At 40.4% G+C, this 120,642-nt stretch overlaps 6 protein-coding genes across 19 annotated transcripts in view; 2 read left to right on the top strand and 4 right to left on the bottom strand.

Moving 5' to 3' along the window:
- Positions 1-289: 289 nt before the first annotated feature.
- LOC114555277 (uncharacterized) lies at positions 290-4,995 on the bottom strand. Its single transcript, XM_028577570.1, has 5 exons — positions 4,841-4,995; positions 4,299-4,646; positions 3,572-3,680; positions 3,034-3,372; positions 290-580 (listed from the first exon to the last, which is right to left on the bottom strand). The coding sequence occupies exons 1-5, from the start codon at positions 4,993-4,995 to the stop codon at positions 290-292; spliced, it is 1,242 nt and encodes a 413-aa protein (XP_028433371.1).
- A 1,528-nt stretch (positions 4,996-6,523) lies between these two features.
- On the top strand, positions 6,524-12,039 carry LOC114572532 (uncharacterized). Its single transcript, XM_028604241.1, has 7 exons — positions 6,524-7,358; positions 7,863-7,952; positions 9,277-9,521; positions 9,808-9,998; positions 10,097-10,190; positions 10,271-10,459; positions 11,229-12,039. Exons 2-7 carry the CDS (start codon positions 7,863-7,865, stop codon positions 11,239-11,241), a joined length of 822 nt encoding a protein of 273 aa, XP_028460042.1. The 5' UTR covers positions 6,524-7,358; the 3' UTR covers positions 11,242-12,039.
- tollip (toll interacting protein) lies at positions 9,209-63,134 on the bottom strand. 3 transcript variants are annotated; one of them, XR_003694772.1, is made up of 7 exons: positions 62,901-63,134; positions 60,164-60,313; positions 42,680-42,862; positions 41,921-42,073; positions 40,575-40,659; positions 25,503-25,783; positions 9,209-9,245 (listed from the first exon to the last, which is right to left on the bottom strand). XR_003694772.1 is itself a non-coding variant. In XM_028604012.1 (6 exons), the coding sequence occupies exons 1-6, from the start codon at positions 62,931-62,933 to the stop codon at positions 25,560-25,562; spliced, it is 828 nt and encodes a 275-aa protein (XP_028459813.1). In that variant the 5' UTR covers positions 62,934-63,134; the 3' UTR covers positions 24,045-25,559. The 3 variants fall into 3 exon arrangements, 2 of the variants coding, with proteins under 2 accessions (XP_028459813.1, XP_028459931.1); XM_028604012.1 differs by lacking the exon at positions 9,209-9,245 and having other exon boundaries at positions 24,045-25,783; XM_028604130.1 differs by lacking the exons at positions 9,209-9,245; positions 60,164-60,313; positions 62,901-63,134 and adding an exon at positions 54,290-54,341 and having other exon boundaries at positions 24,045-25,783.
- Positions 11,740-15,102, bottom strand: LOC114572617 (uncharacterized). The gene is made up of 6 exons (XM_028604357.1): positions 14,741-15,102; positions 13,643-13,771; positions 13,246-13,439; positions 12,365-12,512; positions 12,139-12,284; positions 11,740-12,046 (listed from the first exon to the last, which is right to left on the bottom strand). Exons 1-5 carry the CDS (start codon positions 14,963-14,965, stop codon positions 12,177-12,179), a joined length of 804 nt encoding a protein of 267 aa, XP_028460158.1. The 5' UTR covers positions 14,966-15,102; the 3' UTR covers positions 11,740-12,046; positions 12,139-12,176.
- Positions 15,164-22,572, top strand: LOC114572697 (uncharacterized). Its single transcript, XM_028604447.1, has 3 exons — positions 15,164-15,960; positions 21,345-21,437; positions 21,772-22,572. Exons 1-3 carry the CDS (start codon positions 15,745-15,747, stop codon positions 22,084-22,086), a joined length of 624 nt encoding a protein of 207 aa, XP_028460248.1. The 5' UTR covers positions 15,164-15,744; the 3' UTR covers positions 22,087-22,572.
- Positions 63,135-96,339: 33,205 nt separating the features above from the next.
- Positions 96,340-120,642, bottom strand: part of celf1 (cugbp, Elav-like family member 1) — a 58,457-nt gene continuing 34,154 nt past the window's right edge. For 4 of the 12 annotated variants that reach the window (XM_028599282.1, XM_028599793.1, XM_028599712.1 and 1 more), the window contains 10 exons: positions 119,343-119,391; positions 116,729-116,863; positions 114,305-114,384; positions 113,904-114,065; positions 113,715-113,784; positions 113,297-113,419; positions 111,588-111,704; positions 110,731-110,916; positions 109,519-109,662; positions 99,915-101,856 (listed from right to left, as the gene is read on the bottom strand). In XM_028599282.1, the coding sequence (XP_028455083.1) occupies positions 101,729-101,856; positions 109,519-109,662; positions 110,731-110,916; positions 111,588-111,704; positions 113,297-113,419; positions 113,715-113,784; positions 113,904-114,065; positions 114,305-114,384; positions 116,729-116,863; positions 119,343-119,391 (1,194 nt within the window). In that variant the 3' untranslated portion in view covers positions 99,915-101,728. Of the gene's footprint in view, positions 97,527-99,914; positions 101,857-109,518; positions 109,663-110,730; positions 110,917-111,587; positions 111,705-113,296; positions 113,420-113,714; positions 113,785-113,903; positions 114,066-114,304; positions 114,385-115,141; positions 115,219-116,728; positions 116,896-119,342; positions 119,392-120,642 lie in introns of those variants that run through there. The other 8 variants (XM_028599209.1, XM_028599542.1, XM_028599457.1 and 5 more) reach the window with 8 other exon arrangements.

Below are 120,642 nucleotides of genomic sequence, written 5' to 3' on the forward strand. Positions count from 1 at the left end.
TATCAGCTAAACATCAGTCTCTCCAGTTGTCCACAACGCTTATGGCCTACTTTGGACTTTGAGGCTGGTAGTCTCCGAACATGGGCAGCCACATTTGTAAATGCTGCAGTAAAAATGCAGCCATGTAAGTGCAACCTCTTACAAAAGGATCCAAAGTCTGAAAGTAATTTCTACACATTTGAGAACATTGAACATAGGCAGCTACATTTGTAAATGTGGTTGTAGAAACACCATCAAATTTAACCACAAATGGAAAATAAAGTCAAGCAAGTCTGTGCAACAGCTCTGCCTACTCTGTGCTGTACAACTGGGTGCTTGGGGTCATCTTTTTTCCATCAAGCTCCATCAGGACCTTTTGCACAAATTCAAAGGTGAACTGCAGCCTTTTCTGATATTTTATGTTTACTGTGTATATGAGCCCAAAGACCATGGCAAAAGCTGTTGCAAACGAGGGCAACTCGTTCAAGACCTCTGTTCCTTCGATGACAATTTTAATGTTTTTGGGTGGATGGAGAGGATCCTCTTTCCCAGTGATAAAGATCGCCATGGTTGTCTGCTCCAGTTCTTCAACCTCATTTTCCTGCATAAAAAAGAAAAAGAAAAGAAATGCGTTAGTTTCAGAAATCTCCAGATGTCATGTTAGATCATAATGTGCCAAGCTCTTATACACTCCAAACTTTCAAAACTTGAATAGGCGCAAATCAAACAAATGTTTGCTACAAGGGGTGTGACAAGATTAAAAGTGACAAAAGTGATTTTTCGTCAGGTTAAAAGCTGTCTCATGAGATTCATGCAATTCACATTTTTGCACACACTGTCACGCGACACATCAAATTTGATCTCACGCAGTAAAATAACAAATATATAACTGATAACGTGCACTCGCAGAGTGAATGAACTCTGCCCAGCTGATGCAACACCAGTGTACGATATTGGAAAAAACTGACATTGACAATATTTTCTGTTCTGCGATATATATTGCGATATGAAAAAATACAGGAACAGGAGTTTTAATTGCTCTATTTGAAAATAATTTAGCATCCTAAAATTATTGGGGTGATTTTGTAGGGGAAAATGCATATAAAAAAATAAAAATATAGCAGAGGATTTATTTTTAGTCTGAAGATTTTATTTAGTGCAAACCAGCCATTCTTGAGCCTGATTGTCTCATGAGCAACAAACTGTGTATCTAAGAACTCCTAAATCTGAGTTAAAGTAAAGTAAATTGGTTGTGAAAGTAATATAGTAACGTAAAGAGTAATGTACCTAGTAATAAGTAATGTAATATTACTTTTTGAAGGAGTAATACGTAAATAGTAATTTATTACAATTTTTGAGTAACCATCACGATGACGTTATTCTCGTTATATTCAGACTGACTGGATATGTCAGAGAACACAGATATGTGGGAGAAATTCTGAATGCGCAGAAAGTTTTTGAACATGAGCAGAAAACCTGCTGAAATGGAGGAGCTATTAAAGTCCAGGAGTTTATAACTGAATTAAAATGTATTAATTTATCATTGAGGTGAAAAGGTGCCGCAATCACATTTAAAGAGAAGTAACCTCTTTAAAGACACAAAGAGGAGGCAAGACTAAATCATGCCTGCATGTGTGCTGACCCGGCAGGAGTTGATTGACAAAAGTTTATCTACAGGAGAAACACATCTGAAAGCAACACAGAATGCCTTACTGCATTATATTCTGTTTAGGGCTGCAGCTATCGATTATTTTTGTAATCGATTAATCTAGCACTTTATCGATCGATTAATCGGATACATTTTTTTTTTGCGTTTTTAAAAACCAAAACAAATAAATGATGTGGCTGTAAAATGATAAAGCATTTGGCTTTTATTTCTCAAAAACAGAGGTATTTATTTTTATTACATTTGGCTCCAAAACTAAGCCCATTTATTGCAATTTACCCATTTAGCGTTTATAAGTGCCAGTGCCAACAATTAAATAACAATACAGTTAAAGTCAACTTACTGTAAAACATTTATAACATGTAAAACTATGAATACAAACTTAAATAGTAAAGGCCATTTGGCCTTAGTTTTGTCTTCTTAATACAACATTACAAAAAAAGGATTGCACCTTCTGCAAATTACCCACCTGAGAAATTTTTTTTTTATATAAAATATCAAGCCAAACAGGTACACAATGTATACAATTTATAAAAAAATAAATGTAAATTAAACAATTATTCAAGAATCAGACTTTTTCAGCTGTAATCTCAAAACAAACATCAAAATGTACCTAGATGAGCTAGAGAATGAATGTGTGTGTGTGTGTGTGTGTGTGTGTGTGTGTGAGTGAGAGAGAGAGAGAGAGAGAGAGAGAATCTCCAATACATTACACTACATGCTGTGGTATATTAAAACCTTTTGCATATCTGCAAACAAGTCTCTCCTGATTGAAATGGTGCCATTGGTAGTAAATAGGCAACGCAACAGGCATGCTGTCAGAAAAGAATGGAAAGTGGACAATAACATGAAATTATTATAAAGTTTATAGGAAATCTTACACTGTATAAAGGATGTATAATATAGAAATGGATATCAAGTGGCTGAACTCAAAACTTTGATTGGAAGAATAGCATACAGTATTTTATGATCAAACTAAATGTAACTAATTGTTAATGTGCTCCAGAAATGCAACAATTAATTGATGCAAAACAACATATATACAGTAATATTAGCAAACACACTATTAAGACTTTCTAGAGTACCATATATAACTGGATGATTTTTTATGCTAAGGTCAACTATATACAAAGAAACATGTGGTCAGTGCTGCTGTGTGTATATGTGTGTGTGTGTGTGTGTGTGTGTGTGTGTGTCATCTTATTTGTACAGACATTTTGCCCGTCTGTCCTTCTAAGTGGCAAACCTCTCAATGACCCTTTTTATTAAAGTCAGGAATGTCCCTGACAAGTTTCTTCTCCATGGAGAGCATAGCCAGAGCATTCAGGCGATCCTGTGTCATGCTGTTTCTCAGGAAGGTCTTGATCCTCTTCAGTGTAGAGAAGCACCTTTCTGACTCGGCTGTTGTCATGGGTGTGGTGATGAGCATCTTGAGGAGGCTGACAGTCTGTGAAAGTGCTCTGAAGGTTGTTCTCCATGAAGAACTGGTACAGGGGCACTGCACCACTACAAGCCTTGCACTCACTGTTCTCATAGATGAGGGACAGTTCGGTTTTGAGCTTGGCCTTGTTCAACATGGGGTATGCCTCCACAGTTGTTTCAAGCGCTGTATCAGGGAGCTTCACACTGTGTTGTGGGAACAACTCTCCGTGCAACAGTGTTGTGCTGATAAGGTGCTGGGTGAAGGAGAACCTCTCCTTGGCATGAATCAGGATGGTATCACATACCTGTAAAAGATACATCATCAGCTTTAATTTGCAATAAAGCTATTTGGCTGCAAGTGATCCTGACTGAACACATGCCTATGTCCAAGTCAAGTATACGATTACTAAGGTGCTGATTTTCAGGGTTTTTGGTTTTGGCTACATACTACCAGGCTTGAAAAAAAGTTCTAGGGGAAACACTGACAGTTACATCACAACTTACCTCTGTAACCAACCTCTGTTGTTCTCCTGGTCCCAGCATCCTCCGTCGCTTTATGGGCTGTTGCTGCTCGTCAGATGCGCTATCCCCACACAAAGAGGGAATGGAGGCCCTGGGTCCAAAAAATAAAGTTTAATTTGATAACTTGCCATCAGACTTCTTAAGTCACTGTACCCCCCCCCCTCAACACACACACATAACCAGTGACTCATATATATAGATATATATACACACATATACACACACACACACACACACACACACACACACACAAACAAACTATGTCTAGTAACTGCTTTTAACCTGTGATGTACATAATTAACTTATGTTATTAAGTTTTTAAGCCTTTTTCTATTACATTTGTGAGAGGGATGCAACATAATTTTGTTCTGCTGTGCACTTGTCCTATGTAAGTAATAGTCTGAATGACAATAAAGTTCATCTTCAATCTTCAATAACAACTAGGCCTCTTCTAGAAATTGACCTGGTGGACACCTGAATAAGCCTGTTATAACAAACTGTGAAATACTTTCCTGCATTATTATCCAAGTCTGATTGTGTCTTCTCTTTCCTTTTAAAATACTAAAACAAATATAATCGTGATGTGCTCTATGATAATCACTCACTTTGATGACAAGACACATTTAGGCTTTTACACTGTTGGAAGTGAGCTATTCATCTTTCTAACAACAACAGCTTTGTCAGCTTAAATTTAAATATAGTTATTTACCTGATTGTTAGCATGCTGTCTGTGAAACTCTGGACAAGTGCTTTAATGAAGACTGGGTCGATGTTCCTCTTCTGCAGCTGGCTGAAAATCATGTCCACATTTTCCATGATCTTGTAAAACAGTGCCAGGAAAAAACAGAAAGCCTCGTCTTCGAGCATCCTCACAAAGCCCCCAGCCTCTCTGACAGTCGGGTGATCAAAGTTCCTAGAGTCTCTGATGGTCTGGAAACACGTTAGGAGGTCATCCTTGTGCTTGTACACAGTGTTTACAGCGCAACTGTGGAAGTTCCACCATATTGTAGAGGCTCTGGGGAGTCTATGCGCAACCACTTGGTCAAGCAAGGTGGTTCTCCAGAGAAGAAAGCATAAAAACGGTAGCTGTCTTCAGGTGCTCCTCCAGCAAGGGAGGCAACAAAATCCACCAAGCCCCAGATGCCAGAAATGCCAGGGTTGTCTGAGGAGTCAGTCTTCTCATGCCCACGCAAGGCCAACTCAAAAGCCCCACAAAACTTCACACAATCGATAATTTTGCATAAAATGTGCCTGTTTTTATCCACCTCCTCATTATGTTTCCTCACCGCAATCCTGTGGCCGTCATCCACCCTTCCTAATATGGCTAGCTTTACAGAGTTATCCATGTGTGCCCTGGTGTTCTCATGTTTCTTTACCTTCTCTGACAGTTGCTTCATATACCTCATTCCGGTAACTGTCCATGCTGGATCTGTCCCCGTCGTTTTAAAAAGCAAGCACGGAAAGCAAAATAAAGCATTAGCATGAGTACACCCAGCTAGCCAAGCCTTCCTGGTGTACCAGCTATGGGAGAAGCTGCGCATATACTGCTTCCCTTTCTCGCTAGCCTGCTGTCTGATTGAGAGGTCAGGTTGATCTGGGCCCAGTTCTTTCACCCGAACTTTCTCCAACAAAGTTCTCCTTTCAAACGAATCTGGGAGGAGAGATTTCACCAGTTAGGGTTGGGTCTTGGAGTATCGTTTGCGCTCGCCATTGTCGTCTAGTAAAAATGGCGCCCCTAGAGCCCGGTCCTTATATTATCAGGGGCGACTTGGGGCGATAAAATAATCGCCCTTCTTGGATTCGATTTAAGAACGCTGATTGGCTAAATTTTATGTCATACATTCGCATTTGGCTTAACTGCTACATAGACCCGCCTTCTGGGGCGCTTTCTCTATTGCCCCAGAGCTGATGAGGCGTCTAGACAGGCAGAGGAAAGGTTGCGAATATGATTTTCTATCATATTTTACACATATTACTGGGTGCATTCCATATTTCAAACATACAAATATTGACATACTGATGTTTTTATCATTATTATTTTTAATTTTTTTAAATTATTTATTTATTTTTTAATGTTTTTGTGGCTTAAGGGGGGCAGCGCCCTAGCGCCCTCTATTGGACAGCCGCCACTGATATCTTTGCAAAAAGTTGAAAAATGTTGCGTTTACTCATGTCAATGCGTTTACTTCACACAAGAGCAGCCATTTTCCCCTGTTGCCATGAGAACGTTATGAAGTGACGTAATTACGCGACATGAACTTCATCGAAAAGCAGGGTGTTGTGGGGGCCAAGATGGCGGCGATGTAGGTGGTTGTCAAGGGGGTAAGCTTCGCTTCAGAACTCGAGCCATCATGGCGCCATTTTGTTGCAAACTGGCCATCACCTCCTGTTAGCATTCCGCTGACCGGCATTTTTATTTTACGTCACTTGACTGCGAATAACTTTACATCAGAAATGTTTGAAGACTCTATTTGTCCGTTGTATAGTTCCAAAGAAACACGACAATGTATAAAAGGCTCCATTACCTTGTACCTCACGTTATGGCTCCGTAGCAGACGTTTTTGTAAAAATAAGCTAACGATTGTGTCATAACCAAGTGACTTACTGTCGCATAGTAGAGGAATTACCGTACAGTACAGGAGAAGCTCGCAGGCAGTTTCGACTTACATGAGCTGTTTAGGTTTAATTACTAATGTTAACTAGCATGTTAGTTAGCAATAATTAGCCTGTGCCCATGTTATCTCCTTACATACACCTACACTCTCCGTATCTGTAAGATTGGGAATGATTGAGATTTCTCTTGGCACAGCTACCAGAAGACTTACAACTTTCAGACACGTTGCTCACGTCACATTCTCTCAGTTGGAGGCTGCGCAGTAAAGCTGGCCATCACCGGAAAAGTGCTTCTAATAGCCTTCACTGGTCTCCGTCCAGAGCAACGGGGTCTATTGGTCCATTATATACTGTCTATGGTGGTTGTGTGTCTTTTCGCTCTGTCAGGTAACGCGTAGGGTTTGAGTTTAACTAACCGATGAAACTTTAAATAATACTAGAAGGCAACGCAGATAAGTGACACCTTATACATATAGTGCTAAGTCGAACCTGAATGGCCAAAAGGAAAAGCAAAAAGACTTTGAGACTGGAAAAAGCTGACGACGCTAACATTACTCCAAACATGCTACACGTTGATGAAGCTAGCAACTAACCTATTGAGATGCGGGATGTGGATGAAAATAGTGGACAAGAAAAGGATGGTGACTGGTTTGAGGCAAGTCCAGATGCACAAGTTGATTTCGAGGCCCTTGCAACTCCATTGCCAGATACTCCTTTAAAACAATCCGTGTACCTTCCGTTCATTCGTTTTTCGTAGTGAAACCTAAGAGAAAAAAACGAGAAACCACTTGTTTTTTCGTTTTCCGTTTTTAAAACAAAAATGGAAAAAACGGATAACGGGTTTCTCGTTTTTTTTATTATCCGATTCTCCATCTAAATGAAAAATATAAATTTTGGATAACCTGACAAAAATTCAAATACAAATAAGAAATAGCCAATTCCCTGAAATGTCTGTGATTGGTGATGATGATGATGATGTAGCTCGCTACAGTTATTTTCTCCCCAGAAACAATCAAATCTCGTTGTTGATTGGGTCCTTAAATTATGTCGTCAACATTTCGGATAACGGTCATTTGAGCTGTCAAGTCTGATGTAAGATACCTGAAGAAGAGGGCAGCATCAATTTCCCACTCTAGCTACTCCTCTATTTGATAAGGTAAGTGCCCTATTAGAAGCAAAATGGAAATTAAACTGATAAATTACAGTAGCTAGTTGAGTTTACGTGATTCTAATTTGACCGATTCATTTAGCTACGTTGAAAGTAGAAAATACATTAAGTGATAGAAGTAGCTAGCTAGACTAGCTAGCTTTCAGTTGACACCGAACTGTAGCGATGATGGCTTGTAGTGTAGTTAAGTAAAAGTTGATGTGAAGACTGTTTATTTTCATAAACTTGCTATATTACAGCAGCTGGATTGTCCTCAGGCGCGCTCTAACGCCAAACCATCAGTCACAGGTTAAGCTACTAATTTCTATACTTAAATTATGGTGCGCTTGTATTTGAGATGGATGCGGTTACTGGGGCACACTCATCACAGGAGCGCTCAATTAGTCATAAGAGTAAATTTGCAGCCAAAAGTTTTGTCCTCAACAGCTAAAATGTTTGTAATCTACAGCTTTGTGGGCTACTTTATTTTATAAAATGTATGTCTTTATGCAGATGTCGGCGTTTGTCCTTTTCAACGGCAGCAAGAGGGTCACTCTAAGACCAGAAGACATGATGACTTTGAAATTAAGCGTCATTTTTCAGGTATATATTTAAAAATGGCATTAATGTGCGTCAGGTAAGTGAATATACAATTGCTTATTTTTTGCTTTTTTATACCTTACCTTACCTTATTCAGCAGTGAAACACAATTTACATTGTTATAGTGACTGACCTTCCGTTTTTTGAACCTCTTACTGTATTGAATGAGTGTTAGTCATTAAGGCGAGACACGGCAGGCAAAAACATTTGATGAGATTTTGGGCTATTTGTCTTCTATAACATGTCGTCTTTCAGACTTGTGGTGAAAAAAGTCCAAAATACACATTTAGATCTTTATTTTACTACACTTCGTCTGTTCGGTAGATTTCTCCTAAATTCAGCAAAAGTTGGCGTTCTAAATCATCGCGCTGCTCCGCGATCGCTGTCTGCACCCTGTCATCACATATACCGTTGGAAACAGATATTTTGGAAAGCTCTCTCTCTCTCTCTCTCTCTCTCTCTCTCTCTCTCTCTCTCTCTCCCTCTCCTCTACAACGCTGTCGGATCCAAATATGGTAATTTCCTTTTTATCAGCAACCAATCGTGAAAGTAAAAGGGGGCTTTAACTCTAAAAGCGCAATCTCATTGGCTGATGCCAATTTCTGACAATGTGATTCGTTCAGAATCGTCACGTGACGTGCTCTGACATTTCCGCTGTAGCTCAAAATATCGAAAGAATTGCGTCGAAAACGGTCGAAAATCACCTCACAGAACACAAAAGCAGTTTTCATTAGCAAGAAGACACAGGGGATTACACACTAAGACAGCAGATGATGAAATGCCTTAACATAGTACGTCGATGTGTAACCTGTCCTTCGGAAAACAGGAGTGTTCAGACAGCGAAGGCAGTCTCTCTCTCTCTCTCTCTCTCTCTCTCTCTCTTCTCTCTCTCTTTTACATAAATTCATAGCCTACATGTCATATATTAAGTATATAAGTGTCACTGATCTCGATACAAGACACTATATTACAAAAAAATTACATTACACAACAGTTACAGTTTTTGTGTAATAAACAAAATTAAATTTTACCCTATTCACCTGTAGTGTCTCACCTTAAGGTAAATTATGAATTATGTCTAAAACACACTTTTAGATTTGTGAAAGCTTTATTGTATTTGTGAAAATGCAATAAAGGGAGATTTTACTGTCGTTTGCATATGTAGACCACATTAGACCCAATGTAAATTAATAAAAGTGTAAATTTCCCCTTAACTGCCGAATCAGAAGCTGCAAATCGGATGCCAACTTCAGCATTGTGTGTGTGTGTGTGTGTGTGTGTGTGTGTGTGTGTGTGACGGATCTTTATCTCTCCCTCAAACATACAGGTCAAAAACGAGAGTATATATCTCACAGATGATGCCAATGTAGCAATATTTCCAGAAGAAAATGGGACCTTCTTTTGCTTGGACCTCCAAGATCGGGGGCACTATGAAGTGCATGGAGACCGCACTCAACAGGACTCAACTCCTGCCGTAGACCCTCCTGCCCCATCTGCCCGCTTTTCTTTCCAGCGCCCACATGCTGCCAGTGCTGCCTCCTCGAGTCGGCCAGTGACCAAGGCGTTCCAAAGGTGATCAAAGAAAACTTATTATTTTTCACTAACCTATTTAAATGTATCAAACCCACAGTTAAACCAAAAACTATTAGACCCTCCCATGAAAAGTATTTTTTTGTTTGTTAAAGTAAAACTCACACACTGTGAAAGATTTTAAAATAAATCAAGCCAACCAGAACAATTCCAATAGGTCAACTGTAGTAAGATGTTTCTAAACAGTTAAAATAGAGAGGTAGCCTACAGAAAATAGCCATACAGTATGATATTTTTGTTGTTGTTAAAAGCTATCATCTATGTTCAGGAATGTCTTCATTGGTGAAATTCTGGAGGGGAAGTTGGAGACCAGTAAAATGGTGACGGCCCGCTTTGGCGAATTTGAGGCATGTGTGCCATCCATTCTGGCCAAGGTCAGGGAGGCCCTTGGAGAGCAAGAACCCATGATTCTGACGGACAGCCAAGGAAACGAGATCCTTGATACAGAGGGCACCAGGGGTGAATATGAATCCATTCAAATAATTTACCTACACCTACAATTGTTTTTGAAGATGTTAATTCCTATCACGTTATGGTATTTGTCATTGTCGTTGCAGGATCATCATTCTGGAAACAAAACTCCAGGAAGGTGTTTGCCGTGCTGGAGAATCAGTTGGGTCATCTACAGGCCAACAAGAGGAAGAGGCTGAGGTAACTGGACCATACTGATCATTTTATGTGTGTAGCGAAAGGCCCCAAAGAAGGCAACAAAAACTAAAACTGTGTTTCAGTCGGCGCGACGATACTGCCTCTGTGGTTGCCGAGATAGAGGAGGTGGTTGAGGCAGCCCAGGAATTGAAGGAGGTGACGAAGGTCATCCAAGGAATTGAGTGGGGCGTCTGCGCGGTCAACTATCCTGGTGCTGGCCGAACCAGAGGTGACAACCATAAGGGCGGCATTTGGTTGTCTCATCTGCAATGGTTGGTGAAGTTTTTGTGCCTTTCTCACTCATTAAATTGATTGCAGTGTCAGGGAATGAGATATATGATTCAAATGTTGGACTCCCAACAATCAGTATACAGTTCCACTTGGAAGATTGTGAACACCTTGGAATTATTTGGTTTTCTGGAAAAATGAGTCCCTAAATGTGATCTTATTTTCTTCTAACTCACCAGTATGACCAAACACAATGTGCTGAAGCCAAGGTTATAATAATATTCCCTGGCACACATCACTTAACACATTTAGCACTTACTGCAGCGTCTTGTGTAGACTGTTTACATATTTGTGCCCATATGTACATTTTATGTACCGGTGTTATTGTTGAATACATATTTCTAAAATTGTATGATGTTTTTATTGAGTAATTATTACACAATACTTTTTCTGACCTTTTTGAATCTTGCCCCTGACAAATAACCCACATTACAAAAAAGACTAAAACTAATAAAAACTAAACTCAAACTAAGCATTTATGAATGTTATGGGAGGTTACTCAACAAAGAGATTAAAGACAAGAAACTCTTTTTGCGTGATTAGTTTGAGCATGTTGCATTTGTCAATACTTGTGACTTTGAGGAAGATCAGATTATATTTCATGACCAATTTATGCAGAAAACCAAATAAATCGGGGGTTCACAACTTCTGAGTGCTACTGTACCACCCTACAAATAGCACACAACATTTTGAGTGTATGCTAAAAGTAACCTAGCCAAAAGAATTAAACTAATTATTCAATGTATTTCACAGGTCTTGCTGTTAGACCAGTGTTCGCCACATGCTGCAGGAGCATTATAGGGTGCCAAAGGTGTGTTCATGTGTGGACAAGAGAACAACCTTCATGTCCAAAGTGTCGGGCAGATGATGTGGAGAGCTGCAGCCATGAGGTAGCAGGGCTGACAGAGGCATTGGCCCTATTTGAAAAACTGTTTCAATAAATTCATTCCTGTTCTTGTCAAATTAGCTTTTTTTTTTGTCTAATTTGCATTAAATGTAATGTTTTCACAAAAGCATTCTGCTTCTCTTTGATTTGGTGAAAAATTAAGTTTAAGATAACAATTGCAATATGGAGAGTATGATTATAAAATGTTAGGAATATGTAGTATAAAAGAAGATATGTCATAGTATTGCATTAAAACCAGCAGGGATGCTGACATTAAGCACACACGGGACAAATAACAAGTGCTATGTACTTAATTGTGGCGAGACATAAGGAAATTGAAACCGATCCGCTTAGGTTAAACAAAACATGCATTTATTAATTTCATGCAAACCTATTTGTTGCATTGATGAGGCACAACAGTGCGTCTTGAAAAAGACTGGGGTCATTGTTGACCGCCCTGTCAAAGAGGACTGTTATGTCTGGATAATCTTGCAAGAACACCTGCTCTGCCTGCTGTCGGTCTTCTTCTGAGGAGAAGGGGTCCGTCCCAAAGGCTGACACCCAAGTCAAGAGGCTCCTAACTCGTCCTCATACATTCTTGCAGCCTCTGCAGCACTGGGTAGGAGCTCCATTGAAATCCTTTGTGGACAACCACCAGCTGCAAGCATGTTTGGTATTCCTCTGCCTAAAAGAATTTTCAGTTTCATGTGGGTAAATAATCTTCAGTTTTACACACAATCAAGTGCTCCAAATCAATAATGATTGCAAGTGTCATACCTGGTATTCTGTGAGCATTCCAGGACTGCACTGCTCTCTCAAGTCCAATTTGGCTCACTTGACACGTGAGGTTGGAGACACAGTATTTTTAATGGGTAGTTCACCCTGGTGTTCACTTCGGACCAAATTCTTTCCACACGGAGATTCTGTTTAAACACAAGTGAAGCTGTGAGCCTGTGAGAGTATTATGATGTCTTTTTTCCCCCTTTTCTTAAAAGAAAAATACCTTTGATGATGTTGTTTGTTTGTATGGTAGCCTATTGGTGTTGAATCGGTGCTGGGACAGTTTCTCTTGAACGTAAAGAGACAAGAAGAATTCCCTTACGTGGTCCACTCTGATTTGGTCCCACATACCATTGCTGGCAACAGCTGCTCTGTAATATAAGAACATTCACATTGAAATAACCGATGGAGCCTTTCCATGCACATATTAATCCACACATTCAAATTTTAACACATATACAAAAATTTTGTTCAACTTAAACGTGTTTATTGTCATGTGAAATTAGCGCAATTTAAAGTAGCTTCCTATGTAGTGAACTACTGTGGTATCTGGCAATATAAGGTTAAAGTCTGTATAAAGCTCAAATATGCTGAGAAATCATGAGCACTGTGTTAGGGATGTAAGTTCAATGATTTTCCTTTCAGCAGAGTGATGTGTTGAAGATGATTAATGATTTTATGAGTAGTGTTGGAGCCCCCAAAAAGAGACTCTGACCTCAAAAGAGACTCAGACCTTTACTTGCCAACTCACAACTGTTTACTTTATCTAACATGTTACCTAAACGTACCCCTTATAAACCATGTTCTTGCTGCAGCAAGTCAGAGTGCATATTGGCTTTGTCTCTCCGGGTTCTGTGGGACTCGTCATTAATGCTGATTTCTTGGATGTGAATAAACTTTTATAATCAAGAAACAGTGTCGGCGGATTCCTCTCCACACAGCAACGCAGCATCGCTACCAAATACACCACACTACTTTTGCTGTGTTTGTGTAAGTTGCCTTGCTACATTTGACTGGGTGGTAGCTTTTGTTAAATGAAGCTTTATTTATGGCAGAGTAATAGCTCCCTACAATTTCCAGTAGCTTGCCTACCACTGCATTTACCTGTACACTTCATCGTAAATGACCAGGTTGTTCTTCACTGGCATTGTAACATTGGCTACAACTTTGCTGCTGAAGCCATCGACAGCCAAGACATGAGTTACACCAAACATCCCCAACTTCTCATTCTGGTCCATGTGAAGCTTATGGCCCATGTATTCAGCATGATAAGGAATAGGGTTTAGATTGCGTGCTCCCTAAAACAAAGAACATGCACATTTTACTAAAATAGGCCTAATCATGAAAATACTTTGCAAGCACATGGCATGTCTGGTTCTGTGCAATTACCATATAGTTAGTATTGATCAAATATAGCATAGGATATCATATGAATTACAGTTGATAATGACCTTTTGTTAAAACTGTTTTGTCAATGACTTTTTGTCTATATTAATCTTACCTGACGACGCAAGATATTGTATGGCTGATGCACCTCCCTAAGTATTCTCCCAACACGTCCTTCGCCTGCGTTGATGCCCAGAGTTGACAGGTATCCGGTCATACATTTTCGGCCATAAGACGGGCCTGTCTGTGAGGGGTGGGGTAGGAGAGTTAGGGTATATTAAGGCTTCACAATGATTGTGTGCATGTGTGTGACAGGGACAAGGAGGGTAGTTCCATCTTATTTTTATGTAATTTATAGTATACACAGTAATTCATTATTTGGGGAAAACATGTTTTATTTTTTTAACAACTATTAAGTTACAGGATTTACTTTAAAGCTAAATCACTTAATGGGATGAGGCCAAAGAGACATCTTACATGTTTCAGCAATAAACTCAGATTTCTCAGATCACAGCAGAAAACATCTGACGCACAACAGCCTAGAGCTGGGAGTCTTCATGTCTCCCTTTGCATTGAGTGAACCAGCTGTGTCAACTAACATCAGAGTTTGAGTAAAAGACAAAGCCAACGTGTTTACAACTAAATACCAGAAGCATTGGAGTTTGTCGAGATCAGCTGGGAGGGATCCAAGCGGATTGTAGATGACTAGCTGCTAAGGTAAACAAATCTGGTAGCTTGCTGTCACGTTACGGTTTGGGAAGTGTCTGACCATTTTGGGATCCTACCCATTGACATTTATGGATCCTACGCTATCGGTTGCCAGGGGCAACAGTGTCAGAGCCACACAGTGCACACGGCTCATCACGGCGTTTAAACGGAGAAATTACAAGAAAATTAAGAAGAAATGATTATTATTCTAAGTGTGTGACAACATTATGGGATGGATCCCTACAGAGACAGACCTTTAGTTAAATAGTAAGATCCTTTTAGTTTAACATGAAACAGCCCCGAAATCACCATCACCAAACTCCACCAGACTCCATGTAAATAATCAGGACTTTTATCATCGTAAAACACACTTCATTCAAAATTGACAGAAATATACTGGCTCTATACACGCTATCCTTGCTAGCCCACTGTCACTGGTAATGTTGGTTTAGCTGCTAACAGTTGTGATAACTAGCTACACAAAATAGTTAAAATACAAACGTACCTGGTTAATGGCAGACAACACCTCGCATCCCAAGCTCTCGTCTGAGACGAAGTTTCTCCTTCGCAGATTGTGATCTGAACAAAACCTTCTCACCGTCATTAATGAGCACCTTGGAGCACCAACTCGCTGTAGTGCAGTGACAATTTCAGAGTGGGTTTTCCCACTTTCAAAAAGTTCAATGATGAACTCTGTATGCCTGAAGAGCCATTTTACCGGTCCTTCCATTCAGTTTGTTGTCAGCACAGCGCGAGCTCTTGGTGGGCTTCCTCACCTAGGCAACCAAGTTACTGAGCGATAAGACGCAGGCAGACAAAACAAAACATTTTTTGTCAGGTCCCGTTATCCAAAATTTATATTTTTCATTTAGGTGGAGAATCGGAAAATAAAAAAAACGAGAAACCCGTTATCCGTTTTTTCCATTTTTGTTTTAAAAACGGAAAACGAAAAAACAAGTGGTTTCTCGTTTTTTTCTCTTTGGTTTCACTACGAAAAACGAATGAACGGAAGGTACACGGATTTAAAACCTCCAACAAAAAAGGTAAAACGTGACAACAGAGAGACTGCAGAGATTTTAGAAGCCATCCTTGTGTTATCTGGGAAACATGATGAGACTTTTCGGAAAATATCTGCTATAGAAAAAACGACTGAGTCAACTTCGAAACAGATGGAAAAGCTAACTGTGACCGTTAAGCAGCTTACTTTGGATGTTAAACAACAGACACACACTGGAAGTCATGAAAAAATAGATCAATTTATTGCAAGCAGAAAATAAAACTCTGAAGGCAAACATCGTTGACTGCCAGAGTTACAGCCGAAGATGGTCCCTGAAGATTCACGGCGTGAAGGAGGAAGATGGAGAAAATATCAGAAGCAGAATCATCGAGATCTTGGGTAAAGTGGCTCCTAATATTCGTGACAGCCTGAAGGATGGGGTCGACATCGTCCATCGCATCGGGCAACGACGACAAGACGGCTCGAATAGATCAACCATCATCCTTTTTGCAATGCGTCGTTTTCGTGATGCTGTCTGGAAGGAGGCAAGAGGCTCAAAGTTTCTTCTGGACAACAACTTAAGGCTCACCAAAGCACTGTCCCCTGAAGAGAAAGCAGCCAGAGAGAAGCTGTGGCCCTTGGTGAAGAAAGCGAGAGAAAAAGGGAAGAAGGCTTCTTTTCGCGGCCTTTTTGTCTTTATAAACGGAAAGAAGATTGATTGTTCAGAGGTAGGCTAGTATAAAATGTCTATGCAGACGTAGCTAAGTCTCATCTAATACTGAAAATAGTCATTCAAGCTGTTTGATAGCTACTTAGGTTACTAAAAAATATACCTTATTGCAAGTATGCTACTAAATTTGCACCATATCATCCTTGTGCTCCCCTTTTGTTTTTTGTTATTGTTGTATATCTTCAAGAAAATTCTGATGTAGTTGTCATAGAAGCTACATTCATGGGCACAACAAAAAGGAACTTTAACCCTATTTTCTGTTGGAACCTTGATATTTTCTTTTTTTTCTAAAATGTTATTTTTCTCTTTTCAAGCAAAAAACAAAAAAAACAAAACCAAAACACAATCCCTTGATTAGTCCAACCTAAGATGTTATAATTTTGAATAGTTGGTTGTTGTTGTCTTATTATGCAGATACATGGGGTTGACCCAAGACCTTTTTTCTTTTTACTGTTCTACTATTGGCTACCCCATATTTTCTACTTTAATTGTTTGATTTTGGTGGACATCTATCAAATCTCTGTTAGCATACTTAGAATTAAAATCCATGGTCCTTTTCTTGACTAGATATATCTATAATAATACTTATCTTTAGGGTGAAAACAAATTGTGATGGCTATAACATCACCTTCTCTGTCACTATCTGTTATGCCAAGTTAAATGGTTGTTAAGCTCCACCTCCTTTTTTGGTGGATTTTTCTTAGCACTTTTCAGGCTCTTTGGTGCTCAAGCGATTTACAGGTATTCCTTTTTTCATAAAAGTTTTTGTATGGATTTTATGTTTAATTCTCTAAATGTTATGTCTTTAAATGTCAGAGGTATCAGGGATATTACTAAGAGGAAAGCAATCTTTCTTTTATGCAAGAGAACTGAGGCTGATTTTATTTTACTTCAAGGAAACACATTCTTGTGAATCAGATGCCAAATTCTGGAAGACTCAGTGGGGTAATTTAGCTCATTTTTGCCATGGTACTAATCATTCAGCAGGGGTTTTAATTTTATTACATAAATTTAGAGGGGATATTCTTGAAACTGTCTCTTCTCAAAATGTAGATGGATTACGTTGATAATTAAACAAGACAATGCTATCTTTATTGTTTGTAATATATATGGGTTTAATTCCCACACTTCTAATAAGGTCTTATTTAATGAAATAGCATCCAAATTGAAAGATCTGAATATTAAGTACCAGGGTTCTTTCATAATCCTTTGTGGAGACTTTAATGAATGTCCTGATGATGAGTTGGATAGAGAGGCTAGGCTTAGTCAATCTTCACAGTACAATAACCTTGTGTCATTTCTATGCTCCAACCTTTCCTTGACTGATGCATGACGTTTCTTCAATCCCAGTACCAAAGACTTCACTTGGTGTAACAGAAGACTGACTTTAAAATCTAGAATTGATATTTTTTTGATTTCATCATCTATCCTTCAATTTGTGAAAGAAGTTAATCATCTTTATGCCCCATTAACTGACCATAAACAAATTATTTTGAAATTAAGTGCTACTCAGGAGACATCAGGTTGTCGAGGGTATTGGAAATTCAACAACTCTCTTTTGAAGGATGATTCCTTTAATGACTCTATCAAAAAACTAGCAAAAGAACTCCTCAATGACGACCTAAACGACAACTACAGGATAAAATGGGAATTCTTTAAATACAAAGCCAGATGTGTTGTGGTTAAAAGAAGTAAGGAACTAAAAAAAGAAAAAAGTAAGGTAGAAGATGAATTGATGCACAAACTTCACCTTTTACTGACAAAAATAAACATTAATTTGGAAGAAGAACTCGAAATAAGGAAAATCCAACTACAGCTGGACCAAATGTATCTAGACTTGGCAAAAGGAGCATTCATTAGGTCAAGAGCCAAATGGCTTGAAGAAGGGGAGAACACCAGTTATTTTTTTGCTCTTGAGAAGAGAAATTTTAGAAGAAAATCTTTATCTGCGCTTAATATTGACGGAGTTCCTTCTAAAGATCCAAAGCTAATTTCTAATTTTGTCACCAAATTTTATAGGAATTTATATGAATCACAATTCAAAACAACCCTTCGATTGATGAGGAATTTAAATCACTATGTGAATCTGACCTGTCAGTCAATGAAATTAAAGATGCACTTTTTTCAATGAAGAAGGGCAAATCTCCAGGAATCGACGGCCTATCTGTTGAATTTTATATACACTTTTGGGAATACCTTCATAACTCTCTAGTATGTATGTACAAAGAATGCATCAGTCACGGGGAGATAACAGCTACAATGAAGCAAGGTATCATATCTCTTATCCCCAAACCTGACAAAGACCCTCTTTTAATTGATAATTGGCGTCCTATTACTCTTTTAACAATAGATTATAAGATATTGGCTTTAGCTTACTCAAACAGACTGAAAAAAGGGCTAGACTCTATTATAGCTGAAACTCAAACAGGTTTCATGAAAAACGACATATTAGTTGTAATATCAGACTCAGATCTGTTCGATTATGCAGATGCAGTTAAGTCTGAGGCACTCATTTTGTTTCTAGACTTTTATAAGGCCTTTGATACAATTGAACACAAATTTCTCTTACAGTCCCTTAATGTGTTTGGCTTTGGTAACAAGTTTGTAGACAGGGGGTCAGGCAGGGGTGCCCTATCTCGCCCTTCCTATTTATTTTGTTCACCGAATTATTGTCGCTTAAAATTACATCTGACAGAAATTTTGAAGGAATCTCAATATTTGGTAAGGAGTTAAAAATTTCCCAATTGGCAGACGACACTACAATTTTCCTAAAGAACAAGAACCAGTTATATAACTCTATTCACTTGATAGATCAATTTTCCAAGGCTTCAGGTTTAAGATTGAATATGTCCAAATGTGAAATCTTATCTCTACATTGTTGTGATGATCGTGTTATTGAAAATATGCCAGTTAAGGACTCTGTTAAGTATCTGGGAATATTTATAACTAGAAATCTTATTGTTAGGCAACATCTACATTTTTCAAGTAGAATAAAGAAAACAAAGAATATTTTTAACATCTGGCTTCAAAGGGATTTGTCTATTTTGGGTAGAGTTCCCCTCTCTAAAGCAGAGGGTCTATCTCGTTTTGTGTATCCATCTTTATCCTTATTCGTAAATAACTCATCAATCACTGACGTAAATCGAATTTTTCTGGATTTTATTTGGAAAAATAAGTCCCAAAAGCTAAAGAAAAATGTACTTTCCTGTAGTAAAGCAGAAGGAGGTCTTGAAGTCCTAGATTTCAGTGACACTGTGAACACCTTTAAAATTAATTGGTTAAAAAGATGTCAATTTGGTACTTTATCCCAAATTACATTTTTAACAAAATTGGAGGGCTTTCCTTCATTTTAAAATGTAATTTTATGCCAAATAAATTGCCAATTAAATTATCAAAATTCCATCAGCAAGCCCTTTTAGCTTGGAAGCTAGCCTTTGTCCACAATTTTTCGCCGTGCAAGACATTCCTCTGGAACAATTGTAACATAGTCATTATGAACAAATCCCTATTTTTTCCTAATTGGTTCCATAGAGATTTAAACCATATTCTTAATCTTTTCGATGAATCTGGTGATATGCTGTCCTATGAACAATTTATGAATGTACACAATTTTCCAATTCCTTTCAGAGAATTTAATTCCTTAACTCGAATGGTTTAATTCTACTTATAAAAAATTACTTAACCTATGATGCACATGTTATATCACAGCCTTTACTATCATTGGATGGAATTGAAGTAACACACATAAAATGTAACAATAAGCATATTTGCCAAATTTTCCAGAGAAAGAATGCTGTTGTACCAAGGGGCAAGTTTGTGTGGAGTTCCAAAATTATAAACATAAATTGGAGAAAGGCTTGGCTTCTACCGTATAAGTATTGTGTTTCTAACAAAGCTAAGGAAGTACACCTCAAAATTTTACATAACATATACCCTACTAATCACCTTGTTGCTAGATTTACTGACATTGACTCCTCCTGTACATTTTGTAAATATAGTATTGAAACAATATCTCACCTTTTTTTTGATTGTGAAATTTCCAAAAGATTTTGGAAAGATTTGGAGTCTTACTTTTTTGAACCCACCAACTCTATCTACTCCTTTAATCTTAAAGATATTATCTGTTTCTAAAATAATTCAGATAATGGTGCTCTTGAGTATCTTATAAATTTTGTTATTATGTATGCAAAATTCTATATTCACAAGCAGAAATTTTCTAACTCTTCTCCTAACTTTGTACCTTTTCTCATAGAATTTAAATCTCTACTGAAGTCTGTGCACTTGTTGTTCACGTGCTATCATTGCTTACCTGATTGTTGTAATCTACATTTTGTGAATAAAAAAAAAAAAAGGGTGTTGGAGGTTGAATTTGACATGCACTTTGAGTCTCTTAAGTTGGTATCCAATAAGAAAGCTATCTTAATATCTGATATCTACTCAAATTTCTTTAAGCGCTCCTGCTGTCTATATTATTAACGATTTTTGAAAGTCTGTGTCTTTTGTATCTTTTATTTCCCTCTGCTTAGACTATTAGTTTTATTTTTACTTTCATATATTATTTGTATATATTTTTGTATCTTATTTGTTTACGTATTGTGATGACTGAATATCTGTAAACAATTTTTTTAAATAGTTAAAAAAAAAAAAGCAGGGTGTTGGGGAATCACTTTTTTTCTCTCTTTTTCATCAAACCGCAGTTTTTGCAAGTTCCCGCAATTTTTGCAAGTTCCCGCAATTTCATCGCATAAAATTGCATAAATATCCCCATATTCCATCGCATTTTTAAGAAAACGTGCTGCATAATCAAGGATTTTTGCCTGCAACAATCACAAAAAAACTCACTTTTTCTGGAAAGACGGAGTAATATGTTTAGTTTTTTGAGAGATGATATTGTAAGCAATATAGGCAATACAAATGTAGCTTTTTCCGAAAATTAAACCAAACTATTGTATATTATTGCTCTTTAATAAAACTAAAGTATTTCTTATCCGATTAATCAATGGAATAATCGGTAGAATACTCAATTACTAAAATCATCAATAGCTGCAGTCCTAGATATTTCCCTGATCACACTAACAATTGAGGCCAGTTTTTAAGTTGATCTATTTGTAAGTGTTGTGAAAAGATAAGTGTTTGTACATGAAAGAGATTTAAAACAAACTAGATTCTTTACTGGTTATTCTTTCCCTTCTGTGTGAAATGTGGACATAAAGTGGTGGTCACCTTGTATATAAAAAAAAAAAAATAAGAGTTCTGTGCGCTTGTGCAGACCTCAACAATACGTGCAACCAAGGCAGGACAAAACAGTGTAAAATAATAATAACAATCTTGTTTGAGATGTCATCCATTTATCAAGTGTTTATCTGTCTTCTGTTTCTTCAGAATGAAACTGTTGGAAAGAGGAGGGAATGCATCCTCAGGGCACTTTGCATATACCTGAACGAAGACCCGAACATACTCTTCAAAGAATACTTGGTTGGTAACTTTAGTTGTTTTGTTTCTACCTGTATCAAACCAAATTTTGAATAATTAATCTTGTGAATTTTTTATAATTTGTGGAATTGGTTTGTTTATTTTGTTTTTTTAGGGGGATTTATGGATTTATTATCCACCATGGATTTCATTTAACATTTAACACAACACTTGTGCAGTGCAATCCAACACAGCAACTCTGCCAGACATTATTGTATTAAACTTATACAGAGTTAGAGTTTTTTCTGACATCAGAAAGGTGAAAATTTATACTTATGGGGAAAAAAGGTTTCTAATTTCATATCATTTTTCTCCTTTCTGTCTTTCCTCTGTAAAGGATGCCGATGTTGTAGCTGCTGAGAGGGAGCTAGAGCAACTCACCTTTGCCATCTACAGCGTCAATGTTGAGGGAGGGGATGCCACCACTCCTCCAGCTGATGTTGGAATAGTGATTGAGGGTGCTGAAATACTACACAACTTGGGAGACATCGCCTGTGCATGTGCACTCTTAATGGGTGTAATATATGCACTGGACCTCAGTTATCCCAAGGAACTGAAAGCCTTGTTTGAAGTACTTCAGAATATGTTCCTTCAAATGGATGCTTGCAGACTGTCAACAAAGGTACAGCTGCCCAAAAACAAACTGTACTGATTTGGATGTGATCAGTGGCAAGGCTGTAGAGAGACCATTATTTTGTTAGAAACAAATTTGAAGACTGTAAGTGAAGTCTGTTAGACCATATTGTCACAAAGGGAAGTTTGTCTGTATTGTTATTCTGCATTAGGGAAGTTGACAACTGTTGGAGTGTTGGACCATGTCACAATTGTAAGTATTGTTTATTACATGTATGGCTGCAACTCACATTATTTCATTACTTATCGGTTCAATTTTTTTTTATTAGTTGTTTGGGCTTTTGGAAACTGACCCTTTCTGACATTTTATACACCAAGGTTCAATCTAAAATGTCTTATTTTCACAGTTCACAAACAAGATTGTTTACTGTATGACTAAAGAAACAAGAAAATATTCTTATTTATGTTGGCTCTTTTCCTGTAAGTCAGAATTATTGATACATTTTCTGTCAAACAACTAATCAATCCACTAATATTTGCAGCTGTTATTCCGTGTTAAACATGTACATGCGTTCAAATGTTACTACATTGTAATGTTACTGTAGTACAATTGCACCAAAATGTTATTGAATCACTGCTTGTGTTGGTGAATAAAATAAAAAATAAAAATATATTTGGTGTACTAAATTAATTTGTGTGGAACCTGTTGACAAACTTGAATTATGTTAAAGTAATTAGTAAAACTTATATTGGATGAAAACCTAATGTTTTCATTAACTGAATTTAAATGTATTATCTCATGATTAATAACATATACTGAAATGACAAATGTAAAATATGTACACTGTACATATATTATTTAGGTTCATATAACTGACTTAATTTGGTTAAGCTTAAATATCTCTTGTTAATTTAATGTTTAAAAAAATGAATTGGCTGAATTAACAATCATTGTGTTACTGTAACATAAGTTAATTAAATTAAATGACCTTAATATCTTTGCTTTTAACTAACCTAATAAAAATATGTGGAACCGGTTGACATAATAAATTTAATTAAAGTCAATGTTTCAATTTTTTCAGTGTATGGTAGAAGCAACTGGATAGAGATGATAGATTCAACCTACGCAACCTAAAAAAAAAACCTGGCATCTTTTTTAACAGTTGTATAACCAGAGACGTGATAAAAGCTGCAAGCTTACCCATCTTCACAGTGTACCCATCTTCTAATGGCTCTTTCCAGCAGGGTAATGCGCCTTGTCACAAAGTCAAATTTGACACCTTGTCAAATCATCTCAAATAGTTTTTATGAACATGACAATGAGGTTATTACCCTTGTGTTGACTTCGGGTCACATTGACCCGTTTTAAAAAAAATTTTATATCAGAAAATATGGGACGTAGAAATAAGCGCTGAAATGTGTAGAAGAAAAATTTAACAATTTAAAACGTTGGAAAAAGCAAAAACAAACAGCAAAAAAGGCATCAAAAACGTCAAAAGATTTCAAGGTTGACGGGTCAAATTTGACCCTTTTCAAAGTTTCTCAACCAAATTGCCCAAAAATAACATGGTTCCATTCAACACTCTTGGCAAGTAAAATTAATGATCAGTTCACTACTTTCATTGAAGTTTGGTTCCTTGATTTAATTTTATAGCATTTTAATAATAAACAAAAACATGGTTTCCTGACTAAACTTTGACGTATACCAGTCTGGGATCATCCACAATGAATCATAATTTATGCTTTTTTAACTAAAAAAATGTTATATGATCAAATCTAAATGAGGTTTATTGACTTGAATTCCAATAATAATTGTAAAACTTGTGGTAACAAGTTGGTGGAACACTGATGCACAGCATGGTCATGGCCCTCACAGGGGCATGTGGTCTAGTCTGAAGCAGCCTTTACTGTCACCTGGGTAAATAAGTGTATATTATTCTTCTGCTGATCACTTCCTCTTACCTATATTGTCTTACTTATACTGTAATTGTAACAAACCTGTGAATTTACTGACAAAGCATATACATGACACTTGGCTGGATAAATAAAGCTATTTTTACTAGCGACCATATCTTGTAAGACATCTTATCTCTGTAACAAAGAGTCTTCTATTCATTCTGCCGTTCCTTTTGGCATTGCCATTTTTTCCCAGCTGAAAAGCTTAAGTGGCTTAAATTAAGCTCTTGTTAACATTGAACACAGGTATCTAAATATGTCTTATCAGTCCTACATCCCACATAAAAGGCTTTTCCTTCCCACAGCTCCAACTTAAATTGCATGTGCTTGGATTTCCAGATGCTGTGAAGCAGTGAGTGAGTGTCAAACAGCAGAATCACATGACACAGAATAAAATGACTGACATTTTAAGAATTTCAACAGTGATAGTTTTGGAATCACAAGTAAAAAGTTAGAACTATCACACTTTTAAAAGAAACCTTTGGCAGAAAGCACATTAGAATCAAGACCTTGTAAACTCTAAGTGTCAATGCAAGCTAAAGGAACTACAACACATACAAACACTGTGGCTGAAAAACAAGAAGACTAAACATGTAAAGCTCTGCTTGCTGTGTTAGAAGCTGCAGTCAAACTATGAAGCATGAAAAACCTCCCTCATGCACAAGCTTTTATCTCAAGGTGGCACTGTAGTAAAGTTAAGGAAACAAAAACATTAAGAGTCAGCTTCTGGGGACCATGAACATCCAGAGCTCATTATATGGAAATCAGGTCACTGTCTTAGGCCTCACTGCTCGGGGAGCAGAAATTATGTCTAAATACATATGTGGATATTAAGCTCATTAAACGTGGACTGAATTACTCTGTTTAGGTCTTCACTTCACCTAAGTGTGTAGACAACTTGGATAAAAGTGTTTTGGTCTCAAAAGCTCTACAAACAACATCATGCCAAACTTCAAAACATCCAGATTTTATCATAACAGGGACATCTTCATTCTCAAGCATCTCTCTGCAAACTCTAGTTATTTAAAAAAAATACTCCACAGGATATTACTTTAAAACAAGCTGGACATCCTTACTACAGTGATTAAAAATGGGTTTCATGAATCAGTTCACTCAGTGTGGTGTGACATGGCAGTTCTCACCTCAATCCCTCAGGTCATTTGTTCATTCACAATTCTCCCATCACCATATACAATTCTATATAATTTAATATAGCCATAATAATTTATCAGATTCTGAATGCATTTACCTTTTTCCAGCTACATATGAAACAGCAGAAGTGCACTGCAGGTTTACTGCAGACATGTTCTACACATACTAGTAACAACAGTATTAACATAAAAAGAAGATGGACTCTGAACTTGACTCACTATAACTCAAACAGTGCAAATCAAACCCTGGGAATACAGACTGTGATACAAACCTAAATCAGTCTGACATGACTTTACCAAATACATCTGCCAACCAGGATTCAATAAAGGGAGAGGAAACAGATATATGTGGCTACCAGGAGGCCTGGGAGCTCAGGTATGGCTGCAGTGTGTGTGTGTGTGTGTGTGTGTGTGTGTGTGTCCACTGTAAGCTTGTGTTCTGCAGTTAGAGCTCTTCAGCCATCTGCAGCAGAGAGTTGATAGCAGCGTCTTTGTTGCCTTGCTGTGCGTCCAGCACAGTGCGAACCACCTCCTTATCCAGGTTGGGGAACATGTCCTGCAGAGCCTTCAGGTCCTCCTCACTGCACACTGGCCCCTGGCCCCCAACAGCTGGCACGGCTGCTGGCATTGCCATGGGGACCATGCCCTGGTTGTAGACTGCAGGCACTCCTAAACACAGGACACATTGCTGATGTAAGAGCCAGCTTAAAAGGAGAATTCCGGCCAATTTTTACGTTAATCTTGAGCGCTATAAATATGCGAGTACAGTCGATAGAAAAAAAAAAAAAGAGCTGAATTGGTGCGGTCAACACGGAGTAGCTGCAGCTACGTCTACGAGCTTCCACTTAGCTAAAACGGCAGTTGTCGTGGGAAAGTGTTAAAGTGCCTTTGTGCCTCTTATGCAATTAAAATGTCTGTGCAACATGAACAGGGCCCTTACGTGACAACAACATGCGTTTTCAACTCAGACATTGTTTAAATTCACCTACCCTGTCTCTATCCTGCTGGTAGCTAGTTCGCCCTGCTAGCTGCTGTCCGTGATAAGTGTGTTCAGCCAGGCTTATTCTGTGACAATCATAACGCAACAGTTCTGTGTGGATTTGTAGCTCATCCATTTTGTGTGTGATCAATCTGGTGTTGGTGAGTAGGATGCTTGGCATTGTCAATCTGTGTTCTAGCAGGCCCTACCGGGATCCTTGCTTCTGATTTCTCCCCACCTTTGTCGCCTCCCGCTCCCGAAAACGATCCAGAGAGCGCCCGGTGGTCTGGCTATGTTCCCCAGAGGACAGGTCATACCTTCGCAACTTAAAGGACAATTCCGGCTCAAAACGAACATAGGGGTTGATAACCGATGTGTACCCACTAAATCGTTCTCTGGGAGCTTGAAAGAAGTATTCCAGGAGGTTTGAAATGAGAGCAGAGTCAGAACTGGGGAAAAGCATGGAGGATGAGAAAAAAATACAGTACAGGCCAAAAGTTTGGACACACCTTCTCATTCAATGTGTTTCTTTATTTTCATGACTATTTACATTGTAGATTCTCACTGAAGGCATCAAAACTATGAATGAACATATATGGAATCATGTACTTAACAAAAAAGTGTGAAATAAATGAAAACATGTCTTATATTTTAGATTCTTCAAAGTAGCCACCCTTTGCTTTTTTTGATAACTCTGCAAACCCTTGGTGTTCTCTCAAGGAGCTTCATGAGGTAGTAACCTGAAATGGTTCTCACTTCACAGGTGTGCTTTGTCAGGGTTAATTAGTGGAATTTGTTCCATTATTAATAAAAAAGCAAAGGGTGGCTACTTTGAAGAATCTAAAATATAAGACATGTTTTCAGTTATTTCACACTTTTTTGTTAAGTACATAATTCCATATGTGTTCATTCATAGTTTTGATGCCTTCAGTGAGAATCTAAATGTAAATAGTAAGTGTAAGGAAACGCATTGAATGAGAAGGTGTGTCCAAACTTTTTGCCTGTACTATATGTCTAGATGTCTACATTTACACGTGCATATATGTAAATCCTGATATCCTGATGTATATGTGTTGTTATGGTGTGTCAATTTTGAAAGAATTCCAATAAATAAAAAAAAAAAAAAATTGAAGGTGCAATATGTAATATATTTACTGTTTTAAATCCAACTAGATATGACTGAGTCCAAGCCTCGCGGCGCCAGTCGCCCCCGACTACCCGGGGAGCGCGCAAAAGCCGGACCCAAAGTGTAACGGTGGGGAGGCAAAAGTCAGTAAATATCGCGAGGTGTGAGCCGCAAAGTCTGCGGTACATTGCCATTACAAATATCCCATTAACATAGACTGCGTAAAAGGGCCAAAAGTGGTCGTTGACTGGCACTTCTACCTGAATTATAGCGCTCCGTAAAGGCCAATCATCACCAAATCTGGTGATGATCGGAGTGGGATGTCGAACAATAATACCAACTTTTGCTCGGATTTGGCCAAGATATGCTAAAGTTCGTGTTTCGTAGCTGGCTACGAAATTTTGTTTGGTCGTACATTGCGCATAGTTTTATGTAGCAAAATTCTTCTGATAACTTTTGGTCAGGTCGGTCTGGAGATGCTACGTACCAGGTTTTGTGCAGATCGGTAGCACGGCCTTGGAGGAGTTAGAAAAAGTTGTTGCGAAAAACCTTAGCGAAATGGGTGTGGCCTATATCATCAGATTCAGCTCCATTCTAGAAACACGTGGATGTAAGGCTTTCTAATGTGCAATGTGTAATGTGGGAGTTATAGGCAAAAACACGTTTGAAGTCATTATAGCGCCACCTAGTGGTCCACATGTAATTTTTGGTATGTTAGGTCCATGAGCCATTATACATCTACACTGTAAATTTGAAGTTGCTCACATTAGTGTAAGTGGTGAATCCACGCCCACTTTCATGAATCAGTATCCACTGTTGGTGTGGCCTCAAGAGTGGCCCTAATTGGTACCCTGAAAATTTCGTAAAAATCAGATGAGCCGTGGATGAGATACAAAGATTTTGTACTTGTAGCGCCCCCTATTGGCCAATTTTTGTAAAATTTGTTGGGGAGCCTCAGAGGGTCATAGCAAACAAGAATCTAAAGTTTTGCGTTGATAGCCTTTAGTTTAGCCCAGTGGTTCTCAAACATTTTCGGTCATTCCCCACTTTGGACAAGGGGGAATTTTTAAGCCCCACCTGCTCCCATCGCCCCAACACAATGCTAATGAAATACGCAACAAGCTTAAAATGTTCCAATTTATTGAAGTAACAAGTTGTATCGAAATTCAACTAACTATCTACATCAAATAACAGCAAATTCAAAAATAAAGAAATTAAAAAGTGCAGCTGTGTCAAAATTTGTATCAAGTTTGAAAATAGAAAAGAAATAAAAGTGCCACTTTGCAATCTGTTAAAAAAAGAAAAGAAAAGATAGCCATTTGGCAAGACAGGTCTATTTATCCCTGAATTAGTGGCTGCAATGAGCCTGTTTTGCATTGCACAATTTCGGGGGTGATTGGTCTAATAAGCGGCAACACACAGCTATAAGGACGGTTTGCTCTCACACGCGCCGCATTTAAAGTCACTCTCACACTCAAACACACACACACACACACACACACACACACACACACACACACACACACACACACACACACACACACACACACACACTCTCTAGTCACACAAGTCATTCTCTAGTTTAGTGGAGGTGGGTATGGCTGCAGGCTGGAGCGTCCTAAGCCGTCCCGTATCATGCCGAGGCGTATCCAACGGTAAATTCAGACGGTCAAAAATACAAAATTGAATTATTTTCCAGATTGAGTCACAGGTCCATGGGCGTCAGTTTGGTTTGAAATGTACTGGACAGAGACGCATTTGGAAGTGCATTTCCAGAAGTGCTGGGTACAATTAGAGATGTTCCGATACCGATACTCCGATACTGCCTAAAACGCTGGTATCGGGAAGTACTGGAGTTTATGCACCGATCCAATACCACGTAATAAAGCCCTAAAGAAAATCTACATTAAAGTAGTTTATTTATGTTCTTTTTCCGTTGACTGACTGTCAAACTGGAGAATAAAAGATAGTTCTGGGGCATTCATTGTTTGTGTTTGTTCATGTTTCACAAAGAGTTTAACCTGAGACAGACCAACAACAAAGATAGAAATCATATCACATCCATACAGGGATAGTAGTATACAGTTGTTAAAACAATGAAATATATGACACTCTGGTATCGGATCGGTACTCGGTATCGGCCGATACGCAAGTTCAGGTATCGGAATCGGTATCGGGAAGCAAAAAAGTGGTATTGGGCCATCTCAATGACGCATTCATTATTTATTTTTTTCTCTTTCGCACAGGTCATGTTTGAAAGACGCTGTCCTGTAGCTTACTAATGAATAAAAACGTGGTTTAATGTACGTAAACAATGATCAATGATTACCAAATTTCTCTCTCATATTGCTCCTCATAACCACTGAAAACTGTAAAAAAAAAATCAAACCCAAAGTCCTTTTATTATGGACGTTCTCTGACATCTGAGGCGTTTCTGCTTCACATTTTCAGCAGGGCAGCGGAGCGGCTGTGGGTTGACTCCCAACGGTTCTTATGGGCTTTATAAGTCCTAACATGAAAAAGCTTAAGTGGTTTAATGTACCTAAACAACGATCAATCACCACATTTCTGGTTAGATTTTTTGACAGTTTTCAGTGGTTATGAGGAGCAATATGAGAAAGCTCACAAGCTTTTCCTCGTCATAGGTGCCAATAAAGAAGAAAATGTTAATGTGAGAGAAGTTATAATCGTTGGATTTCGGTTTAGTTCTTTTGACAGGCTTAAGTGTTCATTACAATATGGCCATGATAAATTTGGTGATCATTAATTGATTGTTGTTGAGGTACATTAAACCACGTTAAGCTTTTTCACGTTAAGCAGAATGTTCCGACAGGCAGTGTTGTGAACAGAGATGTGTGCAAGCCAGCGCAGCAGCAGAGCGGCTGTGGGGATAGAGATTGCTGTGGAGTAGTAGTAAAATATTTTAAAGTATTTTATTCCAGACGCCAGCTTTTATTTTGAAAAGTCGATGCTCGGAGACGGCCCTAGGCGGGACGGAATGACATGGGTCGCTCCAGGCTGCAGCCATACAGTCTTGGTCTAGTGCGCGGTCTTGCTCCAGATTCCGGGAGATTGGATCTCATTTGCGGGCGTCAGCCGCTATTAATATGCGGGAGACTCCCGGAACTTCCGGGACAGTTGAGATGTCTGGATAAAGATATAAAGGCATAAAAAAGGAAAATTTCCTCCCGTTTGGCGCGCCCGACCACGTCTCTATTCCCCACCAGTGGGGCGCGCCCCACACTTTGAGAACCGCTGGTTTAGCCGATATATGGCAAAGTTCGTTTTTTCGTGGCTAGCTACACAAATTTGTTTGTGCGTAATTTGTGCTATTTTTATCCAATAAAAATACTTTTAATAACTTTTTGTCAGGTCAGTCTGGAGATGCTACGTGCCAAGTTTCGTGCAGATCATGTGTAGGAGTTCGAAAAAGTAGGTTTACGATAAATCGTGATTTTTTGCATATAAAAGTATAGGCGGAAATGGGCATGGCCTATATCAGGAGATTCAGCTGAATTCAGGGAACGTGTGGATATGAGTATTTTTAATGTGCGATGTACGGTTTGGGAGTTATAAGGTCAAACGTTTTTTTCTGCTATAGCGACACCTAGTGGTGGAAGTGGCTGAATTGTTTTTCTGAGGTTCTTGCAGGGATCTGGATCAGTCCTGAAAATGGCACCCCTCCACCATGTCTGGTTTAGGCTGTAGCATCAGTTTTATCAACGGAAAAATAATAAGAATTAAAGCTGCGAGCAGCGATGGATGGGCCCTCGCGCCTCTGCGCGCGTAGGGGTTACCGGCGGACGCCGCTCCTTGCGACCGTGCATTTGCGCGGCACTCAGACGCCACAAACCGTCACCAATGAAAAGGGAACTCCCCGCCGAGTTCAACGATACCTCACACAAGACTCTACGTCATACGGTTCATTAGCTGTGAAAGGGGGCGTGGCTTAAACATAGGGGGCGGGCCAAACCATCACCAATGAAGAAGGAAGTCTCTGCTGAGTTCAATGATACCTCACACAAGTGTTTACATGAATCGGGCCATTAGTAATAAAAGAAAGCGTGGCTCTAACATAGGGGGCGGGCCAAACCATCACCAATGAAGAAGGAAGTCTCTGCTGAGTTCAATGATACCTCACACAAGGGTATACCTTAAACGGTTCAAATGTTATGAAAGGGGCGTGGCTTATGCATAGGGGGCGGGCCAAACCATCACCAATAAAGAAGGAAGTCTCTGCTGAGTTCAATGATACCTCACACAAGGGTATACCTTAAACGGTTAAAATGTTATGAAAGGGGGCGTGGCTTATGCATAGGGGGCGGGCCAAACCATCACCAATAAAGAAGGAACTCTCTGCTGAGTTCAATGACACCTCACACAAGAATCTACCTTAAACGGTTCAAATTTTATGAAAGGGGCGTGGCCATATTATAGGGGGCGGCTCAGTATCACACGTAGACCACACATTCTGAGTTTCATGCAAATCGGATGATGTTTGTCATATAAAGCACATTTCATGTTGCCAGCGGGGGGCGCTATGACCAAAAGTCAATTTTGGCCTGTAGGTGTCCTCAGGCCTGGACCCTTGTCAATTGTGAGAAATTTCGGGCAGATACGACGTACGTATCAAGTTACAACAACTTCTTTGTTCATCGCTAAACACTCAAAATGGCCGCCACGCCACGCCCACACCGTCTGATGAAAAGTTTTTCTTTTAATATCTTTTCATCGTTAAGGTGTTGGGATGGTACAGACCAAGTTTGAAGTCCATCGGATGAAATCTCTAGGAGGAGTTCGTTAAAGTATAGCACCTTGACTTTTACGCCTACTTCCTGTTGCCAATAGGGGGCGCTATGACTTTAAGTAAATATCGGCCTTTATTTGTCCTCAGGGTTGGACTCTTATGAATCCTGAAAAGTTTCGAGGTAATCGGACAACGTACACTCGAGTTACACCCACTTCCTGTTTCGGCGGCAAAACGCACAAAATGGCCGCCCTGCCACGGCCACGCCCTATGACGAAAAGTTTTTCTTTTAACAACTTTTCATCTTTAACTTCTTAAGATGGTACAGACCGAGTTTGAAGTTGATCGGATGAAATCTCTAGGAGGAGTTCGTTAAAGTACGACATGTGGAAATGGCCAAAATCGCACTAATTTCGAACATTTAATTCAAAATGGCGGACTTCCTGTTGGGTTTAGGGTATGGCTCTAATGAAGTTTTTTGTACATCTTGACATGTTACATATGTGTACCAAGTTTCGTGAGTTTACGTTAAACGCACTGCAGGGGCTCAATTTCCTTAACTTTCTAGGGGGCGCTAGCGAGCCATTTTTGTGCACCTATTCCCGAAACCCTTAAAATATGTAAATTTTCACCAGACTTGATGCGACCGCCAAACTTGGTGAGTTTTTGAATATACTAAGCCCCTCAAAAAGCCAATTCATTTGACGGGAAAATAATAATAATTCCTTCAGTTTCAATAGGGCCTTCGCCGCAGTCGGCGCTCGGGCCCTAATTAAAGCTGCAAGTAGCGTTGGACGGACACTCGCTCCTCTGTGTGTGTCGGGGATACTGGCGGACGCCGCTCCTTGCGACCGTGTACTCAGACACTGCAAATCATCACCAATGAAAAGGAACTCCCTGCTGAGTTCAATGATACCTCAACACAAGACTCTACATCATACAGTTCATTAGCTGTGCAAGGGGCGTGGCTTAAGCATATGGGGCAGGGCAAACGGTCACCAATTAAAAAGGAACTCTTTGCTGAGTTCAATGATACCTCACACAATAGTCTGATATTGAGCCCCCCCCTGCTCAATATCACATGTAAACCACACATTATGGGCCCTAATTTGATGGATTCAGCCTACATCCTTGAAAGTTTTCTCATGTTTGGCCTCAAAATTACGTTTGATGTTCGACAACATTATCAAGACATAAGGTGCACACAGCATGGTCCATCTGAAGTTAAACTTCAAGCATGCATTAAGTATGGAGCTAGAACAGTCTCAATGAAGATAAATGCACACACAACATTCACATATGCACACACAGGATTCATACATGCACACACATGATTCATAAATACACACACAGGATACACAAATGTGCACAAAATTAACAAATACCCACACAAAATTTAAAAAGCACAGAAGATTCACAAATGCATACAAAATTCATAAATGCACACAAAATTCATAAATGCACACACAATTCAGAAATGCAAACAAAATGTACAAATTCACACAAGATTCAGAAATCTCTTGATTTACAAACTGCTTTCAGTCTGTGAGCTGTGAATTTTGAGACTCCCCTGACGTGGCTCAACTCACAAATGCATTTTTTTTAAAACAGGGAATGATCTGCAACCAATCAGATATCTCCCTTGTTTTAGCCAATCACAAGAACGAACCCCACGTGACATACGTCACGATTTGGGAGGTGCCTATGCCTGAGCCTATGGCCTGAGCCCGTCCACCATTTTGGCATACCTACACTATCGGTAACCAGGGGCAACTATAGACTGTATAGGGGGCAACAGTGTGAATGCTGCATTTCAAAACACTTGAAGAAATGGATGTGGAACTGTGAACTGAGCTGTTTAATTTGTTTTGTTGAGATGGAGAAAGTGAATCAGCGTCAGTCTGCTTGCAGGAGGAGAATATTCTGTCGGCAACTTTGGCCGCAATGTGCGAAGGTAGGTAATGTTACCAACACTGATAGGCTATCGTTTTCTCTTATTTATCCCATGTCAATGAATTAAAAACTTTTCAAACGTTCATGTTTGTACTTTGTAGTGGTCATAACACTTACCGGAAAGGAGAATAGCATTAATTAATCTAAATTACATTAAGCTTACAGTAGCTAACAGTTTACATTAGTTAACTTGTAGCTTACTGCATGTATGTAACATTAGCTCATTGTCCAGTAGCTTCTAGCTTTCAAACAAATGCAGTGGAAAATATGATCAACAACTACAACAAGGTAAACGCTACCAGCTAATGCAGGTTGCCACAGGCAGTATGATATGCAGTAAACTGCAAGAGAGAAAGGTTAAATAGTACTGTAAACGCACAAGCTACAATGCTACAACCAACATAACCAAGTGTGTTAAATAGTCAGTAGTTGCCAGTTAAGACCATGATGAATAAACCACACCACTACATGAAGTACCTTAATGTTACAGTATGCTTGAATATACTTGTGATACAATTCTAATCTTACCAGGACAGGTTGGATAACTATTGGACAAACCTAAAGCTTTCTCCTGTCTGCAGTCTGGAAGCAACCCCATCATCGGCAGCTGAGTCTGATCGTCGCTTCATGTTAAATATACTTGTGTACAGTATATAGTCATGTTTGAATAAATGTTATAATAAAAGATACACGTTTTGTTAATGTCTTTTAAGAGCTTGTATACCTAACTAGTTATTAAAACAGGTAGCATCTGAGTATAATTATTCAGCTAGAAGTTTCCTGTCTCCAGGTCGCAATTTGATGGAAAGATAGACATTGAAAAACTGTTATAATATATATATATATATATATATATATATATATATATATATATATATATATATATATATATATATATATATATATATATATGTGTGTGTATATATATATACAGTATATACCCAAAAACTTAAAGACACAGACAAATCAGTTAATTTGATGCATTTATTTTTTGAATGGCAATCTATAATATAGCAAATAATCTATTCAACATCTTTTGCTTTCCCTCTCCTCCTCATCTCTCCCTTCTGGTGATAGTAGCGCAGCCTCCGTTTGTTCCTTAGTCCCTGTTAAAAGACAGCAGCAAACACAAGACAAATGTTTACCGTTATGAATGCTCTTCACATGGGAAACTACTTATACATTTTAGCTTTCATTTAACGTTGCTAGTGAAGTAAACAAGGTGCAGCTTTACCTCCCTTCCTGCAGCTACAACTGATAAACACCCATTTCTAAATCACTGCTAACGTTACCCATATACAGTAACAGCTTATAAAAAAAAGAGATGAAAATGCCACCGGACATTAAACTTTACAAACACAAATGGCACAAAAGACAGCGACCCAGCTAACAGCCTTATGTTAAATGATTAGCATGGGTGTGTTCACTTATGCTTAGCTATCACTGTGGTTAGCCTTATATTATTATATATATATATATATATGTGTGTGTGTGTGTCAATGTAGTTAGATAGCAGGCTAGCTAGGCAACAACGTTAGCTAGGTGCACTTCGTGGCTTTAAGAGCCGACAACATAAACACATTTTAAGAGAACTTACCCGAATGAATATGCAGAGAACACACTCTCATCGACTGGGAGATTAGGTCGAAAGTAAAGTCCTTTCTTCTAATTGCAGCCACCCGATAAATCCGACGTCTCTAGAATAAAAACCTCCGCAACCAACATAAACAATGAACATGAGCAGTTCAAAATGGAGGAAGGGGCGGAGCGCTGTGCCCTGACGACACCTCCTCATTCTTAATTGGCTTATAAGGCTTAGTGAATTTGAGTCACGGATCCGCACCATGGAATCAGAATTGTATGCTTCCGTAGCTAGCCAGCACCATGTAGTTAATGCGGACCACCATACTGTAGCTTCTGTAGCTTCTTTAACTTCTGCTAGCTGTCCCCCGTCAGACCCCGAGCAGCCGGGCGAGTGGGTGACTGTCCGAGGGAAGCGTAGCGTTAGAGGGAAGCGTAGCGTTAGATCTAGACCAAGGAGTGCACATGATGACGGTCGCTCAAAACCGGAGCGTCTTTGCCTCTCTAACAGTTTCTCCCTACTCAGTGATACACCCGCTGAGAAGCCAATTCTGGTTATTGGGAGCTCTATACTGCGATATGTGAAGCCGGCGGCCCCAGCGGCTACAGTACCTACTACTATATATATATACTATATATATATGTGTCCCCGGGGCTAGAGCGGGCGATATAGAAACCCATCTAGAGCTGCTGGTTAAAAAGAACCATAAATACAGTAAGATCATACTTCACGTAGGGGGTAATGGTCGTAAATCGGAGATCACTAAATTGAATGTTGAGTCACTTTGTGCATACGCAAAGACAATGTCGGACTCAGTAGTTTTCTCTGGACCCCTGCCAAACCTGACCAATGATGAAATGTACAGCCGTACGTCATCCTTCCACCGCTGGTTGTTGGGGTGGTGCCCAGCTAATGATGTGGGCTATGTGAATAACTGGGGGGCGTTCTGGGGAAAGCCTGGTCTGATGGAGAGAGACGGCATTCATCCCACCTGGGACGGAGCCGCTCTCATATCAAAAAATCTGACCGAGTTTATCAGACATAAACCATGACAAACCAAGTCTGATATTAGTAATCAGGGGTGCAGTACTACGCGCCCCTCTGTGCTTCCGTTGGAGCAGTCACCCACTCATAGTCTAATAAGCACGGTGTCTGTTCCCCGACTCAGATCGGTTAAATCAAAGGTAAACAAAAGATGCGCTATACTTAACAACCTAATTGGAATTAAAACGACTGCAACGATAGAACAAAATAGGAAAATTAGATGTGGACTATTAAATATTAGATCTCTGTCTTCTAGCATTATTGGTAAACGAGTTGATATCAGATAATAACATTGATTTATTTGGTCTTACTGAAACCTGGCTGGGCCATGAAGACTATGTTAGTATAAATGAAGCCACTCCTCCCAGTCATATTAATACTCAAATTCCTAGAGACTCAGGCCGAGGAGGGGGAGTTGCAGCCATCTTTGATGCAAGCCTGTTAATTACTCCTAAACCTAAATTAAATTATAACTCCTTTGAAAGTCTTGTTCTTAATCTTCAACATCCAAAATGGAAAACATTACAGCCAATTATATTTGTTGTTATTTAGAGGGCTCCAGGTCCGTATTCTGACTTTTTATCTGAATTCTCAAAGTTTTTATCATGTTTAGTCCTTAAATCAGACCAAGTACTTATTGTAGGTGATTTTAATATCCATGTGGACGTTGACAATGATAGCCTTAATACTGCTTTCAACTCATTAATGGATTCAATCGGTTTCAGTCAATGTGCACAAGGCGACACACTGTTTTAACCACACCCTCGACCTTGTGCTGGTATATGGTATTGAAATTGAGGATTTAATAATATTTCCGCAGAATTCGGTATTAACAGATCATTCTTTAATCACTTTTGAATTCTTACTACCTGACTATATTAAATTAGATAAAAGCTTCTACACCAGATGCCTATCTGACAGTGCTATAGCTAAATTTAAAGAAGATATTCCAACAGCATTCGACTCTATGTCATGCCTTAACATAACTGAGGACCTCTATGTTAACCTCAGTCCCTCTCAAATTGATACATTTGTAGACGGTGCTACGACTTGCCTATGGACGACCTTAGACTCCGTTGCTCCCCTGAAAAAGAAGATGATGAAGCAAAGGAAATTAGCACCTTGGTATAACTCCCAAACTCGCAAATTAAAACAAATCTCGCGAAACCTCGAATGTAAGTGGCGTTCCACAAAAGTGGAAGAATCCCGTTTGGATTGGCAAGAAAGTCTCAAAACCTATAGGAAGGCCCTAAGAAAGGCCAGATCAGACTATTACTCATCACTAATAGAAGAAAACAAGAACAACCCAAGGTTTCTTTTAAGCACTGTAGCCAGGCTGACAGATAGCTACAGCTCTACTGAGCCATCTATTCCTCTAGCTCTGAGTAGTGATGACTTCATGAGCTTCTTTAATGATAAAATTATAACAATTAGAGATAAAATTCATCACCTTTTGCCCTCAACTTCTAACGGTTCACCTTTAAACGCAGAGTCGCTAGAAATAACAACTAGTCTCGACATATACTTAGACTGCTTTTATAATTTAATATAATATATATAATAAATATAATATAATTTAGAAAGCATCATAGCACAGAGACGGCACTGGTGAAAATTACTAACGACCTTTTAACTGCTGCAGACAAAGGACTTGTCTCCATTCTTGTTTTACTAGACCTTAGTGCTGCATTTGACACTATTGACCATTCAATCCTGTTCCAGAGATTGGAACACTTGGTTGGCATTAAAGGAATTGCTCTAAGCTGGTTTAAGTCCTATTTCTCTGATCAATCTCAATTTGTTAATGTTAATGATAAATCCTCCAAGTACGCTAAAGTTAGCCATGGGGTTCCTCAAGGCTCAGTGCTTGGACCAATTCTATTCTCCTTATATATATGATTCCTCTAGGCATTATTATTAGGAAACACTCAATTAACTTTCACTGTTATGAGGATGACACCCAATTATACTTGTAAGTCAAACCAGACGAAACCAGTCAGCTAGCTAAATTTCAAGCGTGCATTAAAGATATAAAATCCTTGATGACCTATAATTTTCTAATGTTAAACCCCTAACAAAACTGAAGTTATTGTACTGGGACCTAAACACCTCAGAACCTCATTATCTAAAGACATAGCTACTCTGGATGGTATTGCCCTGGCCTCCAGCACTACTGTCAGAAATGTAGGAGTTACTGTATTTTTGATCAGGATATATCCTTTAATGCCAATCTAAAACAAACCTCAAGAACAGCCTTTTTTCATCTTCATAACATTGCCAAAATTAGGAATATCCTGTCTCAAAACGACGCTGAAAAACTAGTCCATGCATTTGTTACGTCCAGGCTGGACTATTGTAATTCCCTACTGTCAGGTTGCTCAAATAAGTCCCTTAAGACTCTCCAGCTGATCCAGAATGCTGCAGCGAGTGTTCTCACAAGAACTAAGAAAAGAGATCATATTTCTCCTGTATTAGCTTCTCTGCACTGGCTTCCTGTTGAATCCAGGATTGAGTTTAAAATCCTTCTCTTGACCTACAAAAGGTCTAGCACCATCATATCTAGAAGAGCTCCTAATACCCTATTGTCCCACTAGAGCACTGCGCTCCCAGAATGCAGAGTTACTGGTGGTACCTAGAGTCTCTAAAAGTAGAATGGGAGCAAGATCCTGGTTCCAGCTGTCGCCGTGGTCCTGCTGCACTCCCTGCCGAGCTCAGCGGTGCCCTGCAGTGTCATACTGCTTCCTGCTGAACCCTGTAGCTTCCCGCTACATCCAGTCACTGTTCCATTATTAATGTGACTACTATTGCCACTGTTCATCACACCCCCAACCGGCCCGTCAGACACCGCATACCAAGTGCCTGGGTCTGTCCGAGGTTTCTTCCCAAGAGGGAGTTTTTCCTCGCCACTGTCGCACTGCTTGCTCTTGAGGGAATTACTGTAATTGTTGGAATTGTTGGTGCTTTGTAAATTATAGAGTGTGGTCTAGACCTACTCTATCTGTAAAGTGTCTCGAGATAACCTATGTTATGATTTGATACAATAAATAAAATTGAATTGAATTGAATAAGTAAACAATTCCCCACGGGTGCGTTCTTGTGATTGGCTAAAACAAGGGAGATATCTGATTGGTTGCAGATCATTCCCTGTTTAAAAAAATGCATTTGTGAGTTGAGCCACGTCAGGGGAGTCTCAAAATTCACACACAAATGCTTCACAGCTCACAGACCGAAAGCAGTTTGTAAATCAAGATATATTTGTGTGTGCATCAGAAATACATTTCTGAATCTTGTCCTGTGCATTTCTGAATCTTGTGTGCATTTGTAAATTTTGTTTGCATTTCTGAATTGTGTGTGCATTTCTGAATTGTGTGTGCATTTATGAATTTTGTGTGCATTTATGAATTGTTTATGCATTTATGAATTTTGTGTGTGTATTTGTGAATTTTGTGCGCATTTGTGTATCCTGTGTGTGTATTTATGAATCATGTGTGTGCATGTATGAATCCTGTGTGTGCATATGTGAATGTAGTGTGTGCATTTATTTTTATTGAGACTGTTCTAGCTCCATATTAAGGACATACAATCCTGGATGACCTACAACAACCAAGTTATTGTACTTGGCAAAAAAACATCGCCAAAGCTCCTTATCTAAAGATTTAGCTACTCTGGAAGGCATTGCTCTGGCTTCTCCTGACCTTTAAAGCTCTTAATGGTCAGGCACAATCATAGTACCCTATGGCCCCACTAGAACACAGCGGTCCCAGAATGCAGAGTTACTTGTGGTTCCCAGTCTCCAAAAGTAGAGCCAGAACCTTCAGCTATCAGGCTCCTCTCCTGTGGAATCAGATGGCCACCCACCAAGAGCCTGGGTCTGCCTGAAGTTTTTTCACTAAATGCTTGCTCTTGTGGGAATTGTCAGGTCTACTATAGTACTATACTAATTAAACAAAGTTAAATTGAATCCTCCAGAGCCACAGTGTGTGTGTGTGTGTGTGTGTGTGTGTGTGTGTGTGTGTGTGTGTCTCTGACCTGCAATGGGCACATATCCTACTCCTTGCTGATACACAGAGGGCATTAGGACCACAGGCTGAGTCATCATCCCTGCTGGTAAGGACTGAAACAAAGACATAGTCAAGCTTCACTGCTTGTACTGAATGTGTTTTACCATAAGATATCTCAAGGGACACGTTGGACTTCATTTCCTGATGATTTTCTTCTTCATACATTTTGATGGAAATGTTTTTTTATGTAAAATAAAAAAAAGAAATATGAATATAATGGAATATAATGCAGTAAGGCTCTCAGACATTCTGTATTATTTTCTAATATTCATTCTCCTGTAGATCAACTTGTCTCATTTAATGTTCTGTCGAGTCAGCGCGCGTTATTATGGAACCAACCCATCTAGGCAAGACCAGCCCTTCAATAGCATTCACAAACACTACTATTGGCCAGGCGTCCATGCTTATGCAAGGTAACATAACCCGATTTGTTCAAGTCCTATCCCCTGACCAATCAGCTATCCTAACCTTAACCAATCAAGGTCAATGGCTAACCCCAACCAATCGAGCTGCTTTGTAGGGGGACTTGCCTAGAAGTTACGTAGGATCCATAATAACGCAGTCAGCACACATATAGGCATGATATACTCTTCCCTCTTCTTTTGTGTCTTTTGTTGGGGGAAGTAACCTCTTTAAATGAGAATGTGGCGCCTGATCGCATCAATGATAATGCAATTTCATTTATATAACCCTGGACATAAATAGCTCATATTAGTTTTAGCAAGATTTCTGCTATTCAAAACTTTCTGCACAATTAAAACATTTCCCACATATCTGTGTTCTCCCAGATTTCAAGAATAAAGTCGTAGTGTATGAAATGTCATCGCTGCACTGCATTTTACAAACTATGGTAATCTGGTCATGGATAACATCTCTTGCTTGCATCCAGGTGCCGTCTTACCTCTTCCTCTTCTTGCAGTTCTTGTACTCATAAAACTGAACATCCAGTAACTATTTTCCGTTTTGTGATTTATTTATTTTGCTGTGACGGCAGAACGTTACCAGCAGAAAGACTGTGTGTTTTTGTCAACTTCAGTAATATCTGCTTGGACATAGCTCTGTCTCGCTCAGAAGAGCAACGTTGACCTTAAGAGGCACAGCAGCCTTCAGTGGTGTTGATTGGGTATAACTTGTGACGTGTAATTAACCAGATAGTGCTGTGGGTGGGACATTGAGTGAGACAGAGTGGTAACTACAGACAGAGAGAGGTTGCATACACTAACACTTATTTTCACACACACACACACACACACACACACACCATTATGACGAATAAGATTGACATGTGTCAGACTTTTAAAGTAAATCACTTACAGCAAAAGACATCACCAGGTTGATCATGCCCTCCTTGTCGTCGCCCTGCCTGCCACTTAGGCTGAACCACTCATCCACCACACTGCCCTCCCTCAGGCCTTCAGGGATGGTGACATGAGTCCATGCTATCCTGTCGTCCATGGAGAACGCTCTCTGGATGGCACATCAGCAAAAACATGGAAACAGACAAATACATGCTCATGAGATGCAACACATATGCAAAAAGGTAGAAACAAAACACAAGATTTTATATGGGGCTTTTGCTCGGTTGTCAGCAGCAGATAATTGTCTGGAACAGAACATGTCTCTTAAACCTGACTGAGTACTAAAATATTGTACTAGTAAAAGTACAAGTATTTATTGAACTATATTGGTTCACTAAAGCCATTTACATCATTTTTAATAAATTATTAATCAATAGTCCAAGTGGCCTGTAACCTTTACATTTACATTATATTTCATTACATTAAGCTGATGTCCAAAGGGACTTCTAATAAGTGCATTCAGCCATTTTTACTTTTAGGATAGGTCTACTCCAGGCATCACTTGTTTTCAGTTGCATGTAATCTACACAGTGCTGTCTTTTTTTATGTAAAAGATGTTGCGACTTTCCTCATCAATTAAATATATTAAAAGCCAAATAGTAGATTAGAATAACAATTAAAAAAACTGCAATTCTGACAGACAAACAGTCCCCATAAACAAACTGTACATAATTAGCAGGTCAGATGAACTCTGTGGCCTCTGCAACCTCCTCACCTCGTCAAAGATCTCCAGGTAGAAGGAGTCCACCCCAGGAGGCACTGTGCACTGGATCACCTTGTTCCAGCGCGGGTTCTTGGCTCCATTGTGAGCAGTTGGTGTTTCGTAAACTGCATAGCCCAGTCGGACCCTACAGTACGGATCCATTCGAGTCATACCATAGTTTTTAGCCAGCTTGGCCTATACAGCAAAAAAAACAAAACAAGGTGTCAGTCAGGTGATAACGAGGACCAACTCCAACACATTTGCAAAACTCAAACAGCAGCAAAGAAAGGAGAGGTTCACCATACCCTACCCCTGGCACCTCACATCCATTCCCACAGTACTATAACTGCTGTTACTTTGGTTGTAAATTACATTACATCAGCCTTAGATAAAGAAAAAAGCACTGTGCCGCACTATTTGTTGACCTTTGACACAGTAGATCATTACCTGCTCTTACAGAGGGTACATAATATTGGCTTTAATATTAATGCATGTAATTAGTGTAAGAACTACCTATCAGAGAGACAACAATCTGTTAAACTAGGAAGCTACAATTCTGAGTATTAACCGTACCAAAAGGTGTTCCATAGGGCTCAACTTTAGGTCCAGTTCTTTTCACCATCTATATCAATAATATAATCTCATTTTTGGTAAACTGTCATGCCCATCTGTACACGGATGACACAAAGCTGTATTATGTTGCTGATTCAGTTTATCTATTGGAAACTAACAGCGTTTCTTTAAACATTCTGCAAGAGGCTCTTAAAGACCTAAGACTTGTACTAAATGCTGATAATAAAAAAAGTTTATGCTATTTTCCAGAGCTATAGATTATACTAACCTTAATATTTCCACTATGAACAGACTGACAATTTAGAGAGTCACAGAATATATATATATAAAAACTTAGCACAAAAAGTAAGGAAATTTGTGTTTGGTAGATTATTTCTCTGTGGTAACAAAGCTTTTTGGCAATAAATCTTATGCCGTTGGAAAGCCTGTTTAGTTCCCTTTCAAATGGTGCCCCATTTGTAAGGAAAATAAATGATACTGCCCTCAGTTGGTTCAAATCATACCTCACAAACCGGACAGAATACATCTCCCTGGGCCACTCCAAATCAAATCCACACACAGTTACTTGCGGTGTCCTTGGCCCCATCCTCTTCATCGTCTAACTCACCCCCTTGGCCAAATCATCAGCCGTCACAAAATTTCATTCCACTGCTATGCTGATGACATACAGCTCTATGTAAATGCCACAGCTGAAACCCCACCCTCACAGTCATCTCCATCAAAACTTGCATGTGTCTGGAGGAGATAAAGGAATGGATGTGGCACAACTTCCTTCAACTCAACAGCTCCAAAACCGAAGCCATCCTGGTTGGCACTCCGCACCAGACCAAATCATCATCCATAACCAGCATCACCTTTTCTGGCTCCAACATCCCCCTCTCATCAACAGTAGGGTTGGGTACCGAAACCCGGTTCCATTATGGAACCGGTTCCTACGCAAACGGTAGTATTCGGACCAGATTAGAACCCAAATTTCGGTTCCTCATTTCGGTTGCAACTAAAATATTTTCCCTCTGTTGTGTTCTGTTTTGTACACCCTCCGAAACGGACGTAAAAATATCACACTTTCTCTGTAGTCTACCGTTAGCTAGCTACCGTAAATGTAGGCTACTTTTAAAATGGCATATTTTCCCTCTGGTCTCACCAAAACGGACATGAAAGCATATTAACCATTCACTGACTGGACATGATCGCTAGTAAACATATTACACTTGCTCTGCTAGTCTATCGTTCAGGACAAGAGCCTGTAGCCGGGTGGTGGGGGAGGCAGGACAGCCTCCCCAAATTGTCTGCCCTTTCAAACTCATACCTGTGTGTGCAGACCTCTTGGACACAGTCTGAGAGAGTTTTCTCCTGTGCAGGACATGCCATAAGTCAGGAGGTGTCCTATCTTGCCAGAGAAGGCAAATATGGTCATTTTTCTGCAAAAGAACTGCTAAAGTTTGAAGCTGGTTGGCATACCAACTCAAAATTTATTTTATTGTTACTTGTTAATAGTGTAACTGTTATTTGTTAAATTATTGTAGTTATGTGTTAGGTGACTTAGGTCCATCCATCCATCCATCCATCTTCGTCCGCTTATCCGGTGTCGGGTCGCGGGGGTAGCAGCTCCAGCAGGGGACCCCAAACTTCCCTTTCCCGAGCAACATTAATCAGCTCCGACTGGGGGATCCCGAAGCGTTCCCAGGCCAGGTTGGAGATATAATCCCTCCACCTAGTCCTGGGTCTTCCCCGAGGCCTCCTCCCAGCTGGACGTGCCTGGAACACCTCCCTAGAGAGGCGCCCAGGGGGCATCCTTACCAGATGCCCGAACCACCTCAACTGGCTCCTTTCGACGCAAAGGAGCAGCGGCTCTACTCCGAGCTCCTCACGGATGACTGAGCTTCTCACCCTATATTTAAGGGAGACGCCAGCCACCCTCCTGAGGAAACCCATTTTGGCCGCTTGTACCCTGGATCTCGTTCTTTCGGTCATGACCCAGCCTTCATGACCATAGGTGAGGGTAGGAATGAAAACTGACCGGTAGATCGAGAGCTTTGCCTTCTGGCTCCGCTCTCTTTTCGTCACAACGGTGCGATAGATTGAATGTAATACCGCACCCGCTGCGCCGATTCTCCAACCAATCTCCCGCTCCATTGTCCCCTCACTCGCGGACAAAACCCCAAGGTACTTCAACTCCTTCACTTGGGGTAAGGACTCATTCCCTACCTGGAGAAGGCATTCCATCGGTTTCCTGATGAGAACCATGGCCTCCGATTTAGAGGTGCTGATCCTCATCCCAACCGCTTCACACTCGGCTGCGAACCGATCCAGTGAGTGCTGAAGGTCACAGGCCGATGATGCCATCAGGACCACATCATCTGCAAAGAGCAGCGATGAGATCCCCAGCCCACCGAACTGCAACCCCTCCCCACCCCGACTACGCCTTGATATCCTGTCCATAAATATTACAGGATTGGTGACAAAGCGCAGCCCTGGCGGAGGCCAACCCTCACCTGAAACGAGTCCGACTTACTGCCGAGAACCCGGACACAGCTCTCACTTTGGTCGTACGGAGATTGGATGGCCCTGAGTAGAGACCCCCTCACCCCATACTCCCGCAGCACCTCCCACAGTATCTCCCGGGGGACCCGGTCATACGCCTTCTCCAAATCCACAAAACACATGTAGACCGGTTGGGCATACTCCCAGGTTCCCTCCAGGATCCTTGCGAGAGTGAAGAGCTGGTCCGTTGTTCCACGACCAGGACGGAATCCGCATTGTTTCTCCTCAACCCGAGGTTCGACTATCGGCCGAACTCTCCTTTACAGCACCTTGGAGTAGACTTTACCAGGGAGGCTGAGAAGTGTGATACCCCTGTAATTGGCACACACCCTCTGGTCCCCCTTTTTAAAAAGGGGAACCACCACCCCAGTCTGCCACTCCTTTGGCACTGTTCCAGACTTCCACGCAATGTTGAAGAGTCGTGTCAACCAGGACAGCCCCTCCACACCCAGAGCCTTGAGCATTTCTGGACGGATCTCATCAATCCCCGGGGCTTTGCCACTGTGGAGTTGTTTAACTACATCAGTGACTTCCGCCTGGGAAATCGACGACAATCCCCCGTTATCCTCCAGCTCTGCCTCTAACATAGAGGGCGTATTAGTCGGATTCAGGAGTTCCTCAAAGTGCTCCTTCCACCGCCCTATTACCTCCTCAGTTGAGGTCAACAGTGTCCCATTCTTACTGTACACAGCTTGGATGGTTCCCCGCTTCCCCCTCCTGAGGTGGCGAACACTTTTCCAGAAGCACTTTGGTGCCGACCGAAAGTCCTTCTCCATGTCTTCTCCAAACTTCTCCCACACCCGCTGCTTTGCCTCTTTCACGGCAGAGGCTGCAGCCCTTCGGGCCCTATTATATATTTAAGTACTTTAAAACATTAATATATTGTTCAATTTAAACCATTTACAATAAAAAAAAAAAAAAACTCCATAAAAAAAAACAACAACAACTCTCTTTTATGTCATTTTTCAGTTTTTCAAGAATCGGTTTAGGAATCGGTATCGTTTTAAAAGTACCGGTTCGGCATCGGAATCGTAAAAATCCAAACGGTACCCAACCCTAATCAACAGTCACAAATCTTGGTGTAAAAGAGGACTCCCAACTCACCTTTGAAGCACATATAAATCTCCTATGCAAGGCTCCTCTTTCTACCACCTCCGTAACATCTCCAAACTCCGCCCCATTCTCTCCCTCTCAGATGCCGAAAAGCTGGTTCATGCCTTTGTCTCCTCCAGACTGGACTACTGCAATGCACTTCTCATTGGGTTTCCTAGAAAGAGTCTGCAGAGGCTTCAGTACATCCAAAACTCTGCAGCTAGGACCCTGATGAGAGTGCGGAAACATGAGCACATTACCCCCATTCTCCACTCACTCCACTGGCTTCGCGTCTCCACCAGGATTGAGTACAAGGTTTCCCTCCTCACACATCAATGCATCCATGGACATTAGAGTCCGGATCGGACCGAATTTTTGTGTCCGAGCCCGGCCCGCGTCCGACAGAGCCGTGACCGAACCCGGCCCGAGCCCGACAGGCATTAAGAAATTTGTGTCCGAGCCCAACCCTAGCCCGACACAGTTAAAATCAATTTTGACACATGTAGGCTACGTTTTTGTGTGGAAAGCCCTTTTTTATTAAGCAACTGTAGGAAGGCATTCGGAAATGTCAACAGATGAGCACATCAGCGCACACGGGGCAACAAGCGCACGTTAATAAGCTGTTAAAATGTTTAATGTGTTAACCTTTCCTGCTTGCTTCTTTGAGGGGGAAGACATGGAAAATTGTCACAGGTCGGATTCAAACCTGGACCTCTGCGTATATGTGCGCCTGCTCTACCACTGAGCCAACCCGGCCACTGTAACTGGCTCTTTAAACTCTGTACCAATTGCATTTGTTAATATTTACAGATCAACTTTTGATAGCCCAAGCTTTTTTCAAAGAGTCTTCAAAAACACCAAATATTTCTGACAATATAGTAATCGGTGGAGACTTTAACTGCATATTGGATCCTCTTTAGATAAATAATTTCCAAGTATCTGCCTGAAAACACTGATGGAAAGCTCAAACATAGGCTTGCACAGCCAACCGAGAGGGATTATTAATTTTTCTCTCCAGTTAACAAAGCATATTCTCATATAGACCATTTCCTGCTAGGCTGATAAAATAGTCTACCACCCCATTGTAATATCAGACCATGCTCCACTTTCCTTGATGCTTAAAAGGAACACGCCAACTTATTGGAAATTTAGCTTATTCACCGTAACCCCTAGAGTAAGACAAGTCGATACATACCAGGGCTTGACATTAACTTTTTGAGGCACTTGTCCTTCGGACAAGTACATTTGCGTTTCACTTGTCCATACACAAAAGTCACTTGTCCAGGTAAAGAGTTATCATTTTATAAAAAAAAAATTGTTTTGCTAATGCAGAATTCGAACAAACCGTTGAAAGCATCCAAACACTATCAGCATTAATAAAATTCAGTTGAAACAGTAGGAACAAACAATAGATTTCCCATTCAACAAGAAAAAAGGATCTCCAGACTTAGACAAAGTAATATGTTGCACGCCGGTGTGCAGAAGTTAATATATTGAGATTCTAAGTCAGTATTTTAAAGTTTGTCATTACTTTCAGATTCCTAGTCAATATTCTAAGTTACTAAGTCAATATATTGAGATACTAAGTCGATACTTTGAGATGTTGAGTCAATTTATTAAGATTGTAAGTCAATATTTTAAATGTTCTCATTGGTTTGAGATTCTTAGTCAATATTCTGAGTTACTAAATCAGTATATTGAGATACTAAAGCAATATTTTACATTTTCTCATTAATTTGAGATTCTTAGTTTATATTCTGAGATATTAAGTCAATATTTTGACCAGACGTAGTGGTGACTTAAACTTGAACTTATACTATATCTAAAATAATTTTTTAGACATAACAATGGATTTTGCCACTTAATGTTGGTGTTAACTATTTTTTTTTTTTATACAATTTCACTAATTTCAACCCAGCAGAGGCTGATTTAGATTCCTTTAAAAGCTGTAGCTTGATTATTACCTGATATTTAATCAGCATGTTATTTATTTATTTGTTTCAAAAAGGAGCACAAAAAAAAACGACATTCTAGAACGGCAAAAACGACCTCTGGATGGGAAAAGGGTATTTTACAACAGCTTTGAATGCAGCACGAGTATGGCGAGGCCAATTTCAAGTGAACGCAACATCGGTGTTTTTCCGACAACAGCAGCTACAACGTCATACGTTCCTCTCCAGTGAAATACAGACAGACACACTTTTACACCGTGTAGCTGTCAGCATTTTAACCGTGTTTACTCTAGCTGCTAGTTAACATTACCTGCTGCTAAGTGTAGTGTTAACTAGCGTGACATGCGGCGATGTTTAGGTTCCCTCGTCCGTTTTCGGAGCATCAGAGAGAAGCGCAGGCATTTCAGTGGCACCGAAATCTGCGTTGCAATTCGGTCCGGTAGATAACGGTCGTTAAGGCACCGGTGCCGTATTAGCACCGGGTCTCTCGTTTTCTGTCAATGATGTGACGAGGAGGTAACGTTAAGGCGGAGTTAGCAAGCTAACGTTAGCTAACTAACACCGGCTGGTTCGCCGTGCTTTCATGCTGCATCGCTTACAGAGAACGAGCTGAACAGCGGGCTGGGTCTAACGTTACCGGCCCGCTGACCGACTACCCCTGGGTCCGCTGCCCGGGATTGCGGGGCGGGGGTATAGTGTTTATAGGTTTGTTTTCGTAGCCCGGGAGATGAGCTCTAACATAGTTTCTTATTTGTATTCTGGTAGGGAATGAGACTGTCACAGTTGGTGAAAAGATGCTTATTTTCCTTTGGCGCCAGAGGGAGAACACTCTCAAATTTGCAGTCCAGTAACAAAGGCGAAATTGAGGAAGACCTAAACCACCCCTAACCTTATCCTTACATAAGTGTTTTTTTTTAATATTCTGGCCTCTTTATTGCTTCAGACAAATGATGAGATAATGGAGTCCAGTTACTTTAAGTAAAATATTGGCAGAGTAGGCACTGAAAAATGTAGAGGAATCTGGGGAGTGTCACCATTTTTATCGCATTAATGCGATCTTAAAGAAATTGCTAAAGTATTCCAGAAATCAATGTTATGACGCAACTGCTAAATCTTAGTATCCAAGTTGGACTTTAACAGATTACTATATTCTCGTGTCACAATAACACCTAGGCATTTAATTTGATCATCCACAATCTTAAAGGGCATTGTACATAATAATTCAAAATCTGTCTCATCTGATATTGGAAGCAATTCGCTTTTCTCCCAATTAATGGTGTATCCTGACAAGCTACCAAATTCTTTAATTATATGCAGGAGGTGGGGAGCGTTGTTCTGGGGTGCGATATGTATAATGTTGTCTGCAAAAAGTGACAGGTGGTGGTCTTTGCCATAAAGTTGAATAGGTTTATAATTTGGGTTTGCCCTAATTTGACAGGCAAGCACTTCGATGCACAGATTGAATAGGTGTGGAAAGCAAGAACAGCCTTTTTTTTTTGTAAGACGGACGGACTCATTTTCGTAACAACACGCTGTTGGATGCTGTCTTCCTCTCCTACTTCAATGCCTAACAAATTTCTCTCTCTCTCTCTCCCTGACCCTGTCTTTCACTGGTTGAAGCCTGAAAATATTGTAAACAAATTAATAACATAACTAATTACACTGGTCGGACTGTTCAGCTCTGTTTCAGACTTATACTTCCGGTTCAGGCTGGTCCTTATCCTCAACACATGCCTTTTTCAGTCGCAGAAAATACTTTCAATAGGCTACTCATCTGGATTGAAGCAGCATACATTCAGTGTAAATGACATAATTTTTATAATACGTTTATTTGATACACAGCTGCTACATATAGTGTTTTGACCTTGTATATATACATTGTATTCAGAATGTAAAATGTTTTTATAGCACTTTTTAATGTGTGATTGTGTAAAGGTGTTCACGAGATAGATAGATAGATAGATAGATAGAATTGAATCGAATCATGGGAGATGTGCTTATCCAAATACTTTGTGAATTCAGTATCCTTTTTAAAGGGGTAATAGAATGCAAAACCGATTTTTACCCTGTCATAGTTGAATAACGACAGTTCGTGGGTAAATAGGACATACATATAAGCTCAAAATCCCATTGACACCCTTTACTATGAAAATCTCGTATTTTGAAACTGCCGCTGAAAACGGGCGAATCTCAACGAAGCTAGTTGCTTACGTAAGCATCTCAAAACCTGTACCTTTGTCACGCCCATGGGTGTATTAAGAGAACGGTCACGCCCCAACATTTACATAGGCTACACAACTGACCTGAGATCAGGTAGTCTTCTGAATCTAGGTCACGCAGATCTCTGCTATTCCATTACAAAATTCACTTCTGAAACTTTTTTTATGTGAGAAATCAACTAGGTAAAGCTCAAATATGGGCCGTTTTACGAAAATGGATGGCTAACTGCAAATTTTGTTCGACTGTGTTCAGCGGCCGCTGCTGCCTGGGTTGCTACATCGCCTCCCTGCCTGTCTTCCGTCACAGACCCCGGCCTGCTGTGAGCTCGATTGAGCTCGGCCGGCAGCCCGGTGCTCAATACCCGCGCAAACTTACCCTTTTCTGGGTGACAGGACTACCACACGCCGCTGCCCTGACAGAGCTCCAGGGCCTGCAGCTCGCTGTTCTCCCTCCCCTCTTCCTGCTACTGGCCGGCCGGTGAGTGACTGAGAGCGCGGTCAGCGAGCTTGTTACACCCGCAGTCTCTTACCGCAGCCCGCAGGTTCCAGTTAATCTTATAATGGATATGTGTGTTGAGTTATTTAAACATACGGGGAAATAAACACCTCTTGTCTGCGAGTCTCATTGATAGAGCTGCGGTGAGCTGGAGTCCATCAATGAGAGCTAGCTTGCCTCCTCCTAACTCTGACATTCACAAAAATGCATTCAATTGAAATCCGAAATCGGACAAGTGTTAGCTAAGCTTCGTAAGACCTTGGGGAACCTATAATATACATGCCGTGACGAAATTCAAACTGTAAATATACTATAGTTATGCCGAAAGTGTAGCTAGGTAGCTAGCTGCGATATTTCCCCATTGTATTGAATGGGACATATAGCTAGTTAGCTAGCTGCTCCTCCTAACAAGACCCTGAGTTCATAAAAATACCTTAAATTCAAATCGGACACAACGTTAGCTTTGTAAGACCCTGGGGTAGCTGTGATATCAGTGCTGTGACGAAATTCAAACTGTAAATATATTATAGTTATGCCGGCAGCCGGCCATGGAGCCCTGTAGTGCAATAATCCACAAAGGGTGACTTTGCGCTGGGTATGGAGCCCAGCAGGCTGCCGCTTTCTCGTCAGACTGTGTGGAGCTCCTAATGTCCGACACGTCTTACCAAATTTGCAATTAGCGATACATTTTCGTAAAACGGCCCATATTTGAGCTTTATATAGTTAATTTCTCGCATTAAAAAAGTCTCAGAAGTGAATTTGGTAACGAAACGTTGCCGTGTCTGGAATATGAGATTCTGTCGTGTCGCTAATGTGTGTGTATTGGGGATTCGCTCAACCAATCAGCACGCGTCTCTAATGTGTGCGTATGGCAATTTGCTCAACCAAACAGCGCGCAGCTCATCTAAATATTCATGAACATACCATATTTGGAAGGAAAGCTCTTGTTACAAATAGGGCCAAAACACAGGGATGCATAAGGGCCAATAAAATATCAACCAGGCCATTTTCAGCCCAACCAATGTTACATACCCCATTAGGGGACCATAAGGAACAGTGTGAAATACCCTATATAATCATTCTATCACCCCTTTAACAGTATTGCATTAAACCGCCATCATCTTTTTTTTATTTGCCTGTTCACCAACTTTAAAGGAACACGCCAACTTATTGGGAATTTAGCTTATTCACCCCCAGAGTTAAACAAGTCCATACATACCCTTCTCATCTCCGTGCGTGCTGTAAGGCTGTCTGACGGCTCCAGCAGCATCAGGCCAGCACAGAACATGCAGGTGACTGGTTCCAGTAATCTTACTGCTCCGAATAAGTGACAAAATAACGCCAACATGTTCTTATTTACATGTTGTGATTTGTAGAGTCACAGCGTGTACAAAAAACAATGTAACATGACATAAGTAGGAACATGTTGGCGTTATTTTGTCACTTTTGTCACAATTCGGAGCAGTAGGCTAGTTGGAACCAGTTACCTGCAGGATCTGTGCTGGGCTAAGCTAATGCTGGAACCGTCAGACAGCGTTACAGCACTCACGGAGATGAGAAGGGTATGCAGGGCTCGACATTAAGGCTTGTCCGCTTGTCCAGGACAAGTGGATTTTTTGTAGGGCAAGTGGAAGAGAAATGTACTTGTCCCACTGGACAAGTTAAAACTCAAACAAAATAAAATGCCATATTATATATATATATATATACATATGTTACCAATTTGAAACGATACATACTCACGTGCCTTATTTGTCACAACACTAACAGTAAGGGGTCAACCTTGTTTCTATTCTCACTTTTGCTAGCCCATGTAACCCTGTCTGATACAAAATAAAGAAGGCTTGGGAAGAAGAAATGGGAGCCGAAATCACTGATGATACTTGGAGTGCAATTCTTCCAATGATATCCAAAAGTTCTATAAAAACGCCAGACATCGGCTTATACAATTCAAGATTGTGCACAGGCTCCACTTTACAAAATCAAGGCTCCATACTATATACCCTAACATCTCCCCCATGTGTGATAAGTGTAAACAGGACACAGGTACGCTACTCCACCAGCTGTGGCTTTGCTAAGCTCCACACCTTCTGGTCATTAATATTTGACTACATCTCAAAGGCTTATGACAAACCTATTAGACCAGATCAATTTCTCGCCTTGTTCGGCCTATTGGTGACTTCCACACTGGATAACCACATTGTCCAAGCCATCTCACTTTGTACATTACTAGCAAAAAGCCTAATTTTACAACAATTGAAATCTGAATTTATCCACACATTCCACCAATGGTTGAGTATGCTGTCCTCACTAAAGGTTGTTGCAGGCAACGTATTCTTCAGCTATACAGCTAGCTTAAAATTATATTCTCCAGCATTATATCCTCAAAGGAACAGGCAGGTTGTTGTGTTTGGCAGGATTTAATTATGGAAAATATCACTTATTTTGTAAAACTGCGAAAAAGAACACAAAAATACAAACACAGTAAGTATCTTTACAAGTACCAAATATCTCTCGTACATTAGTAGAGAATTATTGATATGCACAACACAAACAGGTTCTTAAAACTATGTATTGCAATCTGTAAATATCATTTAGACAAGCACCAACACTTTAACAACCAAAGATTGAATACATCCCTATGTAGTTGACAATAAACTTCTCAACATCCTCAAACATACTTTACTCAAATCAATAAATATTAACATAAACATGTTAATATAACTGTAAATAGTGGATAACTTACGGATGAAGCCGGTTTGTGGACTTTAAGGCACAGGATTAAGCAGATTTGTACACTGTGATGCTCCCTCTATGAAGCCATGGAAAAAAAGGAACTTTCTAAACATCACTTCCTCTTCCTATTCTCTAACTATTACCTCACTTCCTCTTTAGTGCAGCTACTAACAACCCCATGGTGAATTGGCTGGTGAGTATTCTTGTCCTCCTGGGAGCAAAGCAAGACCACCTCAGAAATAGGTCTAGAGAATATCTTGACTGTCTGATTTCTTGTCACTTTAACTTCCACTTTTCTTACGAGTCCATCTTTACTGGGAATAGCCTTTATAATAATTCCCATTGTCCACAGATTCCTTTTTGTCTGACTGTCCTTCATCAGAATTACGTCTCCTTCTTTGAGATTAGGTTTCTGTGATTGCCACTTCTGCCGACACTGTAGTGTGCTCAAATATTCTCGTCGCCACCTAGCCCAGAATGTCTCTGCCAAAGCTTGAACTCTCTTCCACTGGTTCTTAAGCAGATCTCCTTTTGAGAAGTGACTGGCTGGAGAGAGAGATACCCTTGTTTTCTGCATCAGCAGCATGGAAAGGGTTAGAATGAGGGGAGCCTCTGGGTCGGTGGATACAGGGATTAATGGCCGGGCATTCACAATGGCACAGACTTCTGCCATAAAGGTGCTTAAAACTTCATGAGTGAGTTTTAAAGGTCCAACTTGTAGAAGCATGGAATCTAGAATCCGTCGAGCGACTCCAATCATGCGCTCCCAAGTGCCACCCATATGGGAGGAGTGAGGAGGGTTGAAAACCCAGGTGCACCTTTGTTGAAGGAGGTAGTCTTTTATGCTTGAATCACAGGGACCTTGTGCATCCATTTTCAGCTCCTTACTTGCTCCAACAAAATTGGTCCCACAATCTGATCGAAGCTGTTTAGCATGGCCTCTGATGGAGAAAAACCTCCTGAGTGCGTTTATGAAGCTCGAGGAAGTCATGGTTTCGATAACCTCAATGTGAATTGCACGCGTGGAAATACATGTGAACATAACTGCCCACCTTTTGTCTCTGGCTTGGCCACCCTTGGTACGACGTGTGATGACTTCCCATGGCCCAAAAACGTCAAGTCCGACATACGAGAATGGGGGGTCGACCTGCAGGCGTTCTACAGGTAGATCAGACATTTGTTGTTGCTCCATTTTTCCTCGCAACTTTTTGCATGTGACACACCTATGAATGCAGCTGCTGATGAGACGTTTTCCTCCTACTATCCACAGGCCACTTGCGCGGATTGCACCTTCTGTGAAATGTCTGCCCTGATGTTTTACACATTCATGATAGTGGCGGACGAGGAGAGTTGCTATGTGGTTACGGCTTGGGATAATGATAGGGTGAGCTTCACACCTTTCAAGTTGCGCCTGGTCAATACGTCCACTTATTCTCAGCAAGCCCTCACTGTCGATGACTGGCCGAAGTTTGTGGAGAGGGCTGGTTTTGGGAAGGTCGCAGTTTGACATAATGCATTTGAGCTCTTCTGAATAGTTTTCATGTTGCACACATTTTATGATGACATGCTCTGCTTTAGTGATGTCAGCAACTGCCAATCCGATCTTGCACATGTGCCAGCCCACACAGCTGCTATTGCCTGATGGGAGTGAGAAGCATTGAGCGATGTGACAGAGGTGGGCCACAGCTTTGGTGAGTGAGCTCCACTTGGAAAAATGCTCAAATCTCTTTGAGCCCAGCTTGCCTGCAGTAATTCCGGTGGTGAGACATGTTACCTTGGAACGAATCTCAGCATCTGAATCTGGATCTACAAGGTCGTATGTCATCTCATTTTCAGCGTTGACCTCTGAATTGACTGGCTTGGTCAAGAAAGCTGGTCCAGTCAGCCATGTAGTGCCTGCAAGATCGGCAGCTGGAACAGATGATCGGCTGGGTTCAGCTCCGATGGAACATAACTCCACTGCTCTGGCTGTGTTGACTGTCGGATACGTTGTACACGATTGCTCACATAGATATAAAATCTTCTTTTCTCATTGTGTATGTATCTTAACACAACCTTGCTGTCAGTGTAGAATTTGACTGCATCCACTTTCAGATCAACCTCTCTGACGACAAGCTCTGCAATCTCAACAGCCAATACAGCTGCACATAACTCTAACCTGGGGATTGTCAGCTCAGGCTGAGGAGCAAGTTTGGATTTAGCAAAGACAAAGCCTACTTCACTGTGACCATGCTCATCTGTGATCTTCAGGTAAGCCACTGCCGATATTGCTTTGACAGAGGCATCAGAAAAGACACACAATTCTGTGTGTCGGGCCTTGGAAGTGGAGAAAGATGCATATGTGCGTGGGATATGTACCTCCTTTAGTGCTAACAGTGATTCCTGCCATCTTTTCCAATCTTCATGACATGTGTCCCACTCTGTATCTTGGGTCGAAAGCTCTCTGAGGAGCAGTCTGCCTTCAATAGTAACTGGAGCCAAGAATCCCAATGGATCAAACAGACTGTTCACTGTTGACAGGACGCCTCGCCGTGTGAATGGCTTTTGACTCTCAGGAACGTGGAATGTGAAGGTGTCTGATATAATGTTCCAGCTAACCCCAAGGCTGCGTTGGACAGGTAGGTCGTCCACAGAGAGGTTGAGGTCTTTGATATCATTTGCTCTTTCCTCTGCTGGAAATGCATTCATCACTTCTTTTCGGTTTGAGGCTATCTTGTGTAGCACAATGTTAGACTCGGCCAGCATGTGCTGTGTTCGACGCAGAACATCAATCAGCTTCTGTTGCAAATGATCGAAGGCCGTCATCAACGTAGAAATCCCTCTCAACAAAGTGCCTCGCATCACTGCCATATTCATCTTCTTGGTGTTTCGCTGCCTTTCTCAGGCCAAAGATTGCTACTGCAGGTGATGGGCTGTTTCCAAAGACGTGAACTCGCATACGATACTCCACCACTTCTTTGCTGATGTCATTTTCCCGGTACCACAAAAAACGCAGGAAGTCTCTGCAGTCTTCGTTCACCACAAAACAGTAGGCGAATATCTGCTGTCACTGCCACAGGTTCCCTTCTGAATCTGAGAAGCACTCCAATGAGGCTGTTGTTAAGGTCTGGCCCAGAAAGTAACACCTCATTCAATGAGATTCCATCATACTGTGCACTAGAATCAAACACCACACGGATCTGCCCTGGTTTTTGTGGGTGGTAAACTCCAAAGGTAGGGAGATACCAACATTCCATTCCTTCTTTGAGTGGTGGTGCAAGCTCGGCATGTCCATTATCAAGCATTTTTTGCATGAACTCAGTGAAGTGCACTTTCATTTCAGGCTTCTTCTCTAACATCTTTCGCAGTGACATCAGGCGGTTGTAAGCGTGGTCTCTGTTGTTAGGGAGACGTCTCCGTGTGTGTCGGAAAGGGAGAGGAGCGACCCAGCTGTTTGTGTCATCTTGGAAGAACTCCCGTTCCATGACCTGAAGAAAGGTTATATCCTTAATTGAGTGGGCGAGCAGGTTGTCATTCTCTGTTGTGCAGAAGACTGTTTTTCCAAGCTTATCTTTGTTTGAAGCCACTGATGTCCTTTGTGTGGGCTTGTGCAGAGGAAGATTCTTGTCATTACCCTTAATACCGTACATTTCTTTCACTTGTATCCGATTCTCACATAGAGTTAGGTAAGTTGGTCTTCCATTTCCAAGGATACAGGTCTTCATGGTACTCACTGTGTTTGTCTTGTGAGCGCCCCCTATGCATACATCACCTATGATAACCCACCCAAGGTCAAGCTTTTGTGCATATGGTGCGTAGTGAGGGCCATTGTGCTGTTTACGAACCTTATGTACCCTAACGATGTCTCTTCCCAATAGCAGCAGGATGTCAGCAACTGGATCAAGGGGTGGGATTTCATTTGCTATCTGCTTTAGGTGGTGGTGGTATGCAGCATCTGGCGTCGGTATCTCTGCTCTGTTATTGGGGATCTCATTACACTCAGTGAGTGTAGGTAGTGGGATGTTTATTTTTCCATCTACAGATTCTACCATGAAATCATGAGCTTTTCTCCCAGCTGTTTCCACTGTACCTGCACAGGTTTTGAGTGTGTAGGTTACTGCTGCTCCTTTGATGTTGAACATGTCAAAAAAATCTGATCTAGCCAATGACACGTTGCTCTGGTCATCTAAAATGGCATACATTTTTCTCTGTAGATTGCGATGACCGTTGGGGTACACATTTACGAGGCAGATCTTTGAGCAGGATTTGCCTTTAAATCCCTCACCAAATACCTCGGTACACCTGGATGTGACATCTGACTGCCCTGTGTCCTCTCTCTCCCCGCCGTTCTCTGATGAAGAGGACGAACCTGGCTGTGACTGAGGAGCAGGACCAGGGTGAAGAGCGGAAAGGTGTCTATTGCTTTCACACTCAGTACATTTGATGAGTGTTTCACAAGATTTTGCCTGGTGATTAGTAGAAGCACAGCAGCGAAAGCATATATTGTTCTCTTTCAAGAATTTCTTTCTGTCATCAAGGCTCATTTTCCTGAACCCTCTGCATTTCTTCAGTGAATGGGGTTTGTTATGCATTGGTCATTGTCTGTCAGGATTTTCCGTTTTAGATACTCTATCTGATGATGATGATATGCTTGTTTTATGCACAGAGACAGGTTTATTTTGACCTTGCTTCTCTCTCTTGTAAGAGGTTGTAGAGAGAGTGGGCAGGTTAAAGCTCAATGCTTACGCAAGGTAACGTAACCCCATTTGTTCAGGTCATATCCCCTGACCAATCGGCTATCCTAACCTTAACCACTCAAGGTCAAATGCCTAACCCCAACCAATCAAGCTGCTTCATAGGGCGTGTCCGACTTGATCCTGACTTGCTCGGACGTCATGCACATGCAACGATAATCTCACGAGATCAAGGTGGTCGCAGTTTTAGAGCCTGGCACTGCAGTTGCTATCCACTGACTGCAAGACCTAGGGCCTGATGGGAAACACGTGGCTCTCAGCTGATCTAATAGCTGATTTTTTTCAGGGTTGACTCAACACTATGACGTTGTATATAAACTTAACATTTAATTGGAGAGATGTTAATTGATATTTGCCTGATTTAAAGGCATATTCTGTTAACAGATGTTGTGTGGGTCATCAAAGAGAATAAATACATTAAGATTACAGATAATCTACAGTTGTGTATTAACATCAGCAACAAATCGCATGTAGAGCATTTTAACAGGCTACTCTGTCATAATCAAAACAATTGGAGACTGCATATAAGCTGATATGAGTCTGATAACATTTTAATAAATCGGACCTAACAGGATGTGAGTGTTTCTGTGACTTCCTGTTCAGACGAAGGCTGCTTGAAACGGCTGCCCCTCAATCATAGCGAGTATAAGTAATGGTTGTATGAAAAAATGAAATTCATGTTCGGCCTCTTGGGCTGCTTAAGAATAACATGCAATTAAATAGACTACTTAAACCTGTCTTCAATTAGTCTGATTGGGTGAGCTTAAATTGACCTTCATGGAACCGCTTTAGACTGACTTTTAGGTACATTCAAGTCAGGTGTTGGACTTTAATCTCCACATTTCTCAGTACTATTTATGAGTTTGCAGTGTAAGTGGCCCTGATAGCTCAACACACTGCAAATTAAGAAAACAATTTGACAACACATGTGAAGCAATTAGATTTAACACTGCATACAGAAAACACAACATACTACAGAAGAATGCTGGATGTTGAAAAGCTGATTCTAAACTGGATTGCTGGCTTAAAAAGTTTAATACCAAAAATGTATGAAAGATGTGTAATATTTTAAACATCATATCCATATTGGTAAAAATTATTTAAAATGAAACAAAGTTATATTTCTAACAGCAAAGCTGAGCTGTGTTTACCTGGACAACAGTAATACTGAGTCGCCCTACGGTGCCTATTGAGCCTCCAAACTGCAGCTGCCTGGCTGCCTGGGCGTCCAGCTGGACCTGCTGCTGCTGCTGAGTTGGAGTGATCCTCAGGAAGTCCTGGGGAAGCTCCCCAATATACACCTGAACATATATACAAACAGGGATTCAGCCAGACATGCTATGCAAAGACAAAAAACGACAGGTCAACACTAAAACTTTGTATACCTAGATAAATGCACATATTTACTAGGGGTAGGAATCACCAGAGTCTTCACGATACGATTTTTTATTTAACCAGGTAGGCCGTTGAGAACAAGTTCTCATTGGCAACGGCAATCTGTCCAAGAAAAGCATGGGCGTGCAGGACAACATACAGTTTCACATTCAATACAATACAAAAATACAGAATAGGCTACATAAAGTACAGAATTAAGTGGGCAGAATTAAGTGGGCAGAGTACAATAGGCTATATAAAGTACAGAATTAAGTGGGCATTACAAAGCCGGTGCAAAGTGAGGTGTAAGGAAGTCGATGGATATGTGAAAATGATAAGGTAATAACACGAATAAATACGAATAGACAGTCAAGTGCAAATTGTGGTCTAGTTAGTGATGATATAACACAATTTATATGAAAAGACAGTCTATATAAATGCTGAAATGTTGTGAGGCGTCAGTATACAGTTAGTACAAGAAGTGGTCTATTTAGTGATGTAAAACAGTAATAACACAGTAAACATGAGTAGACAATCTATATAGAGGCTGAATGTAGTAAGAAGTCAATATACAGTTAGTGCAAGTAGTGGACTTGGTATTGATGTAGATCAGTAATAAACAATATATGTGAACACACAGTCTAAATAAATACTGAGATGTAGTAAAGAGTCAATGTACAGTTAGTGTAGAGTGTGGTCTAGAATAGTGATGTAGAACAGTAATAACATGATGTACAAAACATGATCAAAACAGTGCGAGGATGTGCAACAAAGGGGCAAGACTGTGCAAAAGGGGCAAGACAGAGATAATGGGATAAGGGTGTGCAAAACAGAGCTTGTATCATAACGATACTCATGTCACGATACAATATTATTGCGATTTTAAACCTATTGAAATATTATGCGATATATTGCAATTTATTAACTTTTTCCAACTTTAAATTTTTCCTAATTTCAAATTATGTCCCCAAAAGGAAATTTTGTCAACATCTTTTTTATCTAAAAAGATACATTTCTCGGTCTATTGCTGCAAAATGAGATTGTCAAGAAGACATGCTGACCAACACGTATATAATAAAAGATTGATACTTTGTATTGATACAGTATTGCCATGGAAAATATCCCCCACACCTAATATTTACCTACGCCAAGAAGAGGTTTTTGGCTTGGTTTGTTTGTCTGTCTGGATTAGGGAAAAACTACTGGACCCATTTTCACGAAACTTAGTGGAAGGGTGCAGCATGGGCCAAAGAAGGACCAATAAAGGTTTGCAGCGGATCCAAAACCTTTTATTTAAACTGTGATGAAACTACAGATTAATTTAGCTGCGGTGATCCCACGTGCCAACAGGTGACAACATCTTGCCAACAGCCCAGAGTCAGGGAGAGCAGAGGTACAGTAAGTAGTGATGAGTTACATTTACTACCTCAGCCTACATGTACTAAGTAATTGTACTTGTTGAAGTAGTTTTAATGCTGCATAATTTTAACTCTTACCTAAATTGATTTTTTGAGAAAAAAACATTACTTTTCTCTGTTACATTACTTAAGATTTATTAATTGTTTTATCCATGTATGCATGTTCTGCTGGCACTGTTAGCCTACTGCAGAATAATGGCTTAGCTACAGCGGGATATTCATGCTGGTATGAGGTCAGTATCAGAGAACCGTGCTGCTGATAGCAGAATACTTTAATTTAATTTAATTAAGTGTGTCTGTTGTGTAAATGCTAATATGTTTTAAGACCCTGGCACACCAAGCAGACAGCAAAGAACTAGTGGCTACGAAAACCTACTCTGGCGTCCCCTCACATCGCCTATGTCTTGGCCAAAAATTGCACTTGAACACAATGCAAAGACTTCAGTCGGCTAACTACCACGTACATTCTGCAGACAGGAATTGCTCTGGTGTATCCGGTAGCAGATTATCCGATCAGGAGAGGATGACGTGACTTTTAATCACAAACTGACCATAAATACAGGAGATATACGTTCACTGCCTTACCTTTACCCGAGGAGGTAATCATCTGTGGCTCATGAGTCATAATAACATAAAATAGGTGGGGGTTGTGCTCATATTCTTAAATTACTCACTACTCAAGTCACTCCTCCAGTAACGTTAACGTTACTCCCAAGTGTTTGCCTTGATGAGTACTTTGACATCTAACGTTACTTAAGTACAGTTTTTTTGCGTCTCTAAGTTACCCACCACCCAGTCCTAAAACTACTAACAGGCAACGGTCTCAGTAGTTTGGTAACTTTTAGAACAAGTTTACTGTTGTTGTCTTAACAGCCAGCACTGAATCAGTGTATTGACGTTTAACCCAGATACTGTTATGCTAACGTTATAGCTAACCCTAACCTACCATTATAGCTCGTTATAATACCGCTAACGTTAGGTGACAGTGTCAGTGTTGTAGACGGCTTTATGTGGCTGTACAGACTGAAGGTAGTTAACTGTCAGACATGTTGATACACTGCAGTCTAACAACACAGAGCCCACTGTGTAACGTTACCTGTCCCCGCTGAGTGCTAATAGTGGTCGCCATGTTGTGTCTTTGCGTTGATTATCACAAGTCCTCTTTAATCAAAGATGCGTTCTTAACAAATAAAATGTTTAGTTAGACCGCTGCTCGGATTAGACTTGACCCATAGATGTATAATAAAAAAACAACTTGACCAAGGAACCTCTAAATTTAGTTTCCTTGGACCTGACCCGGAAGGGATGTTCTTCTTCTTCTTCTTCTTGTTTCCGGCAGGCTAGACGCAGCTATGGCGTATTGCTGCCCTCTACCGGTCGCTATTCACAACTCAAGTAGAAATAATTATAATTAGCTAAATCTTATTATATACTCAAATTCCTGCACTGCACTAATACATCCTTCACTGTTTCCTTGTCTCCGCATTCACACTTTCCATCAGGATGTTTACCAATCAGAGCCAGCCTACTCCTCAGCCCACAATGCCCAAGCCTCAATCTGGATAAAACTACTGCATCTCTTCTCTTACATCTATAATCACATATTTCTTTCTCTACCATTCTTTGTACTGAATAATAAGTTATCCCCTTCTTTTCACAATCCCATGAATTTTGCCACATTTCTTTTACTGACCTATTAATTATTTCAGTGTAGTCTGGTGACCCATATGGCACATTAATTTGAACTCTTTCCTCCTGCACTGCTTTCTTTGCCACCTCATCTGCCTCCTCATTACCCTCCACACCCATGTGTGCTGGAACCCACAGAAACCCCACCTCATACCCTGCTTTATGAATTCTATACAATACCTACATAATTTCCACAAGCACATCAGGCCTGGAGTTAGTTTTGGTACCTTTAATTGTAATTAGGGATGCAGCTGACTCACTACATATGACAGAATGTTCTTGTTTGTTATCTTCAACCCACCTTACTGCCCATAGAACTGCCACCAACTTTGCAGTAAACACTGATAAGTGATCTGGAATCCTACAACCTTTTTTATAACCTATTTCAGGTATGCTAATACCAAAAGCCACTTTACCGCTCTCAGGATCCTTCGACCCGTCAGTATAAATGTGTAGGTAGCCTCCCCATATTTGACTCTGCCAAGCTTTTATCTCCTCCACTAAATCCTCTGACATCTTTCTTTTGCTTGTTTTCAAAAACGGAAGGGATGTTTTTTTTAAAGAAATCTTTATTAACCAAGGTCCACATTCAGCATTTCGTGAGGAATATAATGTAAATTATACAATAACAATAACATGTCATGTTCTCTTACCACAGCTTCTTAATCACTGTGTGTAAGAATAATAGGTAAGAATACATAAAATAGAATTAAATTAAGAAAAAATAATAATAAAACAATATAAAGCGTTATTTTAGCTTGTATTAAGCTAAAGCATCATATTGAGTTTAGGGATTGTCCATCCAGGGCTATGGTAGGCTATATGATGGAAATGAATTTACAAATATATTCATCAAGAGGGGAGGGGGGGGGGGGTGTTATATAAATGCCATGACGAAATTCAAAGTGTAAACATACGCAATGTATGTCGAAAGCACGTGGGGCCCCGCGGGCTGCCCATATCTCTATGCCCGAGTAGCACTGCTTCGGCTGTAGCCTACTTCCACCCAATATAGTCACAAGTCAATATCTGCCTAGGAAATCATCTAGTCTTAATCTGCATTGCTATTTTTACTCGTCGTAAATACGTCCACAAGAAGTAATTAGGTTTTGTTTTTGTTGTTGTTGGGTCACTTTTACTCACGACATGCTAAACGGCAACAAAGGATTCCATTCATTACGCTAAGCTAAAGCCTGGCTCACATTACAGGAGTTTTAAAATCCTAACCGATTTTGAAATCTGGTTGCAGCACACACTTGAGGAGAATCTTTGCAGATTTTCTTCCCTCAAATCTTAAACATGCTCACACTACAAGATTTGAAAATAGTGGGGCATCACACACTACAAGATATTCTTAAGATTATCTTGCCAGATTTAGCATCTCACGTGACACGATCTCACGGGGAAGCGCATGTAAACAAAAATGGATACTGTGTCACGGCAACTTGCTGTAGTAATACTTCTTTGTACCAATAAAGAACAAAAGAAAATAAAACGAGCATGGACAAGAAAATGGTTGGGGACTCAGGGTCACCATGGATTGTCTGTTCTTCAGCGACGTAGTTACGTTTTTTAACTGTTTTAAAATGTATTAACGTAGTGCGCTAGCAAGGGCTAGCTGTTTACAGTTGTTTGGCAACATGTTAGCACTTGTTTATAGCGCTAACGTACTATACATTGATAGAGCGTAGAACTGTGTTTTAGTAAAATGTAAAATTTAATATAAATAGGTGTTATTGTATTCCAACATAGAAGCAGGAAATGTAGCAACCTTTTGCACCAGGAATGTGTAACAGTGGTGATCAGCAAACGTTAATTTGGCAAATTTAATGAATGGTGAAATGTGCAGACATGTTGCCTACATTAAATCGGTTGGATTGCTCCGTCTCTCAATTTCAATTCCTCTCAGATTGTTACTGTAGCCTATTGATATGTTTTTTTTATCAGTTGATATTATGGACTCTATACATGACACTGTACATGTTTAAAGGAATCTTAAACGTTAAACTGTGAAAAGCTAACATTAACATTAATTACAGAGCATTAACCACACTGAATGAAAATGAATAGGCTAAAAATGATTATACAAACAGATTGTTAACAATGTGAATAGGATCCAAAAGCAAAATGTCTGCTGTTTAATGATAGAAGCTCAAGACAGTTCAAATTAATTAATGATGGTTCACAGCAAGTGTAGTGCTAGTTATCCATGATATTGAAGTTTTGTTTAGAGGTTGTTTTTTTTGCTAGTGTTACTCAAATGTGGAAAATATATTTTTATACTCATTAAGGGTTAAGCTTGTTTAATGTGATTTTTTTTTGTAGTATAGTTGGAGGACAGATCAGGCTTCAAAGAGCTGTTGTGGGTGACATCAGATGAATTTGAAATCCTGCTAGGGAGAGTAGAACCACTGATCACCAGGCAGGACACCAAGATGAGGCTGGCAATTACTCTTGTGTTTTCAGTTTACAGTAATTAGGGCCCAAGCACTGAAAGCGTCTGCGTTGAACTGCATTGGCCACCAAAACTCAGTCAACATGATGTCAATAAACATTGAGGATGCTAAATTGTGCTTGGATATTGGATAGCTCAAATGGTGTTGTCATGGAGTGAGATTAAATTAATGACAAAACAGGAAAACATACAAATAGCTTTGACATAGTCTACTTACATTTACCATTTTAAACCTGTGATATTTTCAACTATCAAATTTATTTATGAAATGAATTGTACTATTGTCAGGGTCCCACCGTCACCAGCACTCACTCCTCCCACTCATTCACATTCTTCATCACTCACCTCTCAGCCATTCACTATCTCCTCAGTACTGATTACACGCACCTGCACTTCATTACGCCACATCATCAGTTCACCACCTGCACCTCATCAGTTGACCACCTTTATAAGCAGCACAGGCACATCCACTCCTTGTCTAGTCTCGTGTGCCTCACGACACTTTGACTCGCTCTCTTAGACTACTTGTTAATAGTGATGGCGAACTGAAGCTTTCTGAAGCAGTGAAGCTTTCAAGCCAATTGTATCGAAAAAAGGTTCACTACTCGAAGCTTCAGAACTCTATGAGGACATCTGGTGGTGAAGTTAGGGATATCATTGTGTCACAAACTGTTTCACAGTTATTAGCCATGAATGTCTTTAGAGTAAGCCCGACCCAACCCGAGCCCGTGCGCGTTGTGTCCAAGCCCGGCCCGACACATTAACTGGAATCATGAGCCCGATTTTAACCCGACACTTTTTTAATACGTCTGACGTTCTCATACAATTCAGAGTTGTTTGAACTGCAGAAATCTGTTTAAAATGATCTTAATGAATAATGCAACAAGGACGAAGCATGTAAACTGCGCTGTTTGTTTATTCAGAATGGAACGGATCTTAAATGGATCTGAATGAAGAAACGTAAAAAAAAAGAAACTCTACGTATTTCTCTATGAGGGCTTGCCTCGCCCTCACGCTTGGAGAAGTAGGGCCTAACAAATGAGGACGTTGAAGGCTGACTATCATCTTTTCTGCCACGGCAAGCCTGATTCATGTGTCTGTTCATCATCCAAGTCCCCGTTTTATTTGCTGTTATAGGCGACAGCGTGCCGCACTTAATGCACTCAACAAAGCCGACACATATTGTTACTGCCCACGACTTGTTTAAAATGGTTCCATAGCCTACCTCCGACTTTCCTCCAAACTTGCTCAAAGGTAATTCTCCTATTTCTGATTATAGCCTAACATAGCTTTCTCCCCATCCAATTAGGCTATAGGCTTAGTAAAAAACACAAAGGCTTGATCAAGGGCCCGGCCTGGCCCGGCTCGGCCCAGGATAGTGGCGGAAAATAACGGCCCGGCCCGAAAGTCTGGCGGGCTCGGGCTTGGGCAGAGAATCTAAACTCTACTTTAGAGTTGAAGATGAACACATTTTGAGTATGAATTCATTGATAAATAAATAATGACATAAATAACTAAGCCTATATGTGGGACCTTGCATAAATAAAAATGTAATTGCCTTCTCTGCCAAAAAAAAAGAACTATAAAGTTAGGATTTTGGTTGTGAACTGTCTTACTGGCTATAATAATCTCTCTATTAACTAACTCTCCTGACTCTGTTGACTCTCCTACTGCAACAACCCCAGCCCCGTGTCGCGCTGCTCGCGCAGCTTTTGAATTGAACTTCGAAGCAGTGACGTGGGTGTGTGTGAAACGAAGCTTCGGACGTCACTGGTCACGTGATTATCTCTAAACGAATCGAGCTCCGATACAAAGCTTCATTCCAAATTGGTTCATGTTTTCGATACATGCCTCGAAGCAGAGGGTTCACGGGTAGGCTAACATCACTACTTGTTAAACCAACTGCTTACTTACCTGTTGTTAGCATCCTGTCCTGCTGCTCTGAGCTACACTTCGTTACCTGTCGAAGTCCTGCCTGTTTGCCCTGCTCTCTGTTGGATTGTTGTCAATAAAGCTCAGCTTCACTTACTCCAGTCTGTCTTCTGGTCATTCCGTGACAACTATATTTTAATTAAATAATATTTGTTTCTGTTGAAGGTGAAACCTACAAATCATTGAGTTTCCAGTACCGAATTGGGGCCACTACTGTATCTGATATAGTGAAGGACAGATGTGCAGCACTACATCAGGTCTTGAAAGATGATTTTCTAAAGCTTAGAATTCCCTCATATTTTTTAGTATCACAATAACAAACATTATGACATACAGTATTTACAAATATGAAGACAACCAACATAGTTTGAAAATTACAAACTTAAAGAGGAGAAAACACCAACATAACAATGTATAGATGTGGTGGGCATAAGGTTTAACTTCATTGGATTTAGAAATTCAATGTAGGTTGGGTTGAGATTCAATAGTTAATCCATTCTCAGAAATCTCTCACCTTGTAAATAAATCTATCATTCTGCTCTTATTTTTGCAGACACTAAAATCAGAGGACGAAGGGAGAGCAATTGCCAAGAACTTTGTGGAAAAATGGCAATTTCCACATTGCCTGGGTGCCTTTGGTGGCAAGATATCTACATTCAGCCCCCAGCCAACAGTGGGAGCACGTGGCACAATTATAAGAACAGATTTTCTGTTCTTATGATGGCAGCTGTTGATGCGAATTATAAGTTTATTTATATCAGTGTTGGCACTCAGGGCAGGGTCTCAGATGCTGTTCTCTTTGCTAATTCTGACCTGAGGAAAGCGCTGGACAAGGGTCTCCTAAATGTTCCTTCTCCAGTAGAGCTCCCTAGGTCAGATGTTTTTCTGCCCTATATGTTTGTGGGGGATGAGGCTTACCCACTAAACAGATCTGAAGAAGCCTTACCCTTTCAGGCAGCTGGACCACAACCAAAAGGTCTACAACTACCGGCTGTCACGGGCACGCAGAGTTGTAGAAAATGCCTTTGGCATTCTCGGCAATAGGTTTCGAGTTTTTTTTTTTTGAACTTGAATCAGACATGGACTCATGGCAGTGCGCTACCCACCTGGCACATTATGAGAGCTAATCAGCACATATCTGCGATCATCTACCACCAGAACCTGTGTTTGTGTGTATGTGTGTGTGTGCGCGCACGCGCGCAGAGAGAGAGAGAGAGAGACGGTGTAGAGTGAGTTACGACACAAACAGGTGCTCAGTCAGTGTTTGCATGCAGTGTGAGAGAGGGAGTGGCCAGCGGCTAGAGCAGCAAAATCTAATGTGTGCTTCTTTTACTTATATATTTAACGATATCTTTTGCGTTTCTTATCCAAACAACGTCAAACTTGGCACTGCACTTACTCGTGCCCGTAGCAAGACACCTGTCAAGTTTGAACGGTTTGAGAGATATGCGCTTAACACCCACACCCACACACACACACACACACACACAGACAGATGTTCCTGCAATTTATAGACAGTGATGCCAGTAACTTAGTAACACGTTACTCTAATCTGACCACTTTTTTCAGTAACGAGTAAGGGTGTGACGAGATCTCGCGAGATTAAAACGTGACGAGACTTCTCGTCGAGGTGAAAAGTTGTCTCGTGAGGCGATGTGATGTCAGCGTGATGGAGCGTGAAATTACTATTGAAGATCCCCCTGCCACTTTTAAATCATTTGTGTGCAAACATTTTGGTTTTCCTGCGGAAATAATAAACGGCGAAAGAGTGACAGACAAGACGAACACAATATGTAAATATTGTAAGAAAAAAATGCCGTATACCGCGGCTAACACGAGCACTATGCAAAAACACTTACAGCACCACCACAGCTCTCAACCAACTACAGCACCCGCGACGAAAACATTAAAAGGCCAAACAACTCTAAAAGCCTTTGCATCTCTGCCACCGGTAAGTGCAAGAGCCACGGCAATAACGAGGGACATAGGCGTTTTCATTGCAGCTGATATGAGGCCATTTTCTGTGGTGGAAAATGTCGGATTTCGGCAACTCCTAAATATCCTTTGCTGTCTCCACTTGCCAAAGCATACCTTTCCATCCCTGCTACCTCAGTTCCAAGTGAGTGTGTTTTTTCTACTGCAGGAGACATAGTTACTGCCCAAAGGTCTCAACTGCTGCCAGAAATAGTCGACATGCTTATATTCTGAAAAATAACATGACCATATCTTAGGCTGTTCTGTGTAGTTTATCTTATATAAAAAAAATTGTTTCTGTTTGCACTTGTAGTTTTGAGAGAGCAGTACTTTGGTTATTGATACACTTACTGTTTGCATTTAAACATTTTCTGTTGTTTACACATTTATTTTATTTATACTGTTTATTTTTTTATGTTTGATTTGTGGAAAGGAGTTAGATTTCACAGGGCAGAAGCCAGTTGGTAGATTTTATACAAAACATTTTGCAGTGTTTGCCTGTCCTTTACTGCATATGATTCATTAAAATAGTAAAAAAAAAGTTAAATAACATTCATCATTAATAGTTGATTTCAAAAGGCACCTAAATTGTTTTGCATTTTGTGATTTTTCAGTTGAATAAAAAAACTATTTTCCATTCATATATTTCATCATTGAGGATTTCTTTAAAAAAAGATTTAAAATCTCGTCTCGTCTCGTTCTCGTGAACCCAATCTCGTGATGTGTCTCGTCTCGTGGGGTAAGCGTCTCGTCACACCCCTAGTAACGAGTAATCTAACGCATTACTATTTCCAAACCAGTAATCAGATTAAAGTTACTTATCCAAGTCACTGTGCGTTACTATTTTTGTCATTTTCCTTAGTAAAAATATATATTTTAGCTTTCTTCTTGCGTCTCGGGGAGTGCAGTCACGTATGCGACAAGTCCCGTTTTCAGCATGAGGACAGGTCACGTTTTCAGCATGAGGACAGTTCACGTGTACCACGCAGTGACACAAACGTAAACAACAATGGAGGGAGGAGAGGCATGCGCTTTTTGGCTGGAAATACAGTCACTATTTTGAGTTTGTGTCAGCTAAAGACGGCAATATTAAGGTTCGTTGTACACTCTGTGCTGGTGGCGACAAAGTGCTATCTTGCTACAAAAACAAATTTGAATAAACATTTGGAGTCGCAGCACTGCAGTCAAACTTACAGAGCAAGTCCCAGCAGGTGGTGCGAAGCAGAGAGAAGGAGGTCCCCCACCACCCAAACAGCAAAAGCTGGACTTCGGTGCAAAACCAGTAAGTGGGGGAGAGTTGAAGAAGTTGGTCGGGCAGTATGTTGTAGAGGAAATGCTGCCCTTAAACACGGTTGACTCGTCCCCTTTCGTGCCATAATAAACCAGATCCCTACTACTGGCAATGCTGAGCTGCCTCACAGTAGACCGGTTGTCATTTTTATGTTGAGGCTGTGGGGGTGTTGTCGGCAGTTGCTGAATGTAACTAATAAAGTAACTTGTAATCTAACTTTGTTACTTTTAAAATCAAGTAATCTGTAAAGTAACTAAATTAATTTTAAAATCAAGTAATCTGTAAAGTAACTAAGTTACATTTTCAAAGTAACTGTGGCAACACTGTTTATAGATAGATTGTTATAATTTTCTCATTAAAGAAGCTCATGAAGTTGTCACTACTCAGAGCTATAGGAATAGATGGCTCAATAGTGCTGTGACTCTCTATAGCCATACAGTGCTGAAAAGAAACTTTGGGTTGTTCTTATTTTCTTCTATTAGTGATGAGTAATAGTCTGATCTGGCATTTCTGAGGGTCTTCCCATATATTTTCAGACTGCCTTGCCAATCTAAACAAAATTCTTCCAGTTTGGTAGAACGCCATTTACTTTCAAGTTTTTGCGAGGTTTGTTTTAATTTGCGAGTTTGCGAGTTATACCAAGGTGCTAGTTTCCTTTGCGTCATCATCTTCTTTTTGAGAGGAGCAACAGAGTCTAAAGTAGTCCATAGCGAGGACACAGCACCGTCTACAAAATTATCAATTTGGGAGGGACTAAAGTTAACATAAGAGTCCTCTGTTATATTAAGGAATGGCATTGAATTAAATGCTGTTGGAATATCTTACAGCACTGTCAGATAGGCATCTAGTGTAGATGCTTTTATTTAATTTCATATAGTCGGGTAGTAAGAATTCAAAAGTTATTAGAGAATGGTCTGATAATAAAAGATTCTGCGGAAATACTATTAAATCTTCAATTTCAATGCCATATGCCAGCACAAGGTCAAGGTTGTGGTTAAAACAGTGAGTGGCCTTATGCATACTCTGACTCAAACCAATTGAATCTAGTAATGAGTTGAAAGCAATACTAAGGCTATCGTTGTCAACGTCCACATTGATATTAAAATCACCTACAATAAGTACTTATGCATGATAAAAAACTCAGAGAATTCAGATAAAAATTCTGAATATGGACCTGGAGCTTGGTAAACAACAACAAATATAATTGGCTGTAGTGTTGTCCATGTTGGATGTAGAAGGTTAAGAACAAGGCTTTCAAACGAGTTATAATTTAGTTTAGGTTTAGGATTAATTAACAGGCTTCAATCGAAGATTGGCCAGAGCATGGTGGAATTTGAGTATTAATATGACTGGGAGGAGTGGATTCATTTAGACTAATATATTATATATATTCTTCATGGCACAGCCATGTTTCAGTAAGACAGAATAGATCAATTTGATTATCTGATATCAAATAATTTACTACTACTGCTTTAGAAGACAGAGATCTAATATTTAATAGTCCACATCTAATTTTCCTATTCTGTTCTGTTATTGCAGTGGTAGTTTTAATTCCAATTAGGTTGTTAAGTATAGCGCCTTTTTTGTTTACTTTTGATATAACTGATCTGAGTCGGGGGACCACACCGTGGTTATAGGACCATGAGTGGGCAACTGCTCCAACGGAAGCACAGAGAAGCGCGTAACATTGCACCTCTGATTCTATCCTCTGATATCAACCTTGGGTTGTCAGTTTATGACCGATAATCAGACCAGGCTTTCCCCAGAACGCCCTCCAGTTATCTACGTAGCCCACATCATTAGCTGGGCACCACCGCGACAACCAATGGTGGAAGGACGACATGCGGCTATACATGTCATCGCTGATCAGGTTTGGCAGGGGTCCAGAGAAAACTACTGAGTCCGACATTGTCTTTGCATATACAGAAAGTGACTCAACATTAATTTTAGTGATCTCCGATTTGCATAATCGGGTATCATTACCACCTACATGAAGTATGATCTTACTGTATTTACGGTTATCTTCAGCCAGCTTTAGACAGGATTCTACATCGTCCGCTGTGGCCCCAGGTACATACACACAACCACAGCCGCTGGAGCCGCCAACTCCACGTTCCGCAGTATAGAACTCCCAATAATCAGAGTTGGCTTCTCAGCAGGTGTATCACTGAGTGGGGAGAAAAAGAGACAAAGGAACATTTGGCCAAGACAAAGGAATCTTGGCCTGCATGTAAACCCCAAAGCCGGGATAATTCACACCTCTATGCGAAAGTGCCAGCCAAAAGGGAAACGCCTCACAACTGGCAGGAAGTCAAAGAACTACAAGATTGTAGTCTTCACCCTTTCAAGAGTTTTGAGTCTTCCTATTGGTTCAGCGGGACCATAAACACAGCAGGGGGTCTTAACCTATAAATAACCTGCCCCTAGGAAACTCCCTCGTCTTCACTTGCAACTCCCGTTGCTGAAAGCGCTTGTGCTGAACTTCCATTTTCTGGAGAAAGTGGATTTTATTTCGGTGGATCCTTGGAAACGCACCAGTGTTTTCATATCTGCAGTGAAAAGGAAACAACGTTTTTCTTCTCAAAATCAACTAAACTTGCCCCTTGCTGCTTTTTGGAGGGAAGTTTCTGCGTGGCTGCTGACGAGCGCCAGGGACCCGCTCAGTTTCATTTCTGTGGAAATCTATGGACAGGAATAAACGGACTGAACACACCGTAAAAAGGCTGACGTCTGGGCAGAGATAAGTAGTGTGTTTATTAACTGGGTCATTATCGATAACTAAAGATCAGAGTGCCCTTTTTCTTTACTCTTCTTCTCTTTCTTCTCTCTCTCTCTAAAACACACACACACACACACACGACACAGGCTAGCCGCGTAGCTAGTAGGCTAGCTTCACACATGGAATCCATTGACATATATACAATGGACCAATAGACCCCGTTGCTCTGGACGGAGACCAGTGAAGGCTATTAGAAGCACTTTTCTGGTGATCACTTGCTTTACTGCGCAGCCTCCAACTGACAGAGACAATGTAAATGTGACGTGAGCAACGTGTCTGAAAGTTGTAAGTCTTCTGGTAGCTGTGACAAAAGAAACTCAATCATTTCCAATCTTACAGAGACGGAGAGTGTAGGTATATGTAAGGAGATAACATAAGCACAGGATAATTATTGCCCGTGCACCCAGCACCACTACCGCCCTCTTGAAGCTAAATAGTTTTGTGCAGCTCACAGGAGTAGCCATTTTTGGAGTTGTTTTTGCGTTAGAACTACACTTCGACACCGCCCCCTCCTTTTTCACTCACTCTCTCTCTCACACACACACAGACGTGCCCATGCTGTTTTGTTTTTGCTTTGTTTTTGGTTGTGATATTGTAAAAAGGTATATAAGTTTATTATTGAAGGATTATTGATTAGCTACTGATAATTGTGACGTTAATAAATCTTATTATACTTAATTAGCAGTTGCTTGTGATTATTTGTGTACTTGTTGTAATAATTGCTGGTCGATCAGGTCTGTGCTTGGATTCACCCCTTCCTTTGTTTCCTTTTTAAAGGATTACCACAGAAATGAGATTGTTCCACAGTTGATTATTGGTGCCTGACTTTCAGGGTGGTGCCCCGTTTTGATTGTTTGTCGATTTGATACAGTTATTAATAACCATATTCATAACTTTATTAATATTGATAAAACATCTTTGATAATTTGCCAATGATCAAATCTGTACCCTACAAAAATCCTACAGCAAAGATGTTGGTGGTTAGCCATAGGCTCCGGTTTAGAGCGACCGCCGCCATGTGCGCTCCCCAGTTTAGAGCTAGCGCTACGCTTCCTTCGGACAGTCACCCCTTCGCCTGGCTGCTCGGGGCCTGCCAGGTAACAGAAGCTACAGTAGGTTGGCCCACACCAGCTACGGAGCGCGCTAGCTACGGAAGCATATGATTTTGATTCCATGATGCAGAGCCGTGCCTCAAACTCACTAAGCCTCGCCTCCAGAGCAGTGAATAAACTACATTTATTATATATATCTTTATCACTAAAGGAGGGAGAGGAATAGCTAAACATCTGACACACAGAGCAAGAGAGAGCAGGAGAGGGAGAGGAATTAGCTATTGCTAATGGCTAAGCTAAAGTAGCTAACAGCGTTTTAACAATTGTGAGATCAGCAAGGCAGTCGCTGTAAGACAAGAGAACTATAAGTGCTTGAGTGTAGTGTAGTGTAGTTTAAATGCAATCCAGGCACTTAGCTGCTAAATTAATTAAACAATAAAGTACAGTTGAGTAAGTTTTTGCTGGAGCAGCAAACCAGCGTCCATGACACGGGATCACCGGAAATGAGACACTACGCTTACCGTAAACGTCAGCACGTTCAGGCGATAATACAATTACTAAAGTTTGAATAACAATGCAATTTAAAATGAGCAAATATGTTTTCCCTTTAATTTGCTAATATTTTCTCTCCTTATTTTGCATCTTATGCTTTTGTCCCTGCGCTGCTCTGTAGGGTCATCAGTGTATCATACACTATCAGCAGTGGGTCTGCTGCAGGTCTGGAGGATGATAGAGTTAGCATCAGATATCAACACAAATTCCGCAATTATAGGGTGACCAGACGTCCCAGTTTGACCGGGACAGTCCCGATTTTGAATTGCTTGTCCCGAGTCGCGTCGGGACGCTAAAATGTCCTGGTTTACACCAGGAGCGGCGTCAGCCGATTTTGCCGGGGCTTCAGCCCCAAATGTTTTGAATGTAGCCCCGAATGTAATTTTGTCCAGTTTATTCTTCCGAGGCGAATACAACGGGCAGCTACGTGCGGGGTCCGACCATGCTGTATTTGTTGCTATCACCTAGCAACCGTCTCTCCGTGAGGAAAGCTGTGAAAGCCGGGTGAAGTTTTCGGAGGAATCATAGCCAAATACATTGATGCCATCAATACAAAGTTTAGGAGGGCATTACTAATGATTTAGTTTGAAGTTCCTGTGACGTGACGTTTCCAGTCTATGGTTCAGACCTGTGGGTCTCTTAGTGTCCACTCTCACTGTAAACAGCTGTGTAGCTTCAGGTTTATAATGGACGCACTCTGCTGTGACATGCTGCGGCAGATGTGTTGCGTTTGTGCTCCATGTATATGCAGCAGTAGTTTTGGGTTTCCACCTCCGTACAGCCACTTCCCTAGCTAAACTATTTGTCTCATTCAGACACCCAAACGGGGCTCTGAGTCTGTCAGAAGGTCTGAGATCTACCGTATCAGCAGAGCAATTACGTAATGCACAGCAGACTATGGTGCAGGTATAGATTAATTTCTGTAATTTTAACTTTATTCTTGTAATAGCCTATTATAACTTTATTTTTCTCAAAATATTGCGACTCCTCCAAACCTCAGAGAACACAGATATACTGTATTTTGAATGTGCACAAGGTTTGGACATGGATCAAACACATCTGAAATATTACAGTCCAGGGGTTTATTAATACATTAACAACAAAAGACGCAAAACAGGAGGGAGGAGTAAATTATGCTAGGCTACATGTGTGCTGACTCAGATACAATTAGAAAAGCAGATCTACAGTTGAAAATAAATTACTTTCAAATAGTTGAAAGTAATGCAGAATGCCTGAGAGCCTTACTTCAATATATTCCATTATGTTTTTATGTTTGGATTGTAATCTGTGTTTCTTTTTACATAAAGATATTTGCAGCATACATTGATTCAGAAAAGATACAAATAGGTGCATAAAAATTAACCAGAATGCAGGAAATTGAGTATTTAATGCTCAAATTTTTCAATAAATCATTTTAGTTCTTTTGGTGTTATTGGAATAAACACTTCAAAGAATCTTTAAATCTCACACTAAACTAAAAAAGGCTGTTGCTGCAATTTTTTTAATTTTACAGGAAAAAACACTGTTATTATTAGATGAGGACTGTCAGAAAGTATCTGTCTGTATATATGTCTGACCTGGGCTGGCACATGTGCACGTTAAAAAGCGCGTGCGTGGACGAGCACTACGGTCACGCACAAAGTGTCCCAGTTTTATCTCTGGGAAATCTGGTCACCCTACTCTATTAGCAAGCTGCATTTATGTCTGAATCCTACAAAAACAAATCTAACTAGGGATGCACCAAACCCAGATTTTTGGGGTTCTGCCGAATATCGAACCCACTGGTTAAGATTTTGCCGAACCCTACTCCCATTCTTAACACAGTAAACACATTAATGAAGTAAACAACGTCCACAGCAGTGCATTTTTCATTGTATTTTAACTGTAAAAAATAAAAAAGAATAGGCAACATTATGCCTGGCACACAAGTGGGAAAAACTGTTTTTGACAAGGCCTATGTTTACCCTATCTCAAGATCCAACCAATATCCAAAATATTAGCCTTTTAGATTTATAATCCCATAAAGTAAGCTACACCCACGCTCAATTCACATCGTAGGAAAGTACGTCGCTATCGCCAGATGGGTGACAATGTAGTTTGGTAAACTTTCGCTAACCAGGGTATGATGAAGACATGTTGGGTGGGTGAAATTAGAAAGCTACCGTTAGCTAACGAGCAGCAGCCGGCCGTTCGGTCGCTCTGCTCCCGCTGTAGGGAGACTGATTTCCAGAGAGAACGCTGACAGCCTGGGAGAGGCACGGTCTGGTTAACACCAGTTTTTAGCTGTGACTGTCCTTCCTTTGCCGTACCTGAAGTTGCTGCATTTTGGCTGCTGTCTGTAGATTCCTTCATGCACAACTTGTATTCTTTCGAATGTTTCATACGCAAATGTCTTAACAGCGGCGATGTTGTGTATTGTTTAGGGTCCTCGTCACCACGAGACCAATCAGCATTGCAAATTGAACATGTAGCTTGACTTGAATCGCCTTCTTTTGACTGAAAGTACTGCCAAACAACACTTTTTCTGCTCACAAGTTCCATTTTCACTTTCTCACAGCCTACTGCCGTTGCTAGTTTGCTACTGCATTCCGTCTAGCTCCAACTACGTCATTACGTCGACCATGTAACTCTACAAAGAGTAGTGAAGTAACAAGATAGTTCAGTCCAAGATGGCGGAGCTGCAGCTCTGTCATGGGTGCGTTTGTTTGCAATGGAACGTTCTATTGAGTTTCGCCTCTTGTTACTTCTATACTCTTTGGCAAGAGCAGAAACTCAACACAACGTTCGCCTCTTTTTCTCGAGTTTCGCCTCTCGTTACTTCTCTTTGGTACCGTTCGGTTCGGTCAAAAAAAATTCTAACATTCGGCAGTACCCAAACTCCGTCAAAAAGCCCAAAGTTTTGCCAAATTCCGAACCGCACTCTGGGTTTGGTGCATCCCTATTGCTAACAAATAGTACCATGATGTTTTTATGATGGTAGCTTGTAACAGGTTCAAACTAAGTAAAAAACACAACTTAACTTTGATATTTAATCCCATTCATTATGTCCTCCATTAAATTATGAATGTAGAGATAGAACAATATTTAATGATCTTTTTTTAACCTCAGTCACAGTATAGTGAGGTGACATGTAAAAAGGCGGAACCTGATTGGTCGTCATGTGAAAATTTGGGGCACTGATTGGTGATTTGCAGGTAGAACCTTATAGAATCAAGTTGATGTTTGAAGTTTAAATAAACCTACACAAAATGTTGTTAACTTGTCAAAGAAGAGTTTAATGTGAATAACTCATTTTTGACAAAAACAGTTAGATAGTAATGTAACAACAGAATATTTCCCTGCTGGGCATTAATATAGGTTGATCTGACTGTAGTTTTTTTTCAATGATATTTTTTAGGGCTTTATCTTTTAGTAGAATAGTTGAAGAAAGAAAGGAAATAGGGGAGAGGGGGGACGACACGCAGCAAAGGGCCTCAGGATGGATTCAAACCCGGGCCGCTGGCAAGGACTGAGCCTAGATGGGGCGTTGTACGCTTTTTGCCGACTACGTCCGGGGTATGCAGTCTCATATAGTTCCAAACATCCATTCTACAGCGTTGGACACCATTTATTTTCATTGCTGGCCATCGAGTAACTTCTAAGGTAAGTTGATTAAATAGCTACCTCTTGTATATTTTACCAGAGGCCCTTTATGATGCATATACTGATCTTTATTTGTATGTGCACATCATAATTATATATATTTATAGCTTGGTAAACGACCAATTGCCTGCTAGTTTGTTAGCTGGACTTCGCCAGCTGTAAAGGTATCTCCAGGGGTAAATTGATTAAATAGCTACCTCTTTTGAATTGTCAACTCTCTATATTATTATAATATATATTATAGAGTTTATATATATTATTATCTTTATTTGTATGTATACAGCACAACCATCGGGGGATTCGGGGTTGCACAGAGCGGAGCAGGCTAAGACGTTATCCGACTGCTGCGCACCTAACGGCAGACAGCTCTGGTGGGATAGACCGGGGTCCAGCGGTGTAATGCAGGCCTCTGGGAAAATGAGCAGCAATACAGGAGTAATTTTTAGTTCAAAGTCATCTTGAAAGGGCTGTTGGATTACATGTATTAATACAAATTATTCCATACAAAAATATCATAAACCAGAATGAGCTACAAGATCCTTAACCTCAGCCTGATATATGTGGAGGATTTCTTTTGTTTATTAATCACTTATACTATTCCTCCCTGTTCCTTCACTTTGTTCTTGTTTTTCAAGTAAGATAACACAGCACACCTGTTCCCACATTTGCTGTTCTTTTTCCAAACATGGCTAACTTTGTTTTATTTATTGATACCCCCTGGCTCTACTTTGTTGCTCTTATTCATACTTGTTCCCACTTGTTTTTTGTTCCACAAACCTCAGATGTGGAGAGGATTGTTTTTATTAAACACTCAGCATCTCAAACACTAACCCCCAAAACTCCTGGCTCCAGCTTGACATGCTGCATCCTCCTTTGCAGCGTGCAGATGTTAGGCAGAGGAATCTGCATTTGCTGAAGGGTTTATAACCAGTGGTGCCTTCTTATTATCTTATTTTTATTGCTTTTTTTAAGTGTCTCCTTTCCCCACTGTATTCCTCTCTTATTTTCCTGTACTTGAGTTCATTCACTCATTGTTTATTAAAAAAATACATTTCATTCATTCATCCGTAATGAGTTGTTATTCTTTAATATATGTGATACTTTGTGTATGGCTTAGTCTTAAAATTATCATGGTTGTGTGGTTAACTCCTGCCTTATCAGAAGAAGTGGACTGAACACTAAATGCTGAATGGACTGTTGCTACTCTGCTTTCTCAATCGCTGTCTGACCACGGGTAAGTGAATCGGAATTACAAGCAAAATCAAGGAAAATCCAATAGTTCAGATGCGCAAAAAAGAACATCTTGAATCATCTTTGATTTAAAAACAGATGTAGTAAGGTTAAGGTTAAGCCACTAAAGACAGTAGCCTAGTGTTACCCATGCTAACATGGACGTGACGCTTTCCCTCCAAAACTTCAAAATGTATCTATACATAGCTTTTAGTTGTCACCCTACCACTCCAAATGTAAAACTGACATTTACAAATATGCTATAGCAATCAAACAAGTACATGGGTATGTGTTTTTATTTATATTTACCATTCAATATCGCAATCACTGCTGTCAGTCCCATAGTAGAACATGACAGGACATGAACCACGTGACCACGCCGCTAGCGAGATCAAAGAGTGTCGCAACTCTTAATATCTCTATGGCTCTGGGGCACACGATCTACCAGGTGACCTATAGGCTCCCCGATCTGACCTTAATTCTAAGGATTTTATGCTAATTTGTATTGTTTTCTGTAGACAAGTTTCACATTCTGCATGCCAGTGTTGTAGTCAAATCACCAACTGTCGAGTCAAGTCTCGAGTCCCCAGTGTTCGAGTCCAAGTTGAATCATCAAGGTTGAGTTTGTGTTGAATTCCAAGATTATATTATTTGGGAATTGTTTTAGGCCTTTATTTCTATGGGACAGCTTTGACTTGAAAGGGGAGATAGAGAGGGGTAATGACATACAGCAAAGGGCAGCAGGTCGGAATCGAAGCTGCTGCTGCTGCGTTGAGGAGTAAACCTCTATATATGGGCACCCGCTCTAACAGGTGAGCTAACTAGGCACCCCTGTGTTGAATTCCAAGACTTCCTACATTTCTCCACTCTGCCACCTTTAAAGAGCTGATATACTTAGTGTCGGTTCTACATTGAATTACACCCAGGGCGAGACCCCCTTTGAGCAAGTGTGTTTCCTGTTGTAATTGCAATAGTTAAATAACTGGATTCTCCAGTTCTCCAGTTTTTCAAATGTTCTAATGAAGGATTTGTGCAATTGAGAAATTAAATTTTCTCTTTCACTTATGTTTTTATAATAAAATATATATATACACACACACATATATATTTATATGCCAAAAATACAATCAGATATATAAAAAATTTAACAAGAGCAGAGAGCAACAATAATATAAAATATTAAGAATAATATGCAAATAAAATATAGAATAAATATTCTAAATAGCACAAATCCTTCATCACACAAATGTTAAAATGCACTAAAGAGAATCTAATTATTACACTATTGCACTAAGAACAGAAAACTAAAACTAAAACCTGACCTTTCTGGCCTTCCTTGATGCAAAATCATCAATGTTATTTTATGAAATCTGCTCCCCTATTGAATGATTGATACTGCCGGAAAGGCCAGTGAGCCTTTCCTGGGACATGGTTGACCTCAGGTATGACTTGATCAGCTTTAGTTTTGAAAAGCTCCTCTCTGCTTGAGCCACAGTGACAGAGTAAGTGCAATCTTGAGAGCAGTCCAAAAGTTGGGGTAGATCTCCGATAGCTCCTTATCATCCCCCGTTCACCCCCTTGTCCGGACGGTTCCATTTTGGAGACCAAGCAACATAGGCGTCGATTTATGTTTTCCTCCGTGGGTGCTCACGGGCGCATGCCCTTTAAAAAAAAAAATAGTCAAAAAATGTTTGCATTTCAGACAGCCGACACAAACACACATGCCTATCATCTTGGTAATAAAGTCGTAAAGTATAGGGACCAGTTTACGTTACCTGCGTATAGGGACCAGTTAACGTTACCTGTCGGTCACATTGTCTCTAAACAGTCCGCTCACAGTGAAGTCCTGCACAGATCAACAGCTGGCGGCTGCTCGCTCTGCCTGCATTCTGCTGCGGTTCAGCAGTTAACGAGCGAGCTATCTACTAACAGACACCGCTGCGGCCAACAAACAATACAAATTCTGTCATTATATATGTAATTTAAAAAAGATTTCTAGTGTCAATGTATTGGTCGTGCCTGTGCCGGCCCGAGCCTTTTGGGGGCCCTAAGCAAAATTTTATTTGGGGGCCCCCCCTCCCACCACGCGGAGTCACCTGTTCTTGACGATTATTGACACAAATACACACTATAATGTTACATTATAAATTAATACAGTGAGGTTATGTATTAATACAGTGACGGTTTTATGAACTACTGTCCCCATGGGCACAGATGCATAAGGACCCTCCCCCCCTACTCTATTTGTGCAAAAGTGGGTGCAAACCGTGAGGGGGGAGGGGGTCTGGGGGTGCTCCCCCAGAAAATTTTGAATGTGATAGATGTGATTTCCTGCATTTTTGGGATGGTCAGCTTCAGAAAGGGCAATACCTAAATTTGTTCAGGTTCATAGCCTTTTGCTTTTTGACTTAATAAGGTAGTGACTTCACACAACTACTTGGGCTTCAGGGCCAAACAACACGTTCAATCCCACAGGACTTCATGTTCTCTATTTATCCTGATAGGGATGCATATTTAGATTTTTTGTCCTGACCGATAGCCCGCCCGTGTTAACCGCTTATTAACCGTTAACAATCAGCCGACTAAGTCCAAGTCCACCCTTCTGGGAGAGTTAGCAACCACATCAATTAGTTTAGCTGCATGGTTGTCAGCTGTGGGTTTGCCGGACATACACTGTGTTAGTAGGAAGTAGGGCTGGGCGATATGCCCTCAAAAAAATCTGATTCATGATTTAAATCGATTCTTCCCCCCTACTTAAAATCAATCTGCAGATGACAAATAAATGACAAGATCACACACACACATACACACACACACACACACACACACGGGACATGTATACCATTATGATTATTCATGCCAATTTTATGCAAATTCATTTGAGTGTTTTCCCTACCATTGTATTGGGGGGGCGCCCTCCATAAAAGAATGACAAAATCATATGCTATGTATTCAACAAATTATATAATTATGCTATCAACAACAACTAAACGGATGTATGAGATAAAGCTGTTTTCACACATACAGGTAATTCACTTCTCGTTCCTCAGTAAAAGTTCAATTCATTTTGACTTTAGTTGTTTAGTAGTTTGACTTGCTCCTGTTTTCACCTGTTGCTGAGTAACGTACATTAACATGCCATGGTCTCATGAGTGTAGCATACCTGTACCATCGTAGTAACTAGCGGTAAAAAAAAATAAAAAAAACATTGAAGAGGAGCTCCGTGCTATAAAGCGGCAATTGCTAGTTGTTTAAGCCGCTACAGACCTCTGTCACAGCTTGGTCGTATCAGCGGGTTAATGGCGCGTTTTAGTAGATGTGTTGAGCTGCAACAGAGTTCCTCAACAGCTGACGGTGCTCCATGGTGCTCCGTCCAATACTCGCTCCGTCAGGTCAGCGGTAGTTCGTGGTTCCGTTATTCGAGAATAGGTGACTTTGAGCTGGGTAAAGAGCACCATGTGTTGCCGGTCATTTCCGCGGAGATTACCGTTTCATTACTTACTTAACGTAAGTAATGAAACGACTAGTTAAGAAAATAACTAATATTAGCCGCTGTCGCTGCCATGTTGTTTGTGTATCTCCATGGCAAACGCGCGGGGGGAGGGCTGGGCCCATTCTGAACTATGGGAGCCCAGATGGGACCGTTGGCGAATATTAAGGAGAAAAAACAACACTCGATTGGGGGCCCCCTGGTGGCCTGGGGGCCCCAAGCAGCCGCTTAGTTCGCTTATGCCTCTGGCCGGCTCTGGGTCGTGCAGTGGCTGCTTGTGCTTTCTCTTCAATCGTGTGTTGAACATGATCGAACATTGAATGCTGTCACGTCAGAGCGGCCAAAGCGTCAAAAAGCTTCCCCGTACCAGAGCTTCTTTGCAGCTCAAGTTGGTGGCGGTGTGTAGGTACACTTAATCGTGATCAGCTTTGTGGGTGCTTAGTATTAGTGGAGCACCAACGGTATCGGCGCCTATGCCCAGCAACCCGTTCGACCCAGAGGTGAACTGTCCCCCCGCTACCCCCTCCCCTTTACCCTTCTCACAGCTTTTTTTAAGTGCTTGTGTCCATGTCCATGTGTCATGAAAAAATGCTACCCCAGGTGGCTGCCAAAAACCGCTACTGGATATGCTAATAAAAGAGGGTCTACATTAAACAAAAATGACACCACTGTCACAATTTCAAAGGGTGTTTATTTACTGACTTTTTCTAAACAACATTTTACATCCAATGCTCTTTAGAGCATTGGATGTAAATATATCAAAATGTATATCAATATCAATTCCTTTGTTATGGGAGTAGTGAAAGAGCGAGAATGCAGCGTTAAGTGGGTGACTAGGCTCCAGTCAGACCCGGAACTGAGAAACAGGCACACAAACACAGATGAGCAGTTTACAGTGTTTATTAGAAACAATGTTTGATAGTGGAGGAGGGAGGTGGCCAGGATAGCTGCTCCAGGTAGGGTCGAAGCCGGAGATCAGAAGGCGGGTGTGTGGCCAGGCAGCGAAGATAACGACTGGGTGGAATGGCTGGTTGAGAGCGGAGGGGTGAGGTGAGTAGGCAGCGAGGAGGCAGATGAATGCTGATGAGCAGCGGGCCCAGAGGCAGAATCTAAGCAGAGAAGGAATGCGTGTGAGCCAGAGCAAAAATGAGGCAATAACCAAACTGAAAACAGGGATAATTCTCTCAGGCATAGAGTAGAGCGACGTTACCACGAGAATGGTTGCAACAAACTGGCGCTGAAGAGGTGAACAGCCCGGGTTGATAACTATTGGTTGAGTACTGGAATGAGCTGCAGCTGGCTGTTGGTTGATTACTGGAATGATCTGCAGCTGGCTGGAGCAGAGCAGGTGAGAGTGGCCACGCCCCTTGACCTAGATCCTCTTGAGTGACATGTAACAGCCGGTGGAGACAGACACAGACAACACACACACAAGGGAAAGGGGAACAGGAAAACAGGCAGGGACAGGGAGACAGACCCTGATCCACAACAAGTACGTGTGGCTGTGAGGAAAAAACGGGAGAAAACAAGAGATCCCAAATACGATATAAAGTGAGATAACAATTAACAATAAACACGAAGCTTCTCAGTACATGGTGGCTTAATCTTTTGTTAATACTGTCGGGTGTTACCCCCAAAAGAACATCCGTCTATAACCTATTTAGTCAGAAACTTCATCCAACGTCTGAGTCCTTTTTTTGTGAATGTTCAAGTCCAAGTACAATTCATCAGTCTGCGAGTCCAAGTCAAGTCACGAGTCCAGAGAATAGAGTCTCGAGTCGGACTCGAGTCCAGAGAATAGAGACTCGAGTTGGACTTGAGTACTCCATCACTGCTGCGTGCTAAGCTGACCTGCTGTGCTCTGACTGAAGACTTTCATGTCTTCAGCTGTCCTATGAAAATAAAAGCCTAAAATGCCCCTCCCTCCCAAAAAAAAAGAATAAATTGACTCAAAGTGTACCAACTAATTATTATATACTCTACCGGTCAAAAGTTTTAGAACACCCCAATTATTTTAGTTTTTTATTGAAATTTTAGCAGTTCAAGTCCAATGAATAGCTTGAAATGGTACGTGGTAAGTGGTGAACTGCCTGAGGTTTAAAAAAAAAAGTAAGGTTACCCAAAACTGAAAAATAATGTACATTTCAGTATTTTACAAAAAGGCCTTTTTCAGGGAACAAGAAATGGGTAAACAATGTAAAGCTGTTCTGCAGCAATGGAGGTTGATTAAGCTTTGAAAGTTGGTGCTACCAATTCCCACAGGTGTTCCAACTTGTCTGGATTACTTACAACCCCCTCTGTTTGTATAAAAGTATTGTTGGAACACACTGTGGTACCATACCCTCGTTTGCATTATTTGAACAGCATTGTACTGCAGAAAGTAGTGTGTTGCTATAAAAATGGCAGGAAAAAGGCAATTAACAATGGAAGAGAGACAGACCATCATAACACTTAAGAATGTTGGTCTTACCTACAGAGAAATTGAGAAGAAAGTCAAGGTTTCAGTGAGTATAGTATTCTTCACCATCAAAAGACATTTAGAAACTGGGGGAAACTCTGACAGGAAGAGGTCTGGCAGACCCAAAGCCACAACAGAATCAGAAGACAAGTTTCTGAGAGTCAACAGCTTGCATGATAGGCGGCTCACAGGACAACAGCTTCAAGCACAGCTTAATAGTGGTCGTAATAAGCAAGTCTCAGTTTCAACTGTAAATTTCAATTCAATTTTATTTATAGTATCAAATCAGAACAAGAGTTATTTTGAGACACGTTACAGATAGAGTAGGTCTAGACCACACTATAATTTACAAAGCCCCAACAATTCTAATAATTCCCCCAAGAGCAAGCAGTCCAACAGCGGTGAGGAAAAACTCACTATTAGGAAGAAACCTCGGACAGACCCAGGCTCTTGGTTTGACGGTGCCGGTTGGGGATGTGATGAACAGTGGCAATAATAGTCACATTAATAATGGAACAGTGACTTCAAATGATAGTCGTAGTAGTTCATGTCATATCAGGGGCTGCAGGGCGTTACAGGATGTAGCATGGCACAGCAGAGCATGGATGAACGTAGCAGGAAGCAGCAGGGTTCAGCAGGACGCAGCATGACATTGCAGGGCACCGCATAGCTTAGCAAGGAGTGCAGCAGGACTACGGCGACAGCTGCAACCAAGATCTTGGTGCCGACGTACTCCAAGTGTAATGGCTGTGACGTCATGGCCCTGGTGAGGGCGGAGGTTATTTAGGGACACCGGTAATTTGCGCTCTCTCTCTCTCTCTCTCTCTCTCTCTTGGCCCGCAAAGTCAGGAAGTGCAGCGGGGTGTACATGTGCGACAGCCAAACATTTTGCCCTGTGGTAGGTGCCATTTTCATTTAAACCTCTAAAGCATGTAACATGAGAGTGTGTAAGAAAAGTTTTTTAATTAGGAAATGCATTTGTTTTCATAGAGTGCAGAAGACTGCAGTGACAGAATACAGGTTGCCGTATAGGCGCGCTGTAAAAAAAAATCCAGTCAGCTGTTTAGATGAGCTCAAACTTGGAGTGGAGATAATGATTGTAAGTTATGAACCGTGAAATCTATCAAATATAGTAGAATATAACTGAGATGTTCAGAGTGTTGTTTTTGTTTTTCCTTTCTAGTATCGGTTATAACGACATTAAAACATGCTGCTGGTCTGAATGAAACGTAAATGACTTAAAGGTACGGCAGACTGTCCGACGATTTTATGAAATACATTGGGCCCTATTTTAACGATCTGAAACGCAAGTATGAAACGCAAAACGCAAGTAGCTTTGTGGACGGATCTCAGGCGCTGTTGCTATTATACCGCCGGGATAAATGACTCTTGCGCCCGACGCAAATCTAAAATGGGTTGGTCTGAAGTAGCTAGGTGTGGTTTGGGCGTAACGTGCAATAAACCAATCAGAGCGTCATCTCACATTCCCTTTAAGAGCAGGCGCGCTTGTTCCATGGCGGATTGCTATTATAACGGCGGATTTGCCTGGCGCACGCCAGCGGGAGCTGTCCGAGATGTGGCAAAGTAATAAATGCCTGTCTTGGCCAGGTGTCGATGTTGCTGCGGCCTCTCGGGCACTTCTCCTCAAGTCTGGAAAGGATTGCTGCAGCCATGGAGCGTGGGCCTCCAAACGCACCACCTGCACCTGTTGTGCCCCTTCCTCCTCCCCCCACACCATCTCCGTCCACCCGCTCCATCAGGAGCACATCGCGCATTACTCCCGGACCAGATTGTGTCCAATCCCGCCGTAGTTCAACATCACGTCTCCTTAATCCTCTAATATTTCCTCATTTATGTCATCAACACATCCATGATTCATGGAAATGTTGTGTAAATCACAACAAGCCACAAAGAACGCTGCGACTTTTTGAGGACTGTACTGTAAAGTGCCTCCTGACCTATCCAAACACCTGAAGCACATTTTCAGTAATATTTTTCCTTGTAATTATGTATGGTTTGCAAAAATGGGAACTGCTGCGTCCGTTTAGATGAGAGAAGTGTATGCGCGTCGAGCACACGCTACATTATGGCCAAGCATGCGCCCCTAAAATAGCATCTGAATAACGCGCTACTGACTTTAGACTAGCGCCACTGACTTTAGACCAGGTTTTTTCCGGACAGTGGCGGAATTGTTTTCTGAAACTGCAAAATAGCACCAATAACGTTTGCGCCGGAACACGCCTCCTCTTTTCGCTGAACCGCCCCCGGGAGCGCAAATACATTCCCTATTTTACCAAAGTGCGTCTGTGGAGGGAAAAGTCCGCTGTGCGTCGGGTGCAAAATAGGAATGATACATGCGTCGGTGTACAAAGGCAATTGCGCTGGGTCCAAGATAGGGCCCATTGTCTTAAAATATGCTGAAAAGTGGACTAATATTGTCTTGATTTGTCATAGGTCTGTTTTCGAGTGCAACATTGTCTGTCATTGTTTTTTCCCACATTCATTTATAGTAACGGGCATTTATTTGTACAATTGGTTTTCTTTCTTAGTTGGGTTTGTTCGTTTTCTTTCATTTTAAATATTATTATTATTATTATTATTATTATTATTATTAAAGGGTAAAGTGCAATATCGCTGATGGGCGCTGTGTAATTCTAAGGCTGGTTATAGGCTCAGATATAGCTTTAGAGACCCCTTATTGCCTGTTAGTGTGGTTTGAGGTGTTGTCTTCTATTATTCCTTGCATGGAATTAATGTTTTCTGTAGTTAAAGTCTGTAGTGTTAATTTGTTCTTTTTCTGTTTTATTGTGTATATTGGGCCCTAAAGCATATCAATAGCCTCTAAATTATTCCTGTGCATTATTTGCTAAATAAGTGATTGTGTCGATGCCATTGCACTTTCCCCTCTAAAGTTGCTACTGTGTAGTTCCATACTGGACCTATTGGCCTTTTCCTATTAGTGTTTTTAATCTATGCCAACTTTGTAAATAAACTCAATTCATATTTTGTAATTGGCCTCTCGTCCTGGTTTGTTTGGACACTTACCTGTTTCAATCACTACATAATTGGCGTTATCGGCAGGATTGGAGGCTGATTTATTTTTTTTCTCTGCGTTTAATCTCTGTTATATTAAACTTTAATGAGATAGGAAAAAGTACTTTAAATTTGGTTCAAAGACCCTTGGTTAGAGCTGTAGAGATAGTATTTCTTTTTGTTTAGTTTTTTTTTTTTTGCCCATGTTGATTGGTTTGGTGTGGGGGAAAAAAAGTGACATGTCTTCAGCGACGGGGCACCACCACCTGGGTTATCTACCTCCTCTCAGCAACAGACTCTGTCCAGGGAAAGGATGGAGGACCTCCAGGCTCTCATGGAGCAGATGCAACAGCTGAAAGCAACCAATGAACAGTTGATGGAGCAACTGCGGGAACGATCTCAGGTACCAGATGCGGTGCCTGGGCCTTCCACTGTGTCTCCTAATGTGGTCCCAGTTAGCAGTTTGGCAAGTGAAGCTACAAACTACCGTTACCTGGGAACGTAAAAGTTCCAAGTTTACTGGTAAATTGTCAATTGATCTGCTAACAGTTGAGAAATGGATTGAGGTGCGCAGGTGCCTGGAAGTCAGGCATATGTCAGTAGCTGAACAGTTACTGTTTATAATTGATCATTTAGATGGAGGTGCCAAATCTGAGATTAATTTTCACACTAGTGCCAATAAAGATACACCGGAAATTTTTTTTACTATTTTGACTGAAAACTATAATTGCTCTCAGTCCTGTGTCGCAGCACAGTTGCAACTGTTCCAACGTATTCAGCGGGAGGGGGGAGTCCTTACGAGATTACTCCCATGCTCTTAAATCCTTAATGGATGTCGCTATACTCAAAACACCAGGTGGTATCACTAACTCTGATGCGAGATCAATTCATTGAGCATGTGTTAGATGACATGTTGCGTAGAGAGTTAAAACAACGTGTTCTTCAGGAACCAGCTGTTTCCTTTGTTAACCTTCAGGGTATTGCTCTTAGGTGGGCAGAAACAAGCAGACAGAGAAGTAGAAGTAAGCCTCGCGCTTATTTGTGTGATACATACTCCCAGGCAGCGGATAGTTTTGAGGGGAGCACAAACGCAGTCACTGATAACCCTAATGATGAAATTGCTGAAATTAAAGAGTGCCTTCGCAAACCGCAAGCTAGATACGATTATGAAGCATGTCACTGTCCAGGCCTTGCCGCCGACTCAGAGTGAAGCTGTTCCTTACTCAACTAAGTGTCCCCGCTTCCAAACAGATGGCAAGCTAATTTGCCACCGCTGTAATAAGGCTGGCCATATTGCCAGGTTCTGTAGGGTTGTCATAGAGCCAGGCACCGGGAAAGGGTCTCACGGGCTCACCTGAAGATAAAATGGAAGATCCCTCTCGACTAATTGGAGACTGCCCAGTTGTGGATATTAACATGGGTGGTGTTATGGTACCCTGCTTATTGGATACCGGCTTGATGGTTACCACGATCAGGGAAAGTTTTTTTGAGAAACACTTCAAGGCAATGGGCATTAGGCTGCTGAAGAAATGTCACTGGCTACATCTTAAGGCTGCCAATGGACTACAGATTCCATATAAAGAAACCTTTTCCAGGTGTCAATGCATGGAAGCTCTGAACACACGGGGTTACTTGGGTAAAGCCAAAGTTCATGGTCGAGCCATCCAGGTCCCTGCTGGTTCACTGAAGTGGATTCGCACTGCCTGTCCTGCTGGCGCCAACATCACTCTCCCCTCAGTACTCCTTGAACCCCTGGCCACGGGGAATTCGCTTCCGGCAGGCATCCTCATGTCTTCAGCCCTTCTTTCTGTCCATCAGGGCCGTATTGAAATCCCTGTAGTCAACGTGGCCACCGAAGATGTATGGCTACCGCCTTACACACAGCTAGGTGAACTGCACATGGTTGACCCACTGCAATCGGAAAACACAGTTTTCAATGAGGAGACAGAGAATCAGAGCACGGTAGCAGTGATTCATCAAGTGACTGCTCAAAGTCCCCCGGCCCTTGATCTCTCCAGCTTGTCATGGTCCAACCTTTCCTCCGAACAGACACAACAAGGACTGACACTTTTGCAGAAACACAGCACAGTTTTCAGTCAGGGAGAGGGTGACCTGGGATGTACTACCTTGTTGGAGCATGAGATTCCTTTAGTGGATGATGCCCCAGTGTGGCAACGCTACCGCAGGCTCCCGCCATCACAGTATAAACAAGTCAAAACCCACATCCAGGAACTGTTGGATAGTGGGGTGGTGCGTCCATGCTGTAGCCCCTATTCCTCTTCAATTGTGGTGGTTTTTAAAAAAAAAATGGAGAAATCAGGTTATGTGTGGACTACCGGTTGCTCAATGCCAAGACAAGAAAGGGTGCTTTTCCCCTGCCTCGGATTGAGGAGTCCTTGGATGCCAGTTGTTTTCAACATTGGACCTAGCAAGTGGATACAACCAAGTACCCATGGTAGAGAAGGACAAAGCAAAGACTGCCTTTTGCACACCTTTTGGACTCTTTGAGTTTAATCGTGTGCCGTTTGGTCTATGTAATGCCACCAGTACCTTTCAAAGGTTGATGGAGCGGATTTTTGGAGATCAGAGTTTTCAGTCTCTACTACTGTTACCTAGACTACATTGTTATTTTCTCCTCCTCCTTTGACCAGCACCTCCAACACTGGTACTTACCCATCTCAAAGAACACAATCTGAAGTTAAAGCTACAGAAATGTCACTTCTTCCAATCTGAGGTCAGCTACTTGGGCCATGTAATCTCAGACTCTGGTGTCTCCACTGACCCCTCGAAGATCAGTGCAGTAGCCGAATGGGCCAGACCTACCTCTTGCAAAAAGCTACAATCATTCTCGGGATTCGCCTCCTATTATTGTTGCTTTGTTGAAGGTTTTGCAAAGTATGCGGCTCCACTCCACCGGCTGGTGGTTGAAATAGGGGGCACCAAAAAGAAGCACAAGACCCTGGGGAAAAGTGTCATTGGCGGCAGCTGGAGCGATGAGTGTGAACATGTATTCCAAACACTTAAGAGGTTGCTTGTTAGTGCACCAGTTCTGGGATATGCTGATTTCACCAAACCCTTTGTCCTTGAAATCGATGCCAGTTATGCTGGACTCGGAGCAGTGTTATCCCAAGATCAAGGTGGAAAACGTCGTCCGATTGCTTTCGCAAGCAGAGGCCTCAGACCTACAGAAAGGAACATGTCCAACTATAGTTCCAGATAGCTAGAATTCCTGGCACTGAAATGGGCAGTTACCCAAAAATGTCAAGAGTATCTGCTGGGGAATACATTTGTGGTGTTTACAGACTGTCCGACGATTTTTTGAAATACATTGTCTTAAAATAATGTTGAAAAGTGGACTAATATTGTCTTGATTTGTCATAGGTCTGTTTTCGAGTGTAACATTGTCTGTCATTGTTTTTTCCCACATTCATTTATAGTAACGGGCATTTATTTGTACAATTGGTTTTCTTTCTTAGTTGGGTTTGTTGGTTTTCTTTCATTTTAAAAATTATTATTATTATTATAGGATAAAGTTCAATATCGCTGACGGGCGCTGTGCAATTCTAAGGCTGGTTATAGGCTCAAATATAGCTTTAGAGACCACTTATTGCCTGTTAGTGTGGTTTGAGGTGTTGTCTTCTATTATTCCTTGCATGGAATTAATGTTTTGAAGTGTGTAGTGTTAATTTGTTCTTTTGCTCTTTTATTGTGTATATTGGGCCCTAAAGCATATCAATAACCTCTAAATTATTCCTGTGCATTATTTGCTATATAAGTGATTCATATTTTGTAATTGACCTCTCGTACCACAAGTAACTCTGCATTCTAGGAGCGCAGTGCTCTAGTGGGACAATAAGGTACTAGGAGCGCTTCTAGATATGATGGTGCTTGACCATTTAGAGCTTTGTAGGTCAGGAGAAGGATTTTAAATTCAATCCTGGATTTTACAGGAAGCCAATGCAGAGAAGCTAATACAGGAGAAATATGATCTCTTTTCTTAGTTCTTGTCAGAACACGCACTGCAGCATTCTGGATCAGCTGCAGAGTCTTAAGGGACTTATTTGAGCAACCTGACAGTAGGGAATTACAATAGTTTTGAGACAGGATATTCCTAATTTTGGCAATGTTACAAAGATGAAAAAAGGCTGTTGTTGAGGTTTGTTTTAGATGGGCGTTAAAGGATATATCCTGACCAAAAATAACTCCTAGATTTCTGACCGTAGTGCTGGAGGCCAGGGCAATACCATCCAGAGTAGCTATATCTTTAGATAATGAGGTTCGGAGGTGTTTAGGGCCCAGCACAATAACTTCAGTTTTGTTAGAGTTTAACATCAGAAAATTGTAGGTCATCCAGGATTTTATATCTTTAATGCACGCTTGAAGTTTAACTAACTGACTGGTTTTGTCTGGTTTGATTGACAAGTATAATTGGGTGTCATCCGCATAACAGTGAAAGTTAATTGAGTGTTTCCTAATAATATTACCAAGAGGAGGCATATATAAGGAGAATAGAATCGGTCCAAGCACTGAGCCTTGTTGGCTAACTTTAGCATACTTGGAGGATTTTTCATTAACATTAACAAATTGAGATCGATCAGAGAAATGGATTGTATGGTCAATAGTGTCAAATGCAGCACTAAGATCTAGTAAAACAAGTATGGAGACCTTTGTCTGCAGCAGTTAGAACGTCGTTAGTAATTTTCACCAGTGCCGTCTGTGCTATGATGCTTTCTAAATCCTGATTGAAAGTCCTCAAATAAACTATTGCTATGTAGAAAATCACATAACTGATTAGCAACTACCTTCTCAAGAATCTTGGAGAGAAAGGGAATGTTAGATATAGGTCTATAGTTTGCTAAGACCTCGGGATCGAGGGTGGGTTTTTTCATAAGAGGTTTTATCACAGCTACTTTAAATGACTGTGGTACATGCAGTGGCGCAAAAAGTGGGTATGCGCTATATGCAGCGCATAGGGGCGCCAAAGCGATGGTAAAAAAAAATAAATATTTGTTTTGGTGTTTTCTATATGTAGCTGCTTTTGTGCATTTCTAAATCATTTCATTCTCTCTCTCTCTCTCTGTCTCTCTCTTTCTCTATCTCTCTCTATATTTAAATGTCTCTGTGCTAAGTGGCTCTCCAAGAACAGATTCATTTCTTAATATTATGGAAAAACTAATACATAATGTTTGTTTGACAATATGTCTTAGTGGAGAAGAGCACAGGCAAGGAGTGAATGAGACAGACATGAGGTCAGCGATGGCTAGAGATGAGCCCAGTGATGACATCAGGTGGGAGTTCTATTAGTTAGACCACACAAAACTAAATGTCCACTATGGTTTGAAGTTCTGTTGACCAACCTATTCACTGTGTCCTTTTTGGGGAAAAAATAGTGCAGACGGAGATGGAAAATATAACAATTAGCCTATGTCTGACAGCGGGGACGTAGTAAACCTATCAGAACGGGGGGCACACTTATTTATTTATATGTTTTTTGTGGGGGGGCGCCAAAATTGTTGTTGCATGACACTGGGTAGTTGCGCCCCTGGGTACATGACCTGTTAATAAAGACAAATTGATCATATCTAGTAATGAAGTGTTAACCACGGGTAGTGCTTCTTTGAGTAGCCTTGTTGGGATGGGGTCTAAGAGACAGGTAGATGGCTTAGCTGAAGATATCTTTAACATTAATTGTTGAAGGTCTATAGGATAAAAGCAGTCTAAGTATATGTCAGATCTAGTCAATCTTTCTAGCAGTCCTGCGTTTAAAGGTGAACCGTTAGAAGTTGAGGGCAAAAGGTGATGGATTTTATCTCTAATTGTTATAATTTTATCATTAAATAAGCTCATGAAGTCATCACTACTCAGAAGTTTAGGAATAGATGGCTCACTAGAGCTGACTCTCTTTCAGCATGGCTACAATGCTGAAAAGAAACCTTGGGTTGTTCTTATTTTCTTCTATTAATGATGAGTAATAGTCTAAAGAAGACTTCGAGCTGCAGGTTTGATAGGTCAAGTTGCAGCAAGAAAGCCATTGCTAAAACGCCACAATAAGAAAAAGAGGCTTGCCTGGGCCAAGAAACATCGTCAATGGACTACTGAAGACTGGAAGAAGGTGCTATGGACTGATGAATCAAAATTTGAAATCTTCGGTTCATCTTCATCGGTTCATTTATGGGAACTTCTGCAACAGAGTTGGGAAGAACTTTCTGAAGAATATTTGATTTCCATTGTAGAAAGAATGCCACGAGTGTGTTCAGCTGTTCTATCTGCCAAAGGAGGCTACTTTGAGGAGTCAAAAAATCTGAATACATTTTGGTTTATAAATTGATTCCATGATTTCTTTTTTAACTTAAATTGAGTACAGTAAGACATTGAACTGCATGAATTTCAATAAAAACCTGGAAAAATTGGGGTGTTCTAAAACTTTTGACCGGTAGTGTATGTATAATATTGGTACAAAGTTACAAAGTTCTTTCAACAACAAAAAAAAACATCCTAACCCAGTTAAATTTTATAATAGGAAACTGTGGTTAACTATATGTGTAAAGTAAATAGTATATAATAAAGAAAGTATAAAATACTAAAGCAGGATGGGATCATGGCTGTTCACAATGTTGGTCCACTGGCCAGGCAAACAGACTACAGCCTGTAGGGACCCTGTATTCAATGAATACACAAACAGTATGAGTTGGCCACTGGTGTTTGATACTGGTCTGTGATCACCCTTCGTTTGTATAGTGTTTAGTATTGTTTTGGTTTTTTTCCTTTCTGACATACCGGTGCTAAAACAATACTTTTAAAACAGAGAACAAAACAACAGTTAGTGACATTAAAGAACGGCTTGCTTATTGCTAAGGCCATATGGTAAAATTTAAATGATTTATTTGAAATGCAACAATGACTTATTTCACCAGTCAATTGCTATTAAACAACAAAAAGAATCACTAGATAGCAGAAGGGTACTTTACAACAACATTGAATGCAGCATAAGCTTATGAGATGCAATTGGAAGCAGCATTGCGTCCCGTCAGTGGTGTTTCTCTGGCAGTGTCCATGGTGTCTTAAAGGTCAGCTAGTCTCCTGTGTCTTCAGCTGCAGACTGTTGGACTTCCCGGTGTTGGAATCCTCCTTTCCAGTGAAATACAGCCACACGTTAGACCGTATAGCTGTCTGCATTTTAACCGTGTTGAAGATAGGTACTAGCTAACGGTAAGCTAACGTTACCTGCTGCCAAGAGTAATGTTAATAAAAGTCATGTGCAGTGATGCTTCAGTTGCCTGTAATGTCCGTTTTGGAACACCAGAGGGCAGCGCAGGCATTTAAGTGACCTCTGCTTCTACAACTAGTCTGACCAATAAAAGGGGAAAAGGCTGATTTGTGCAAAACATCTGGCACTAGTTTATTCATAATTTAACACAAATGAGATCACATTTTGCCAAGAATTTCAGTGCAGATATATATATATAAAAAAATCATGCATACTAAATACACTGTAACAAAAGTCTCTCCTCTGTGGATTGTGTGTCTGATTCTCCACACAAAAGAGCAGAACAGCATCATGTGAATGCGGTGGTCAGTCCATAGGCTTAAAGTAAAAACAGATTTTTTACACAGACGATAAATGTTACCTCCTCATAACATCACTCAAATGGAAACTCCCAAAGATGAACCCTTAGCTAGTCTAATTACTAATATCTAACAACATGTGATCACTAAAAGTGTTTCTAATTCAGGACACACACACACACACGAAAGATTAGCTGCTTGCACACAAAAAACACAACACCACCAGAGGACAGGGGCACTGGGAGGACTGCTCCACAACACAGGAGATCCAAACTAAGGGAAAGGTCAAACTTGTGTCAAACCTATTTTGCAAAAATCCACTGGTTATGTAAGTCAGTTCTAGAAAAATAGATTCTGTAACGTGTAATGTAACTTTCCAACATGTTCAGGGGCAGTCTTTCTAGTGCTCCTGTTGCAGCACAGAGGACGTATGGGAAACAACAAAACAAAATCTCTCGGTAATCAATGCCAAACATAAGGTCAATGGTGAAATTGGAAGCATCAGAGAAGCGCAGAAGACAAGGACTGGACGATGAACTGTGATGCCACATCAACATGCTAGGGCAAACAGGAAGAGATCTAGAAAACAAAACAAAAAGAAAAACACAACAGGGAGACAAACCTAGGTTAAACCGCAATGGAACACACACAGGAGAGAGTAGAGAAACCAAGAATGATCATCTGTGTGTTACTGTCTAAACACTCAACAGTCAGTCAGGGACAGAGTGAGGACGAGCCACATGCTACCAGGAACTGAGCTGGATGACAACAAAAGCAACACATATAGCAGCTTGAATAAAATGGCAGCAGCACAGAGTCAGCGACAACATGCAGGGCACACAGAGGTCTGGAACAGCAGCTCGACACAAATCATGGAGTTGTGACTTTGTTGTACTGACCAGTTATCAATTATCAAGTGTTAACTGGCACTTGAATTATGCAATTAAAAAACTAAGTATAAAAGTAAAATGTTCCATACTGTCAATGGATTTGGAAAATGATTTTCAAAAAGGTATTTAAAGTACCATACCAGTATAGTTTTGCACTAATATTGCAAATTGATTGGATAAGTCTGCATTGCTTAACTGCACAACGGAAATGCAACTTTGACAACAAAGCGGAATGCACACCTGATGTACAAACTGAGGGATTACAGCATTTGAGCAGTTTTCAAGAAATGAATGAAAACCAATGGCTGCCTAACAGAAGGGTAAAATCCCTGAAACTACACCATCATGCTTTTGAAAATAGTCAGTAAAATCTGAAGTATACATGATTTTAAGTTAAGAATTACTTTCCATTTACACATGGATGTTTTGCCTCTTGTTTTATCCACAAATGAAAGGATAAGTCTGGTGATATTCTCTATACTTTATAGTAAACAAATCCCATGTGCAGATTCAAACCAACAATGACCAGATCCTCCTAACAAGTATTGTGTGTATCTGTAGCCTGGTACAGCATATCATAAAACACATCAATGAGCCCCACTGTTGCACTGGGTGACATATTCCTTCATCACCATGACAACACACACACAATACTTTATTTTTATTTATCAATTCCACACACACCATCTTACTGCAACGAATACTCACTACTGTAGTGAACCAAATGTGGATTAATCCGCCACTGAAAATAGTCTCTGACAAATGCACATTTCTTCCTGGTTTTTATTTATTTATTTATTTTTTATAAAAAACTACAGTGGTCAGTTGTTTAAGGAAATGGTAGATCTATTTTAAATAAACTAAACTAAATGTTTGTGGGCCCTTTTTTTCATGATGTACATCTTCAGTAAGAACCGATGGGCTGAGAGCCACAATCAGACAAAGTAGGGAAGTCAGAGAGTATTAAGAGACAGACTAACACATTGTCGGTTTTGGTCTTTTCATAGAATTCTTTTTTTTTAATATTTTGACTTGTGCCTTTAAAACATGTCTTATTTTCAAGACATGCAGCCAGTGTGCCACAGTAAAAATGAAACAAGGTCCAGCCCACAGAGAAGAAACAGGAACTGTCCCTGGCCATCTGATAACCTATGGAGTGAGTGAGGTAGGTTCCTAGGTAAAACTACAAAAACTGAAAGTTAGTTAGGTAATCTTCATGAACTTATAAAAGGTACCAACAGGAAGGTGGCGTCAAATGGCTGCCGTTTGTTGATGTCAACACATAAACTTCAAAGGTTACATTAACAAATGTAATGATGCATTTGTCAATGTAACATCCATTATAATACTGTGTGTGGTGATTAACAGCAGATCCTGTTCAGGCCAGTATGGAAAGCCACTTTAACATTTAATTGAAACACACTCCTATCTGTAATTTCATTTTAGATATCCATAATAGCATTTGTCACAGTTCAAATTATATTTTCTCTAGTCCAAATAATAATGAAAGATATCCACAATAACATTCTTACTAGTAGAAATTGTGTATTATGATATCTACAACTTTGATTGATCCAGTCTAGATATTAAATGGTAAAATGGCTTGCCATAGCCAGGAATGGTTTACACGCAACTCATTATAACCTTACGACTAGTAATTAAAATCTTATCTCAGGACTCTTTACAGACAGAGTAGGTCTAGACCACACTATGATTTACAAATACCCAAACAGTTCCCCCTAAGAGCAACAACACTTGTTTCATTTTTACTTCAGGTCCACCATCGGTCCATCCACCCAGACACACCCACCCACACACCCACCCACACTCCCTGATACATAATCTTGATTTTTGTGCAATAGCAAACATGCTTTGGTATACAACATACCAAGACCCTTCCAGTGTTGGCATACAAGTGAGTGAATGGGACAATACTACACATAATTTGGTGTAAATGACCCTGGAGCAGTGACAGATTCATACCTGCATCACACATGGTTGTACTCTGACTCAATCTTTGGACTTAGACCTGGGATCAGTTTTAAAACTAGTTCTAGTACTAGAAATATGCCCAGGACAACACATAAAGTCACTATTTATTCACACAGAAAGACAGGACAAACAGACACATTTTGAAATTGACTTCTAGAATAAACTATGCTCCCTGTGTTTTTGGAAAATGAGTGATTTATTCAGATGAAGGCATGTATGACAGGGAGGGTCTCTATGATGGATCCTACACACACAGCCATGCCACACAGACACGTAGTACACATCACCAAAACAGGCAAGGAGAGGACACACATCAGGAGATCAAATGGAGTTGTTGGACTTTACATTTGTCTTTCAAAATAATTTCAATTCAGATAAATAATTTAGGCAATAAATAGTTCCCCAACACACAGGGGAAGTATAAAACCTATATAAAAATAGAAAAGGCATAATAGTTTAAATATACATCTAGTTCTATAAAAAAAAACATGATTTCTTGCAAGTCTAAGCAACTGACAGGTTTGACAATTGACACATATATGAATTGTCCAATCACAGAAGAGATTCAGTGAGAGACAGTGGTGTAGCCGTCAAGAGATCAGCTAGCCGCTAGCTAGCAGGACAGTAGCTGAGGGATGTTGATGAATTTTTACCAAACACTTGGATTCAAGGTAAAAACCAGCTAAAACCATAACATGTATTATACAAAGCATTCTATCTGCATCAGGCAGATGAGTGAAACGAGCCTGTGGTGTTTGGTTTGTATTGATGCTTCTTACAGCTGAAACATGCTGTGTTTAGTTCTCTAAAAATATCTATACTTAATGCAATTTGAACTGCATTAGAAACATGTCTTACTAACCTCCACATAAAGAAAAATACAATAAATGACAGACGTATTATATTCATGTCATACAGAAATCAATTCCAGCCAATGTTTGTATACAACACAACCCATACCCAGCCGTCCACCTGAGGCCACTTGATAAGTGTAAGCCATGCAACAGCTGCAGCAGACAGACAAGTCCCATTTAAACAAGCATTAATGTGTCATCTTTAGATGTAGCTCAGAAACCGGTGGCAGACTCATTTCTCCCTCTAGCAACAAGGATGTTAAACCTGACTTCAGTGACTTTAGCTCAGAGTGGAAACACCAAGATGTTCACACAGTCGCTGATCTAGACTCTGCCCTCACAACACGCATGCACGCTCGCACCAACACACACACTTTACAAATGCAGAATGAGGACAAATAGTCTAGATGCAATGTGCATGTTTTAAGTGGAGCTCTTCCTGGTAAACAACAGACGCTTCTGTACCTACTACTCATTTAGGTGTATATCACATGCATTGGCTCCATTTCAAGAGTTAATACAGATATCTAATACGAAAGTAGGGACAACCACCCATTTAGTTTGTGAAAATGTCAAATAAAACCTGGTAATGATTTCTGCTGCCTAATCATATGTGTCATCCTTATATGTCTTTTCCAGCTGCTGCCTGATGGGTGTGAGTGGTGGAGGGGAAAGGGGAACATGAAGGATTTGGCACCTATGTGACCTGACTGTCAATGTGCAACACATCCTAACAATTAACTCATATGTGTATTATGTACCACAGCAAACATTTCAACTTAAATGAAAAGACACCTGTTTTCTTGTTTGTTCAAAGGAAAACAAAGTGCATAAACCACAACATAACACAGGAAGAACCCAGTCTAGCCTGGAAAATCTGGCATGTAGCTTTAAGCTCATGTGTTAAAATGAGCAGAAGAGGCAGCGCAGCGGACATCACCCTGTAATGCATAGACTAGTTTCTGAGTGGACCAGTCTTGGTTATTCATACTCCACTTACCATAACACCACCCTGCTTAACTAAGTCTGCAGTGCCTCAGCACCTTCAGTAAGGCTTGCTGTCATTCTTTGAGCGCTTCAGCTGCACCTTCAGCCTCTTCATTCCGATCTGGAAACCATTCATTGACTGGATGGCTGCCTGTGATGACACAGGGTTGTCATAGCTCACAAAGCCTAAAGGAGAAAAACAAACATTTTAAATGACAATAGAAGACTTTTGTAAATTGCAAATTGCAAATAAAAAGAACCACATGATTCACAAGCAGAGGTGTCAAGTAACAAAGTACAAATACTTCGTTACCTTACTTAAGTAGAAATTTTGAGTATCTTGACTTTTTACTTCTACTCCTTACATTTTCACACAATTATCTGTACTTTCTACTCCTTACATTTTAAAAATAGCCTCGTTACTCCTATTTTAGTTTGGCTTGTTTTCATTCCGGCTTGTCATCATTCAAAAAAACACACGAAAAAACCTATCCAGATAAATTGCGCCATCCGGATAGAGTGAATTTGATTGTGGTTGGATGAGAAGTATAATCATATACCATTCCGACACCCTATTGGTTTGTACGCAATCCACTGCACCTGTACAGACCCGGTGCTAATACGGCACCGGTGCCTTAACGACCGTAATCTACCGGACCGAACAGCAACACGGATTTCGGTGCCTTATTAGGTGCCACTTAAATGACTGCGCTTCTCTCTGATGCTCCGAAAACGGACGCTAGAGGGAACTAAAACATCGCCGCACGGGACGCTAGTTAACACTACACCTGCAGCAGGTAACGTTAGCTTACCGTTAGCTAGCAGCTGGAGTAAACACTGTTAAAATGCTGACAGCTAAATGGTGTAAAAGTGTGTCTGTATTTCACTGGAGAGGATTCCAACACCAGACTGTAGCTAGCGTTGTCTGAAAAACACAGACTCAGCCTGAAATAAGTAATTGTTATAAGTTATTGTTATTACATTTTTAATAAATCATTTAATTTCGACCCTGTGGCCTTAGCAATACACAAGCCTTTCTATAATGTCGCCATGTGCTCTTTTTTTTTTTTTAGATCAACTTTTTATTGTTTTATATTTTTGAACATACAGAACAGACAAATACAATTGAACAAGGTGCTTCCTCTTTTTGTGGAGGTGGGGTAGTGTACTATAGGCCCCTGTGCGGGCTAAACTTTTGTCCTTAATGGCATTTTTTTCCCCCTTACATTACTTTTATAATATAAATAACTTTTTAATTTATAGGGCTGTTAAACGATTATATTTTTTAAATCGCGATTTTTTTATATTCATATAGTTAATCGCGATTAATCGCATGTTTTATCGCATGATTAAAATTCTATTATTTTGCATTTCAGAACTTTTTTTAAGTACATATTAAGTATATCTTGATTGGGAATCAAATGAATGCAAAGAAAGTTACTTTATGAACTTGACTTTAAGATTTGTATTAGTTTATTATTTATTTACTGTAAACAAAAGAAGAAAAAAGAAAAAAATAAGGGTACTAAACAGTCAGCAACTTGTTTATTGTTAAGGCCATGGTCAAAATTAAAGATTTAATAATAATGTAATTACTATAACAATAACTTATTTCATTAGTAAATTGCTGTTGAACGACAAAAACAACCACCAGATGGGAAAAGGGTATTTTACAATTACTGTGAATGCACCATGAGGCTACCTGTTTTAAACGCACCACTGTGTTGTTTAATTCCGACAACGGCAGCTACCGCACTGCAGAGCAGACTCCTCTACAGTGAAATACAGTCACTTTACACTGTTTAACGTTAGCTGTCAGCATTTCTGATCATCTGTTTCCACTTCATCAAAGAGGGAGAGTTAATGAATAACCCTGTTTAATCCAGCTGCTAGCTAAAGGTAGGCTAACGTTACATGCTGTCAGGTATAGTGTCAAGTCAAGCACCGAAATGAGGCACATACATTTTCGTTCTTATTCGGTCTCGTTACTACCGTTTAGGTCGGCACGTTTCGGTACCCAACCCTACTTACCAGAGTCAATATAGTGTGCAGTAACTTCTAAATCATTGTGATTACTCACTGACGTCCAGTGATCACCGGTTGATGAGAAAGCGTTTGCACTTTGGTTTCAATAACAGGTCGGCGAGTAGCACTCTCCAAAATATGCTTAGCTCGTAGCTGGTAGCTCAAGCTTGACTTGCTTCGGTGATATTTTAAAAAGCGCCATTCAGAATTGTGTTGCTGCTGCATTTCTCCATCATGCTTGCAACCTGCAGCAGGAGGATGTGTTAGGAGGAAGTATGACAGCTTGATAAGTAACGGTGCGGCAAAGGGTCAAAATAGTAGCGTGTTAGGCACGACGTGAAGCTGAGTGAAGTGAAAATAAATTAATAAATGGCAGCATGCGATTAAAAAAAATGTACGCGTAATGCTCGGCCCTTAATCGCGTTGCGATTAACGCGTTAATGCTGACAGCTCTATTTTTATACTTTAAGTAGTTTTGAAACCCGTACTTTTACACTTTTACTTGAGTAAAAAGCTTGAGTTGATACTTCAACTTCTACAGAAGTCTTTTCAAACCCTAGTATCTATACTTCTACTTGAGTAATGAATGTGAATACTTTTGACACCTCTGTTCACAAGAGCGTGATATTCTCTCCAGTCCTCCTGACAATAACCACCCCTAACTCTCACTCCTGTATTAAATGATGGGTTAACATTTTTCAAGTCAGTCTCAAAACAATAGTCAGGTGCCTATATGTACAATTGAAATTGTTTTGCTTGCTGTACTCCTCCTTTCCACACTTGCCCTGAAAAGTATTCTTCTTCCTAAAGAAATGTTAAAGCACAGTAAGTGATGGGGACAAAATCCACATTCCTCGTTCTGTGCAATAATACATTCAAAACTTTAGCGAATATAATGCTAATACAGATTGAGGCTTCATCAGTCTGAGGTAAGGCTCAAACACACCAAAAGGGATAATTGGCGCTCCTATGGCACACTGCAGGCATCAGATTTGAAGTGCTAACACCACAGAACCAGTAGTATATTTAGGCAAATGTTTTGTATTTTACAGATACCCCTATCAGTGGCTGCATTAAACTTTGTCCCATGATGGACACGGCCGTAAAACTTCCATCATATTCTAGCCTATTGTAACACCCACGTGTCAAACCTTCCTCAGCAAAATGTCTAACTTTAACTAACCATTAGATGTATGCTTGTTGGGAGCAAATAACTTCACTAGCTTACTAAAGGTAATAACTTCTTTTTATTAACCAGGGTACCCTCAGGATCCTCCAACTTAAATTCAAGGCTTTTTAAGACCTTTTTAATACCATTTAAAATGAAATTCAATGCCAACTTTGTACCCATTCCAACAGAAGTATGAGGGGAAAATGTCAAATCTGTATAAATTTTAAACCCTAGAAAATAATTATGTACAACTAGGCTACTTGAATTAAATAAAACATTGTATTTAAAGTATCAGTCATTTAATACAATTTATTGGATTATAATATAATCCAATAAAATAAGATATATTACACTGCATAATGAGCACTTTTACTTTTGGTACTTTAAGTACAGTATATTTCTGTGTTTAACACTGAAAACACACAGCTCAGTTCAGCGTTTAAAGTTTTAAGGACAAGCAAGAGTGACATCTTTTGTTAAAGTGTAAAGTGCAGGTTAACCACCACAACCAATTAATATGTAAATAAAGTACTCAATATGTATATATTTAAACTTTTCTGTCTTAAAATGCGTTAAAATAACATTTATTCAAAGGTAGCATGTTTTTTACAGTAACTGGGTGATGACGTCATAAGAGGGAGTAGCAACCCATAGCAGGTACATATGGCACGTTCATGCCACCTGAATAACAGGGACCGCCCCCGTGGTTCTTCTTCTTCGGTTATATTGCCGTTTGGCATAACAACTTGTTGCATGACTGCCACCAACGGTTGGCCGTAGCCTAGAGCATCAGGTGTGTGAAAACATGGAGGCCACAATAACAAAAGATTTGCAGCTGTTTTCTTATACGAGCATCCAAACAGCACATCGCCAGGTGTTTGTTTGTGTTATCTGCAGGACAACGAACAGGAAAAGACACGGATGTGTTGTTTTTTTATACATAGGCCTATTTATGAATAATTTGAAACATGTATGTGTATGTTTATTGGCAGAGGCATTTGTCCACAATAAACAGTTTATTGTCATTAAAATATGTTCAGTGAACCAAAGTCGCCTACATCAAACGTCAGTTGTCAACAACGCGTCACCAACTGGGGAACTTGGTTATCAAAATCCAGCCCGAGTTTCCCACCTCTGATTCCCACAGGAAGTTACGTGGATGGTGACGTTTTCACTCGGAAAAACGTTTTTTCCGATGTCCATGAACGCACGGATAGACAGGTCAACAACAGGACAATTTTATCCATTTTCGCCATCTTATTCATCACTAAATTCACTTCTGACAACGTTTAGATTTCGAATATAGGCAGTCTTGCGAAAATCGTTGCTAAATTGACAATTTGCTTCAAAGTTTTCAGAGTTGAGAAGCTCCATAAAGTAACGCGACAACCAGCAGCGCCTGCCCCGGCCGCTGGCTCGTCACTCGGACAGTCTCGCTCGGACACACCGCTGTAAACCGGAGGTCTCTGAGACTGCTCTCGTAAATAAGAGGCTTTTATTTTGCCGTTGACGGATCGTTTGTTTAAATATCACATGTCCATCATAAGATTAACGGGAACCTGTCTCTCACACACACACGGCCACACACGGCCACACACGGCCACACACACACACACACACACACACACACACACACACACACACACACACACAGCGCCACAGCGCAGCAGGCAGAGGAGAGAGTGGGTCACAGAGGCAGCAGTAAAATCAGCCCACTTAGTAGCCACAAACCTCACCCAGGCACCAATCAGCCGTTTGTCCTGGTGGACCCTCTGCCCTGTTTCTGATTTACAAGGACACTGATGTTTACCATTTTTGCTAGCTAGCTAGGTCTTGGTGAATCTCAGACTGTTTGACAGACACAGAGCCCCGTTTGGGTCTCTGGTCTCTGAATGAGCGAACGTTTAGGCAAGTGTCTGTACGCTGCTATATGTTTTTTTTTTTTTTTACATTGGTTGTTGCGTTAAATCTTACCCAGATACAATCGTGCCATTTTCTGATTGGCTATTGTGTAGCCCCTTTCTTTTTCTTTTGATTGGCTGATAAGTGGTAGGCTCGACTAAGAAATGCAGGGGACACGCTTGATTCCTGTCAGTTCCATAGTGAGAGCGGCGCACAAGAAAAATTATGGACGCTGCGGCATATTAAATATATTATAAATAGTTTTTCTGTGTGAGAAATACAATGTGTGGTGGGAGTGCGTGACAAAAGACCAAAATGAGTGACTGTCACGCTCAACGCGTGACACTTGAGAGCCCTGGTTTACTTGCAGCAAACAAATCCTGCACGGATCAACAGATGTTAGAGTCCGGCGGCTGCTCGCTCTGTTTGTTATAAGACACATCAAGCAGATTAATGGAGCCGCTCAGTGTTTGGCTAGCTAATAAGCAGTTAGCCTGTTATCTTGAGCTTTGTCTGAAGGTGCCGAGCAGCCAGCCAGGCTCGACACACCCGACACATTCCGCACATTCTCCGCTCAGTTTAACCGCTAATCCCCCAGTAGCGGTCTGAGAGGCGTGTTGACTTTGCGTCTCGGTCCTCCGGTGTGTCCTGCTACGGGCTCTGGTCAGTTTTTAATTAGCCTACATTAGTAACAGTTAATTTTGTTATGGTATGAACTTAATCCTAGGAAAGGCAAAAAATATAAGACCTATGTAACTAAATCCAAGATTTTGTATACCAAATTCAAGGCTTTTAAGGCCTTAATTTGAGATTATCAAATTTAAGACTTTTTCAATGCTTTTAAGACCCCGCGGGTACCCTGTTAACATACACTACTGGTCAAAAGTTTTAAAACACCCCAATTTTTCCAAGTTTGTATTGAAATTCATGCAGTTCAATGTATTATTGTACTCTGAAATGAAAGAATAGAACAAATAAATAATTTAAGTTAAAAAAGAAATCATGGAATCAATTTATAAACCAAAATGTATTCTAAATTTTTGACTCATCAAAGTAGCCCCCTTTAAGTCATCATATATTAACTATTCTATTCTATTATCTATTGTTGTCAGCTTACCTCATGCCTTTACACGATTTTCCTTTCAGTAAAGCAAATTAAAACTTAATAATCCATGTCTTGACGAACGTCCAGAAAGACTTCCTACTTCAGCAGCAAGTCTCTTTACTATTGTAAATATAATTTCCATAACGTTAGCGCAATGAAAATTGCGACAAGTCCATCAGCAGTTCGGGTGAAGTCATTATAGTCTTTATCAACAAAAACTCATTGAAGCTAGTGAGGCTCTTCAACTACTCTGCTCATCGTCTAAACAAACTCCACGTCGGCCAGCTGACAGTAAGAAAACAAACGCTAAACAGGAAGTAGCGGGGTTGATGGGAAATGTGGTCTTATAGTTGAGATTGACATTCAAAAATATGGTTTAATGTATATTAGCCATTCAGAATACCAAAGACAGTTTTTACATATTAAGTTCATGCAAAATTGAAAAAATTAAATTATTACCGGCAATATATATCAATCTTCATAATTGAACGAATTACTTGTTCTCTTGGAGCTATATCAATCAAAATTCCATCCAAATCTCTATTTTTTGTTTCTTTCTAGAATGGCACAGTTGTCTTACAGGCATTACTTTGAATTAAAACCACTATTGATGTCTTGGTAGAAAAATATAAGGATAATAAAGACAACATGAGCCTCTTTCCCCATTGATTCCAATGGAAGCAATTCTAAAACTTAACCCTGGTAAAATGGCCGCCAAGTGCTTCCATCCTGGAATGGCAAGTCAGAATTACATGTCATATATATTGTTCTATATCTATGAGACCAACATTGTTAAGTGTTATGATGGTCTGTCTCTCTTCCATTCCATTTTCATGGCAACACACTACTTTCTGCAGTACAATACTGTTCAAATAATGCTCACGAGGGTATGGTACCACAGTGTGTTCCAACAATACTTGTATACAAACAGAGGGGGTTGTAAGTAATCCAGACAAGTTGGAAAACCTGTGGGAATTGGTAGCACCAACTTTCAAAGCTTGATCAACCTCCATTGCTGCAGAACAGCTTTACGTTTGTTAACCCCTTTCTTGTTCCCTGAAAAAGGCCTTTTTGTAAAATTCTGAAATGTACATTATTTTTCAGTTTTGGGTAACCTTTTTTTTTTTTTTTTTTTTTTAACCTCAGGCAGTTCACCACTTACCTTTGTACCATTTCAAGCTATTCATTGGACTTGAACTGATAAAATTTCAATAAAAAACTAGAATAATTGGGGTGTTCTAAATCTTTTGACCAGTAGTGTAACTTAAAGCGTGCACCCTTCTACCAGTCACACAGACACAGAGGAGCCACAGCAGGGGAGAAAAACAGGCTGTCAACACAATGTTAAAGACCCATTTCCACCAAAATGCCAACAACTGGCTTTGTGCTGCCTTATCTGAATGAACCTCCCAACTGTTTGCATCTCTGTCGTGTGCTGCCACAACGACAGGCAAAGATAACTTCAAGGACAGGAAAACTATCAGAGGGTTGCTTGTGCTGGTTGTTCAGTCTTTAAATGTTTTAAGCTGCAGCAGAGTCAAATACAATAGTTTCAACACAACACTGGAAGGTTATGGGGACCGATTCACATATTTTCTTGATCATAAGAAGGCCTATATGTATACAGTAGTTTGCGTGAACTCACCAAAACACTTGCTGAGGTTTGTCTGTTTGTCAATGAAGACTTTAGCAGAGATGACATTTCCAAAGGGCATAAACATCTGAAGCAGGTCCTGGTCTCCAAACTCCTGGGGCAGGTGGTAAATGAACAAATTGGCACCTTCTGGACCTGCCAATCAGTTAGTCCTTTTTACTGATCATACAAACATGAAACACACAAATCAATAAATTCAACTAACCCTCCCAGGGCTCATGTGAAAATCTGTGACAACAGATTATCAAACTGTAGGCAATGAATTGTTTGATCTATGTGTTGGTAAACCGTGCACTTGGGATCGGTAAACGTTTGACAAGAGGAGGGTCTGTTCTTCAGTAGCCACAGTTATAATATAGTCAAGAGTTGTTTTGCTGACATGGGTTTAACAAGTATAAATAAAAGTCTGTAGCTCATCTAGATGTGGTAGCAGATGCTTTGGCTGTCTGAATATGACAAACTTTTGTTGCTTCTAACTTTCTTTTTCTTCTCTCTTCTTCTTGTTGTTGTTTATTTTGTCGATGTCATGACCATGAAATAAGTATTTTATCTGAACTCAGCACTCAGCAGAACTGCCAGAACTGGGGGTGGGGGGGGAGGGTTCTGTAGTATCTTATAAGACATCAATTATTACATGAAAATAAGTCAGAGTATTAAAATGAACACACAAACAAGGACAAGCCTCCTGTTACGGAGGATGACATAATTATCTGAGGCCGTGTTAGAAAGAAGGTGGTGACATCTTACCGGAGCTGCGACTGTCGCTGGCTGACGCAGCAGATTTAAAACAAGACAGAATCCTTAGCAGAAGGTGAGATCAACACACAGCAAACACACATCTCTACCAACCCGCCCACTACAGTACTTCAAATCAAGTTAAGACGCAAGCATAGATTATGCTTGCACACAGTTAGCTTTATTTCTTTTATCTGCAAAGGGAGCCTATGGCAGCCTATTGAACAGGTCACTTTATATGAAAATAGGCATATTAGGAAAAGTACTCTAAACTCCAACTCAGATTTTAACCTGGAGCTATTGATGTTTTTTGTTTCCCTGTGTGTTTGGTCAATTTGATGAAGCATGCTCATACAGAGGTTATATAGTAAAAAGGCCACAGCTCCTGCTCCAGTCATTTCATCTCTACTGCCCCATGTCATCGCTTTTTTTTTTTTTTTTTTTTAATTATCAGCCCAGAGAACCCACCTTCCTTTTGGCTGCCTGCAGCTGAGACGTTCTGCTGGGAGAGCAGGCTCTGGTTGTACAGGCTGGGAAGGGTGGCAGCAGCATACTGCTGGATGCCTGAGTAGGCCTGGCTCAGTGCCTCCATGGTGTTTCCTGAGCCATTAGACAGGCCTCCAGAGCCAAGGCTGCCATTCAGTGCTGCCATGCCTGCATCACAGTTAGGGTGAAAAGGTAAAATCTTATCATTCAAACTGAAGTTCAATTAAACATAAAAATAGTCAGAGGAAAATACAGTAAGTAACAAGAGCCATTGTCAGGGCCACTGTTCATTCATATACAGACAAGGTGAACCAAGCCTTTGTCTGGAAGAAGTTTAATAACAATAATAAACTTTCTTTATTAAGCACTTTTCAAGATACTCAAAGATGCTTTACATGAAATTTAAAAAATAAAATAAAAAATAACCTAATATACTGTATACATAATAACTGGGATTTAATTTTAGTACATCAATATTGAAATCAGTTCTCACAGTGTATAAATTAATAAACAGTCCGTGCCACTAAGCAGCAATGTAAAGAACAGTCAAATCAAATTCAGCTGAAGCAGTGGTGTTCCCCCTAAAATCTAAGTATCTGAGCCAAAATAACTTAACTATCAGGTTACTTTTACTTTCATAATTATAAACAACTATAGACGTTTGAGTGAGGCAACACTACTCGTCTCTGTATGATTTCTTGCTGTTGTACTGACAGCATCAACGCACATTAGATTACATTCACAAGACAACCTTGTCTGCTCTGAAAATCTTTAAGACAATGATTTACATCTATCTACATACTTAGTGGAAATGTACAGGTCCATCTTTGGGTAAGTACCTGCCAGGGAGCCCATGTTGAGGCCTGCTCCAGCACCAGCAGCCAGAGACTGCAGGGCCCCGAGAGAAGCCATGGGGTTCACTGATGAGCTGCTGCTGGAGGTGGGAGAGGAGCCTGCTTGGGGAACATTTACTGTTAATGTTAATGTAAACACAACTGGGAAAATATTAGACAATGCTGTTTTACAGTGCTACAGTCTGTGTTAGAGCTCAGCAATGTCAACATTTTCACTTAATTTTGACCTCACAATTTGCAATTTATGATAGTGTGTCTATCAAAAGAAATCATAAAATAGGCAATTTGAAGAAAGTAAAGTTTGGAGAATTAATGTGTAAGTAATTGTTGAATCTTGGCGGCTTTTTAAATAGTTTATTTATATATTATATAATAATAATACTACTACTACATTTTATTTAAAGGTGCCTTTCTCGGCACTCAAGGACACCGTATATATATATATATATATATATATATATATATATATATATATATATATATATATATACACACACACACACACACACACACACACACTATATAGTTGATATATAGTGGTAAATAACTGTACAGATAACAGTGAGAGTAGGATCTTTTGGAGGTTTATGTGGACTCACATGGAGTTCACTAGGGGTGTCACGTTTCTCAAAATTTACGGTTCGATTTGACTTTCGGTTTTAAGGTCACAATTCAATTAGATTTAAACTTTTCTTTTTCAGCAGTGACAGCAATGCCCCAATAAGAGCCACTAGATGGCATTAGTGTACTTTACAACAACAGTTTGCGTTTTTCAAAATTACCGAAGCGCAATTGGAAGCACCTGTTGGAGCCCACATGCTTTACCTTTATTGTTTGTTTCCATAACTCACTCAGGGAGAAAGGCAAAATGTTGCCTTCAGGGAAGCAGAAAGATTTTCTTTTTGGGTGCGTTCAGACCCAAAGTGTGGTCAAATGCAGTGGATTACTAGTACCTGGATGCTGCACTCAAAGCGGTCAAACTGTTGAGTGTGGACGCTGGACACTACTCGCACACAACGGTTGCCATCTTTGCTACAGAGCAGAAGCTGCGGGACCACCAACGTATTTTCAAACTTGTGAATATAGCAGGCGAGGGACCTGCAGCTGTTACTTTGGAACGGCAAAAACTGTACTATACAAATGTAATTTATACATGTGTTTTCATTCGATATCACTATTATACTGCAGTCAGATAGTGAGAAAACAAGCTAGTATATGTTTTAGTGGGCGACAATTGGTGGCAGTAATGTTCGGCCCGGCTACAATTTGCCGTTAAACAGAAGAAGATGAAGGGTCACTTCCTGTCAGTGCATTACAGCCGTTCGTGATTTGAAACACTACCCTGCCAAAATGTACGCACTACACAAGTGAGTACATACACAGTGTGTGTACACAGTTTACTACATGTAGGTATCCAAATTAAGAAACACTGCCTGTGTCTTTAGCTGCATAATTCCAGCCGTTAAGCTGCGCTGTGTCTCTTGTTTTTTCCTTGGACATGCACAAGTAGAGAGGAGAGAGAAAGGAGAGAAAAAAACTTTGCAGATCCTGCTTTTGATTTTGATAATCTAAATCGAAAGCTCAGTTCAATCAATTCGATTTAAATCATAATCGTGACACCCCTAGATTACCATACCACTAAGCCCTATTGCTTGTACCTTCCCTATAAAACAGTACTGTAGTTGTCATTTTACCTGAGCTTGTTAGTGCACTTAGTGGGCTACTAGATGTTGTCATGGCGCTGGAGCCTGTAGGAGTGGCCTGTGTGGCAGTTGCAGCTGCTGCTAAAGCAGCCAGGTTCTGCATGGCATTAAGACCTGACAGACACACACACGGTTAAGTTCAATACTCCACCCACCCCTTCCTCTGAGCACGATTGTAAATAGAAATACTATATAGGGACGTGTCTCTCCTGAAGCTGAACGGGTTTAAGACCGGACATTGAAAACTTCCTCAGCATCCAGAGGGATGATATGAGCTTCTTCCAAACACAGCAGCCACGAGTGAGATGACTATTTAGTCAACAATATATATTTACATATTCAAATCTAATTCTAACATGACTGCATGATATTGTACAATGTCTGTTAAGGCATGAGTGTGAGTGTGTACCTGAAACAGGGTGCAAGTTGTTGAGTGCATTACCCGTGGAGGCTGACTGCTGCAGCAACTGTAAGTAGAGCTAAAGCCAGGAGATATAAGAAACAATATGATAAAGTGGAAGTGACAGGAAAGTGTGAAATGTGGAATTGCTTTGTCAACAGTTTACTCATTACGTTTTGTATAAACATACACACTCACTGCTAGGTACTGTGGCCCCAGGCTGTTGAGCCCAGTGAGATTTCCCCACATGGAAGCAGCACTGAGTTGCTGCATTTGCTGCTGCAGTTGTTGGGCCATGCGTTTCTGCTCCTTGTCCTTCTGAGTGTCTGCAAACTTCACCACAATAGGCGATGAACAGCCCTAAACATGGACAAAGGAAATGTTTTGTACTGTGGCAGCTTGATGTACTGATACTGATTAAAACATAATTAAATTGCAACTTAAGAGCTTGTCAAATAATTGAGACTCAGCTCTGCTGCTTTGAATGCTTTTTCTTCGTAATATTTCAACAGTGGAGAAACTATAATCCACCAGTTTTGAAATCAGGGTCACAATTTTACAACATAACAGATCGTTTTTAGTGTGAAGTTGAAGTTCACCTCCATGGTCTGAGACTGGTGCATGGACTTGATGGCTGACTGGGCCATTTGTCTCGCTGTGAATGTCACAAATGCACAACCTGAAAGAGAGAAACAATGTAACATGACTTATCACAAAATTCTATTTTGTCAACATCCCAGTGCCTTTATCCAACAGTGTTGTTCAACTGGGCTTGTTCTTGTATTAGCCTGAGGCTGTTGTATACTGTGGACTTTTACCACTCCTTTTTTATTTTTTATTGTTGGTCTCTTTTTTCTCAGCTGTCAGCTGAGACACAAACCTGGCCCATACTAGTGCTGTTGGAACGAATTCTGAAAGTCGAATATAATTTGAATAGTAAAAAAATGAATTCTACTCGAAAGCTGAAATTACTATTCGAATGTGATTTTACTATAAATATGTTTGCTATCCTAACTACTCGAGGTCAATGCCTAACCCCAACCAATCGGGCTGCTTCATAGGGCGGGACTTGCCTAGAAGTTGCGTGGGATCCATAACGCACAGGGGAAGTGACAGGTCGAAAGCTCGAAATCGAGCTTTCACTGAAAATCGGAAGAAGGATGGGAAATTGTTTTAACATGACTTTAAAATCGACAACCACCGAGCCAAAATGCTTATGTTATCATTAGTTAGCTCGTTCTTGTTTCTAACTAAGTTGCGACTTATAGGAGCTTAGCTGGGAGCTTCATGGAGACAGCTAAAGTTTATGTTAGCTGCCCTACAGCTGTCAGAGTTAGCATTGACTTCATATATTACCTTTTAATAGCTGTATTCTCAGTAACGTGACAATCTGCAAGAAAAAGAGTAGTCTTTTATCCCACTCCGGTCCCACTCACACCATGAGTTACAAGCATGCCCGAGGCTGTCCTCTGTGTTACTGCAGCACAGTAGGCTCACATGCAGATTACAGGGCCTGTCCTCCCTCCATGCTGCCAGTGGCTGTCATCAGGTGGATATTTTGCTCTGGGTATATGCAAATAAATACAATACAGCTTTTGTTTTCTCTTTCTTTTTTTTTAAAGCAAGCAGTAAGCAATTTGAGCAAGGGTAAAAAAGGACAGAGGGTATCGTAGGCTATACAGATTGTAAAGCCCATTGTGGCAAATTTGTGATTTATGACATTGGGCTATGTAAATAAAATTGACTAAAATCGTGATTAAAGAATGAGCTGGATTTTCCTATATAGCTTGTTAAAGCTAAGGGGAGCTGCAAATTCAGCTGATAATTCTCTGAAAGTTCGTAACTATGACTGACCTCTAACATTGTTTTGTTTTTTTACATTGTCATTTGATACATTGTTATTTAACGACAAATCAATTATAGCCACTCAAGTCTGGTGTACACGTGGCCGGTTAGCTCAGTTGGTAGAGCGGGCGCAGATATGCAGAGGTTTATTCCTCGACGCAGAAGGTCCAGGTTTCAAGTCCGACCTGTGACGGTTTTCCTGCATGTCTTCCCCCTCTCTATATCTACAGTACATCTCAGCTTTCCTATCCAATAAAAGGAGAAATGCCCAAAAATAAAAAGTCTGGTGTACACTATTAATATAGACTTGACCTGACAGTGCTGCTATTATCACACCACTTTCACTTTACCTTGTAATTTTTGTCTCCAAATGCTCTAGTTTTATATACCTAGGGCTGGGTATCGTTCATAATCTTTCGATCCGGTGCCAATTTCGATACCGATTCCTAACAATACTTTTTTCGATACCATATGTTTTAAAATCCATTTCAACATCAACAAAAATACATTAAACACAACATTTTTATTTTCCACCTTAATTGTGAATCAAAACATCAAAATTAAAAAATTCTGGTAAAACTGCTCACTCAGAGTAACATTAATAAAAGTGCCTTGCCTTGCAAGCTCAGCCTGTCAGTCAGTCATCAGGGCAGAGAAACCACCGTTGTGGCTGCTTGTAAGTCAACAGCACCGCGACCGCTTTCGGCTCGTCATTAATATCATATCACAGCAAACGCTGTCTGCGTGAAGTTTTAAAAAACTGTAACCACACTTGAAACCAACCGTGACTCTCCGTGACTTCAACAAAACTGCAGACAGTTTACTCCGTCCGCACGTCTCCGTGTGCGTGTGTGTGTCGGTCGGAGCTCTGCTCTGTGTCAATATGCAGAGAGGACAGATAAGCTTGCGCTTACGCGCTCAGACGCTTTTGGAACCGAAATTTGGCACCGAAAGATAAAGAATTTTTTGATACCATAAAAGTATCGACGTTTGGTATCCAGCCCTATATATACACCTCATTATTTATTTATTTTACTTTCTCTATTCATCTGTATTGCTGTCCTTGGGCAAGGACACTTGAGGATTAGAGTATGTTTAGAACACACTATAATTTATAGAGACCCGATAATTACCCCAAGAGCTTGCATTTGTGAGTGTAAGAACAGAATATGCCTTACCACGGCTGAGTCCATCAGGGCCTCGAAGTATCCGGCACTCCTCTATCTGTCCGTATGGTGAGAACATCAGTCGGATGTCATTCTCGTTACACTTTTTGGAGATCATTCCAATAAACAGCTTCCTGTCCTCCACTGCTGTATTCAACAAACCACAACATCAAACACACCTGCTTTGTGTCAAGGTAAATGGTGAAATATAACATCAACATACACATATGTTTAATGTTTAATGTTAATGTTCTTTTGCAACTTATGTTATCCTTCAATGTTCATGTAGGCACCTCACTACTGTTTTTACTTGACTTGTGAAATTGTGACCCTATACTTACAACAAGGCACTTTACTTGTTTTTGCAGCAGTATGAATATGTGTACAGTCATGCCCACACGATAGCGGATAATTTGGATAATGCAGCTCTTTAGAGTGGATACATTTGAAAAGGCCAGTTTTATATTGATAAAAATTATACTTAAGATAAAAAGAAAATGGAACTACAGCATGTAGAAGAAAGCCTACTTGAAAGATATGTTTTCTGACGTATCCATAGTATGGACACAGCTCAGATCTACTAAAGGAGAACAAATGAAAAAACATGCAATAACTAAAAGACATTTTTAAAAGAGAAAGATTATTCCTTGTCAATTTCAGCACAAGATAACCTTGAACTGCATCATACTCAGCTACAACCACAGCTGAATGCACAGAAGCCATTTGTCCTATCTAGAGACAAAAATAGTACTTAATGTTTTCCCACTTGTCTAACAACCACCCACAGCCTCTGTCCCATTCAGATTACCACATATACGGGCTGTAAATTACTCAATTGTGGGTTGAACAAGGAAATTATCTCAATGCAATGAAATACTGGCTGGTGCAGACAACCTGTAGTGTGTCACAAACAAAAGGGATAGTAAGCCTATAGTGCGTAGTTTCTGTCACCCCCCTGAGGAATTTTAAGTAATGACAACAATTCTGTCAGTGCATCCACATGACACAAGCCTTCCGTGATCGCACTTCACCCCCACCCCTCCTTCACACAGTTGCTAGTAGCCAAGGAGGAGACACGGAGGATTAAAAAAATTATCTTTACTCGAGTTTCTGCGCGTGAAAGTCGGCGGACAACACCAATTTCTAAACACAGCCATACTGAGAAATACAGAGAGAGTTGTGTGGAGGACATAGTCTTACTTACATGTAACTTTGAATCAACTCATTTGGCAATGGCTTGAGTTCATTATTATAACAAAAGTTACGCACTAAAGTTTTAAGTATTATGAGTGTTCATCTATCTGCCTACTTTTTCACAACTGTTCCCCAAACCTATAGTCATTAAAGGGATAGTTCAGATTTTTAGAAGTGTGGCTGTATGAGTTAATTCTCCATTAGTTAGTTTATTTGGTACAGTAGATGGCTGTGGACAGGGGCAGCAGCTAAATGGATTTTAGAGACCTGCTTCTCCAAACTGGGGGCGTGCCGACCGCCATCTACTGTAGATAACACACTAGCTATGGAGAAGTAGCTCATACAATTCCAATTCAACAGATCTGGGGCCTCATTTATGAAACTGTGCGGCGAATATGCATCAAAAGTGGCATACGGACGAAACGTAGGACATGCATACGCATGGAAATATTCTGACGTGCGTACACACGTTTCACTTAAAAAAAAAAAAAAAAAAAAATCACAATCCACTCTAAATATGGCGCAGCTATTGCGGATTCATATCACGCCCACAGTTGCATAAATAGTCACGCCCTTGATTAATATTCATTCATACCAACATGAGCAGAGAGAAAAATAAAAAAAAGGAATTTCACTCAATGTGAAGTTAAAGTTCTTGTTGGAGAGGTGGAAAAGAGGAGAAAATGTTTGGATGGCACAGTGTGGGCATTACTAATGCCAAAAAGCTGTAGAGCGCATGCTGCAGACGCAGTTAATGCCACAACCTTAGAAGGTCAGGCAGTGAGAAATTGTCCGATATTAAAGTTGATGTAAAAAAGCGCCTAGCGCTACATCGAGAATGTGTTTCCACTCCTCTCTGTAACGCTGGGCCTAAAACAGCCCAGATCTCCAACAGGACAGCTCGAGGAAGTCAGAACCGCCTCATAAGCCACTCGTCCTCGTTTGCCAGCAAGACTTCTTGCTGTCTAAAGATTCATTACCTCCGAATACTTCCATTTGCCCATATTCCAACAGTGCAAAATAAGCCATTATGCGTCATTACGATGATGGCATGCCTTTTTATACCCATCTACTTGATTGTATCTAAAAAGCTACACGTGTCGGAATTAATCTAAGTGTAAATGACAAATAGTTCTGTGCATGGAGCACGTAGGCCTATACAGTAATTAGTAAAATTGTATTTCTATTGCACCTTTCAAAATTGTTAAAACATGCTTTACAATAAAAACAAATAAAATAAAACAAACCATCTAAAGTTGTAAAAATGAACACTATATAAAACACTATGCTACGGTATATAATGCCCATATTAAAACGATGCGCTCTGCCAGACAGAGGCCTCGAAAACAGCATCAGTGTAAACATTATTTGTCCTGTTTACTGTATTATTTATGGAAAGAGAAGACAGATGAAAATGCTAGAAAATCCTTACCATTGTTTTTCTCACTGTCAGCTGGCTTCATCTGTATTGGGTGGTGCATCTGAACGAGGCAACAACACATTAACACTCATAATGTTGAAATATGCACATCTGTGTTGTGGATTTTTTTCAGTAATATTGGCAGAGATTCCACGTCCTTGGTAATAGTTTCATAAGCTAGAATCATGATTGGGGAATAGAGTCATAGTAAAGGAGGGCCACTTATACGTTGTATGCAGCCTTGTTTGGCTTTTTACCAATTACTAACTTAGGTATTATGAGTTGTTTTTTTATTATATCAGTTTTAATACATTAAAGCTATAGCCAGTAGCAAATTATAGTAACAAGTTCTTGTATTTTTATAATTGGATGTTAAGACTTTAAGAGTTTGTCATTTAATGCATAAATTGACCTGGGCCATAAGTAGGGCTTTACAGCTTTGGTAAAAAAGAGAATGTCAACTTACTAGCCTGCTATCCTTTCTTCTATTCTTTAAACCTCTTTTGAAGGTGCAATGAAATGAAATGAAATGAGCAATAAAACTATCTACTGTTCCGTTCTAGCTTTGGCAGAAATAACTTATCCTGTTCAAATACTTAACCACTCAGTATGGGATCAAAATATGTACCAAGCAGGAGCAAGTCCTCTAACCACTGTTAACCATAACCATCGTGAGAAGATAGATCATCTTGACATGTGTCGATTAGCCTGATTGCGGAGGATAATCAACCTCACCGTCCCTCAGCCTCAGTACTAGGGCTGGGCGATATGGCCTAAGAAAAAAGTCTCCGTTTTTTTCACAAAAAAATCTGATTTAATGTTTAAATAGATTTTTTTTCCCCCTACTTAAAATCAATCTGCAGATAGCAAAGAAACTGTTCAAAACAAGTTTTAACTTTATTTTGTTTTGACTCATACGGGGCATGTATACCATTATGATTATTCATGCCAATTTTGGGGAAATATAACAATAAAATGGATACACGAGATAAAGCTGTTTTCACTTCCAAGTCATTTTGACTTAGTCGCGCAACCTTGCCCCTATTTTCACCTGTTGCTGAGTAACGTACATTAACATCCAATGGTCTCATGAATGTAGCATACCTGTAGCAAGCTCCTTCATATTAACTAGCGGTAAAAAAAAACAGTGAAGAGGAGCTCCGTGCTACAGAGCGGTGATTGCTAGTTGTTTAAGCCGCTACAGACCCCGTCACAGCTTGGTCGTATCATTTATGGCGTTTTTTTATTACATGGTACCTGCTCGACTAGCCTTGACTCAACGCACTGTGCGTCCGTGTTCCATTGCAGATAT

Source organism: Perca flavescens, chromosome 1, assembly GCF_004354835.1.
Source record: "Perca flavescens isolate YP-PL-M2 chromosome 1, PFLA_1.0, whole genome shotgun sequence".
In the NCBI taxonomy this organism is placed as follows: domain Eukaryota; kingdom Metazoa; phylum Chordata; class Actinopteri; order Perciformes; family Percidae; genus Perca; species Perca flavescens.

Coding starts and splice junctions, on each gene's coding strand:
- LOC114572617 (XM_028604357.1), bottom strand. CDS start 14,965: ATGGAAGGACCGGTAAAATGGCTCTTCAGGCATACAGAGTTCATCATT. Junction 13,772..14,740: donor TGTTGTCTGCCATTAACCAG/GTACGTTTGTAT, acceptor CACCCCTCACAG/ACAGGCCCGTCTTATGGCCG. Junction 13,440..13,642: donor ACAATATCTTGCGTCGTCAG/GTAAGATTAATA, acceptor TCTTTGTTTTAG/GGAGCACGCAATCTAAACCC.
- LOC114572532 (XM_028604241.1), top strand. CDS start 7,863: ATGTCGGCGTTTGTCCTTTTCAACGGCAGCAAGAGGGTCACTCTAAGA. Junction 7,953..9,276: donor AATTAAGCGTCATTTTTCAG/GTATATATTTAA, acceptor TCAAACATACAG/GTCAAAAACGAGAGTATATA. Junction 9,522..9,807: donor GTGACCAAGGCGTTCCAAAG/GTGATCAAAGAA, acceptor ATCTATGTTCAG/GAATGTCTTCATTGGTGAAA.
- LOC114572697 (XM_028604447.1), top strand. CDS start 15,745: ATGCGTCGTTTTCGTGATGCTGTCTGGAAGGAGGCAAGAGGCTCAAAG. Junction 15,961..21,344: donor AGAAGATTGATTGTTCAGAG/GTAGGCTAGTAT, acceptor CTGTTTCTTCAG/AATGAAACTGTTGGAAAGAG. Junction 21,438..21,771: donor TACTCTTCAAAGAATACTTG/GTTGGTAACTTT, acceptor TCCTCTGTAAAG/GATGCCGATGTTGTAGCTGC.
- tollip (XM_028604012.1), bottom strand. CDS start 62,933: ATGGCGACCACTATTAGCACTCAGCGGGGACAG. Junction 40,660..41,920: donor ACCTGGTGATGTCTTTTGCT/GTAAGTGATTTA, acceptor TCTTTGTTTCAG/TCCTTACCAGCAGGGATGAT. Junction 25,784..40,574: donor AGGATATGTGCCCATTGCAG/GTCAGAGACACA, acceptor TCCTGTGTTTAG/GAGTGCCTGCAGTCTACAAC.
- LOC114555277 (XM_028577570.1), bottom strand. CDS start 4,995: ATGAGGTATATGAAGCAACTGTCAGAGAAGGTAAAGAAACATGAGAAC. Junction 3,373..3,571: donor AACAGAGGTTGGTTACAGAG/GTAAGTTGTGAT, acceptor TATCTTTTACAG/GTATGTGATACCATCCTGAT. Junction 581..3,033: donor ACAACAGCCGAGTCAGAAAG/GTGCTTCTCTAC, acceptor TTTTTTATGCAG/GAAAATGAGGTTGAAGAACT.